This window comes from Bubalus kerabau, chromosome 18 (assembly GCF_029407905.1).
Source record: "Bubalus kerabau isolate K-KA32 ecotype Philippines breed swamp buffalo chromosome 18, PCC_UOA_SB_1v2, whole genome shotgun sequence".
In the NCBI taxonomy this organism is placed as follows: domain Eukaryota; kingdom Metazoa; phylum Chordata; class Mammalia; order Artiodactyla; family Bovidae; genus Bubalus; species Bubalus kerabau.
This window is the reverse complement of record NC_073641.1, coordinates 69,941,706-70,085,884: the sequence shown is the minus strand read 5'-3', so window position 1 is coordinate 70,085,884 and position 144,179 is coordinate 69,941,706. Positions and strand designations below refer to the sequence as shown.

Here is a 144,179-nt window from a genome sequence, read left to right as displayed (position 1 = left end):
AAAGTTTTCATAAACCACCCTGACAGGCAGTGCCTTAAAGCATGCCCGTGTATTATGCCCTGTGTCGGTGGTCAGCTAGATAGTTTTATGGATCCCATCTGGACACCCTGGTTAACTGCAGCTCCTGACAGTGCCTTTGCTGATGGAGTCTGGGCTGCCTTGCTCGTCTGGGGTCAGTTGGCTCTTGTTGGTCTGTGAGGGCTAACATGCCTGGGTTCTCAGCCACGGGTCCCTCATATCCTCCAGCCCAACATGCATGCCATCATGGTAAGTTCAGAGGATTCAGAAGAGAGCAGGAATGATCATGTTGGAGGGCACATGAAAATTCACATGTACGTTGATGTTCTTTGCTGCTGCTGCTAAGCCTCTTCAGTCGTGTCCAACTCTCTAGGACCCCAGAGACGGCAGCCCACCAGGCTCCCCTGTCCCTGGGATTCTGCAGGCAAGAACACTGGAGTGGGTTGCCATTTCCTTCTCCAATGCATGAAAGTGAAGTCGCTCAGTCGTGTCCAACTCTTAGTGACCCCATGGACTGCAGCCCACCAGGCTTCTCCGTCCATGGGATGTCTAATTGGTCAAAGTAAGTCATGGGGCTGAGTTCAAACTGGAAGGAACAGGTGTTCTAGAGCCAATGAGTGGATACAGAGGAGACTTTCACTGGGATCTTAGCATAGGTAATCTACCACTGATATGCAGTGAAGGGGGCACTGAAGCTCAGTGTGAAAAGCGTGATCATTTCCATGGGTAGTATTGGTGAATCCTACATCTATATAGGAAAAAAAAAACATGAATCTTGCCTACTACCTCACACTAGAGACAAAAACCAGCCTAACTGGACAGAATAAAATATGCAAAAGAAAATAATAAAGCTTCTAGGCATGTCTCCTGTGATTGGTTCCCATCCTTATTATTGGAGTTGCCTTTAGAAAACATAGATCAGTTCATACAATTCCCTTCCTTGAAAATATGAAATGTCCCTACTTTCTTCAAAATAAATTTCAATTGATTGCAAATTGAATGCATAACCCTCAAAGTCCTTCAATACCTAACCTCAAGCTATGAGCTGAAAACGAACACCGCCCCAGCCATCTCATGCACAGGTCACACCATAAAGCACATGTCTTTTCAGAGTCTTTCTCTGCATCTCTGACTCATGTTTCCGGCTTTCTCTGCCCTCTCCAACTGGTGAGATATTAATTCTGATAATCAAACAGTATAGACTCTTGGGGCTTCCCTGGTGGCTCAAATGGTAAAGTGTCTGTCTGCAATGCGGGAGACCTGGGTTTGATCCATGGGTTGGGAAGATCCCCTGGAGAAGTAAATGGCAACCTACTCCAGTACTCTTGCCTGGAGAATCCCATGGAAGAAGGAGCCTGGTAGGCTACAGTCCATGGGGTTGCTAAGAATTGGACACGACTGAGCAACTTCACTCTCTCTCTCTGTCTCATAGACTCTTGAAACCTTCCAGGGATTCCCCAAAGCCAAGCAGAAAGAATCTCCTCCCCTCTGTCTGTGCCCCCAGGATCTGACTCAGTCACCCTGTCCCCTCCTGTGCTCTGTGTGGCCACAGTGGGGCTCCTTCAGCTTCCCACGTCCCAGCAGTGTTCCCGCCTCCTACTGGACAGCCAGTTTGTGCAAGGAAGCAATTGATGGAGAAGAGTGAGGGGAAGGGAGGGATAGGAAGGAAAACAAAACTAGGAATTCCACAACAGTTCAGGCGCAAAAATTATACAAATCAATTTTCACTGCAAAATAAAGGAGTTGTTAGAAGGGAGGATTACTGGACTGAATGTCGGTATTATGACACAGTGTGAGTGTGTTTTGTGTCTGACTACTGCAATCACTGCTGCTGTTGGTGTGGTCCTCCTTTTACAAGGCTTGGTGTCAGTTTACCTACCTCTTGTAAACATAAAATCCAGGGTGCAGCCTGTGTGTGAGCTGTGAGCAAATGGAGAATCAAGATGCAGTGTACCTGGATTTGGAAGAAATGGGAGTTCGTTAAAATTCCACATTATAGCGTGAGAGAAATGGGAGTTCATTAAAATTCCACATTATAGCCTGAAATAAATGCTGGCATTTGGTCCACAGTCATGGCCACCGTTGCTCCCTCAGTTGCTCAGTCATGTCCGACTCTTTGCGTCCCCATGGGCTATAGCCCACGGGGCTCCTCTGTTTATGGAATTCTCCAGGCAAGAACACTGGAGTGGGTGGCCATTTCCTCCACCAGGGGATATTCCTGACCTGAGTCTCCTGTGTCCCCTGCATCACAGAAGGAGTCTTTACCCACTGAGCCATTGGGGAAATCCGATGGCCTTAGTATCTCCCACTTATAACTTTGCAGATTTCTAGGGACGGGTTGGGACAAGCACGTTACCTTCTTAATAGACCAAGTCATTTAAGTTCCAATAATCATTTAAAGTAGGTTTCCCATTGAGTCTCTTATTTTCATTCTCACTGAGGGGAAACAGTCTTGTCAAAGTAGTGGAGAGTATCCTTCCAGAGGTCTTTCTAGACATGATGGCTGAGTTTGGCTGGACAGTCCAGAGGGAGTGCTCCAGACCTTCAAACCAAGAGACTTTTGCTTAAGACATGCCCATAGGCGCCTGTTATGATCTCACAACTAGTTATACTTGGCCAATCATAGCGGCTGGGATTAGTAACTCAGGTTATGTCTGCTGCTCAGAATGAGCGGAGATGAATTTCCTGGAATATTATTATTCTTGAAGTCATTTTCCAGGCCCCCCATGACAAAGTTTACTTATTTTTAAAGCAGTCTGTATGATATTAATATTTACCTTAGTAATATTTGAGGACTATTTCAGGCTTTTCCCCTATACATGATTTAAGTGGAGTGAAGTCCCCTGATTGTAGATGCTATGACCATTTGTATCAGGGCTCCCCCGGTAGTTCAGCAGGAAAGAATTTGCCTGCCAATGCAGGAGCAGCAGGAGATGCGGGGTTCAATCCCTGGGTCAGAGGAGAAGGCAATGGCAACCCACTCCAGTATTCTGGCCTGGGAAATCCCATGGACAGAGGAGCCTGGTGGCAGGCTACAATCCATAGGGTCGCAAAGAGTCAGACACAACTGAATCAACTTAGCAAGCACACTCACATAATTTATATAGGACTTAGACTGATCTTGCCAAACTCTTCTGTTATGATTCAAAAACTTACCTTTTTCCTGGACAAAGACTCAGCTTCATTCTCCTTCTGCTGGCTCGTTGTGACTGGTTCACGGCCAGACACGTCCCCCGAGTGAGTGTGGACTCTCCGAGAGGGATCCGCCAGCTTGGCTGTGCTCTTGTGCTGTGCTGACCCCTCCTTTACTCCCAGGAGCAGGTCACATGCAGGAAGCCTCAGGGTTCCGATGAAACAGAGCTCTGCCTACTCCCTCAGTGCGAGAGTCAGTAGCTTGTCCTTCTCAGTGGTGGACCAAGCGCTTGACAATCACAGAGGGTATCTGTTCCTGAAACACAAGTAATTCTGGCCCCACACATGTTGTTGTATTTGGAGGATTTCTCATTCTTCCAAAATGATATGTGGGTTTTTAGGATGGCTCTTTCATTTTTTTTTTAATTGAAGAGCAGTAGTTGATTTACAATGTTGTGTTAGTTTCAGGTGTACAGCAAAGCGATTCAGTTTTATATATATATGCTGCTGCTGCTGCTGCTAAGTCGCTTCAGTCGTGTCCGACTCCATGCGACCCCATAGATGGCAGCCCACCAGGCTCCCCTGTCCCTGGGATTCTCCAGGCAAGAACACTGGAGTGGGTTGCCATTTCCTTCTCCAATGCAGGAGAGTGAAAAGGGAAAGTGAAGTCACTCAGTCATGTCCGACTCTTAGCAACCCCATGGACTGCAGCCTACCAGGCTCCTCCGTCCATGGGATTTTCCAGGCAAGAGTACTGGAGTGGGGTGCCATTGCCTTCTCCGTTATATTTATATATATATATATAATTACAAAATATTGAGTATAATTCCCTGTGCTATACAGTAGATCCTTGTTGCTTATCTATTTTACATATAGTAGTATATATGTTAATCCCGAACTTCTAATTAATCCCTCCCTCTAACCCTTGGGTAACCTTAGAGTCTATTAAATAACCTGTGGGTCTATTTCTGTTTTATGAATAAGTTCATTTGTATCATTTTTTAAGATTCCACATATAAAGTGATAACATATGATATTTGTCTTTCTCTGTCTGACTTCCTTGACTTCTATGATCATCTCTCAGAAGACCAGGTCTCCATTCTTCAGGAATCTGCAATCGACCCTGGCCTTCCACACGGAGTGAAAGACAAAGGGTGAGCGTATGCATGCTTAGTCACCTAGTCATGTCCAACTCTGCAACCCTGTGGACTGTAGCCCACCAGGCTCCTCTGTCCATGGGATTTCCCAGACAAGAATAATGGAGTGGGCTGGCATTTCCTACTCCAGGGGATCTTCCTGCCCCAGGGATTGAACCCGTGTCTCCTGGGTCTCCTGCACTGGCAAGTGGATTCTTTACCACTGTGCTCCCTGGGAGTAGACACTTACTGATGCTGTGGAGACAACATCTGTGTATACACAGCCTGAGAGGCTACGTGTGCACCCAGGCAGGGGAGGCGAGGTGGAAACACTGGGTGAGCAGAGCTGGGTGGACAGAAACTCCACAGGACACTCAGATCCATGAGCACGTGGCCACCACAGAGCAGCCAACACCACTCCAAAGCCAATCCCACATTTTAAGGGAGAATTAAACAATAACTACTCCAAGTTTATTCCTGCTGGCTCAATAAAAAATAATTCCATGAGATACATATCTATTGGGGACTCTTAGATATAAACTAATTATAGATCACTCAGAGCTTTACAAAACCCCAAGCAAATACCAATAGACTGGATATTTCATATTGCTCTGATATGGAATGAGAGAGAAAAGAGCTGAAGAGATGTTTCACTTGACTATATCTAATCATCTAAACATCATTATATAAATGGCAATTCTAAACCACCTACAGTTTTTGAAAAGCTGTGAAAAGTAAGTTTAAAATATTAAGAAGATGTATGGATAAAGAAGATGTGAGAGATGTATGTGTGGGGTGTGTGTGTGTGTGTGTCTGAGTCACCAAGTCATGTCTGACTCTGCAACCCCATGGACTGTAGCCTGCCAGACTCCTCCATCCATGGGATTTCACAGGCAAGAATACTGGAGTGCATTGCCATTTCCTTTTCCAGGGGATCTTCCTGACCCAGAGATCGAGACTTGGCCTCCTGCATTTCAAGCAGACTCTTTACTTTATATACTCTTTATATATATATATATATATATATTAGTATCATACATTATATGTGTGTGTGTGCTGCAAAGCACAGCTCTGAGACTCTACAGGAAGCTGGGGCAGCTGAAGCTCCCTCTGCCCAGGATGTTTCCCAAAAGCCTGGAAAAGAGCAAGGGTCACCCTGAGATGGGGCCAGGGGCAAAGCAGCAAGTAGTTTCCTGGGATGAGGCCAAAAGGACTTAAAATTTAAAAAAAAACACATTGCCAGGCTGTGTCTTAGAAGAGGGGGGAAAACTGAGCTGCAAGCCACAGGCCAGTGGGCTCAGGCTGAGCCCTGAGAACTCCAGAAGCGAGGGGGTGGGGTGGACTTGAGGCTGAGAAAGAGAATGTTCAGTGTGGGGACCATGAGGGGTGGGGCCTTGCTCAGGGACTCAGTCTGTCTCTATAAAGTCTCTACAGGTAATTTCTGGCCAATGTGCCGTAGAGGATATTTTTAATTCTTTTCATGAACCACAGTCAAGATGTGTACCTCAAATTTTAAACCCCGCCTATGAAGGAAAGGGACAAATGAGGACCCCCACTTGGCAAGGCTTCAGAAAACACTCCCTGAAAAACGTCCCATAAAAATGTATGTGTGCTGATGTACGTGTGTGGTTAAACCAGATGAAACCGCCGCTGGACATGGGTGGCTTCTGAGTCCTAGCTACTGTAAAGCTGTCACCCTCCAATTAAAAATAAACTTAAAAAAATAAACATTTGAAACTGTTGAGATTCAGCTTTTTTTTTTACACAATTTCACATGGTTCAGGCTATTCACTGAAGATCTGTGTTGACACAGTAAGGGGCAGGGAATTCTTTTTGGCTCTGATCTGATTAACATGTATTAATCATCATTGCAACTGAAGAAAGGTATACCCCATTTCAGGCACCTAAACCTACAAGGAATCACTTGACTTCTGAAGAATACACTGCAGAGTTTGACAGCTAAAGGCAGAAACTGACAAGATCATTTTGAGAATTTTTTTTTAATATGGTTACTAGTGTACATTTAAAGAGTTAAAAAAAAAAAAACAAAAAACTGTGTATTAGTGTGAACCAATGAATGACCAGAAGTAGAAAAGTTGGGTTTCTTTGGCTATAAAGAATGTCTTCATCTTGGAGAAGCGTTAGTCGCTTAGTCATGACCAACTCTTTGCAATCCCATGGATTGTAGCCCACCAAGCTACTTCTACCCATGGGATTCTCGAATTACTGGAGTGGGTAGCCATTCCCTTATCCAGGGGATCTTGCCCATCCAGGGATCAAACCCAGGTCTCCTACAATGCAGGCAGATTCTTTATCACCTGTGCCACAGGGGAAGCTTGGTTGGGTTTCTTATATACTTCCCTGAACTATTCCTAAACCATTTGTGAAAATCAGCATGGGGATAAACTTGGAAGGCTGATCTAATGATTTAAAGTAAGGTGACATTAATAAATAAACATGGTTGTTAATTATGAGTAAACTGAACATTTTAATTTAAATGCAATTTAATATAGAATTTTGCTTCATTCAACATTAGCAACATTGGGTCATATTTAAAGAAACTGAATTAGAAACATACCAGCAATAAATATTAGTTGACATATTTAAGAAATGTCCTAGGGTTTGACAAAGACCTTAGCTTTAGATCCGTGGCAGCTGGCATTCTGCCCAGATAACTTCTAGAGACAGGCTGAAATTACTGGACATCTGAAGACCCACAAGTGGGGCTTTGGGAAAGAAGATCCTGGTCTTTGGCTCCCTTGGGATCCTCCTCGGCCCTGGAAGTCTGGTCAGGCAGAAAAGGCAGAGACGAGCGTGCTCTGGGATGTTAAATTTAAAATAAATAAACAATAGAAGCTTCAGGGAGCTACAAAGCGGGCAGCAGTGTTTCCTTGATAGCAAATCTTTTGAAAAGCTTGACAGAGGACATAAAACTGCCCCGGGAACAGAACTGGCGGGATCTCCTTTTAATTTTTAAAAATGTTTATTTGATACTGGAGTATAATCAATTTACAGTTTGTGTTAGTGTCAGATGTACAACAAAGTGATTCACCTACACATATACATATGTGCGTGCGTGCTAAGTCGCTCAGTCGTGTCCAACCCTTTGCGACCCCATAGACTGTAGTCTGCCAGGCTCCTCTGTCCATGGGATTCTCCAGGCAAGAATACTGGAGAGGGTTGCCATTTCCTTCTCCAGGGGACTCTTCCCGACCCAGGGATCAAACCCGTGTCTCTTGCGACTCCTGCATTGCCAGGTGGCTCTTTACCACTAGCACCACCTGGGAAGCCCCACATATACATACATCTATTCTTTTTTTAAAATTCTTTTCTCACTTAGGTTATTACATAATGCTGAGCAGAGTTTCCTGTGCTATACAGGAGGCCTTTGCTGAATATCTATTTTATATATAGTTTGTACTTCTTAGTGCCAAACTCCCAATTTATCCCTCCCCCTACCTGTCCCCTTTGGTAACCCTGTTTGCTGTCTATGCCTCTGAGTCTGTTTCTGCTTTGTAAATAAGTTTGTTTTTACCTATTTTTAAAGATTCCGCATGTAAATAGTATCCTATGTTATCTGTATTTCTCTCTGACTTACTTCACTTAGTATCTCTAAGTCAATCTTTATTTTACTATCGATCAAGTGAAAATGCCAGATCTGAAAAAAATGTGCCCAGACCTGTGTGCGCATGCGTGCATGCACACCGCCAGAGGCACACACTGGATCAGCATGTCACACTGCAGACTTGAGTAGAAGAGATTGGAGAGCAGCGGAGGTCACTGGGCGCGGAGGTCACTGGGCACGGAGGTGTGGGAGCAGAGGAGGATGTTTCATGGAGGCCGCATCTGGAAGAGAGATGCTGAACCACGTGTGCAGTGCCCATGGGGACAAACTCAGTGTGGGACCATGAACTCACCCCCTCCAGAGTATATAAGAGGCCATTAACAACTAACGGGAAAAGCAGATGGGCGCTGTATTGAGCTATACTGTTAGAGAGCCGTACATCCATTCCTCCGAGGGTCTTGGAGGAAAATGGTCAGATGGCATACCTTGCCCCTGGAGTGGAGACTCAGATCGGTCCCCCACTCTCCTCTTGCTGGGCTTTTCTCAGCTGCAGGAGCTCCGGCCATGTGCTGTCCTGGGGCCAGAACTCAGCCTGTGTCTCCTGGCACGTGTGGAAGACCAGTCCCTTCCACACCCTCACCTGGGCAGGTGTAAAGATGGAGGCTGCTGGGAGGGGCTTATACCCATGTAAAGGCACATATGTTAATTTGCTCCAGTCCTGTCTGACTCTTTGCAACCCCGTGGACTGTAGCCCGCCAGGCTTCTCTGCCCACGGGATTCTCCAGGCAAGAATACTGGAGGAGGTTGCCATTTCCTTCTCTAGGGGTTCATCCCCACCCAGGGATTAAATCAGCGTCTCTTATGTCTCCTGCCTTGGCAGGCAGCTTCTTTACCACTAGCACCACCTGGGAAGCCCCTACAGAGACATGAGGCTAACCTTTCTTAAAGCCCAAGTAGATGCTTCCAGAAGTAACTAAGTTTGTGTCAAGCTGTCCATAGTAATGACCTTGTCCATGTAGAGCTATGGGTGCTCATCCTGACTGTCTGGGTCTGGAACTCACCTGCTCCTTGTGTTAAGATCCAGCACTCAGAGTTGGGGAGCCCAGGAAAAGGACACCACTCACCTGAGGACTTGTTCCAACCTGTGTTTGCTACACATTTAGCAGGCATGAAATGGTAAGGAAACTCTCTCGTCTGGTGTCAAGAAGACAAGAGAGAAAGTCAAACCATACATCTGAGCAAACAATAAATATGGGAGCTGGTGAGAAGAGTGTCAAATGCATCTTGAAGGATACAGTTAAGATAATCGAGAAGATTAGAGAAATGAGGAGAAACTCCACTTGGAGAGGCCCCAGTAAGGCATTCGACTGACACAGCTGATCCCACGCAGACATGGCAAGCTGGGGATTAAAGAAGGGAGAATCAACCCAAGGACAAAGAGAAAAGGCCCAGTGCTTCATCCATGGAGGAAGCTCTGGTGAAGACAGAGAGGGAGCTTTTTGAGGTTACCTCAATGTCTGTAAAACATGAGACTCTTACTAATATGTCCAGTGTTAACAAAATGTTGCAAGGCAAATGCTAAAAGCATTCAAATGAGATTATTTCCAGGTGGGACATAGTCACAGTTCAGCTGACTCATGAAGGGTGGACAGTAGTGAAATCAGTGTGTCCAGAGGAGTAGACCAGAGACATGGAGGCAGGAAGCCTGGAGGCCATTGACACCCCCAGAAACCCAGGGCCTGTGGCAGGGGCCACAGAGAGGAGTTCAGTGTGGACAAGTGTCAGCAGGCAGATGGGGGAGCAAGGCTTGCATCTTGTACTAATGCTGAGGAACTGATGGGTTTCTTACTTGCGGTATGCGGTGAGGGCAGAGGGGTCGGGTGGAAACTACAAGTTACTCTGGAGGCATAGCATGATGAAGAGAGTGGGCAAGAGGGAAGGAAACAGCCCCTGTGCTCCTCAGGAGGATTTCTGCCGTGTCCATGGAAGAGTGACGAGCAGAGAATGCCGAGCCCGGTGACAGCAGTGGAGGAGAAGCACCGAGACCCAGGGGCACACAGGCTCCCGGGAAGACGAGGGAGGTGGAGCTGAAGGCGACCGTCAGATTGAGCAGGAATGTCCAGAACCCTGGCGAATACATCGAGAGCTAAGTAGACGCGGAGAGCGAGAAGCCTTGGTTTCCTGTTTGACACGGTTGCAGGGACATTCAGATGGATGCCTGAAACCTACCAGGATGAAGCTGAAGATGGGAAGTTTAAGTCGTGCTGGGAGAGGGGAGAGCAGATGCCTCAGACAGGTGGTTCCCAGACCTCAATTCACAGAATCACCCGGAGGACGAGTGGAAACGTCCCTGCTTCAAAGAGGACCTGAGTCAGCAGAGCTGGGATGGGGCCGGGAACGGGCATTGTTGCTGCTCTTCAGAGCACCTTGCTTTGAGAATTGCTGCCTTAGAAAGTCAATTACAGGGACTTGTCCCCGTGGTTCAGTGGCTAAGACTCTGCACTCCCAGTGCAGGGGGCCCAGGTTCAAACTCGGATCAGGGAGCTAGATCCCACAGGCTGCAACGAGGAGTTTGCACACTGCAACAAAGGCAGCCTGAATAAATAAACAAGACAGTAAACTGTGACAGGATGGACAGTGGGAAAATAACCGAAAAGGACCAAGAAGTGGGCATCCTACAGGGAGCTGTTCTCAGGCTGAACTACCCATCAGAACCCCCAGAGGAGCTTACAGATACCAAAACAGACACAGCCCCTGCCCTTCCAAGAGAAAAGAGCTCACACACACACACACTCCCTGCCCTGAGACCCTGGTTGAGTTGGCCTTGTCCCAAATGGAGTCGCTGGAATTTTTTAAATTCTCAGGGTCATTCTAACATCCATCCAGGGTTGAGAATTGCTGATTAAGGAGATGAGAAGAGAGAGAACCATTTATCTATTTTCTAAAGAGGCAGATAAGGACCCCAAGTTTCCTGACAGAACTCTAATTCTCTTTTCTTTTCTCAAGAAAATCCCTTGAAATGCAATTTGTTCACAGGTGCCCCAACTGAAATGTTGGCAACTAAGAGAAGAAATGGTTTGCTCTTGTGACACTTTTAAGATATGAACAGTAGATGAAGCTTCAAGAGCATCAGTGAGCAGGAATCTCCTGGTAGTCCAGTGGCTGGGAGTCCACGCTCCCAGTGCAGAGAACACAGGTTTGATCCTTGGTCTAGGAATTAAGATCCCTCCTAGCATTTTGGCATGGCCAAAATGAACTTATCGACCAAACAGAAATAGAGTCACAGATGTAGAAAACAAATGTATGGTTACCAGGGTGTGAGAGGGTGCAGGGAAAAATTGGGAATTAGAACTGATATATACACACTACTTTGCCAACAAAGGTTCATCTAGTCAAGGCTATGGTTTTTCCAGTGGTCATGTATGGATGTGAGAGTTGGACTGTGAAGAAAGCTGAGCACCGAAGAATTGATGCTTTTGAACTGTGGTGTTGGAGAAGACTCTTGAGAGTCCCTTGGACTGCAAGGAGATCCAACCAGTCCATTCTGAAGGAGATCAGCCCTGGGATTTCTTTGGAAGGAATGATGCTGAAGCTGAAACTCCAGTATTTTGGCCACCTCATGCGAAGAGTTGACTCATTGGAAAAGACTCTGATGCTGGGAGGGATTGGGGGCAGGAGGAGAAGGGGACGACAGAGGATGAGATGGCTGGATGGCATCACTGACTCTATGGACGTGAGTCTGAGTGAACTCCAGGAGTTGGTGATGGACAGGGAGGCCTGGCATGCTGGGATTCATGGGGTTGCAAAGAGTTGGATACGACTGAGTGACTGATCTGATCTGATCTGATATACAAAGTAAATATATCAGAACATCCCGCAGAGCACAGAGGACTGTACTCAATACTCCATAAGGGCCTATATGGGAAAAGAATCTAAACAAAGAATGGATATATGTACATGTATGACAGATTCATTTTGTTGCACAGCAGAAACTAACACCATATAATAAATCAACTCTATGCCAATAAATTTTAAAAAATTAAAAATAAAAGCATCAGTGTCCAGCCCCCCTTAAACCATCCCACCCCAGAAAGAAGCCACAGAAGCACCATGGGAATTGTGCAAGAAGGGTGCCTGTTGTGGTATCCACCATAGAGTAAATACTAAGGGCCATCAGTGACTTTCTGATCAGATGAACAAAGGCTTCCTGGAGCTGAATTAGATTCAGCTGTAAGAAAATGTGTGTTTCCTGCACACTGGGCGCTATTTCACTGTTGCAGATTTGCTGTTTGTGGAGCTGGGAAAGCCCTCACAGGAGACATGGGCTCCAGGCTCAGTCAAGGTCCCCAGCTGAGAAGCAGACCCGGGGCTGGACGGTCTCCCACACACCCCCGGCCCTGCACGTCTCACTCAGCTGATTTCTGACTCTTCTTTTCATCCATCCTCGGAGACAACTGAGGAAATTTTAACTGATAGACATGCTGCTATTGAATCTGAGAAAAGGAAAACCAGTGTATTAGCAAACCTGCCAAGCGTCCCCCATTTTGACATTTTCCCTCCATTCACGTTCATGAGTAAGGGTACTTAAATGAATAAAACTGCATTTTCAGCATTCGGAGCCCATAGACTGTGAGTACCAGGCACACATTTTCAGCAGTCAGCAGTTCTGCTGGGTTGAATTGGCCATGTTTCAAGATACACATTTTTGTTAAAAAAAAAAAAAAAAAGTTCCTGAATATATTCATGAAATGATTTACACTCTTTCCCACTAACTTTTAGCTGCCTCCGCAGTTCCACACAAATGCCCCTTGCTGAGGATGAGAAGTAATAAAAAAGGGAGCCCTCCTGTTCCTCCCCATAGCTCCTGTCCTGGAAGTGGAGCTTGGAACCTTCTGACACAACATAGATTAGAGGGCTATATCTACTGCCCGCAGGCAAGCCCAGTGAGTTTTGACCTGGAATAAGCATTTAATTGAAGGGATGTCCCAGACACAAGGTGGTTGTCATTGTTCAGTCGCTCAGTCGTGTCCACCTATTTGCAACCCCAGGGACTGCAGCAGGCCAGGCTTCCCTGTCTTTCTCCATCTCCAGGAGCTTGCTCAAACTCATGTCCATTGTGTCCATGATGCCATCCAGCCATCTCATCCTCTAGCCTCATTTCCACAGATGCAGAGGAGGCTGGTGGACTCGGCTGTATTTTCTAGGTCAGATTCTCGGCAGTGATCTGGGTGATGAGCATAGGCTAAAGAGTCAGGGGCTGTATTAAAGTTAAATCACCAGTTTTGGTTCATCAGTGGCAAGACATGTACCACACTAGTTCACATTGTTAAGAACGAAAGGGAAAACTGTGAGAGGAAGAGAATACACGGGAAATCCCTGTTCCTCCCGTGTTAAGTGTTCTATAAACCTCAAATGCTCTAAGAATAGACTTTGGATACACTGGGGGAATGAGAGTGTGGGGCAATTGGAAAGTGTAACACTGGAACATACATATCACTATATGTCCATCCTAAAGGAGATCAGTCCTGAGTGTTCATTGGAAGGACTGATGTTGAAGCTGAAACTCCAATACTTGGTCCACCTGACTCATTGAAAAGACCCTGATGCTGGGAAAGACTGAAGGTAGGAGGAGAAGGGGATGACAGAGGATGAGATGGTTGGATGGCATCACCAACTCAATAGACATGAGTTTGAGTAAACTCTGGGAGTTGGTGATGGACAGGGAGGCCTGGCGTGCTGCGGTTCATGGGGTCACAAAGAGACATGACTGAGCGACTGAACTGACTGGCTGATATGTAAAATTAGGTAGCCAGTGGGAGTTTGCTGTACAACACAGGGAGCTCAAATCCAGGGCTCTGTGACAATCTAGGGATGGGGTGGGATGGGGTGGGTATCGGGAGGGAGGGGAATATGTGTTCCTCTGGCTGGTTCATGATGATGTATGGCAGAAACCAACACGAAAATCCCACATTTCACACTTAATTTTGAAGTCTCGGGCTTCCCTGGTGGCTCATCTGGTAAAGATTCTGCCTGCAATGTGGGAGACCTGGGTTCGATCTCTGGGTTGGGAAGATCCCTTGGAGAAAGGAATGGCTACCCATTCCAGTATTCCAGCCTGGAGAATTACATGGACTGTATAGTCCATGGGTCTCAAAGAGTCAGACACCATGGAGCCACTTTGACTTTCATCTCGCTTCTTTTCTTTGGAAGTCTCCGTGGGCCCTGATCATTTGTCCTCAATGGAATTTCTGTTCCGAGCGTCACTGTGTTTGTAGTCAGTGCCCAGGGAAGGTGACATCTCTGCAGTGTCCCTCCCACAGGGGACCCACCCAGACACTCGCCCCTCGAGGAGTCCTGCACCCGCCCGCAGAACCCAGTTCTGGGATTCTGAAATCAAACTGGATAGTTTGCTCCCCAGTAGAGAAGGATGAAGATGAGGTCTGAGAGAGTAAACTCTTTGACTTCACTGTATTATGGGTATAAGACAGAAATATCCATAAAAGTAGCTAGAAAAATCCACAGTAAGGATAAACAATAAAAAATAAAAGTATAAAGAGAAAGTATTGGGGAAAGATGGCAGTTGTGCAAAGTCAGAAAGCCTGGCTGAAATGGACCTGATGGTGGGAAAAAGCCATTCATTCAACTATTTGAGGAGCAGCCCTGAACATTTCTGGAATGCAAGGGGAAGCGTGCAGGAATCTCAGGGCTGGAGGAACAGAGTGTGAAGGCCCTCGGCTTGCTCCACAAACACTCTGAGCATTCCAGCAACGACTCCTTGCTGGTTGTTACGACTTGGTTGATTGGCAGCTGCTTTCGCCACTGTCCCTCATGGCTGAGACCCCTTGCCCACCGGAAGTCTTCCTCACCCCATAAGCCTAGGAGAGACAAAACTGTCCTTGGGAAGAACGGCTCTGCAGAGAGAAAGGATTTCACCAGAGGCCAGGAAACAGCCTTCGTGTGCAGCCCAGGGCTCTGTGGCTCCCGGTCTGTCCCGAGCCCAGCCTGGAAGTCCTTGTCAGGCTGCACAGTGGCTGGTGTTAGAATCCCCTGTTTTCAGACACAATTTCCTGAAAGCGTAAGAAATTTTGAGGACTGGGAATTATATAAACCCATAAGGAATTTTTACTTTTTCTTGGAGGGCATTTATCTCCCAATATCTTGAAACTAAATAGTCTTCTTGTCATTGTGACAGTGTGGCCTTCTAAACCCAGGAGTGTAAGAGTGTGTGTGTGTGTGTGTGTGTGTGTGTGCAGTGCACAATTTCCCCTGGTTTCCTCTGAATTCTGCCCTCTCTCTCCCCTGTTAGGCCACAGGATCTTCTGCTCCAATTCTTCTCTTTCTCTTCTCCAGAGATGCAGCAAGTTAACTTCCAGATTGCCACTTTGCCTGGTGTCCATGTTGACATTTTATTTTTAACATAAAGTATGGATTTTGTGAAGAACTGACTCATTGGAAAAGACCCTGATGCTAGGAAGGATTGAAGACGGGAGGAGAAGGGGACGACAGAGGATGAGATGGTTGGATGGCATCACCGACTCAATGGGCATGAGTTTGAGCAAGCTTCGGGAGTTGGTGATAGGCAGGGAGGCCTGGCATGCTGCAGTCCATGGGGTCACAAAGAGTCAGATATGACTGACTGACCTGAACTGATGGATTTATGAGAAACCTGGAGAAGGTTGAAATGACTGGCTCTTTACCAGCCTGGGATGCCCTCCTCACGCTGGTGTCTTCTGTCTTAGGGACTTGCTGTTGGATAAAACCATGAACCTTTGACCTCAAAGCTGGTGCCCCAGGGAAAGAAGCAGTGGTGCCAGAGAGAAGGAAGAAACGAGGGGGATTATTAGACAACAACAGAAAAAGACGTACTCGCAGGGTGGGCAATCTAAAGGGGAATAGTTAGATAATATTTAGGCATCTAAATGTTATCCATCACTTTCACTCTCATATCCCTTCACGGGCCTTCCCGGCGCAGTCCTGGGAAGGCGTGGCTTTCCGCATCAGAGTTGCCAGCGTCACCTTAAATGATCCTGTTTCCTTATGTATCTTCTTACCTGAATCCTAATCGACCTCAGTCCCTACCCTGATCTCATCACTCTTTCACCGACATGTGGAGATCACATTGTTTTTCCTTTCTGTGCCCCTTAAAAGGAGACTGCATTCTCCAAAGTGCAGCTCATCAAACTTCAAGAATTTTTCATCACTTCATATCTTTTATCCCAAACAACTTGTTACCAAGTCCAGGCTCACCACACAACAGACCAATAAACCAAGTTGTTGGGATAAGAAATAGCGACTTTATTCAGAAAGCCAGCAGACCAAGAAGATGGTGGACTAGCATCCTTAAAGAACCATCCTGCCCACCTCAGAGTTCAGGCTTCTTTTACACTTGTAGAGTGGTTGGTTGTGGAGAACTTCTTGCTGCCTGAATCTTTTGTACTTGTAGCTGCTCAAGTAGGTCTGGTCACAAAGTTCCTGTAAGCCTCCAAGACAACTGTTATTTTCTGTTACGCAACTTTTTAAATTGAAAAGTGTTATGTTTTTAAAGGTCGGAGACTTGAGAATGGGCTGCCCTGTGTCTTTCCAAATACAGAGAACACTCTTACAAAAGGGAGTGTGACTACGCACAGGCAACTGACCGAGAGTTAGAGCTGGAGGAATAGATTCAATAAGGAGTCGGGTTCACTCTTCTCTGCTATAAATTGAGTGATAACATGTGTGTGTACATGAATATTCTGCCCGATTCTGGCCATGTCATACCTGGAGGGCCATTTTCTAAAATGGTCGAGAACAGACGCTACGCTAGAAGGGGCTGCCTGGACCCCAGCCCAGGGTCCCTCCTCAGCTGGGACCTCTCTTTGTGTCTCTTTCCCTGAGCTCCACATGGTCAGCCCTCCCTCCTGACTCATCCCATCTGATCCCCTACCCCCTTAGCAGGTTAGAGGCTCTGGAAGTTCTCTACAGAGGAAAAGTGCAAGCTCAGTTCCACAGCGCTTTTCTGAAATGGACGTGGTCACAGATTCCTTCATCATGCAAGCTCAGTTCTACGGCGCTTTTCTGAGATGGACGTGGTCACAGATTCCTTCATCATGCAAGGTCAGTTCCACGGCACTTTTCTGAGATGGACGTGGTCACAGATTCCTTCATCATGCAAGCTCAGTTCCACGGCGCTCTTCTGAGATGGATGTGGTCACAGATTCCTTCATCATGCAAGCTCAGTTCCACTGCGCTCTTCTGAGATGGACGTAGTCACAGATCCCCTCATCATGCAAGCTCAGTTCCACGGTGCTCTTCTGAGATGGACGTGGTCACAGATCCCTTCATCATGCAAGCTCAGTTCCACAGCGCTCTTCTGAGATGGACGTGGTCACAGATTCCTTCATCATGAAGTATCAGGGAAGGCAAGTTCACTGCATGAGGAACAGTGAGGCCAAACAAACCGAAATGTCAAATTTTGGAGCAGAGAAAGGTTTATTGCAGGGTCAAGGAGAACAGATGCTTTTGCCTCCAAAACCCTGAACTCCCTAAAGGGTTTCAGCAAAGCATTTTTAAAGGTCAGTTGAGGGAGAGATGTGGTTGGTTGTTGCAAACATTTTGGTACTGGAATTCTGTGTTCTTGCAGCTATCCAGGTAGGTCAAGTCATCACCTTCCCATAAACCTCCAACAAGATGAAAGATATTCTCTTTCTGCAGCTTGGTAGCTCTATATGAATAGAAAAGTGTTATACACTTAAAGGTCAAAGCTTTGGGAATGGGAGAATGGGCTATCCTGTATATTTCTGCCTATAGGCAAGATTCTTAACTTGAAGCAAAACCAGTAGAGTGCAAAGATTAAAAGAAGCAGATTGAATATGGAGTCAGAGTCCCACTTCCCTAATATAGTGAAGATGCCCAGGAATAAACACTTGGAGGCTGGGCCCTGGGAGATGTTCTCAGGTAGAGTAAAACTTGACTGCTAGTCACAAAGATTAAATATCCCAATATGCTTTTTTTTTTTTTTAACCTGAGACAATCTCAAAATGGCATGCAAAAGACAATGAAATGAGTGCACATGGCAAAGTTTGATCAAAGGGCTCAAAAATCAAATGCAGGGGGCAGCCCAGCGATAAAATCAGCCATGACATCACCCACAGGGACCAAAGCTAACTCGCAGCTACTCACTCCTCACATTAGCCCCAAACGGGGAGCTTTGACCAGGAATGGCAGAGGGGGGGCATGCTGTCAAAAGAAAACGCACAGAGACCTCCCTGGGGGTCCAGTGTCTAGGACTTCATGCTTCCAGTATAAGGGGCTTGGGTTCAATCCCTGGTCAACGAACGAAGATCCTGCAGGCCCTGCTGGGCAGCCAAAAAAAAAAGAAAAGAAAATGCAAAAACAAGAAACAAGTATGCTGGTGTTTAGATTGGCAGCCTTAGTCTCATTTTTAATGCATGGAAAGGAAATCAGACTGTAAATGTGGTGATTTCCTTGTATTTCCTCATTTCTTGGGCTTCCCTTGTGACTCAGCTGGTAAAGAATTCAGCTGCAATGCCGGAGACTTGAGTTCCATCGTCTGGGGGAAAGACTTCTAAGAGGACTCAGTGGTAAAGAATCTGTCTGCCAATGCAGGAGACCCGGGTTCGACCCCTCAGTGGAGAAGATCCCCTGGAGGAGGAAATGGCAACCACTCCAGTATTCTTGCCTGGAGAATCCCACGGACAGAGGAGCCTGGGGGGCTACAGTGCACGAGGTTGCAAAGAGTCGGACACGACTGCGCAACTGAGCATCAGGCATGCACGTAGTGTGGGGGTGGGGAGCTCAAGTCCTGTGTTTGGCAAAACAATTCATTATTCAGGACCTACTTCATATCAAAAAGGCCACCAGCGCTCACTGGCCTTGGGAGGTCAGGACAAATGTTCTCAGACAGCCAGTTGTGCAGAGAGGTGTGCAGTGAGTGGGAAGTCACTGCTATAAATCCTGATGGAGTCACCCTTGTCAAGATGGTTCTCTCCTGGTGCCCAGCAGCCTGGGGGTCATGCAGGGCCCCACATGAGTCCAGTCGGTCATTCACAGCTTTGCTGCCTGTGGTGGGTGACGAGCCCCTGAGGGAAGGACGGTGCTGGAAGCAGGATGCTGAAGCCAGATAACCGGGTCAAGTCCCCACCTGGGCCATGGTTTTACCTTCACGCTTCTGGGTCCCCGTGTCCTCCTTTGCAAAGTAGAGATTCTCCCCACCTCTGATACCACTGAGAGTGACAGCGACTAAATAGGCTGATCAACAGAGTCTCTGGCACAAAGTTGGTGCCATGGACTGTCAGCAGTCACTGGAAACTTATAATATATGTGGGGGGCGGGGTGCAGCCTTCCTGGTGCTCTCATGAGCCACATGGCCAGCTATGAGGATCTCTGTTTCCCCAGCCTGTTCCTTACCTGTTCCGGGCAACCATACACAGGGGGCAGAGAACCAGGACCACACCCAGGGGTCTTCTAGGACCAAGAGGACTTGACATCCCTGTTTCTGAACCCCAGCCACACTCCTGCTTGCTGCCCACTCCCCCCACAAACAGCCAGCCTTGCTTCACAGCATCACATTCAATGGAAAGTGTTTTCCCCCAATACGGGCAAATGCCTGAAGTCGAATCTGGCACACCTTTAACCAGGAGCCTGGTTGAAAACAAATATGAGACCAGAAAGCCTCCAGTGTCCAAGAGACTGGAGGCGGCTGGCTTTGAGAGTCTGTGGACCAGGCAAACATGCAGGAGTGCCGTCTGGGGCCCTGTGCCCAGCAACAGGCATCTGTGCCCCACGTGATGAGCAGAAAGGCAAGCAGTGCCAGCCAGGGGTGGCCAAGCAGGGTGCTCTTCCATTTGTGTTTCAATAGCTGTTTAAATGTTGACTTGCACAATATGCTTCAGCTCTTCTCCCTTGCAACAGTTCTGTGCTTTGGAAAATGGTGTTCCTGAGAATACAGGGAGTCTGCAGTGACCCCAGCACACATGGGCAGGGTCTCCTCTGCCTCCCCACATGGTATGCGCTCCAGTGTGTCCACGTGGGGAGCCCCCCACCAACTCAGACAGGGGTGTCCTCACCCTCCATTTGGGCTCTTGCCACTCTCAGAACCTGGAGGTGCTACTCTGTACCAGAACCTTAGCCAAACTCCTCAGAGCTTCACTGCCCCTCTTGGGGTTACAGGGTCAGCTCAGATAAACCATTATTCTTTCAGTCAAAGGGAAACTGAATTCCCAACATGATATAAGAAGAATTCTGAGGGGCTACGGCAATGTGGTCTGTGTTAACCCCCAGTTACTGAGTGATGAGGGCGGTCACTGGAATGCTGGGAAATTCCACGGGGGTCAGGAGTAAGTCACGTGAAGGGTGAAGCATTAACCCAGGCACAGAGGCGGGCAGGGGGGTAACACAGGGCTTGGGGGACATGGTGCTCTCCAACCAAAACCAGAAGGAAGAAACTTCACATGATTGAGTTATTCAGTCGCTCAGTTGTGTCCAACTCTTTGTGACCCGTGGACCGCAGCACACCAGGCTTCCCTGTCCTTCACGATATCCCAGAGTTTGCTCAAACTCATGTCCACTGAGCTGATGATGCCATCCAACCATCTCTTCCTCTGTTTACCCTTCTCCTCCTGCCCTCAATCTTTCCCAGCTTCAGTGAGGGTCATCATAGGAAAGGGAGTGGCGAGTAGCTTTGCCTGTATCTGTCTTACGAGGGCCCCTTCCCCATGACCACATGCTGGATGGAGACGTTGTATTCAGTATAACTGTGTCCCCTGGAAGCGGCTGCTTTGATCTGCAGGCCCAGTACCCACACCCCAGTGTTTTGTGCCCTGGAAAAACAACTGTCACATCCTGCCCAGCAAAGGAAGTCATTCAAGCCAGCTCTCTGATTATGGCAACAAACAGCAAAAAAACCTCATCAGTTAATAAAATACCATTTACATACGAATGCTAACAAAATTGAAGAAAAATATATTGCTTTTAATTTAATCATTAGCTCAGGGCTTCCCAGGTGGCGCTAGTGGTAAAGAACCCTCCAGCCAATGCAAGACATGTAAGAGATGTGGGTTCGACCCCTGGGTGGGGAAGATCCCCTGGAGGAGGAAATGGCAACCCACTCCAGTATTCTTGCCTGGAGAATCCCATAAGGTCACAAAGAGTTGGGCATGACTGGAGTGACTTGGCCTAGCCTAGCCTAACCTAGCTCAGGTTCAAAGGCTGAATACTAAGTCCTTCCTATCCCATTTCAGGACGTTACTATTTCCTGAAATGCCTACACTGTCCTCATTCTACTGTCTGTCTGTAGATAACTGGGTGTCACGCTGGACCTGAGTCAGTCTCCTAACCTGGGAGTGACATACAGAACTGTCCCTCATTACCTCCAAGAAGCAGGCCTCCCCGGTCGCTCAGACAGTAAAATGTCTACCTGCAATGCAAGAGACCTGGGTTCGATCCCTGGATCAGGAAGATCTGCTAGAGGAGGGCATGGAAACCCACTCCAGTATTCTTGCCTGAAGAATCCCATGGACAGAGGAGTCTGGCAGGTTACAATCCATGGGTTGCAAAGAGCTGGGCACAACAGAGCGACTAATACTTCCTCCAAGAAGTAGCTTTAGGTGAAACAGAATTAGCACGTGTTTCTCTCGCTTTGAAGAGGAGTCTGGGCAGACACTGGGGAGCTGGGGGCCTGCAGGGGGTTTTGAAAGGCTCCTGCCATCAAACTGCCACCCAACCTTGGATGCAGCATGGCGCTGTCTCAGTGTCCAAGATCATCACCGGAGCTCAAACCACTGCATCCATGTTCCAGCCAGCAGGATGGAGGCAGGGAGGAGCACACACTTCTCTGAGGCCATGCCCTGGAAGGAGAACATGCCAACGGTGCTGACATTCTACCAGCCCGCTCTGCTGACCTCTCCGAGCTTCGCAGGAAACTAGGAAACTAATCTCTGTTCAGGGTGGCCACACGCCCAAAGGAGAATAAAAATCAGGGCACTGTTACTCAGGGAGAAGGGACGACAATTTGCTGGCTCGGCTCTATTCATTCTTCTTATAACAAGAATAGAATACATAAGTCACACAAGGTGACGTTTATCACGCAATTCAAATTCCTTTTACGTTTCTGAGTTACTGGGTTTGTTGCTGTTGTTTAGTTGCTAAGTGATGTCCGACTCTTTTGTGACCCCATGGTTGTAGCCTACCAGGCTCCTCTGTCCATGGGATTCTCCAGGCAAGGATACTGGAGTGGGTTGCCATGCCCTCCTCCAGGGGATCTTCCCGACCCAGAGATCGAACCCCTGTCTCCTGCACTGTAGGCAGATTCTTTACCACTGAGCCATGGGGACTCTCACGTTACTGGGTACTTACTTTCTATGTTTCTGACTCCTGAACCGTCCCCAGTAATGCCATGCCTTAGCATGCACTGAAGTCTCCATTTCCTCACAAGGGCTTCATCCAAGTGCATTCTGAAAATACAGCTGAAACTTCTGTCCACGGAAGCATTGCCATTCTCAACTGGATCTGGACACCCGTTAGGAGTCCTCCTTTGGAAACAGGTTCCCTGACCAGTTCATGAGGAATTCCCGAATGGAAAGCCCACACCCTCACATCCCAGGGCTCCCTCAGCTCTGGAGAAGCCCGGGAGCCGGCGAGCGCTGCACACCACTTGCTGTGCTTCCTGAGAGCGGGACGGCTTGGGGGCAGGGAGGGCCCTCCTGCCAAGGCTGGCACCCACCCGCAGTCCCTGCTGCCGCAGTCCCCACTGCGACGGGCGCCTCCTCAAGGACCGCACAGCTCACGGATTATTTTTATTTCCTCTTATTTAGTTAGCCAGTTATCCTTATTTTTTTAACTTTTTAATTTTTACTGAGGTGTAGTTGATTTACAATGTTGTGTTAGTTTCAGGGGCACAACAAAGTGATGGAGCTTTATATATATACACACACACACATATATAAAGAATTTTATATAAAGAGTATATATTTATATTTTATTTATATATTATATTATTTATATATATTTATATGTATAAATACATTTTATATAAATATATAATTAAATAACATAAACATGAAATAATATATAAATATATTTATATTAAATATAATCTATATAATTAAATATATTAATTATATTTATTTCTATATATTCTATATATTTGTACATTATTTTATATATTTAATAATATATATTTATTTATAAAGATGTATAAACATTACATTTATATATTTATATATTTTATATTATATATTTATATATTTTATATAAAGAATATATTTATATAAATAATCAAATATATAAATTAATATATATAAAGTTTATATAATATATATTTATATATTATGTATTGGAGAAGGCAATGGCACCCCACTCCAGTACTCTTGCCTGGAAAATCCCATGGACGGAGGAGCCTGGTAGGCTGCAGTCCATGGGGTCGCAAAGAGTTGGACACGACTGAGCAACTTCCCTTTCACTTTTCACTTTCATGCATTGGAGAAGGAAATGGCAGCCCACTCCAGTGTTCTTGCCTGGAGAATCCCAGGGACGGGGGAGCCTGGTGGGCTGCCATCTATGGGGTCCCACAGAGGTGGACATGACTGAAGCGACTTAGCAGCAGCGCATATATTATGTATATATTTAATATATATGTTACATAATATATAATATATAAAAATAATTTAAATATAAATAATGTATAACTATATTATATATTAAATATAATATATGATTATATACAATTATATGATTAATATATTTAATATTAATATAATTACATATATTAATTTAATTAATATATAAATATAATACATACATAATTGTGTATATAAATTATATTTATATAGATATCTATTGATATATAAAGATAATATATATTCTTTTTCAAATTCTTTTCCATTTCAGCCTGCTACATAGGTAACATTTTAAACATAGTCCCCAGCTCCCTAACTATCCCTTCCTCGCACCCTTACCCCCCTGGTAAGCATAACAGAAGTCTGTGAGTCCACTTCTGTTGTGTAAATAAGTTCATTTGTATCATTTCTTTTTAGATTCGGCTTATGAGCAGTTTCATACCACATTTCTTCTTACTTCCCTCGGTAGGACAACCTCTAGGTTGCTGTTTCCTGAGACTCTGGAAGTGCAGTTCTTCCCCCAGCCTCGTGTTAAAGGTCAGGAAACTGAGGCTGCGTGACAGTCTCTGGTCCCTCCAGGTTGTGAGCGGGAGAGTTTGGGCACAGTGACCTCCCAGCCATGGTCCCACCCCCGTCCTGGACACATTCCGCTGCAGGGCCCGGTGGGCCTGGAGGGACTCACTCTCTACCTGTGAAATGCAGTTAACGTAAAACGCGCGCTTAGATGAGTGGGCAACAGATGCGGCGGGCTTGGCTGGCGGAAGAGTCCCTGGAGATAGAGTCGAGCCAGGCTATCGTGCCTTCCAACCAAAGTTAGTTGCCACTTTTCATTACTACTGTTTCAAAGCCAATGATGGATCTGCTAATGTGATTTTTATAGGTCTAGCTTCTCATCAGCTGTCTCCCCAGAGAGGGATTTTATGTTGAGAATCTCAGCATAAAATATTTTACTGCTGGTGCCATTAACCGATACCTGCTGATTTCCTGCTTGTGGCCACTGGGACGGGTCTGGGAGCTGCCCCGCAGGACCAGCTTGGCCCTCGGTGCTGTGATTCATCATTTTTGGGTAAAATCTTTCAGAATCCACTTTCTAACAAGAGCCACTGAACTCCAGGCTGAAGCAAGCTGGTGGGTGAGACACCGACCACGTGGCTGAGCCTCTTCTGCCCTCTCCCTTTCCTTCTTCTGCCTGTTTCTTGACCAACTCCCCAGCCACTTTTTTTTATTATTATTTTTTTAATTGGAGGATAATTGCTTTTCCGTGTTATGTTGCTTTCTGCCATACAAAGACATGAATCAGTCGATTCACGTATATATGCTCTATTCTGTTAGTTGCTCAGTCGTGTGTGACCCTTTGGACTGTAGCCCACCAGGATCCTCTGTCTACAGAATCTTCTAGGCAAGAATACTGGAGTGGATTGCCATTTCCCTCACCAGGGGATCTTCCCGACCCAGGAATCGAACCTGGGAATAGGCTTCCCTTATGGCTCAGCTGGTACAAGAATCCACCCACAATGCAGGAGACCTGGGTTCGACCCCTGGGTTGCGAAGATCCCCTGGAGAAGGGAAAGGCAACCCACTCCAGTATTCTGGAGTGGAGAATTCCGTGGACTGTACAGTCCATGGGGTCGCAAAGAGTGGGACACGACTGAGTGACTTTTACTTCTCTTCACTTCTCCTGCACTGCAGGTAGATTCTTTACCATCTGAGCCACCAGGGATATATATACACATATATCCCTTCCCTCTTGAACCTCCCTCCTACTTTCCCCCCATCCCAACCATCTAGGTCATAACAGAGCACCAGGCTGAGCTCCCTGTGCTAAATAGCAGCTTTCCGCTAGCCATCAGTCCTGCGTCTGGTAATGTACATATGTCAGTGTTTCTTTCTCCCTTCATCCCACCCTCGCTCTTTCCTGCATTGGGTCCACATGACCATTCTCTGCATCTGTGTCTCTACTCCTGCCCTGCAAATAGGTTCATCAGTACTGTTTTTCTGGATTTTATATATATGCATTAATATGTGACATTTTCTATCTCTGACTTATTTCACTCTGCATAACAGGCTCTAGGTTCATCCACCTCAGTTCAACTGACTCAAATTCGTTCCTTTTTATCCCTGCCACCTTTTTTTCTGTTACTGACACAGTTGAATCAAGGGAGCCCGTGATATAAAAATCCATAGCAGAACTATAGAACAGCGTGACTATCAGTAGCATCATGTTATAATCACTTAATAGTTTTCAGTGTGGTTCAGTTTGACATATCATTTTGTTATTTTCACATTCAAGTGAGTCAATTTTCACAGTAAAAATGAGCAAAAAAGGGATTGACCTCATGTAGAGATTAGAATATTGGTTCAAAGCAATGTGATTCACCCTAGTTCCTTTAGCAAGCAATTCAGAATTGCAAACTCACACTGAAGTTTTATCTCTCTACCTGTTGCTTTCTCTGTACCTAAGACAGCACTTCAGCTCATGAACTTGACCTTCACTTTACCTTACTGAGGGGGCCTGTTACTCAGTGGGCCCAAGCTTAAAGTGGGAATATTTTTCCAAATGTTACTCATGGTAGGTTTTCTTTTTAAATGAATGAAACTAATAAGTCTTTGAAGCTTTAATGACTGAAGGAGTAGGTTCCAATTAAAGTTATAAACCATCTAAATAGTGAACAGTTCTCTAAAGAAAATCCTCACCAGGGGTTTCTGCCAAACCTGTGTGTAAAATACAAACAAAGCTTGGAGTTGAAATAAAAGAACTATAATCATTAAAACAAAAATTAGCAATAGCTTGGAGGATGAGGTGGTTGGATGGTATCACCGACTCAATGGACCTGAGTTTAAGCAAACTCAGGGAGACAGTGAAGGACAGGGAAGCCTGGTGAGCTGCAGTCCATGGGGTCACACAGAGTCGGACACAACTTAGGAACCAAACAACAGGAGGGACTCTCAACTGCCTACAAACAGAGTTAATATATTGAGTAGCCGGGCTGAAGAACTTTCTTCAGATTAAGCCCAGAGAAACAAACAAACAAAAAATTAAAAACAAAACTGAAAAGCAATAAATGGAAACAGAAGCTAAACAGGGAGTAAAGTGATTTCAAAGTAGAATAGAAAACAGAGTTACATCCAGAAGACAGACAGAGAATGGAACACGTCTATGCAGGACTTCCAGAAGAGGGCAGGATGACCCCCGTTCAGAACCAGGCCCCGTCCACTCCGTTGCTCCCCTGTCACCTGTCCCAGGGGTCCCCAACCCTCCCCTGGCACCCAGCCTCCCCTCCTCCAGCTCCAGGGTGGAGGTAGTGACTGAGCTCCAGGCATATCCCCCTCCATCACTGTCCCACCCATCTAGTCCTCAGCCCAATGCCCACCCCAGCCCCTCCCAGTCCCTCGTGCTCATTGAAGATCCTTTGCCAGTTGGTAGGTTGTCATCTCAAACCTGCCCTGCCTTGACTTCCTTGCAGAAACCCTTCCAAGTTTCTTGTCTGTGAAAATGAAAGTGTTAGCTGCTTAGTCGTGTCTGACTCTTTGCGACCCCATGGACAGTAGCCCACCAGGCTCCTCAGTCCGTGGAATTCTCCAGGCTCCTCAGGATGCCATCTTGGTTTGGTTCCCATTTGTCGGTCACAACGCAGTTTTCTTCCCATTATCCTTATTACATCTGCTGTCTGGTAGAAATTTGTGAGGCAGTGATGGGGCGCTATTTCACATCTTTATAATGAGTCAGAACTGAAGGGGGGAAGATATAACAGACACTCAGTCTTAGAGGCATGAGTGACTGTCTAAAATAATCAAGAGTTCACTTGTGAGAAGGGAGTTGATTGAGGCTGGAAAATGTGGATGTAAGTTAAGTTATACCGGAAGGAACTCAGAATCTGCTTGGAAATCTCGAAGGTGCCGCTGGATGCTATGTCGATTATACTTAATAGACCAAAAACATAAACAAGCAATTTTTGCTTTTCTTGTGTTGTGATAAGGAGCAACCATTCTTTATGTGACCAAGTAGTTGACTCATGAGAAAAAAGAAATGGTCTTGTATAAAGTCGAGTTTTAAACTGATGTCTGCGAATGTTTGTTAAATGCTTTAATACCAAAGACCTTTTATTTTCTGGTTAAGTTTTGTTGCCAGCCTTATAAGTTGGTTATAAAAGTTCTGTCACTTGATAGATTAAAATTCCTACTAAGTATGTCTGCTGTTTACAGTTTCTTTCTCCCCAGTGACCTTGAAGAAAGACAAGGAAGTCAACAAAGGTGATGAGAAGCACATGCTTATTTGTTTTCTCCCTCAAGTGGGAGGGTGTGAGAATATTATGAGTTTTCATCCCAAAGCAGGTGGAGGAAGAGGAGAGAGCCTGAGGTCTTACAGAGTCCACCAAATCTCCTCGTGGACACAGGACAGGCAGCTGAGAACCAGGGTGTGTGCCTTTCTAAGTAGCTTTCTCCCACGGGAGTTTTTCTCTTTATTTTTCATCTCTCCTCTTTAGCATCACTGAGATTCAAACTCTTCCTGAGAGTGAATAATGCTGCTGCTGTTCAGTCCATCAGTCATGTCTGACTCTTTGCAATCCCATGAACTGCAGCACCCCAGGCTCCCGTGTCCTCCACTATCTCCCAGAGTTTGAGAAAATCCATGTCCATTGAGTCAGGGATGCCATCTAACCAACTCACTCTCTGCCACACCCTTCTCCTTTAGCCCTCAATCTTTCCCAGTATCACTTCATGGCAAATAGATGGGGAAACAGTGGAAACAGTGGCAGACTTTATTTTGGGGGGCTCCAAAATCACTGCAGATGGTGACTGCAGCCATGAAATTAAAAGATGCTTGCTTCTTGGAAGAAAAGCTATGACCAACCTAGACAGCATATTAAAAAGCAGAGACATTACTTTGCCAACAAAGGTCCATCTAGTCAAAGCTATGGTTTTTCCAGTAGTCATGTATGGATGTGAGAGTTGGCTATAAAGAAAGCTGAGCACTGAAGAATTGATGCTTTTGAACTGTGGGGTTGGAGAAGACTCTTGAGAGTCCCTTGGACTGCAAGGAGATCCAACCAATCCATTCTAAAGGAGATCAGTCCTGAATATTCATTGGAAGGACTGATGCGGAAGCTGAAGCTCCGATACTTGTGCCACCTGATGCGAAGAACTGACTCCTTTGAAAAGACCCTGATGTTGGGAAAGACTGAAGGCAGGAAGAGAAGGAGACGACAGAGGATTAGATGGTTGGATGGCATCACCAACTCAATGGACATGAGTTTCAGTAAACTCCAGGAGTTGGTGATGGACAGGGAGGCCTGACATGCTGCAGTCCATGGGGTCGCAAAGAGTCAGACATGACTGAGCGACTGAACTGAACTGAACTTTCCCAGCATCAGGGTCTTTTCCAATGAGTTGGCTCTTTGTCATCAGGTGGCCAACGTATTGGAGCTTCAGCTTCAGCATCAGTCCTTTCAATGAATATTCAGGGTTGATTTCCTTTAGGATGGACTGGTTTGAATCATGATAAAACGAAATTAGAAGATCTGAGTTCAAGGGCTACATTTGCTCCCTAAACTAATAGCTTGATGCTCTCTGGTTTTGGGCCTTTAGATTTTCCTCTGTGTGAAACGGGAACTAAGAGTCATTGAACTGAACTGACGTGTCTGTATTGAGGCATTTACACAAAGTTCACTGTGTTCATCAGTAAAGCAAGGGGACCACCCTATAACTGTGCCGCTAATTTGGAAACAAGCCCTTTGGCCTCCTTAGCCCTGTTTCCTGGGCAATTCCCCTCAATGCTGCTGCTGGACTTATTCCTGAAATCCTGTGCTCAGAGAGGAAAGCTGAACGGTATCTCAGGGTTAGGTCAAGTCAGAGCAGAGACAGCCACCTTCCAAAAGCAGCTTGTAGTCAAACCTCAGTGTTCAAATCGCCTGGCTAGGTTTATGCCCCACTTGTAAGTATTAATGAGTGTCTTGTGTTTATTTTGCTTTGAAGCTGTTAAATGGAGATGGATTATTAGATTAACACATACTGGACAAATTGTCCATTATCCCCCCACCGAGGAACAGAGGCATCTGCAAATCTAATCTGAAAGACTGGTTTGCAGCCAAGCTGTGGCCAACTTCCCAGAGGCTTGTGGCTTTCTGGGTCCCTGCCTCTGCATCTGTCTCCTGAAATCATCTCAGGGATGTGAGCCCTGCCATCGAGCTCAGGCCATTTTCCCAACACCCTAAAGGGAGCAAATTTAGTAAGCATGTACGCTCACCAGTTGTGTCTGACTCTTTGTGACCCCATGGACTGTAGCCTGCCAGGCTCGCCTGTCCATGACATTTTCCAGGCAAGAAGACTGGAGTGGGTAGACATTCCCTTCTCTAGGGGATCTTCCCAACCCAAGGATGGAACCCAGATCTCCTGCATTGCCGACATAATCTTTACCATCTGAACCACCAGGGAAGCCCATACTCACTCACACCCACACTTGTAAAATAAACAGGCTGTACATTTCACGTGCAATCTGCTTAATCAGAAAAACTTCAAGCACTCACATTGTAATCTAATTATTATTGGCTTTTTCTAGGTGGTGCTAAAAATAAGGACATGGAAATAAATACCAGGTGAAGAAAGGTGGGCTTCCCAGGAGGTGCTAGTGGTAAAGAACCCACCTGCCAAACAGGAGACACAGGAGACATGGGTTCTATCCCTCAGGAAGATTCCCAGGAGTGGGAAATGGCAACTCACTCCAGTATTCTTGCCTGGAAAATTCCATGGACTGAAAAGCCTGGCGAGCTGCCATCCATGGGTTGGCAAAGAGTCGGACATGACTGAGTACACACGCATGCAGGAAAGGTATAAGTGTTCATCCTTCAGTTCTTACATGATTTACTAATGCTTTTGCATTTTGTGAGGTTTTCTTTAGAGAGTCAACACACTGGATGATTACTAATAAATGATCCATTTACAGGGCAATGGTGAGTCTTGCAGACAAAGTACACATGTTCAGTTTATTTATCGGTGTTCCAGGCCTGAAACACTTTATAACCCCCCAGCTTTTCTCTGCTGCTCTCTCCATCTGCCACACCCCAAGGAAAATGTCTCTTGTGCTGTCTTTTGGTGAACAGACACAACTGAATATTTACAATAATCATTCAACACTAGAGGATGTTGCAAAATATACAAAATTGAACAGAAAGCATCCATTTATTAAGACAGTTAGTAAGTTAGCTAGGTAAGTTAACAACTAATAATCTGTAACTGGTCTCTGAAGCAATAGAAAGAAAAGCAAAATTAAACAAATGGAACCTAGTCAAATTTATAAGCTTTTCACAGCAAAGGAAGCCAGAAACAAAACAAAAAGACACCCTATAGCCTGGGAGAAAATATTTGCAAATGACGCAACTGACAAGGGCTAAATTTCCAAAATATACAAACAGCTCATACAATTCAATAATAATAAACAAACAGCCTATTTAAAAATGGGCAGAAGACCGAAATAGATATTTATCTGAAGATATACAGATGGCCAATTGGCACCTGAAAAGATGCTCTAAATTGCTAATTACTAGAAAAATGCAAATCAAAACTAAAGTGAAGTATCATTTCACACTGATCAGAATGGCCATCATCAAAAAGTCTACAAATAATACATGCGTGCGAGAGGGTGTGGAGGAAAGGAACCATTCTACAATGCTGGTAGGGATGTAAATTGTTGCATCCACTATGGAAAACAGTAAGGAACTTCCTCAAAACAAAAATAGAGCTACCATATGACACAGCAATCCCACTGCTGGTTTATATCTAGAAAACACAAAAGCTCTAATTTGAAAAGATGCATGCCCCCCAGTGTTCATAACAGCACTATTTACAGTAGCCAGGACCTGGAAGCAACCTAAATGTCCATTGGCAAACAATGGATGAAGAAGCAGCAGAACATACATATAATGGAATATTACTCAACCATAAAAAAGAACGAAATAATTCCATTTGCATCAGCATGGACAGACATAGAGATTATCATAGTAAGTGAAGCAACTCAGACAAAGATTGATATCACTTATATGTGGAATTTTTTAAAAATATACAAATGAACTTATTTACAAAACAGAAATAGACTCACAAACTTATGGTTACCGAAGGGGAGGTAAGGGAGGGATAAACTGGGAATATTGGATTAACAGATATACACTCCTATATATAAAATAGATAAAAAAAAAACACACACAAGGTCCTAGTATATAGCACAAGGAACTATACTCAGTGTCTTGCAAGAAATTATAATGGAAAAGAATTTTTTAAAAGAACATAGATCAAACACATGTATAACTGAATTACACTGCTGTCCATCTGAAACTAACACAGCAATGTAAATCAGCCACACTGCCATAAAAAACAATCAATGGCAGAATAAGTGCCAAGAGAAGAGTATCATCGTGCCTTTTCATTTTCTATAAGTTTGGTGCTTTGACATTTAAGCCTTGCTAACCTTAGAGAGATTGCCCCTTACAGGGCCAGCCCCCTCAAGCAGGCCCTTCATATACAAACCCTCCCACCCAGAGCTGGTGCCTCAACCATAACTGTACGGATGAGATGCGAGGCCTGTGGAACAAGCAAGGCACAGTCAACCTCAATGGTACTGCCTCTGCCTGGGAAATGTTCCCCAGGCATGGGGGACTAGCTCGTTCTTGTTTCCGTGCTGGAGGGGGAACATAAGCTCAAACTGGAGGCATTGGGGTGTAACTGCATTTGGCTTCAGTGGAATAAAGGGGTGGCATTTGGTTCCCGAGTCCAAGCTCACTCAGCTCTGCGCACTGCACAACAGAGCGATGAATCTGAGAGAAGAGGCAAGGAAAACGACTTTATTCGTAAAGCAGCTGACTGAGAAGATGGCAGGCTAGTGCCTCAAAATAACCATCTTATGGGGATCTGGATGCCAGGTTCTTTTGTTAGAGATGCGGGAGGTGAGGAAGCAAAGCAAAAAAGTCATTAATCCTGCAAACATCTCTGAGAATGGCAAGCAGGGGATGTGTTAATTTCTCCATGCCTGCCATGCACAGGTGGGCAGGGTTCTGAACAGAGGCAGTTTAGTTTAACAGTCAGGCAGAGGGGCAGGGTCCTCTGAGGCAGGCCATTCTGTATGATTATAATAACAGAAGCCACGAAAAGCAAGTCAAAGAAACAGTTCCTTCAAGGGGTTAGAATTGGCTTCTTCTCTGCAACACATGGACTCTTCCCCTTACGAAGGGCATTGATTGTGCTCAGTCCTTTAAGAGACACTTGGGCTTCCCAGGTGGTGCTAATTATAAAGAAGCCGCCTGCCAATGCAGGGGACAGAGAATACGGGGGAGATGTGAGTTCAATCCCTGGGTCGGGAAGGTCCCCTCGAGGAGGAAATGGCAGCCCACTCCAGTCTTCTTGCTTGGGAAATCCCATGGACAGAGGAGCCTGGGGCCACAGTCCATGGGCTCACAAAGAGTTGGACACAACTGAAGCAACTTAGCTGGTATCCTGTGGCTGTCAGTTCCCCAGGCCCCCTTCATTGAGGCTGTGCTCACTAAGAGCAATTTTTGAAAAATCTTTCTCCAGACCACTATCCTTCTAACACAGAGAAGAGAGCCTAGTCTTTGCAGTCAAAGGTTCATTTGACTTTTGAGACGATACCAAAACAAAGTATGTGCTGACCAGGTGGAACAGCTTCTCATGAAATTCAAAAAGAACTTTTACAAAATCTGCCTTTGGACCATATCCAGCGTTTCACTTTGCAATTACTAGACGGATATCAGTTGTCCCTCTAGCCATCAGGTGGGTAGAACAGAACACAGAGAGAATTTTGTTTTCTGAACTTTTACCCGGGATGCTGTGAATTTCCTGGGGCAGCTCACTCTATTAGGTAAAGCCTCCCTACATCAACAAGCATACACGTGTTGGCTTATGCACTCAACTAACCGATGTTAATGGCACCCCGGGCCTGGGTCTTTGAGCTTGCTTGGGGTCCTTCATGCTGCTTCTTTGCTAATTCATGGTCAAGGTTGGGCTTCCTTTCCAAATGCACCTGGCAGAGCCCTGCAGGGCCCCAGGGCCTTGAATCCAGCGAGGCTTCTCTCCAGGATTAATTTTTCCGCCTCTGATCAAATCTTGCATCTGACCCAATAAAGCCTACAGAGAAACTTCCTCTATCACCCTAGACCCAACACCAGATTCCTGGAAGCCAGTGATTTTCAGCCAGGTTAGCACCCAAGTTCACTTGCCTGGAAGAGGGAATTGGACCCAAAGAACACATGAACACACAGAGGAGACAGACTATAAACAAGAAGAGAGATCTAGACCATTCTCTGTTCTAGAAGTAAAGTCTACCCCGTAAGAAGGAGCAGGGCCCATCTGTCCACAAGCCAAGCTTCGTGACTTACTATATACAATCATGGGCTTCCTTTCATGACTTACTATAAACAATCATGGGTTTCCCATGGCACTAGTGGTAAAAAAAAAAACAAAACAAAAAAACAAACAAACAAAACCCATCCGCCATGCAGGAGACAGAAGAGATGCAGGTTTGATCCCTGGGTCGGGAAGATCCCCTGGAGGAGGGCATGACAACCCACTCCACTACTCTTGCCTGGAGAATCCCATGGACAGAGGTGCCTGGAGGGCTACAGTCCATAGGGTTGCAAAGAGTTGGACATGACGGAGTGACTAACACTTTCACTTTAAGGGCCAACCAGTCAATTCCAGATGATTACTTTGTGGGTTTAACAATCTGGGTTAAAGAAGCTTTTATCATTGCTACCCTCAGATTTCCAGGTTGGCTGGGAAATTGAGTGTCATTCCTTCAAATATGCTGCATTCACAAGCTGACTTTTATGTGTCAGTGCTTCACAATAAAAAAAAAAAGACACCAAATTTACAAAAATTTTATTTAAACTCTTTAAAATGATGTTAAACATTTTTTTAAGTATTTCCAGAAAAATCTAAAGTATATTGACTTATGTGAAATCATTAGATTTTGAAACCTACATTAAGGACTTACCTGGTGTGCCAGTGGTTAAGAATCCACCTTCCAGTGCTGGGGACTCGGGTTTGGTCCCTGGTCGGGGAACTAAGAGTCCACCAGCCATGGGGCAACTAAGCCTCTGCTAGCCACAACTAGAGAAGCCCACACACCACAATGAAGACCCAGTGCAGTCAAAAATAAATTAATTAATTTTAAAATAAATAAAATAAAAACTACATTAGACCTTAAAGGCTACAGCCCAACAATAAGCTAGGGTAAATGTGTGATATTCCAACTTTGGAAACTAGTTAATTACAACTATTCACTGAGTAATGTGAAGTTCCTTTTACTCTAGAAACTAAAGTAAAATTTTAAGATGGCTGATGAACTGGATACCAAAAAAAATAAAAGCAATTCAGGAGGTAGAATTTATACAACAGAGGTTCCCATATGGGACAGTTATGAAACCAGGGAAGACATTCACTCTAAGAGGACCGCATTTGTTGCCAAGAGACAGGGATACCATTACAGAGGACCCAGAGGAGAAAGGGCAGCCCCTCTTTATATCAGGCTGGCCAAAAAGTTCGTTTGGGGTTTTCTGTAAGATGTTACAGAAAACTTGAACTTTTTGGCCAATCTGATATTTAACTCACTTGGCAAGCTGAGCAGATGGCAGCAGAAGCATGTTACAAAATTCAAGAAAAGATCTGTTGAAAGACACCAAGTCCCAGCAAGCATTTCATCCTCACCAGTAAACCATGGCTCAGCCTCTCGGCAGGGCAGAGGGGATTATTTAGTTATATGCCAACTCTGAAAGTTGTTGCAAGTGGAGAGCTCATACCCAAGGACCAGGGTCCCTGAGAAGAAAGGCATTTCCACAGACCACATTTTCACAACCCTTCTTTACTGTACCAAAAAGCATGTAACATCCCTACGGGTGTCCTTGGGAACATTTCTTTTTCAAATCTGTGCTCCGGGAGATCAACAGACACCAGAAACAGGAGCTAAGGAGCTAAGAAAAGGAAAAAATGTTCGTGAGCAGCCAAGTCGCACACCTCCCTACCATGACTTTTAATACTCCATGGATACAAAGAAACATTTCAGAAAGAGAAGTCCAGAGAGGCCACATAGACAACCACAGAGGGCCTGAGCCCCACCAACCATCTCCTGTCCAGGCGCAGGCTGGTACCAGAACAGGACTCTCCCTCTCTGGCCAGCCACATGGTCAGGAGCACCCAGGCTGGATGTCTGAAGGTCCCTGGGGTGGGGGGGTGCCCAAGGGTGTCCAGAGGCTACATCTCCAGCACCCTCTTGTCAGCTGGACTTCAGCATGCCACGTTTAAAATGAGTGGAAATAACCAAAATGCACAGAAGACATGTGCCTTTCTTTTTCCTCTGAACCTGAGTTCACTTTGGGTACAAGCCCTCATTTCGCCTAGCTAATAGCAGGAACAAAAGAAAAATACAAAACCAGGGTGAACTCTCGACCTGCATCATAGGTGTGTTAGGCATGGAAGCTAAAAATAAGGAGCCGGCTCCGCTGGGGTCACTCACCCTCCAGGGGTCCCTGCACCTCCTCCCCAGGGATGTCTGCTCAGGAGCCTTGGAGGCAATTTCTGAGACAGCTCCCTCTCCCCCACCTAGTTCCCAAAGGAGCCAGCAAGCAGTCCCCTCTGCTCTGAAATTCAGAGCTTCTCAGGCACCCCTATTTCTCTGATGACCCACACAGCTTTGACTGCAAGTCGTGGTTTCTTGGGATTTAGTGACAAAGCCATGTGTGACTGGGACCCCGTGGACTGCAGCCCACCGGGCTCCTCTGCCCATGGGATTTCCCAGGCAAGCATATGGGAGTGGGTTGCCATGCCCTCCTCCAGGGGATCTTCCTGACCCAGGGATCAAACCAGGGTCTTCTGCATTGCAGACCTCACAGGCAGATCCTTTATTGACTAAGCCACCGGAGAAGCCCTGGCACCTCATAACATGAGCCACCCCATAAGGACAGACTTCCCCCTGCCCCTCTGGCCACCAGGCCTCCCCTCCAGTTTCCCCACCAACCCCGGGAAAGGCCCTTATCCCCTTCTGGGGTATAGCAACTCTTCTGGTTCAAACCCTGAATCCTTCCTGCTTGCGTCATAGAACCAAATCCACGCCGAGGCCTCTGTGCTCTGCTTCTCGGTGATGAGAGCCTGGCTTTCAGAGTTCCCTCAGGAGAGCCCTTTTCTCCACCAAGAACTCGGTGCTCACCTCTGACCCGGGGCTGCAGTGGCCACTGTCCTCCGGATGCCCTCTCCTTGCTCACTTGGACTGTGAGTCCCCACTCAGCACTCATGTCACCTTTCAGGTCCTTGGCTGCTCAGTGCACTCGGCTGGCACTTTGCAGCCTCAAGCCCTGGATGGTCTCAACAGCTGAACTCAGAATTTCTACGTCTGCTCCCTGGGCCCGGAGGTGAGCGGCAGGGGCTAACCACCAACTTCCCTCCCTGATCAGGGCTCTCCAATTCCTTCAGAGGCCGCCCCAGGCCACTGGCTCGCCGCCAGTGTCACCAAGGGGTCCCTCAGGGGCAGGGGTCCAGACATCGGGGGGTGTGGTCAGCACCTCCCTGCCTGGTCACCTCCTCCAAGACCCCTCACCCTCAGACCCCTCCTCTGGTGCTGGTGCCGCCGGGTTACAGAGAGCATCCTGGGGTTCTCCGGACCCCCTGGGGGTTCCTTTTTCCAGAGTCAGATTTTCCACAGAAGCACATGTACTCTGTTCTTTAGTGGAGGGCACCAGGGGGCTCTGTCCTTGTCTAGGGGGGCGCTGGGGTTTCCCAGAACATCCTCTGAAGATGGGTGTGTATGTGTGTGTGAGAGTGTGTTTATGAGTCAGACTCTGCAGGTAAGGATGAATCAAGCCCCCCCAGTCATACCCACCCAGGCTGAAAAAGAACCTAACTTTGAATCTCCATCGGTCTCCCTCTGAGACCCGAGCCTGGAGCCTAGAAAGAGAAACGATGGCCTGATGGAGGTTCCCCTAAAGCTCCAGGTTCTGAGCGTGGCCTGGCAGCAGGTGACAGGTGATGGAATGAAGCCAGGAGCTGGCGTGGGGGGTCGGTTTGGGGCTCAGGCAGGCTTGTGAGTCGTCCTGGACCTGATGGTCGGGTAGTGACTGCTGGTGGGAGTCAGAGAGGACGTGGACAGGGAGCACAGGGAGGGATGAAGGCGGTCACATGGGGGCTGCTTCCAGGGGGCCCAGCCCGACCAGGGTCAGGAGCCACAGGAACAGGCTGGGAGTTAAGACAGATGACTCAGACTTGAGCCTGGGAGTCACGTGCGGGTCAGAGCCTGGTGTTTTGGATGGTGCCCGTGTGTGCAGGGGCTGGAGGCCAATTAAAGGGTCTGGATGAGACCCGAGATGCCCTTCGCATGTTGTTCCCCTGACTTCTTTCAGCTACCAGCTATGAGCGGCTGTAACTGAGCTCGGTCTGGAAGGTTTCTCCCCAGCAGAGGCAGACTCTCTCTTTTTACTGCCTCCCTCTTAACCCAAAGCTCATCACTGGCATATTTCTTCCACTTGAGAGCAAATGCTAGGATGTAGAGAGGAAACTGCCAGCTGCTGCTTTCCATGGGCTCCTGCTGCTGCTGCCGCTGCTGCTGCTGCTAAGTCGATTCAGTCGTGTCCGACTCTGTGTGACCCCATAGATGGCAGCCCACCAGGCTCCCCCGTCCCTGGGATTCTCCAGGCAAGAACACTGGAGTGGGCAGCCATTTCCTTCTCCAATACAGGAAAGTGAAAAGTGAAAGTGAAGTCGCTCAGTCGTGTCTGACTCTTAGTGACCCCATGGACTGCAGCCTACCAGGCTCCTCCATCCATGGGATTTTCCAGGCAAGAGTACTGGAGTGGGGTGCCATGGGCTCCTAAGGAAAGGCAAACCTGAACTGGCTGGAGAACATGATCAAGTCCACATCTGATCTTTATAAACACAAGGGCAGGGGTTCTTGTGAACTGCACCATGCTCTTGTGTGCTCTGCGACTCGTTTGGGGATGAATCTAGGGATGGGTATTAAAAAGCAGAGACATTACTTTGCCAACAAAGGTCCATCTAGTCAAGGCTATGGTTTTTCCAGTGGCCATGTATGGATGTGAGAGTTGGACTATAAAGAAAGCTGAGCGCAGAAGAATTGATACTTTTGAACTGTGGTGTTGGAGAAGACTCTTGAGAGTTCCTTGGACTGCAAGGAGATCCAACCAGTTCATCCTAAAGGAAATCAACCCTGAATATTCATTGGAAGGACTGATGCTGAAGCTGAAACTCCAATACTTTGGCCACCTGATGCGAAGAACTGACTCATTGAAAAAGACCCTGATGCTGGGAAAGATTGAAGGCGGGAGGAGAAGGGGACGACAGAGGATGAGATGGTTGGATGGTATCACCGACTCAATGGGCATAAGTTTGAGTAAACTCCGGGAGTTGGTGATGGACAGGGAGGCCTGGCATGCTGCAGCCCATGGGGTGGCAAAGAGACATGACTGGGCAAATGAACTGAACTAGGGAGGGAGGTTTCCTTATGGAATTGTGCCAGGAGCCGACATGAGGAGCTCCGCTTGTGGCAAAGGTCATGAGGAAGGAGGCTCGGCATATGCAAAGGCGGGATCGAGCCTCAGGAGTCCCCCTGGAAATTTTCGAGCATCTACCCCCAAAACCAGAGTCTGCCTACTTTCTGCTTTGCGCTCTCACCTACACCTCTGACTTTATGGGGGGCTGTCCCCCACCATCTCTCTCTGAAAAAAGAGTTAACTTACAGCTCCAGTTAATAAAGTTCCTGGGTGTGATAGTGTTTCAACCTACAAACTCCTTTGGAAGTCCTCTAGCCTGCCTGAATAGGTTTTTCTGGCCACATGTGATTGTTCAGAGCCTCCCAACTGTGAGAGGCATGAGATGTTCTAAACTGTCTAAATACAGATTCCTTTGAGCAGTTAAAAGATTGATTAGAAATTGTATTGGTGAAGGGATTTTCACTTGTTGGGCCAATGTTTGCTGCTAAGTTTCCATATCCCTTACCTGCTGTGTCCCTGGCAGTGTATTGATTAATATAATTGGTGTAAGTAGTAGCTTTAATGTTTGTAACCTTGGACCCTTGAGTTAATTCTTTTTCTTGTTGTAGCCCACCACACCTTTGCCCTATAGGAATGCAACTTTATCTAATGCTTTTGGAGGGTGGCGCCTGACTAATCACCTTTAGAGAAAAATAAGTCTTCTGAAGAAAGGGTCTTAAAATGTTAACAGGCCTCCGGGCCAGAAGATGATGCAAATCACCTAAACTTTTGCATATGATAAGTTTGCAGGAAGAAAGCCTGCCTTACTGCATGACTCTACCCCTTCCCCCATTATCCTCTATGCATAATTTAAGGTATAAAAACTACTTTGGAAAATAAAGTGCAGTCCTTGTTCACCGAAACTTGCTCTCCCCATGTCATTCTTTCTCTCACCTTCTGGCTGAATTATTCAGCCTCTTTTCTCCACTGAATTTCCTCACTGAGCTATCCTTATTTAACCACTCTTTATATCCTTAATTAACGTTTAATTAAGCAATTGTTTCCTGATCCTCGCCGATGCCGTCCCCACTTCGAATTCCCTGGATCTAACGGGGCTGGACCCCGGCAGAATTGCAAACCCATCTCACTGAGGAGAATGAGCCCCCAGCTTGTTGGCACTTGTATCAAAAACCACACAACCTGCTCAGAACAGGAAACAGACACCAGGAGGAGGAGGAGCTGCTGCCTGCCACAGCATCTCAAAGGGCAGAAATGCTCACAGCTGTGTCCTCCTGGCCACCTCAACTGTGCTTCGATCTTTCGATGGGCCTTTGCTCTCAGTTTCTGTCTCTGAGTCTCCACTCTGGGCCTGGAGCCACTGCAGTCCCGGCTTTGCCACATTGCTCTGAGTTGATCTGACATCTGTGTGGTCCAGCTCTGAGCACCGGTGTGCCCTTGCCAGGTGACCCCGGGGTCTACCAGCAGCTGAATCTCACTGGTTCAGATCCTTTCCTGGAATCTGATCAACTTTGCCTCCGGCCCCCATCTAGACTTGAAGCATGACAAAGAAGAAGCCCAAATCTTTTAAAATATGAGGGCAGATTTTGAATTGAAAGGCTTGACTCTGGTTTGTGTTCTAAAACACAGATTCAGATTCTCCTCGCTGTGCTCAACTGCAGAGCGTATGGACGAGAGAGAGGACACGGAGATTAAGTGTCCACAGTTAATCAGCATTCCACCTGGGGAGATAACTTCTTCATGCTAGCCACTCCATCTCTGGGCAGAAAAATAATGTCCTTCTTCCAACCATTGGCATGCTGAAATACCCTTGGGGGGCTTGTACTTTCCGCCCATCACTGAAGCAGAGTTTGGAGGTTTGCAGAATGGAGTAGAAGATACCAGCTCTTCTATGACTGTCCAGGAGAGTGAGAATTATGAGTTTTCCTGAGAATTATAAAGGTAAAAGGAAACTCAGAGGTAGATATGTTCCACCATCCAGGTAACTAACAGGTATTGAACCCTACGGCATTCTGGGTGCCTCTGGGTGGGGGAGATGTGGGAGCGAGCAAGGCATTCCAGGGGAAAGGTGATCAATAAACAAGGCCCCCCAGCAAACAGAGAATGTGATACCAGGCAGAGGAAGAGAAAGAAGAAAGCCAGACAAGCAGAGAAAGTGAAAGTGAAAGTCGCTCAGTCATGTCTGATTCTTTGTGAACCCATTCAGTCCACGGAATTCTCCAGGCCCAAATACTGGAGTGGGTAGCCTGTCCCTTCTCCAGGGGATCTTCCCAACCCAGGGATCGAATACAGGTCTCCCGCATTGCAGGCAGATTCTTTACCAGCTGAGCCACCAGGGAAGCCCCAGACAAGAGAAAGGCATTTGTGAGCACACCTTCAGACATGAAAGGACAGGGAAGTATGAGAACAGTGCTTCCCAAGATTGATCGACAGTGCTTTCTTTCTACACACTGACTTTTCAATGTCTAAACCCATGCCTGTCCCTGCTAAGAGGGGCTCCTGAATGTTAAAGGCAGTTTGAAAAAGTATAATCTGCATTTGTATTGATTTAATTAATCATTATTATATATCAAGTTTATTTTTGAATCCCAAATTTTGTTGAAGGATGCTATCAGATTTGTACGCTTATCACACCAGTTGTTGTTGTTTTTGCTGAGTCGCTAAGCTATGTCCGACTCCTTGTGACCCTACAAACTGCACCATGCCAGGCTTCTCTGTCCTTCACTGTCTATTGGGATTTGCTCAAACTCACATCCATTGAGTCAGTGAGGCTATCTAACCACCTCATCCTCTGGCACCCCCTTCTTTTCCTCCCCTCGATCTTTCCTATCACAATGAAAGTGTGACTCAAAGATATTTTAGAGACATTAGCCAAACTCATTGGTTCTTTTGAGGGAATGGGTAAAGAAAGCTAGCAAGTGAGAAGATTTTATTTGCATTATTAAGAAGTAGTCATTGCAAATCCAAATTTCCCCAAACATAGGATTGCTCAGTTATCAGGAACTAATGGAAAGTTTTGTATCTTAGTGACTTTATAGACCCACAGCTGATTTTGTTCATAAAGCAACCTTAATAAGGTACCAATAAATACTCTGATAGAGTATTTATTTACTCTGATACAGATAGAGATCTGTAAAATAGTGTCATGTGGTTACTGATTTGAAATTTTATAGCTTGAGAACTTGTTTTTGTTTTTTTTTCCATCTCATGAAGATAGAATGAGACAGCTGAACTAAAATTGCTCAGTGACAGAGTCATGATGTTAATTAGTTGTCCAAGACATGGTTTCCCATTTGAATCTTACCCAGGGCATTAAGTTAAACACAAACTGTGGTGTTCACAACATTACAGATGGCATTCTTCATCTCTAAGAATTATCCAGACTTTTCCCAGATCCTTTAGCAAAGAGAAAGACTGGGTTCTCTTTCCCCATAGTTTGTGTGAGTCAGATGGGCAGTTTTTTCCAGTTATCCAAGTCTTCACAAATGAGACGTGATATGGGAAAAAGGAATCCAATTTGTCACATCAGATTTGCTGTGCAATTCTCAGTCTTGGGGCTGCAGAAATGCTGAACTCTGTTCAAGAGATGCAATCTTTATTCTGGAAGGATCATTGCAACTATTTCCCGTGTAAATCAACTGGGCTTGGACGCAACGGTTGGAGCAAGGGGAATGTTGATGCTCATGCTGAATTTGTTCTATACTCATCTGATTCTGCCAACTGGTTTTTTTCTCATTTGCTCTATTTTTTAAAATAACATGCATTATTTTTCATTCACATGCACTAAAATGCATTTAAGTTAAAGTGCTATTAAATTCACATATCAGTTTCTACATTCCAGGCGTTGTTCTAAGTTCTCTGTAAATATTCACTTATCTGTCCTCATACTAACCTTTTGGAGTAGTTTCTATTTTTATCATGTCCATTACACAGATGGGAAAATGAAGCCTCCTGTAGGATAGGAAACAGACCTAGCATCTTATCTTGGCATTCTCAATTTTACCTGATAAATAATTTAATATGAAAATAACAATTCATTCAGTCCTTCAGTTTTTCTTTGCTGTACATGGTACATTTATGAGTACATGACTGAGTTTTACTTCCATAAAAAAATCTAAGATCTTGTTTTATAATAAGCAAATTTAATTTATCGTGTGTACTGATTTTTTTTTTTTATATCTTCGGTTGTCACACCTATGCCTGATTTTTATTTTTCTGTTGCTGTTCTCTAAATATTCAAAATCTCTTTACTTTTCTCTTCCCATGTATCTTATTATTTTTATCACCAGTATTTACTTTCACTTTTTCAAAAGGATTTTAGCTTAATTCCCTGATATTCAGTTACAAAGAAAGCAGTGTATGTTAGAGTAAGTCATCTCACCTGTAGAGTAAAATTTTTATCAACCTTACTTAGACATACATACAAATATACCTTCCATTTTTCAGTAACGGTTTTTGTTATTTTGTAACATCAGCAGTTCTCTAAACTCTATATTGACCTGTGACTGCAGCCATGAAATTAAGACGCTTACTTCTTGGAAGGAAAGTTATGACCAACCTAGACAGCATATTAAAAAGCAGAGACATTACTTTGCCAACAAAGGTCCATCTAGTCAAGGCTATGGTTTTTCCAGTGGTCATATATGGATGTGAGAGTTGGACTGTGAAGAAGGCTGAGCACTGAAGAACTGATGCTTTTGAACTGTGGTGTTGGAGAAGACTCTTGAGAGTCCCTTGGACTGCAAGGAGATCCAAGCAGTCCATTCTGAAGGAGATCAGCCCTGGGATTTCTTTGGAAGGAATGCTGCTAAAGCTGAAACTCCAGTACTTTGGCCACCTCATGCGAAGAGTTGACTCATTGGAAAAGACTCTGATGCTGGGAGGGATTGGGGGCAGGAGGAGAAGGGGACGACAGAGGATGAGATGGCTGGATGGCATCGCTGACTGGATGGACGTGAGTCTGAGTGAACTCTGGGAGTTGGTGATGGACAGGAAGGCCTGGTGTGCTGCGATTCATGGGGTCACAAAGAGTCGGACAAGACTGAGCGACTGAACTGAACTGAACTGAATGCTAAACACTGTGCTACGCTTAGTTGCTCAGTCATGTCCGACTCTGTGACCCCATGGACTGTAGCCCACCAGGCTCCTCTGTCCTTGGGATTCTCCAGGCAAGAATACTGGAGAGGGTTGCATGCCCTCCTCCAGGGGATCTTCCCCACCCAGGGATCAAACCTGCATCTCTTATGTCTCTATATTGACAGGGAGGCTCTTTACCACTAGCGCCACCCGGAAAGCCCAAGTAGGGCACATGTCGGGTGAATTCCAGAGGCAGAGATGGAAAAACCGGCAGCAGCAGAACACAGGGGATGAAAACGCTAACGTTCTAGCGTGACTCAGCATCCTGGGGAGGCCCAGACAATGGCCACTTGTTTGAAATGTTCCAGAGCAAAGAAATCACCTGGAAGTCTTTGCAGTTCATTTTACAAAGTGGCCAAAACAAAACCTGAAAAGGAAGTCTGCACACATGTGCTTCCTCACCTCCCCTTCTCTCCGGTCCCGAGGGGTCCCCTTCCTAGGGTTACAGGATGGCCAGACACAGGACACCTGCCTGGACAGGCAAGACGACCAGCGTTTACCAGTCATGATGCCAAGAGGTGTATGGTGGGGTCTGGCTCTTCACTACCCAAAAGCCAATAAACAGGCCAGGTTGGTGGAAAGGAAAGTTTACTTTATTTCTGATGTGGGCAACTGTGGGTGGGGCGGGGTGGACGTCTGTCTGCAGGCTGACTCCCCCCCACCCCTAGCAACCAGTGGGGCAAGAGGTTTTCTGCACAGAATGGGACTCTACGCAGAAACAGCACAGTCAGCTCTGACAGTCATCTTGAAATCGGTCATCAGTGGTCTGATCAGCATCATCTTCGTTGTTTTAGGTACAGTTAATTTTCAGTTCCCGGGTGCATTGGTTCCCATTTCTTTGAGGCCAATTCTTGGAATTATGGCAGCTTCTGGCAGCTGCATCCAAGGTCCAAGGGGTCATAGAGAGTCAGAGGCCACTGAGCAACTGAGCACAGCACAGCCACAGGATTAGGTCCCTGGGCAACTGGTCTCCCCTTGGGTGCAAAGCCACCACATTAACATAACAAAGGCTACCTTTATTTCTCTCAGCACTCAGGAAATTCCAAATTTGGAGCGCTCTGTGCCAGGAATTGGAGGAGACCAAATACACATATCTTATTATAAATCACAAATGGGCTCCACCGTGTTCTATGGCCCTTCTATACCCAGTCCATCCATTTCCTTCATCTCAACCCCCAACCTTGCCCCCAGGCTGCAGTAGACCCTTCATCTATGTCATCTAGGATGAGCCAGATTCAATGAGGGGCTAAAAAACCTGGAAAACCTTCATCATTGTAAAGGATATCGCTTCTTAACGATGGAAAGATTGATTTTGGTTGTATTCCAAAAGGGGAATAAAAGAATTCCAAAAGTGGATCCTTTTTTCTGGCCATTCTTCTTTCATTCCATCCGATGAACTTAAAGAGAGCCATGGGCATGATGGTAGCTAAACTTGGAAAACCTGATGCCCTTGCATGTTACCTTCGACGCAATTAGCGATAATTAGAGATCCCCGGTTTACCAGCATGCAATGCCCAGTCCTCAGGACAAAGGGACTCTCTGCCTCCGGCAGAACCTTTGCTAGCTTCCATTGAGCCCCTGGCAGACTGGCTGTGGGCACACCAAGGCACACACCAGTTAGGAACTTCGTGGAGGAGAGGATGGGGAGGGGCTTAAGCCCACTTCCCAAAGCACGACTTTTTGTAAAATTTCTCCCACTTCCGCAGAGTATTTTCAAATAAATAAATATGAGAAAGAGAGCGAGAGATGGAGACGGCGTCTGCCCTTCACAGCCTGAGGGTGCTCCGTGTCTGCCCAGCAAGCCTGCACCGCCGAGTTGCCAGAAATCAGAGGCACCCACTGGCTCAGGGCGAGCCGGGCGAAGGGGGGTCCAGAGACCACTGCCACCAATTTCCGCTCCAAAATGTGCAAAAACCGGCCAAGACGGGCTTAACTGAATGTGCAGGGGACTGGGACCACGAAGCAGGAGCCCAGATTCCGGAGACCTTCAGGAGGTAAGAGGTCTGGGAGGCCAAGGAGCAGTGAGTGGAACGGAGTGGTCACAGTCAGGACACACGCCGGAGAATCCGGTGCTCTGAGGCTCCAGCGCGCACACAGGCACGGCGGCGGACGCGGGGGGAAGGACACAGAAACCGGTACTAATGCACATTCACGTACACCTAGCGCAGGTACGTGTGCGCTCACGTTCAAACACACACGTGCGTTCACACACAGAGCCATGAACAGGTGTAGATCCCGGGCTGTGCTGGTAGGCGGGCGGGTGGCGGCGCGTCCTCAGCCTCCTAGCGCGACTGACACAGCAGCGCAGGAACTGGCCCCGGCCCGCACCCACCCGCGAAGCCAAAGCCTCCCCTATCGACTGCACGTAGGGCCCCAGCGGCCCCGGGACAGGCGCGCTCAGAGCAAGGCCAGTCCGCGGCGGCCAGGATCCCCGGAGCCCGGACCGCCGACAGGTCCCAGGGCAGACGGGACGGAGGCCTGAGCTTCCCCCACCCGCAGCGCCTGCCGAGTCGGCGGGCGACGCCCGTTCGCGTCCTTTGCTCTCAGACGCGCGCATCGGCCAGAAGGTCTGGGCACTCCTGTTTCACACTCGACCGCCCCCGGGGCAGAAGGGCAGGCCCAGGGGGCGCTGTCCCGCCGCATGCCGGCGGGCGGCAGGTGTCGGCCTCTGGATGCGCAAGCCTGGCTCTCAGGAGTGGGGACCGGGGAGCGCCGGGGCGCAGCGCCGCGAGGTGCGAGCCTTGTTCAGCCGCGGACTGCAGGCCGGAGCGCTCGGGGCGGGCGGCCTCAAGCGGCTCATCGCCCCCGCCCCGGGTCCCCCAGCCCCGGCCACCCGCGAGCCCACGGGACGGCCGGCCAGGCGCGCCGACTGCGAGCCCGGGAGCGCGCGGCTTCTCCCAGGTCCTCCTCTCCTCGCGCCCCACCCCGCCGCCCTCTCTCCAGCCTCTCCCCGTCCCCTCCCCTCGCCTGCCCTCCCCGTCTCTCCCACGGTGCGGGCGGGCGCTCCGCCGCCGCCCCCGCAGCCCCCGCCACCCCCGCGGCCGCCACTCCGCCCCCCGCGCGGCGCGGAGCCGCAGTAATAACCCCGGCGCGGGCGGCGCATCCACCGCGGGACACCGTGCTGCGTGCCGGCCGGGCTGGTCCTCGGTGCCCGCTTCGCAGGGCCGCCGGGCTGGGGAGCCTCCCGCGGCCCGGGCCCCTCCGAGCGCCCCTAGATGGAGCCGTGCGTTCTCACCGCGGCGGCGCAGCGCGGGCGGCGGACGCGGGGCGCGCTGGGCTGCCGGGCCATGCGGGTCCTCGGCCGCGCGGCGCTCTGGGTGCTGCTGCTGGCGCAGGTGGGTGTGCAGGTGGGTCCAGACGGCGCGGGCGGGGTTCCCCGGAGCCCCCCTCGCGCAGCCGGGTCTCACCGAGGTCTCGCCGCTGTTTTCCCGCAGGCACCTGCTTGCGCCGTGGGACCCGCAGCGGCCTCGCCGGGGAGCCCGAGCGTCCGGCGTCCTCCTGGACCCGCGGAGTGGCCGGGCTGGGGGGAAAAGGGCGGTAAGTCCGCGCGGGGCGGGAGGGTAGTTCGAACGTTTTCCCCGGAGCAGCTTGTAAACGCCCGAAGGCTGGTTTACAAAGCGCTGCGAAGGTTCCTAATTCAGGGAATTCCCTGTAAGACGCTGCGGCGCTTCGCCAGCGAGCACCGCTGAGTCAACTTTCAGCAATATTTCTATCATTTCCCAGTAAAACAGATGCGATTTACCAGGGTTATTACCACAAGCATTAGGGAAGAAAGCAAGGGAATGTATTTAGATGAAATAGAAGGGAGAAATAACCTAGAAGTTATATTAATGCAGACACCAAAGCGATTACAAAGCTTACAACGCCTTTCTCCATCCCCTCGTCCCCTCCTTCACCTGTTCCCTTTCTGGCCTTTTACAGCGAACACCCTCCATTGCCAGAAAACTAGAAACTAGAACCATATGACCCAGCAGTCCCTCTGCTGGGCATATACCCTGTCTGCCTGCCTGCTCAGTCGTATCCGACTCTTGGCCCCTGGTGGACTGTAGCCCGCCAGGCTCCTCTGTTCATGGGATTCTCCAGGCAAGAATACTGGAATGGGTTGCCATTGCCTTCTCCAGGGGATCTTCCCGACCCAGGGATGGAACTCAGGTCTCCGGCATGGGCGGGTGGATTCTTTACCACTGAGCCACCTGGGAAGCCAGAGCAGGAGACAAAAAGACAGCTATTCTGCTCCGTAGTTACCACCTTAGCTTCGAAAGGGATGCTCCTGGAGAGCTGGTGGGATGGGTAATCAGCGTCTCGTGACTTCATAAATGAAGTGAAGTGAAGTCGCTCAGTCGTATTCGACTCTTTGCGACCCCATGGACTGTAGCCTACCAGGGTCCTCTGTCCATGGGACTTTAAGAGCAATGTCCAAGTCCAGTGCCTTGTTTTGACATAAAAGCAGGTCAGAACTTGGCACAGTGTGTGGTTGTACTTTCTCTCCTCACAAGCAGCATTTATTATTTCATGTGTCAGGGGGAGAGACCTCCCTGTCCTGACCTGCTTTAGGGTAGATCAGAAAGCAGGTGTTTAATTTCAGTTGCTAGCTGGCTTTTCATCTGAACCCAGTCCATTGGCAGTTGCTAAATACGAATACTTTGCATCGATTCCAAGAAGAAATTGCCATCTCAAATGTTGTTAGTGACTTATAGAGGAAGAATCAGGTTTGATTATCCCATCATATTTTTTTCAGTAAACCTTAAAAAATGAGTTAATAATTCAGAACTCCTGAATGTAGCTTCTTAATAAAACTCCTAAAGACAATCATTGAATTATATGCATTAATTATTGAGATTGCGCCTGTAAGAGCCTGTAAAGTGATAAATGAAATGTGGGAACGTAGGACCTTTTCCGAATCCACCAGAGGGCACCAGAGGTAAATAATAGAAAACGTTTCTGTCCCTGTATTTGCCAGTTATTTCAAGCTCACCTGTTTGGGCTTGCCCTTGTCCTCAGCGTTTCTCTTACGTTTCATTCTAGTATGTAATGACTTACACTGTAGTTATTTGTCTTTCCTCACTTAAAAAGTAAGATTTTTTGAAAATTCTAGCTTTCTAGAATCATGAGAACTCCTGAAGGTCTCAGAAGAATTTTCAAAGTGTTTCTTAACATTTACGGGGTTTTCTGGGAGGTAAAAGCTTTGGAGATACAGAATCACCTCCAGGAGGAGAACCCAAGACATCCTGCCCAAGTGTGCCTTTCTCCCTGGAGGAGCGTCCTGTGAACTGGACTCCAGCCTGGCGGGCACGTGGCTCTGATCGCCTAACTCCTCAGCTGGGGGTCACAAAACCAGAGTTCCCAAAAGAACAAGTTAGCTGGCTTGGGCAGAACCTCACAGGGAAGGTGGGCGCCATCGTCAGGGAGGTTCTAGCCCAGGGGACACGCCACCCCCTCATCTCCCACTGTGTGGGTGTTTTGGGTCCAGTTATAGATGGCTAACTTGAGAGAGTGAGTTTCAGTGGAAAGCTCCCACAGGATCAGGGAAAGACTCCTTGTGCTCAGCAGTGACCTCTTTCGACCTAGGATGGCAGACATGGGATAGACTGTGTGATGCTGGGGTTAGCTGACTGCTAGATGTCTGGGGACGCCTTCAAAACCTGGAGGCTCAGATGATAAAAAATCCGCCTGCAATGCAGGAGACCCGAGTTTGATCTCTGGGTCAGGAAGATGCCCTGGAGAACAGAATGGCAACCCACTCTAGTATCTTGCCTGGAGAATCCCATGGATGGAGGAGCCTGACAGGCTACAGTCCGTGACTTCACAAAGAGTCCGACATGACTGAGTGACTAACACTTTCTTTTCTTTCAAAACCTACATCTGGCTTTGAAATAACTCTTTTGGCCAAAAGGTTTGTTTAACACATATTTTAACCTCTATAGTCAATGTTCCTGGGTGTCTGGAGTAATTATGCAGTTAGAAATAGAACTCCATATATTCTGTGAGCAACAGTAGATACGTTCATTGAGATCAATTCTATTTTCAGACATTCGGTGCACCCCTTTCATTTTGGCTGATTCAGCATTGCTTTTCCTTAAGAGAAGACTTGAATGCTTTTTCTACAAATTAACCTTTGTCATAATAATAGCAGGTCTTTTTCAGAGCAAAGACAACAGCCATTCCTTTCTTCATGGGATCTTCCTGGCCGATGGGGTTGAACCCAGGTCTCCTGCACTGCCGCAGATTCTTTACCATCTGAGCCACCAGGGAATCCCCAAAGATATAGCATGAGCTTGTTATTAATAACTTTTCAAAATCTAGGGTAAGCTAAGCTTCCAGGTCAAGGGTGGCAAGTTTTTAGAATTTTGTTTTGTTGAACAAGAGAGATCTGTGTCTGTGTGTGTGCATTCATAGTTTATATTGATTCATACTCACACATTCACATACCCTGAGACAGGGCAGGCTGGCCCAGTGCTTTGCTGGTAACCGTTTAACAACAGATTCTTGGAGGCTCTGATTTGTCACGTGTTCTGGTTCCCACGGGCTAAATGCTCCCGCCGTGGCTGATGACAAGCTATGCGTGTGAGGCCCTGAATATGCAGTTAGGACTCAACGGGAAAAATCCGTCCTCCAAAGCTGGCACCAGGCAGACCGTGTACACTCACAGGTGGGCCACGCATCATGCACTCAGTCTGAGACTGGACTCTCCCTAGACTTGGTGCTTAGTCAAAAACAGCTCTTGAAATCAAGTTGATCCGGGTGCTGACTGCAGCAGCCATGTGTGTGTTTCTTCTCCTTAAAAACGCCTCTGTAGGGCTGAGGTCTTATTTCAGGGTTTCTAAAGGATCAGGAATCTCACTAATTTTTTTTTCTTGATTTCACAAGCCAATAGTTTGGGGGATTATCATTTTAAACCTTAAGCTTGATAGTTAGTTGGAAACTGTCATTTTACACCAATGATATATCACCTTCTCTCGGAGCAGTAGTAAGTGGACGGGGGAGAAGCTCTGCTTACTTTGTTCATTCATAGAATTCTGTGGCTACGAGCCTCTTCACGGCCATCTACACGGAACTGACTGTGCGTATTTGATGCGGAGGACTGCTGCCTGATAGAAGAGCCAGGGTTTCCCCACCTTGGAGATGCTCTAGATCTCTTGTTGTGGCAGCCTGTCTTGTGCCTGGAAGAATATGTACCAACCTTGCTGGACTCACCCACTATATCCCCACAATACTGCCCTCTCCTTCTGCTTTCTGAAAACCAAAGTGTCCCCCAATGTCCCCCGCATCTCCTGGGGGTGGGGGAGGGGTAGCACCCCGGCTGAGAGCCACTGGGCTCAGTTTTCACTCCTGTTCCCCTTCATCCTGGGAAGGGACTGTGATTGGTGACAGTGAGTGGCTTTGCAGTTGTTGGAGCCAGTGTGCTGTGCGAGCACACGCCAGGTCTCCAGAGCTGACCCTTAACCTCATCAGGAAATTTGTGAGCTGGTTTGTTGAAAATCAAAAGAAACTTGCAGGGAAACCATCATGTTCTAAAGAAGATTAGGACTTCTCTGGGGCACCAGTGGTTAGCTTCCACTACAGGGGCTTGGGTTCAATCCCTGGTCTGGGTACCAAGGTCCAGAAAATAGATAAACAAATAAAGTAACATAAAATAAAAAAAGACCAAAACTAAAACACTGAAAACTCATCACTTCCCAGTTATTTAAAAGTTTTGCTGTTGTTTATCCTCTTGACAATATTTGCCTGTGTCACCTCTGAGCAGTGCCTTACCATCCCACCTTCTCTGGATGGCATCACTGACTCAGTGAACTTGGGTGAACTCTGGGAGATGGTGAGAGACTGGGAGGCCAGGTGTGCTGCAGTCCATAGGATCGCAAAAAGTCAGATATGATTTAGCGGCTGAACGACAGCAACATCTCCTCTGTATGGTAGAGATGCTTTGTAACAATGGGCTACCATGCAAACCTCTAAACTCCACGTTCAGTGATGTCACCTGGGTAATTGACATCAGCCTCGGTGGGAGTATTTATACCACGGAAATTGGCAAATGCTTTCCACCAGGCCGTCCCCCCACCCCACCCTCACCATAGCTGATTGTGAAAGAAGTATCAGCAGAATGCTGTGTGTGTTTCTGTAAAAGAGGCTTAAAAGTTACTTTGAAAAAGAGTTGTGGTAGGTCCACCTTCCCCATAAAGGATAAAGATTGTATGTCCTCCAAAGTAAAGGCCAGAAGAATATGACTTTATGTCATCTGGGAACAATCTGATTTTTTGAATGGTAATCATCTTTTTATGTGCAATAAATCTGCTCGTTACCAGGGTTTGGAACAGTCCCCAGGCTTTGTCCTCATTCCAGAGCCTCTGTCGGGATGGAAACAGGCAGGTGTGAGGTGGAGACTCCCCGAGGGCTCACAGGGCAGGAAGAAAGGTGTTAACACAGCCACATCACACTAGCTTTTCCCCTGAGTTCAGAAAGCGGGATGAGGAAGGCGGTTGGGGAAACACAACTACACGAGCAAGAGCTTTTCCCTGTTTTTAGGAGTGCCCGGGGACAGACTTCTTTTTATACAGTTCATGGGGTTCTCATGGAAATTTTACTGAATTGGTTTGCCATTCCTTCCCCCAGTGGACAGTGTATTAAAAAGCAAAGCCATCACTTTGCCAACAAAGGTCCATATAGTCAAGGCTATGGTCTTTCCAGTAGGCATGTACAGAGGTGAAAGTTGAACCGTAAAGAAGGCTGAGTGTTGAAAAATTGATGCCTTTCAACTGTAGTGTTGAAGAAGACTCTTGAGAGTCCCTTGGACTGCAAGGAGATCAAACCAGTCCATCCTAAATGAAATCAACCCTGAATAGTCATGGAAGGACTGATGCTGAAGATGAAATTCCAATACTTTGGCCACCTGATACAAAGAGCCAACTCACTGGAAAAGACCCTGATTCTGGGAAAGATTGAAGGCAGAAGGACAAGGGGGGTAACAGGATGAGATGGTTGGAAGGCATCATGCTTCAGTGGACATGAGCTTTGGCAAACTCGGGAGATGGAGAGGGACAGAGAGGTGTGGTGTGCTGCAGTCCATGGGGTCGCAGTCGGACACGACTGAGTGACTGACCAACTACAAGCAGTGGCTGTGGTCTCACACTTACACCAGCATATTAATACCTAATTTGTTTCCTCCCCTTTTAAAATTATTGCATAGAATTCAAGCAGGTTTGTTTTACTTTCTTGTTTTCCTAACTAAAATATGAAATAATCACAGTGTATTCTCCCATATCAGACACCAGGGCCCTGCTTTGATAGATATTGCAAAGTTTGGTTGTCCAGTGGCCAGCCAGCACCTGCTGACTGTCTAATCTGTATGGGCCCCAGATCACCAGTTGCCTGGATGATGGGCCAGTTCTGTGAGCCCAGGAATAGCCCTCCAGGAGTTGATGTCAAAGCCCTTGACCTGAGGAAGCAGGAAGCCTGGGCTCAAACAGGCCATGGCCAAACCTTTGGTTATGGGCTGGGTGCCAGGCCCCTGACTCTCACCTTGCTGAGGAACTCATCACCAGGGGCTCTGGGCAGTGCCTTACCATCCCCACCTTCTCTGCCTAGCCCAAACCAGACACTTGCTTTTATGACCATCCACTGGCTGCCACCCACTCTCTCTGGCCCAGTGTAACCCTTCAGATACCTGCCAGGATGGCCCAGGGACTTGTGGGCAAGTACCTATACCAAGAGAGCTTTGGTTGTAAAGGAAAATTTATTTTTTCAGAAAAAGAGTTACTCAAGTACTGTTCCCATGTGTGTGAGGGATACTCATCACGTCTGACTTTTTTATAACCCCAGGGACTGTAGCCCTCCAGGCTCCTCTGTCCATGGGATTTTCCAGGCAAGGATACTGGAGTGGGTTGCCATTTCCACCTCCAGGAGACCTTCTTGATTCAGGGATTGAACTTGTGTCTCTTGCATTGCAGGCCAATTCTTTACCACTACTGCCACCTAGCTAGTGGTTGTTCAGTCTCTCAGTTGTGTCTGACTCTTTGGGATGCCCCTGGACTGCAGCACGCCAGGATTCCCTGTCCTTCACCATCTCCCAGAGCTTGCTCAAACTCATGTCCATTGAGTCAGTGATGCCATCTCACCCTCTGTTGTCCCCTTCTCCTCTTGCCTTCAATCTTTCCCAACATCAGGGTCTTTTGTAATGAGTCAGCTCTTCGCCTCAGGTGGCCAAAGGATTGGAGTTTCAGCTTCAGTCCTTCCAGTGAATATTCAGGGTTGATTTCCTTTAGGACTGACTGATTTGATCTCCTTGCAGTCCAGGGGACTCTCAAGGGTATTTTCCAACACCACAGTTCAAAAGCATCAGTTCTTCAGCACTCAGCTTTCCTTATGGTCCAACTTTCACATCCATATATGACTACTGGAAAAACCATAGCTTTGACTAGACAGACCTTTGTTGGCAAAGTAATGTCTCTGCTTTTTAATATGCTGTATAGGTTTGCCATAACTTTTCTTCCAAAGAGCAAGCAGCTTTTAATTTCATGGCTGCAGTCACCATCTTCAGTGATTTTGGAATCCAAGAAAGCAAAGTCTGTCACTGTTTCCATTGTTTCCCCATCTTTTTGCCACAAAGTGATTGGACCAGATGCTATGATCTTAGTTTTTTGAGTGTTGAGTTTTAAGCCAGCTTTTTCAATCTCCTATTTCACCTTTATCATGAGGCTCTTAGTTCCTCTTCTCTTTCTGCCATAAGGATAATGTCATCTGCATATATGAGGTTATTGATAATTTATCCCGACAATCTTGATTCCAGCTTGTGCTTCATCCAGCCCAGTATTTCACATGATATACTTTGCATAGAAGTCAAATAAGTAGGATGACAATATACAGCTTTGACATACTCCTTTCCCAGTTTGGAAGCAGTCTGTTGTTCCATCTGGCTCTAACTGTTGCTTCTTGACCTGCATACAGATTTCTCAGGAAGTAGGTAAGATGGTCTGGTATTCGCATCTCTTTCAGAATTTGCTGTAGTTTATTGTGATCCACACAGTCAAAGACTTAAGTGTAGTCAATGAAACAGAAGTAGATGTTTTTCTGGAACTCTCTTGCTTTTTCTATGTTCCAACAGGTGCTGGCAATTTGATCTCTAGTTCCTCTACCTTTTCTAAATCCAGCTTGAACATCTGGAAGTTCTCTGTTCACATACTGTTGAAGCCTGGCTTGGAGAATTTTGAGCATTACTTTACTAACATGTGAAATGAGGGCAATTGTGCAGTAGTTTGAGCATTCTTTGGCATTGCCTTTCTTTGGGATTGGAATGAAAACTGGCCTTTTCCAGTCCTGTGATCACTGCTGTGTTTTCCAAATTTGCTGGCACATTGAGTGCAGCAGTTTCACAGCAACATCTTTTAGGATTTGAAATAGCTCAGCTGGAATTCCATCACCTCCACTAGCTTAGTTAGTAGTGATGCTTCCTGAAGCCCACTTAATTTTGTACTCCAGGATGTCTGGCTCTAGGTGAGTGATCAACCATCGTGGTTATCTGGGACATTAATATCTTTTTTGTATAGTTCTTCTTTACAAAAGGCATTGATCACTGCCTTCCTAAGTGATCAATGCAAAGAAATAAGGGAAAACAATAGAATGGAAAAGACTAGAGAGCTCTTCAAGAAAATTAGAGATACAAAAGGGACATTTCATACAATGATGGGTACAATGAAGGACAGAAATGGCTAACAGAAACAGAGATATCAAGAAGAGGTGGCAAGAATAAACATAAAACCTAGCTAGTATTGTTCGCCAAATGACCAAATGCCACTTCTGTAGGACAATGTTTTATTTTACATTATGACTCCAGGAAACATGTCCAACTCATGCAAAAGGACCAGTTATTAAGCATCAAACTGTCCCCTGAGAACATTTATTGGTGGAGGATCCAGATGAGAATATTAGGATCAAGTCTTGTCCTACATGTAAGAGGAGGTTGCATCCTGAGTCTTTCGGGTCTGAGCACCATGGTGTAGGTCTAGTCCTCTGGTGCTGGGGTCTGACACCCCTTTCAAAGGCATCTGAGAGGGAATTTGGAGAAGGCGCATGTCTTTCTTGTCTGCTATTTCCTGGTGTTTAGACAAAATTCAGGCTAGATAGCAAGTCTTCTCCAAAGCTGTGCAGGCCCATTGCTAGTACACAGATAGAGAGACACGCAAGATATGTTTAAATGTTTGAAAGATGTAAATCAAACCAATACATTGGCTAAAATATTTCATAACCTCAGCTTTGATAAATCTACCTTCAGATCTTCCTGGGTGGTGCTGGTGATAAGGAATCCACCTGCCAATGCAGGAGACACAAGAGATATGGGCCCAGTCCCTGGGTTGGGAAGATCCCTTGCAGAAGGGAATATCTACCCTCTCCAGTATTCTTGCCTGGAGAATCCCATGGACAGAGGAGCCCGGTGAACTATAGTCCAGGAGGTCACCAAGAGTTGGACAGGACTGAGCCATGTCCGACTTTGGCAAACTGACCTTCACATGGTCTAAAAGCCCAGGTTCAAGCTTAGAGCATGGCAATTCAGGAAGATACGATCCCTGGTGTGAAGCCCATCCCATGTCTGTGGTCCACATTCTGTCCCTCTGCCCAGAAACAACTGCTCCCTGACCTCTCGATGGCAGAGATGATGTGTTAATGGTGGGGATGAAAGAGAGAATTCTGATCCAAGCAATGAAAAATAAGCGATGCTTGTTTTTATCTTTCTGACTTACTTCATTCTGTATAACAGGCTTTACGTTCATCCACCTCATGAGAACTGACTCAAATACCTTCCTTTTTATAGCTGAGCAATATTCCATTTTATGTATATACCATATCTTCTTTATCCATTCATCTGCTGATGGACATCTAGGTTGCTTCCCTATCCTGGCTATTGTAAATAGTGCTGCAGTGAACACCAGGATAGAAGACCCCCCAGAGAAAGGGATGGCTACTCACTCCAGTATTCTTGCCTGGAGAATAACACGGAAAGAGGAGCCTGGTGGGCTACAGTCCATGGGGTTGCAAAGAGTTGGACATGAGTCTTGTTAACTGGTCTCGGAAAAATTATCAGTATTTTTAACCTAAAATTTCTTATCAGTGGAATGAAGATGTTGATAAAAGACAATATGACTAAAAGAATGTTTAAGGATATAAAAATGATTACTTATTATAATTATTCTAGTGATCCAAAAAGCCCAGTCTTAGCTTCATTGGGTCTGGAATCTCTTTCTCCTTAGAACTGTCATAGCAATTGCTGGATTGGTAATGTCACATTACAGGGACAACAGTGACTTCCCCAAAGGCCCTTTTAAGATTTCCCCTTTAAACTCTGATTTTATGCATTCAGTTTGGATTTGAACGGGTGGAGGTTGACATTTCCACCATCTTTCTTGCTGGGTGAAAATATCATCTAGTGTAAATTATATATAAAGACTTCTCGATCCTTTTCAGAACTCTGAAATTACTCAGCCACACATCCTCTCTTGATTTCAGACTATGAGCTGGTGTCTCCCTACGAGGTTGACCACAAGGGCAACTACGTGTCCCATGAAATCACCCACCCCCAGAGGAGGAAAAGGGCTCTGGCCCAGCTCGGAGTTGACTCTCTGCACCTTCGGCTGAAAGGCTTCAGGCATGACTTCCACCTGGATCTAAAAGCCTCCAGCAAGCTGGTGGCACCTGGATTTCTCATCCAGACTTTGGGAAAGCAGGGCACGAAGTCGGTGCAGGCTTTCCCACCCGAGGATTTCTGTTTTTATCAAGGCTCCTTGCGATCCCACAAAAATTCCTCAGTGGCTCTTTCGACCTGCAAAGGATTGGTGAGTACAGTTCATGCCACTGGTCATGAAGTGATGGAGACATGGAAAAGGGGACAAGTGACAATATTTCCCTTGTACTTTGGGTTGTTCTTCCACCATTGCAGTACAGACTTCTTTGATTTGTCAAAGCAGGAGGAAAAACTGCCAAGAGGTACTTTCTAAAATATGTTGGGTTGCTTCCTTTCCCTGCTTGAAAGCAGCGTGAAGGTCCTGACTTCTGTTGTTTTTATTCTACAGTGAGTGAGACAGAGTATTGCAGCTTGAAAACTGTACATAAGAATTTATGGCCAAGTCTGAAGGCTGTGACTTCTTCGGGGTTATTGGTTCTGACTTACTGGTTCCTTAAACATGTTTCTCACTTACTAGCACTGGAGGATTGTCTTAATTTTGAATAGAACAATGGTATTCAACTGATTGGCCATGTGGGCTATTTGATCTAGTGCTTGAAAATGCCTTATTTCTGTCATTCTGATGTTGGTACATATTTACAGATTTGAGCATTCATTTCAAACATAGTAATGAGTCCATGGCAGGGCAGAGCTGGTCTTACTGGGCTAGTGAAGCTATTGGTGTTTTCTTCTTGTCCTTAGTATCTGAACTGAAATGAAACATTCACTCAGTCATGTCTGACTCTGCGACCCCATGGACTGTCTGCCAAGCTCCTCTGTCCATGGAATTCTCCAGGCAAGAATACTGGAGTGGATAGCCATTCCCTTCTCCAGGAGTTCTTTCCGACCCAGGAGTTGAACATGGGTGTCCTGCTTTGCTGGCAGATTCTTTACCATCTGAGCCACCAGAGAAGCCTACTATCTAAATTAGCCATTAAACATCTTCAGTACTGCAGGTGGTCCTCTTTGCTCCAAACCCAGAGTTTGAAGCATCAGGTCAACTTGAAAAGGTACCTGAATCCCTCAGGCTGACCTAAGCTGAAGTCTTAATGGCTTGTCTTTTACTTTTCTTAAAATATTTCCATTTTAGAAGACAAAAGCTTAGAAGATGCTTAAATTCTTGGACACAAGCTAATTAGTCAGACACATATGGGGGAAGCATGACATAAGTAGCAAGCTGAAAACAATGTGTGGTCAAAGCAATAAGATCTTGATCATGTTTGGCAACCAGATTTTTGTACATTTGTTACATCTCCAGAAAATCATCTAAGTCTGTCTTATTCCTTTCCCTGTTTGGAAAGAGAATTCAGACTCTACATCTTGTAAGGATTTTGTGTGCATGTACATGAATACTAGATGCTGAAGGGGCATTCAAAATAATTCCTTGAAATACTAAATATGTGAAAATGCTGTGTCCTGTGAATTAAAAAATATATATATTAGCATTCTGCTTTTTAGGGAGAATTTGGTATGGTCTGGGCTCATGTCTACTATCTTTGGAAAGGCTTTTGATTTGAGAACGGATACAGTGGAGAATTGTCAAGGGTAGGATGGTGGTGACTTGGCACACTTGTTAAGCATGAAGATGGTGTGGTCAGGTTCTTCCATTGTTTTCTTGAGAAGCATAGATCTTCCTTAATGAAAGAGCTAAAACTCTTCCTATAAGGCTCCAAAGGAAGATTCCTTGGCTTTCTTCAACAAAGTCTCAGACCAGGCATGAGAGCCATCTTTGTGGTAGGGAGGTGTGCCATGCCCTTCACAGCACCCTTGAATTTGTTTGTGGAGGCTGAGTAAGGCACTGGCTCCCTACTAACCCAGCAGGGGTGCAGGCTCATGGATGCCTTGGGTCTCGTGAGCCAAGGCTTTTCCATGATGCCTGAGCTATGCCCTGGAGTCTGTCCCATGAATAGAGTTGGTTGGCAGCAGCTTGAGATTTCTGGCTCTCTTTGAACTCAATGGGAGTTAACACCAAAAGCTGTAAATGACAACTACATAAAAGATAGTGAAAGGAACAGAAAAAGACTCCTCTGCATAATAAACGTTGGAATTTAATACTTTGGTGACTGGAATAGAAAGCTGTGTGCTTTCACTATTAATCTTCCAAATACCTTAATTCCAACTAAAGTGATATTTTGTCCATAGAGGGCCACTGCATACATGACCTCAATTAGACTTATGAGTGTGCATTTCAGGGTCATTTACCATATGATAGGACAAATCAAAGGCATTATAAGGAAGAAAAAAGGAGGGTTAAGAAGTCCTCTATCTTTAGCCAGATAATAAAATTATTGAATGGAGATGCCCCATGAATTGCTGCCAAGTCTGTGATTTCCTTCCTTGATTGATGGTTACCCCATCCCTCCTCTTCCAAACCTGTTAACACATGAAGAAAAATAGCATACCTTTTATATTACATGATGCTGCCTTTTTTTGTTATTGTTATTCTTGGTTCTTTTAGGTTCTAATTAAAGGTCCAGGTGAATATCAGTTAAGCCCTTTTTTACTGGGTTTCTAGATAACGCAGTGATCTGATGGGAGTCAGGAGTGTGGTTCTGATTTATAGTAAGTACATATTCTTAAAGAAGAAAGACAAAACCAAAATGAACATTTTGTTTTTAATTGTCTGTGAATAGTGAATGTGCTTCAGAAGTGTGCCTCGCCAGAGCCTATCACAGTTGGGTCCAAGGAGTGCATTGTCTGATGAGAGAAGCCGGAGGTAGTTAATTTGCTGTAGAGTGATAAAATAAAGACAGATATGGGTGTTAGGAGAACTGAAATGGAGACTCCTCGCTCTAAGCGTGAGGGGCAGCAGTGCCAGAGTAGACTTCTGGAGGAAACATTGTGAAGCCGAATCCTTATTGTAGAATTGGCATGTGATGCTCGTGAGTGGAGGAGTCACAAGCAGTCTCAGGGAAGATCGTGAACATCAGTCAAGCTCATGGGTCCTTGGTAACACCATCCATGAGTATTTGGAGTTAATATTTGTATATGAAGCCCAAGTATAGTAAACTGAATAAGATCTGGAGGCCCTAAAATGACTTCTAGAGTCATTCTGGTGTTGCCAAGAGTATATCGACTCATTTTGCTAAATAAGGTTAATAAAAAAATAGTATCTGCTGTACTTACATCTCTACCAAAATGACATCAGAAAGCTGTTCTGATTACTAATCACAAGCACATAAATGTGTGCCACACAGTAGGTGCTCTTCAATATTTGTTAAATAATGGATGGAATTATGGGGCTAATTACACCATAAGAAACAATGATGACCATAACACTAACAGAAGGAATAACAGTAACTTACTGAATGTTATTTCCCAAAGACTTGCCTAATAGCTTCCCATTTATTATCTCACTTCCGTTCAGTTCAGTCTCTCAATCATGTCCGACTCTTTGTGACCCTGTGAATCACAGCACGCCAGGCCTCCCTGTCCATCATCAACTCCCGGAGTTCACTCAAACTCACATCCATCGAGTCAGTGATGCCATCAAGCCATCTCATCCTCTGCCGTCCCCTTCTCCTCCTGCCCCCAATCCCTCCCAGCATCAGAGTCTTTTCCAATGAGTCAACTCTTCGCATGAGGTGGCCAAAGTACTAGAGTTTCAGCTTTAGCATCATTCCTTCCAAAGAACACCCAGGGCTCATCTCCTTTAGAATGGACTGGCTGGATCTCCTTGCAGTCCAAGGGACTCTCAAGAGTCTTCTCCAACACCCCAGTTCAAAAGCATCAATTCTTCGGTGCTCAGCTTTCTTCACAGTCCAACTCTCACATCCATACATGACCACTGGAAAAACCATAGCCTTGACTAGACGGACCTTTGTTGGCAAAGTAATGTCTCTGCTTTTCAATATGCTATCTAGGTTGGTCACAGCTTTCCTTCCAAGGAGTAAGTGTCTTTTAATTTCATGGCTCCAGTCATCATCTGGAGTGATTTTGGAGCCCCCAAAAAATAAAGTCCACGGTTTCCCCATCTATTTCCCATGAAGTGGTGGAACCAGATGCCATGATCTTACTTTTCTGAATGTTGAGCTTTAAGCCAACTTTTTCACTCTCCTCTTACACTTTCATCAAGAGGCTCTTTAGTTCTTCTTCACTTTCTGCCAAAGGGTGGTGTCATCTGCATATCTGAGGCTATTGATATTTCTCCTGGCAATCTTGATTCCAGCTTGTGCTTCTTCCAGCCCAGCGTTTCTCATGATGTACTCTGCATAGAAGTTAAATAAGTAGGGTGACAATATACAACCTTGACATACTCCTTTTCCTGTCAGGAGCCAGTCTGTTTTTCCATGTCCAGTTCTAACTGTTGCTTCCTGACCTGCATATAGGTTTCTCAAGAGGTAGGTCAGGTGCTCTGGCATTCCCATCTCTTCCAGAATTTTCCACAGTTTATTGTGATCCACACAGTCAAAGGCTTTGGCATAGTCAATAAAGCAGAAATAGATGTTTTTCTGGAACTCTCTTGCTTTTTCCATGATCCAGTGGATGTTGGCAATTTGACCTCTGGTTCCTCTGCCTTTTCTAAAACCAGATTGGACATCTGGAAGTTCACAGTTCACGTATTGCTGAAGCCTGTCTTTGAGAATTTTGAGCATTACTTTACTAGTGTGTGAGATGAGTGCAATTGTGCAGTAGTCTGAACATTCTTTGGCATTGCCTTTTTTGGGGATTGGAATGAAAACTGACCTTTTCCAGTCCTGTGGCCACTGCTGAGTTTTCCAAATTTGCTGGCATATTGAGTGCAGCACTTTCACAGCATCATCTTTCAGGATTTGAAAGAGCTCAACTGGAATTCCATCACCTCCACTAGCTGTGTTCATAGTGATGCTCTCTAAGGCCCACTTGACTTCACATTCCAGGATGTCTGGCTCTAGGTGAGTGATCATACCATCGTAATTATCTTGGTCATGAAGATCTTTTTTGTACAGTTCTTCTGTGTATTCTTGCCACCTCTACTTAATGTCTTCTGCTTCTGTTAGGTCCATACCATTTCTGTCCTTTATCGAGCCCATCTTTGCATGAAATGTTCCCTTGGTATCTCTAATTTTCTTGAAGAGATCTCTAGTCTTCCCCATTCTGTTGTTTTCCTTTATTTCTTTGCATTGATCACTGAGGAAGGCTTTCTTATCTCTTCTTGCTATTCTTTGGAACTCTGCATTCAGATGTTTATATCTTTCCTTTTCTCCTTTGCTTTTTGCTTCTCTTCTTTTCACAGCTATTTGTAAGGCCTCCCCAGACAGCCATCTTGCTTTTTTGCATTTTTTTTCATGGGGATGTTCTTGATCCCTGTCTCCTGTACAATGTCACGAACTTCAGTCCATAGTTCATCAGGCACTCTATCTATCAGATCTAGTCCCTTAAATCTATTTCTCACTTCCACTGTATAATCATAAGGGATTTGATTTAGGTCATACATGAATGGTCCAGTGGTTTTCCCTACTTTCTTCAATTTAAGTCTGAATTTGGCAATAAGGAACTCATGATCTGAGCCACAGTCAGCTCCCAGTCTTGTTTTTGCTAACTGTATAGAGCTTCTCCATCTTTGGCTGCAAAGAATATAATCAATCTGATTTTGGTGTTGACCATCTGGTGATGTCCATGTGTAGAGTCTTCTCTGGTGTTGTTGGAAGAGAGTGTTTGCTATGACCTGTGCATTCTCTTGGCAAAACTCTATTAGCCTTTGCCCTGCTTCATTCCATATTCCAAGGCCAAATTTGCCTATTACTCCATGTGTTTCCTGACTTCCTACTTTTGCATTCCAGTCCCCTATAATGAAAAGGATATCTTTTGGGGGGTGTTAGTTCTAAAAGGTCTTGTAGGTCTTCATAGAACCATTCAACTTCAGCTTCTTCAGCGTTACTGGTTGTGGCATAAACTTGGATTACTGTGATATTGAATGGTTTGCCTTGGAAATGAACAGAGATCATTCTGTTGTTTTTGAGATTGCATCCAAGTACTGCATTTTGGACTCTTTTGTTGACCATGATGGCTACTCCATTTCTTCTAAGGGATTCCTGCCCACAGTAGTAGATATAATGGTCATCTGAGTTAAATTCACTCATTCCAGTCCATTTTAGTTCGCTGATTCCTAGAATGTCAAATGCACTCTTGCCATCTCCTGTTTGACCTCTTCCAATTGCCTTGATTCATGGAGTTAACATTCCAGGTTCCTATGCAATATTGCTCTTAAAGCATCGGACCTTGCTTCTATCACCAGTCACATCACATTATCTCACTTAGCCTAATGATATCTCTAAGAGATAGGTACTATTTTTAAGAGCTTTATTAATATATAATTTATATGTCAACAGAGTTTCACCCCTTGAAAATGTATAATTTGATGGGTTTTTTTTTTTTAGTATATTCCCTGACTTGTGCAAACATCACCACAACCTGAGACATTTACATCATCTCAAAAAGAAACTTTTGTATAGTCCAGTCCCTCTCATTTCTCTGAAACCTTCATCAGTCAGTCGTAGACACCAATTAGTGTAACATTCTCTGTTTATAGATTGCCCTACTCTGGACATTTCTGATAAACGGAGGCATAAGATATGTGGTCTTTTGTGACTAGCTTCTTTTATTTAGTATACAGAATACAAGATTCATCCATGTTGTAACATGTTTAAAGGCTTCATTATTTTTATTGGTAAATAATCCTTTGTATACATACACCACTTTTTATTTTGATGTCTATCAGTTGATAGGTATTGTTTGTATTTTCTTTGGTTATGTGAATGGTGTTGCTATAAACATTTGTGTACAAGCTTTTGTGTAGACGTAAGTTTTCATTTCTCTTGAGTATATACCTGGAAGTGCAATTGCTAGATCAAGTGGGAATTCTGTGCTTAATATTTATCAGATTTTGAACCATTTTTTCACAGTAGCTGCACCATTTTGCATCTGTCCAGCAATGTATAAGTGTTCCTGTTTCTCCACATTCTTGAAAACGTTTGTTCTTGTCCATCTCTTCTTCTTAGAGACATCCAAGTGGATATGAAGCGTTATCTTGCTGTGGATTTGCTTTGCTAGGTGGAGATGATCGGTTGACAGTTTCTTTCGGTTTTCATTGTTTGCTGCGTGCTTTTCCATCGGCATTTGCATATTCCATCCTGCCACCACCTGGCATTGTTCCTGTTAAGAAGTCTTCTGTTTATCTCACTGTAGTTTTGTTATTCATAAAGCATTGGGGGTTTTTGCTCTTGTTGCTGCTCTCAATGGGTCTTTGTCTTTCAACATTATTATATGCTGTGTATAGATGTGCATATGGTTGAGTTTATCCTTCTTAGAATTATATGAGCTCCCTGAATATTCATATTAATATTTTCCCTCAATTTGAAAAGTATTTGACCACTGTTTCCTCAACTATGTTTTCCTTCTCCTTTCTTTCCTCTCCTTTGGTACTCTTGCTCTTCATATATTGGTGTGTTTAATAATGTAGCACTTTTCTCTGAGGTTCCACTCATTTTTCTTCATTCATTTTCCTCTGTGCTCCTCAGATGTATAATCTCAATTGATTGATCACCAAGCTTACTGATTCTCTGCTAGCAGTTCAAATCTATTATTAAGCTTCAGTAGTAAATTTTTTTATTTGGAGAGTGTACTTTTCAACTTCAATTTGGTTCTTTTTATAATTTCTCTTATTCTGTACTTTATGAGATGTTGCTATTAGGCCTTGCTTTAATGCTTTGGACATGGTTTCCTTTGGTTCTTTAAACATATTTGTAACAGTGGCTTTGGAGTGTTTGTCTGCTAAGTTAAACACCTAGATCCCCTTAGAAGCAGTTCCCATTTCTTCTTTCTTTTCCTGTGTATGGGTCACACTTTTCTGTTTGTGTGTGTGTGTCTCATAATTCCTTTGCTGAATACTGAGCATTACAGATAATATATCTTAGCAACTCTCGATGCTGAGACTGACCATATGCCACCGCTCAAGTGACTGCTGCTGTTTCTTACTTTCTTGCTTGTTTAGTGACTAGATCAGTGAAGTCTGTTTTCCTTGCAACATACAGCCTGCAGTGTGGCCTCTCAGAGAGTGCAGAGTTAGGGCATGTGCACAATCTTTCTGAAAGCCTGTGCTAATCTGCCTCTATTGGTATAACACCCAGCGCTTAGCCTACATTAACTGCTAGGTGGTCTCTTTTCATTCTTTTTAATAGCACGCTTGGTCTTGAATTGCTCCACAGTCTAATTCGATTACAGAAGAGCTTTGCAGGACTAGGATGCGGCCAGTTACTGAGGTTACTCCAACAGCAGGAAGAATCCTCTTGTCGTTTTCCCTAAATCTGTCTGCTAAACTTCCAGTTGGGGTACTGTTTCATTTATTGGTATGTGTATCATGGAGCAATCAGCTTTCTCTTAATTGCATGCCTAAAGAATACCCATTATTTTTTATAATGCTATTAGGCATAACTTTCACAGTCCGTTCCAAATAGAATCATTCCTTTAAAGTGAGCTTCTTGTTCATAGAACTTGTTTTTCCTCCTGGGAAAAATCTGTGTGCCTGTAAAGGAGCTGGAACTGATATATACTTTTCCTTCCAAAGTGACACCCCTATCTCTGAGTGGAGCTCTGGATGCTAATAGTGGCTCCTGGCTGTCTCTACTTTGGTTCTGAACATGAAACCCTTACTATATAAAGGTTCTAGGTTGGAGGTGTTCCAGGATCTGTTATTTTCAGCCTGCTAAGCCTGACATAGAGCTTCCATCCTGTGATCAGGGGTTTCTTCAGTTCAGTTGCTAAGCCATATCCAAGTTTTTGTGACCCCATGGAGTGCAGCACACCAGGCTTCCCTGTCTATCACCAAATCTCGAGGAGTGGTGGGGGTGGCTTAGCAGAAGGCAAATCAGCTTACATACCCATGCCTGTCCTTAATAGAGTTTCTGCAATATAGAACTGTGGTGGGGATGGGGGTCTTCCTAGCATTCCAGAGGTTAAGATTTCCCACTTATAATACAAAGGATAGAGATTTGATCCCTGGTTGAGAAATTAAGATGACACATGTTATGTGGTATGGCCAAAAATATATTTATACATGTAAATACACACACACACACACTCACGTCGTTGTTGCTGTTCAGCCGCTCAGTTGTGTCCAACTCCTTGCTCCCATGGACTGCAGCATGCCAGGACTCCCTGTCCCTCACCATCTCCCAGGGCTTGCTCAAACTCATGTCCATTGAGTCAGTGAGATCATCCAACCATCTCTCCTCTCTTGTACCCTTCTCCTGTCTTCAATCTTTCCCAGCATCAGGGTCTTTTCAAATCAGTTAGGTCTTCGCATCAGGTGGCCAAAGGATTGGAGATTCAGCTTCAGCATCAGGCCATCCAGTGAGTATTTCCTTTGAAATTGGCTGGTTTGATCTTGCTGTCTAAGGGACTCACAAGAGTCTTCTCAAACACCACAGTTTGAAAGCATCAATTCTTTGGTGTTCAGCTTTCTTTATGGTCAAACTCTCACATCCATAGATGACTACTGGAAAACCATAGCTTTGACTATACAGAACTTTGTTGGCAAAGTAATGTCTCTGCTTTTTAATATGCTGTCTAGGTATGGCACAGCTTTTCTTCCAAGGAGCAAGGTTTTGTTTGGGCCCACCAAGTCCCTGATGCTGGGAAAGATTGAAGGTGGGAGGAGAAGGGGACGACAGAGGATGAGATGGTTGGATGGCATCACCAGCTCAATGGACATGAGTTTGGGTAAAATCCAGGAGTTGGTGATGGACAGGGAGGCCTGGCGTGCTGGAGTCCATGGGGTCACAAAGAGTCAGACACGACTGAGCGACTGAACTGAACTGAACTGAACCAAGAGTCTGTTTTCCCAGTCCTGTTGAAGCTCTGAAATTAAATCCCACTAGCCTTCAAAGTCACATTCCCTAGGGGTTTTCACTCCCTTTGGTGTATCCTCAGGTTGGGAAATGTGTTGTGGGCCCTTGAACTTTTGCAACATTGCAAGAACTTCTTTGGTATAATTTTCTCCAGTTTTTGGGTTGTCTGCCTGGTGGCTATAGTGGGGCTCACATGCTGTGCCTCCAAGGTCTGATGCAGCCAGAGCCTCTGTGCCGGGGGCAGGCCACTGCTGACACGTGCCTCTGATGGAGACACTCAAACATTCCTCAAAGGCAGGTCTGGCTCAGTCTCTGTGGGGTCCCTGGGTCCTGGTGGGCACAAGGTTTTGTTTGAGCCTTCTGAGCATCTCTAGTGGGTATGCGGTTTGATTCTATGCAACTTCACTGCTCCTACTGCCTTTTTGGGGCTTCTCCTTGCCCTTGAACATGGGATTTTATATATATATATATATATATATATATATATATAACCAAGGGGATAAGAAGTGTTGGTGCCTTGTGTCTCCTGACTTTAAAATATAGCCCTAGATTGGGTGTTAAGGCCGTAGGGAGTGTGGTCATATTGAGCAGGGGAAAAGGTAATATGTGACTAGACTATGGGCTCAAATACAACCAAATTTTATCATTCTTTTACAGATTTACTAAATTTAATTCAGTAGATGATTTCCCACTCTTTATAAAAATATATTTACTTATTTTACTTATTTGGCTGTACTGGGTCTTAGTTGTGGCACTTGGGATCTTTGATCTTTGTTGTGGCATTCAGACTCTTAGCTGTGGCATGTGGGACCTAGTTCCCTGAACAGTGATTGAACCCAGGCCTCTTGCATTGGGAGCATGGAGTCTTAGCCATTAGAGCATCAGGGAAGTCCTCCATTTTTTTTTTTTTTTATTAGAGTATGAGAGAGGTGAATCATAAGCTTTGGATGAACACACACACACTACTATACACATATAAGATAGGTAATCAACAAGGACCTACTGCACAGTACAGGGAATTCTACTCTGTAGTCTGTGATAATCTATATGAGAAAAGATTTTCCACTTTTTATGCCCTTAGGACAATTTCTAGAGACTTTCAATGATGTGTGTGTGTGTGTGATTTTCACCAGGCAAATGGTTGTCTCACTTGAGAGAGAATCTTCTGCATTCCTTACACAGCCATTCTGGAAGTCAGTCTCTGTTGGATGCTATTATGAACATATTTTGCAAAGCACTGCCCAAAGCTATTTTGTTATCGCCATTCTACAGATGATTCCCAAGGTAATTCTTGAAAGAGTGGGATTTTGACCTAAGCTGAGTGACTTCAGAAACAGCACTTGAACTTACAGGACTGTCTTGCTTCCCGTGATCATGAGGTCATTGTTGCACCACAGGGACCTACAAGGCTGTTTATGTGGATTCCATTGCATCATCCTTGAATATGCTGACGTGTAAGCATGCTCTCCTTTGGTTTCCACCTCATGGCCACCTTCCTCGGTATCAAGCCCTCTTTGAATTTAGTGGGTGATGTGTAATGTATTAGGCCCTTATATTGAAAAACATGGATTCATTCCACAATTATTTTTTTTAATTTTATTTTATTTTTAAACTTTACAATATTGTATTAGTTTTGCCAAATATCGAAATGAATCTGCCACAGGTATACATGTGTTCCCCATCCTGAACCCTCCTCCCTCCTCCCTCCCCATGCCATCCCTCTGGGTCGTCCCAGTGTACCAGCCCCCAGCATCCAGTATCGTGCATTGAACCTGGACTGGCGACTTGTTTCATACATGATATTATATGTTTCAATGCCACAATTATTTATTTATAGGTTTTTTTTTATACCAGACTGTGAATCCTTGAAGAGATATTGTTTTATTCATCTTTGTTTTTCCAAAGTTCCTGTTAACACTGAGTTCCTTTTTTTTTTTTTCCTCACAATGAATGATTGTATTTCACATTCACAAACAAAAATATTTTGTCTTCTCAATCTCTATTTTGAGATATGAATAAATATAAAATTCATGTTATAATACATTTTGTATGATTTCCTTTAGTGACTAATGTCAAGTAATCTAAATTTTCTTTTTCTTTTGAAGTACATTTTTTTTTCAGAAATGGTCTAATCAATAAGATTTCTGACAGGCTATTTTTAGAAACTTCCATTGTCAATACTTTAAATGAGCTTTCTTTGGAACTATCTTCTGTTGCATATAACAGAATTAGATTTTCTCAAAGGGTCTTATGCCAGTTCTATGCTTGGATTGTGCTCAGTCACCAAGTCATGTCTGACTCTTTGTGACCCCATGGACCATCGCCTGCCAGGCTCCTCTGTCCATGGGATTCTCTAGGAGTGGACTGCCATGCCCTCCTCCAGGGGATCTTCCCGACCCAGGGATTGAACCTGCGTCTCATGCACTGCAGGTGGATTCTTTACTGCTGAGCTACCAGGGAAACATATACTTGGATTAGTACTTTAAAAAAAAAAGATATTAAATCTATCATTTGTCCTTGGCACAAAATCTGGCAGAATTTTAGCTCCTCTTGTGTAGTTTGTTAAGGTGTTAATGCATAGGATACATACCACTTCTCCTAAAATTAATTACTTTCTTGTTTTCAGTAGTATTGCAAACCTTGTAAATGCCACAGTTCTTAGTTCAGTTTTCAAATTCCCTCACTTGGTTGGAGACTTACTTGGGGCCCTTGTTTGAACTGTATGACGTTTCATTTCCAGACACAAACTCCAGGGATTCTCTGGAAAACCTAGTCATTGAGGGTTTTCCTAATGCACCCAATAAATCCTAGGAACTGTCTGAAATGTTGCCAAATTTGTAACTGACTTTGAAAAATGTTCTTGAGCCAGGAAACTAAAACAGGAGCAGAAAGGGAGGACCAACACAAGAGTTGGTTAGCAAAGCTAATATGAGTTTTAAAAGAAAAATGTCACTATCTGAGAAGACCAGTGATGGCATACCAGTTGAAAATAGGTCAGCCTTAGGAGGCATGTAAGAAAATTGTACAAAAAATAAAGTTTTTGGGTGAAGTATGGCCTGAGTATTGATTATTAGGAGATTTTAAAAGTGGGTATGGGGAACTTAATGTACTGAATCACTACATAAATTTCTGCTAACTACTTAAGATTAAATATAATGCAAATCTTTAAATTGACAGAATGGAATGTATGTTATTATTAGAACAAGGTCAAAGTAATTTTGGGGCTTCCCTTGTGGCTCATAAGGTAAAGAATCTGCTTGCAAAGCGGGAGACCCAGGTTTGAACCCTGGATCTGGAAGATCCCCTGGAGAAGGAAATGGCAACTCACTCCAGTATTCTTGCCTGGAGAATCCCATGGACAGAGGAGCCTGGTGGGCTACATTCCACGGGGTGACAAAGAGTCAGACATGACTGAGTGAGTAACAATAAAGTAACATTTATAATATACTTGGTGTGGGGCTTCCCAGGTGGTGCTCAGTTCAGTTCAGTTCAGTTCAGTTGCTCAGTCGTGTCCGACTCTTTGCGACCCCATAAATCACAGCACACCAGGCCTTCCTGTCCATTATCAACTCCCGGAGTTCACTCAAACTCACGTCCATTGAGTCGGTGATGCCATCCAGCCATCTCATCCTCTGCCGTCCCCTTCTCCTCCTGCCCCCAATCCCTCCCAGCATCAGAGTCTTTTCCAATGAGTCAACTCTTCGCATGAGGTGGCCAAAGTACTGGAGTTTCAGCTTTAGCATCATTCCTTCCAAAGAACACCCAGGGCTCATCTCCTTTAGAATGGACTGGTTGGATCTCCTTGCAGTCCAAGGGACTCTCAAGAGTCTTCTCCAACACCCCAGTTCAAAAGCATCAATTCTTCGGTGCTCAGCTTTCTTCACAGTCCAACTCTCACATCCATACATGACCACTGGAAAAACCAGAGCCTTGACTAGATGGACCTTTGTTGGCAAAGTAATGTCTCTGCTTTTCAATATGCTATCTAGGTTGGTCATAACTTTCCTTCCAAGGAGTAAGCGTCTTTTAATTTCATGGCTGCAGTCACCATCTGCAGTGATTTTGCAGCCCAAAAAAATAAAGTCTGACACTGTTTCCCCATCTATTTTCCATGAAGTGATGGGACCAAATGCCATGATCTTTGTTTTCTGAATGTTGAGCTTTAAGCCAACTTTTTCACTCTCCACTTTCACTTTCATCAAGAAGCTTTTTAGTTCCTCTTCACTTTCTGCCATAAGGGTGGTGTCATCTGCATATCTGAGGTTATTGATATTTCTCCTGGCAATCTTGATTCCAGATTGTGCTTCTTCCAGCCCAGCGTTTCTCATGATGTACTCTGCATAGAAGTTAAATAAGTAGGGTGACAATATACAACCTTGACATACTCCTTTTCCTATTTGGAGCCAGTCTGTTTTTCCATGTCCAGTTCTAACTGTTGCTTCCTGACCTGCATATAGGTTTCTCAAGAGGCAGGTCATGTGGTCTGGTATTCCCATCTCTTTCAGAATTTTCCACAGTTTATTGTGATCCACACAGTCAAAGGCAGTGGTAAAGAATTCACCTGCCAATTCAGGAGACACAAGAAATATGGGTTCGATCCCTGGGTCAGGAATATCCCCTGGAGTAGGAAATGGCAACCCACTCCAGTATTCTTGCCTGGAAAATTCCATGGACAGAGGAGCCTGGCAGGCTACAATCCACGGGATCACAAAATAGTTGGGCATGGCTGAGCAACTGAACACGCATATACTTGATATGACCAGATTTTTCTATTAGGTTACCATTCATTGTAAACAAACCAAGAAAATGAGATGATTAGAGAAATTTAAGTATAAAACCTTGATTTTATTCCATTTACCTTACTTTTCAAGTGATGAACCTGAAATTCAAAGAGATGAAATGACTTGGTCAATATTGTGAAGGCAGGTAAGGTTTAGGAAGGTCTAGGATGTTTGTCTTCAGATTCTCCAACCAGGGATGTTTTCACTGTAACAGAATTGGATACTATTAGGAGAAGGAAATGGCAGTCCACTCCAGTGTTCTTGCCTGGAGAATCCCAGGGATGGGGGAGCCTGGTGGGCTGTTGTCTCTGGGGTCGCACAGAGTCGGACATGACTGAAGCAACTTAGCAGCAGCAGTAGCAGCAGCTTTCATTACAAGGAAGAGTCAATTGAAGACTTTCTATGTTCGAATATATGCCAGAGTTGTTAACAATAAAGCAAGTGATCCTTGTTCTGGAGATCTGGGGCAGGTAGCATAGGGAGAAGACAGAGTGGGATGCTCAGTTATGGTTAATGTTTGGTACTCCTGATATCTTTTTGTTGGAAGTAAGTGCCTCCCCCGTATGGCAGCCCCCATATAAGCACTCTCTGTGGCCAGTACAACATTTACTGTGAGGATCACTGGATTGGTGCTCATCTCCACAACCAGTATGACCAGGATTTTCTACGAGGCAAAGTTCAACCTGAGAACAGCCTTATGATCCCTTGGAGGAGCCAAGATGTGATCCCTCTAAGGGATGATTCATGTCTGGAATTTTTCAAAGGACTTGAAACCTACTTTTTAGAGAGTGACTATTTCAGAGAAAGTCCAGGCCAGAGAGAATATAAAAAGGAGGTCAGATGAAGAAGGCAAGGTCCTTAAAGTGTGATCCTGTCTTGCCTGAGGTTTGACCAGAGCAGTCTGATTGTACCTGCATAACTCACATGTAACATTTTTCTTCTTAAATATCTCTTTCAACAAGAGGACCTCCCTGATCCCCCCCCCCCCCACCATCTAAAATTGCCTATTCTTCTCCTTTCACATGTATTTCCTATCCCCTTCCCAGATTTATTTTTCTACTCAGATTTATCATTATCAATATTAATTATAGCCTGGTTAGGGACACAAACCACATAAACTAATTGAAAAGAGAGAATTAATACAGTGCATTAATCGAATATTAAAAAACTGAAAACAGAAAAGGAAAATACCCAGACATCACAGCATAGAAAGTGCAGGAAGTAGCCACTGGACCTAAAGTTGAGGGACTGAGGAAGAAATCAGGATCATTAAAATTTAGATGCTTGGAGCTGGGCTCAAACCCCTGAGTAGGAGAACTTGGCCCACTGGTGCCAGGACTGGGAGGGGGGCACCTTGCAGCTGGGTTTTTAAGTCACCTGTATACTGCTGTAAGCTGCTATCACTGCCAATTACTAGAATCAACTGCCACTGCCAGGATGAAGCCAAGCTGACAGGAACAGGAAGCAGACAGGAAGTCCATGTTGGGCAGATAGAATTCTACAGGGGCTGGACAGGAAGTCCACATGGAACAGATAGGAAGTCTACTGGGTAGACAGGAAGTCCACAGAAACCAGGCAGGAAGTCAATAAGTGGTAGACAGGAAGTTCATGAGGAGCAGATAGAGTGTCCACAAATACACAGGCAGCAGGCAGGAAGTCAATTAGGAGTAGACCGGAAGTTCATAGGGGGCAGACAGGAAGTAGATGGGAAGAAAGGAACACATTCTTCCACCTTCCTAGTTCTATCCAATCCCCCATTGTGTTGGCTGTTATTAAAGGTGAGTAGAGAACAGGGGGATCACTGAGTCTTCTCCAACACCACAGTTCAAAAGCATCAATTCTTCATTGCTCAGCTTTCTTCACAGTCCAACTCTCACATCCATACATGACCACTCGAAAAACCATAGTCTTGACTAGACAGACCTTTCAAATCCTCAATAAAAAGATATTCTATGAACAAATTATTTTTTAATGGAGAAATGGAAATTCTGGTGCTTTGCAAAAATCATTTGCACAGGCACTGGTCGGAAGCGGTGTGGGGGAGGAAAAACAAAGCATAGTAGGAACATCACAGCCCTATTTAGGGAAAGGGCTGGACCTCAAGAAATAGATCTCCCGAGGCCTGGTAGCAGGCATATTACTGTGAGAGGGTGGAGCTGTGAGACCCCTGCATGCAGACATTCCTCCCCTGAGATGGGCTGTTCTTGCCCTTCTTCCTGACTTGATTAAAATAAAGTCCCATGTGTTGCTTGCCTGGAGAGAGAAGCATCACACTGTGAGTTTCCTCAGTAGGCTGGAAGTGGTATTTCATTGTTTACTACACAGGAATAAGCTGGCACTCAGGGCTCCTCTGTGTGTGTGTGTGTGTGTGTGTGTGTGTGTGTGTGTGTGTGGTGTCTGTGAGTCTGGTTACTCTAAACCACTTCCGAAGGAGATATTGGAGTATCATCATCTACAGGCCTGAGGCCAGGCTCGGTATCAACGTGAATTTACACACTTAGTGGATCTCGTCTTTGCTCATTCTGGACAACAGCCATTCTCAGTAATCCCACCCCAACTCTCAGGTTCCCTGAGCCTCAGAGCTCAACTATATTAGTATTTGCTTTTCTACTTCTACTCCAGTTCCCAGTTATTCCAAGTACATGTCATTTTTGCTGATTTTATTCCTTTGTTTAATAACAGTATTCATTCTTTGTCCTTTATTGCACATACTTTTCACTACTCAAGGGCTTGTTTTTAATATTCTAAGAATAACATGTATTTTAAAGACATTAAGTAACTCCATGTTTTAAATGAGTAGCAAAATCAGTGCTAATTTCATTTTCTCTATTTCTGTGAAATTATAGGAAAACTAACTATAATATCTCATTTTAAAAATGACAATCTAAAGAAATGTAGGCAGGATGTTTTTTTGTATAGTTAATTGACAGTGAAGGAGCATGTCCAGTGAGGTATGAACTGTCAATATAGTAAAAGTTACCAGTTTTGAAACAAAAATTACTGAAACAAAAACTAAAAGAAAAATACAAGCTGTTACCAGATTTGCAGTCATGTTAAAATGACTGGCTGCCTTTAGTTTTAAAAACAGTACTGAAATAATATGGAGTAGGAAATGACAACCCACTCCAGTAATCTTGCCTTGAAAATTCCATGGACAGAGGAGCCTGGTGGGCTACAGTCCATGGGGTCGCAAAGAGTCAGATATGACTGAGGGAGTGCGTGCACACACGCACACACACACGTACACACACTAAAATAATAGAAAGCTTCAGAAATGACAGATATTATCCAATTTTCGGTCACTGAATAGTTACAGCTCCATCCCTTAAGACATTAGAAATTTGGAGTAAGACATTAGAAATTTTGAGTAAGACATGTAAAGTCACATGTAGTTTAAGTAACTGGTGATTTCTTTCAGTATGTAAAGTCTGAAAAAAATATTTGCCTTGATGACCTTAGGGTTATTTCATTTCATTACCGTTTAAATTTTCATGTGAATGCGTTGTATCTTCTTCTTTTAGGTGAAAAAGCAGGGCTGTCCCGTAGGTAAGCTTAAATATAGGTAAGCCTACATTTAAGTTTACACAATAGAGCATTTTGAAAGAATATTCTTAGATTTGATTGGGCTTCAGAAGTATTCAGGGCCTCCATGCAAAGTAGTTCAAATTGGGCTCTGGGAACCATGAACAGACATGGAGAAGGAGGGGTCAAAGATGGTTCTGTGAAAGTTGAGGCCAACTACTTGCAACCCTACCATTTTCCTACTTTTAGCAGCCTAAGTGGAGGTTGAAAAGCACAGTTCCAATCTTTTCACTCCTTTACATAGTATATTCCCATAGCACTCTGGGGAAACCTACTTCCTCAATATGACTGAAGATGCCCTTGGAGTCTGCCCTTGCCTACAATTTTAGCCTCATAGGGGAAACTCTCCAGGCTCGAGTGACATCAGCTTCTTTCTTTCATCATAAGGCTGAGCTTCTCTTCTGTTCAGGGTCTTTGCAAATGCTGTTCCTTCTGCCTGGAACACAATTCCCATCCTTCTTCCTCCAGTTAAGTGTTCTTTATTCTTTAGGCATCAGTTGGAAAGACACTTGCAGAAGTCCTATTTCTTTGACGCTCCAGACCAGGGTAAGTTCCCTTGTAATACCTTTATGACTCACTTAAAGAATGATATCAATTTAATTCTTATTTTGGTCACCAGTTTAGTATTTACCCACCTCTCTCAGTAGATAGTCAGCATCCTAATGGTAGCACTAACTGTCAGTATACCTCAAGGATCAGAGCACCCAGCAGTGTTCCTGGACCTTGAAAGGAGCTGGTAGATGAGAGGTGGGCTGAGTAGATGGGTGGATGGATGGATGGGTGGATGGAGGATCCTCATTTCAGATACTAGTTCCAGCTATACTGGAGAAAGTTCCTGTTTCCAGAGAGAATGTGTGGTGACTGTGAAAAGCTCTGTCTAGAAACAGCTTTAGGTTAAATTTGGATGGCGTGCGTTTCTCAGGCACCACTCAGATTGAAGCCTGTCTGTTGAGGCCTGGGAGTGTGTCTCCACAGCAGAAAAGAGCAGAACAAGCGCTGTTCACATTCACGTAGTTTCAGAAAACACAATCTGCAAGTGAGCACTTTACAGGCCTAACCATATTAATAATTTTTCTAATGACAGAGTATCTCTAAGCAAATCCTAAATAAGAGGCATTGCAATATACTTAGACAAGAAGATATAATATGATTTATGTAAAAAATGGTTTAAGAAACTCAGTGGCACATGTCCACCTCTTAGCCTTTTATACCTTCCTACGTGAGCATGGAGATACTGTGATTTTTACAGTGTGATTTGGGTGTCTCAGTCTTTTGGATGGCTGTCTTCCTTGATTATCAAGCTTATGACCAAGGAGAATTGCCTACTGCACATGAAAATGTCTGAGAAATTACATTCTTCTCATCATGAATCCTTCACAAAATGTGATGCAGCAAATTTATTCTATACTAACTTTCAGGGATGAGAAGCTGACACTTCTCATAAAATAAGAAATTTTCCATATTTACTTCATTTATTTAAGATAAGTATTAAGCAGCTATTTTATTTAGAACCAAGCTAGTCAACAAGCATTTTGGAGAAGCTGCAATTTTAGGGCCGTGGTAGTTTTTCAGAGCTGCAAGTGGAGGGAAAATCATGAACTCTTCACACATGAAGGACGATATTTACTTAGACAGACATTCAAATAAGAAGCAGAGTAAAATGACTTCTTAAGGTAAGCAAAAGGGAAATCTAATGAAAAACACAACCTTTGAAATCACATAAGGTCTTGTTCAAATCTAACTTCCCTTACTACTGGCCAAATGGTTCACCACTTTCCTTCAGTTTCTTTAATTTATAGATAACTCTGACCTCATAGGGTCACATGAGAATTAATGAGGCAACATATATAGAAAAGGCCTTATCAGAGGACTCCCAGTAGGATCTGAGCAAGTATCTGTTCTTCTCAGTAACCCCCATTACTAAACTATGAATGCAAATAAAAACATAATTAAATCTGCATCTCTATTCTTGCCCTACAAATAGGTTCATCTACACCATTTTTCTAGATTACACATATGTGTGTTAACATACAATATTTATTTTTTCTTTCTAACTTAACTTCATCTGTATAACAGACTCTAGGTCCATCCAGTTCAACTGTCACCAAGTCATGTCTGACTCTTTGCAACCCAATGGACCACAGCAAGTCAGGCCTTTCTGTCCATTGCCAACTCCCAGAGTTTACCCAAACTCATGTCCATTGAGTCGGTGATGCCATCCAACCATCTCATCCTCTGTTGCCCCCTTCTCCTCCTGCCTTCAATCTTTCCCAGCATCAGGGTCTTTTCAAATGAGTCAGCTCTTCGCATCAGGTGCCAAAGTATTGGAGTTTCAGCTTCAACGTCAGTCCTTTCAATGAACGCTCAGGACTGATCTCCTTTAGGATGGATTAGTTGGATCTCCTTGCAGTCCAAGGGACTCTCAAGAGTCTTCTCCAACACCACAGTTCAAAAGCATCAATTCTTCATCTCTCAGCTTTTTTTACAGTCCAACTCTCACATCCATACATGACTAGTGGAAAAACCATAGCCTTGACTAGATGGACCTTTGTCGGCAAAGTAATGTCTCTGCTTTTTAATATGCTGTCTAGGTTGGTCATAACTTTCCTTCCAAGGACTAAGTGTCTTTTAATTTCATGGCTGTAGTCACCATCTGCAGTGATTTTCATGTTAGGACATAAATATCTACCTGATTTTGTAAATTAGGGTATATAGCTGCTTTACAATGGTGTGTTAGTTTCTGCCCTACAACAAAGTGAATCATCACTATGAATACATATGTCCCCTCCCTCTTGAACTTCCCCTGCCATCCCAGCCTTCTAGGTCACTGTAGAGCACTGAGCTGAGCTCTCTGCCTTTTGGGTTCCGACTGGCTGCCCTGTTTTACACAGGGCAATACACATGTGTTAATCCCAATCTTCCAATTCATCCCCCTCCCCCAAGTCCACTCATCTGTTTTCTATGTCTTTGTCTCTATTCCTTCTCCCCAATATATAAAATTGAATAATACTCAGCCAGAAAAAGTAGTGAAAGTGGGTTATCTGTAGAGACACGGATGGACCTATGTTCCATTGTAGAGACATGGATGGACCTATGAACACCTACGTGTTCATTGGAAGGACTGACGTTGAAGCTGAAACTCCAGTACTTTGGCCACCTGATGCAAAGAGCTGACTCATTTGAAAAGACCCTGATGCTGGGAAAGATTGAGGGCAGGAGGAGAAGGGGACAACAGAGGCTGAGATAGTTGAATGGCATCACCAGCTCAATGGAGATGAGTTTGGGTAAACCCTGAGAGTTGGTGATGGATGGGGAGGCCTGGTGTGCTGCAGTCTATGGAGTCAGAAAGAGTCAGACATGACTGAGCTTCTTAACTGAACATGAAAAATCTCCAAAATAGTTTGTTTAAGTATAAGAACAAGATTCAAAAATATCTTATTAGAATATGACTGAATACACTGTCAGGTAAGCAAACTCAAGTGGTATTAAAGAACATAGAGTGAAGCTCCACTGACCTTCAGAGAAGGCCTACAGATGACACGGGAATAGGGTTAGGACTGGATTAGAATACACTCAAACTTCTTAGGTGATTTATTGAAAGCACTTAGGATGATTAAAAGACATCATTTAAACAAGCAATTTAAAATCCAAGGGAGCTGTTTATGCACTTTTTAGAAGCATTGCTTATTTCCACACATTTGAAAGAAAGCAGTCCTCTCCTAACACCTGAGAGATTCCTTTGTGCTTACAAGGTATCATAAATGAGAAAAGTGCCCAGAATAGCGGACATCTTGGCTTTGTATCCTCCTGAAGCAGCCAAAGGAGCTATAAACCTTGTTTTATATGCAGAGATTATCTCTAACTGAAGCTGGGGGAGTTTTGACTATTCCCTTTGCAGGTCATCATTAGGTAATAAAATAAAAAGTGTTGGGTTGCATAATACTAAGCCAAAAGAGAAGCTAGGACATTTTATAGCACCCATCTATGTGCAGCTGAAATGTACAAGTATGCATGGAAGACTTTGGAGAATGAAGGGTAAATGTTTAAATGTATAATAAGTACTGTACAGTGTAAGCATGGCATATATGGAAACAGAAGTCATTATATGTTCTAAAGAAGGTCAATAATGTAAGCTGGCCTTTTCTTAACCACTTGGTAGCATATACTGAATTTTTAACGTTGATACATACCATAGTTATATATTTCCTTATTAAAAACTTTTCTGAAATTAATATCAATTATAATTTCCTACCTCTAGCTCCCAAAATCCAATATGTTGTCCAATGGGGAGTAGCTTATGTGCTGTATATGCTAATAAAATTGAGCTTATTAATCCCCAGCACTTTCAAGTTTGCTGTAATTAACCCAGTGGCTCAGCAGTAAAGAATCTGCCTATATTGCAGAACATGCGGCAGGAGCTGCAGGTTCAACCCCTGGGTTGGGAAGATTCCCTGGGGAAGGAAATGGCAGTCCACGCCGGTATTCTTTCCTGGAGAATTCCAGGGACAGAGGAGCCTGGGGGCTACAGTCCATGGGGTCGCAAAGAGTCAGACATGACTGAGCAACTAAGCGTACATGCACACACACATGCATGCATACACAACCTTCTGTGAAGATTTAGTAATACATGCATCACAGCGTCCTCTATTGGAGGAAGAACTGGAGGCACTTTGTGTATGAAAACCATAGAGGAACAGCATATGCCCATAGATTTGAAAGCGACCTACATCTAAAGGCTCAAAATGACTACAGCCCTCAAGCTGTGATTGGTGCAGGGGCTTTATGGGGATAGAAAGTTTTGTTTCAAAGTAATGAAAATACTCTTCACATTGATTTAAAACTTTAAAAACTGAACAAAGCCAAACCCCAACTTCACCCCAGGCCTGTATCACAGGAGTGCATTGGTACTGGGGGGATGGGCAAACCCAGCTTCAGCCTCATCAGAAAGGCCAGGTGCCCCAGAACCCCTGTGCCTGTATACATATGAAGGAACATACATGTTCAAAATGGTTTGGCCACTTCTGTCTTACAATGTGAATATATCAGTAAGAATAGTTTGACAGTTTCATAGATTGCAATTCAACCACAAAAATCTCTTAAAAGCCCATCACTTAAATTCATTCTGTTCAGTTCAGTTCCGTCACTCAGCCGTGTCTGACTCTTTGTGACCCCATGAATTGCAGCACGCCAGGCCTCCCTGTCCATCACCAACTCCCGGAGTTCACCCAAACTCATGTACATCAAGTCGGTGATGCCATCCAGCCATCTCATCCTCTATCATCCCCTTCTCCTCCTGCCATCAATCTTTGCCAATCAGAGTCTTTTCCAGTGAGTCAACTCTTCGCATGAGGTGGCCAAAGTATTGGAGTTTCAGCTTTAGCATCAGTCCTTCCAAAGAACACCCAGAACTGGTCTCCTTTAGGATGGACTGGTTGGATCTCCTTGCAGTCTAAGGGACTCTTAAGAGTCTTCTCCAGCACCACAGTTCAAAAGCATAAATTCTTCAGCTCTCAGCTTTCTTCATAATTCAACTCTCACACCCATACATGACCACTGGAAAAACCATAGCCTTGACTAGACAGACCTTTGTTGGCAAAGTAATGTCTCTGCTTTTGAATATGCTATCTAGGTTGGTCATAACTTTCCTTCCAAGGAGTAAACATCTTTTAATTTCATGGCTGTGATCACCAATTCATTACCATATGTAAAATAGATAGCCAATGGGAATTTGCTGTATGGCTCAGGAAACTCAAACAGGGTCTCTGTATCAACCTAGAGGGGCGGGATGGGAAGGGAGATGGGAGGGAGATTCAAAAGGAAGGGGGTATATGTATACCTATGGCTGATTCATGTTGAGGTTTGACAAAAAACAACAGAATTCTGTAAAGCAATTATCCTTCAATTAAAAAAATAAATTAAAAAAAAAAATCAGTTGTTGAGTGGCATTCTTCAGTCACATAGATCCAAGTGTGTTACTTATATTATTGTTTATGTATATACTATATCAGCTCAGTCCAGTTCAGTCACTCAGTCATATCCGACTCTTTGCAACCCCATGGACTGCAGCATGCCAGGCCTCCCTGTCCATCACCAACTCATGGAGTTTACCCAAACTCATGTCCATTGAGTCGATGATACCTTCCAACCATCTCATACTATATACTGTATACTAAAATAAAATCAGGGGTTAACATCCATTCTATCCAACATTGACTTCCAATGATGAAGGTCAAGAATATTAATTACACTGTGACCTTGTATCATGTTCCACTGCGTAGTTTGCAGATTAACCCTCTCATTTGGCAATTATTCATGGTTCAGATTTCTCCTTTATCTCATGCACTCTTTGTTTGATCTTGGTTTCAAAGTCCACCCCAACCAACTTCTCCTTTCTCTGGTTTCAAGCCCTTTCATCTCTGCTTTGTCAAAGATGTGGCCGGTTCCAGCTCTACAGGGCATGGAGGGGCCATGACACATCATAGATATGCACATGTGGATAAGGTTGTGGGATCCATAAACACAGTAGATAATTTGCTCTTGTATATGTCAGGTGTAGAGACAGATGTATCATAAGATTCTGGTCACTGTTGCCATCATGTTTAGTTGGATAGTGGTTAGAGAATTCCCGTTATGTTGAGCTAACTTTTCAAATTCCTGTGGTGTTTTAATAATCTTTCATTCACAAGTTCTTTCCATTGCTTTTTTTTTAATATTAATAATCTCACATCCTACATTTCCAGCTCTTGCTCAGATGGGTAGGCTCTGGTAATACTGTATCTATCATAGGAAAGCAGACACATTCTTAAGCTTTGACCTATTTCAGTTTTGTGGTTCTTGGGAAATGGTGGTTCCACTGTTCCTTGTCAACAGACAAACAGGGGAAGTGTGATGATTTCATGGGAAAGCTGTTTAACTTACTTTCTTCCTCTTTCAGTCTTGTTACTCAGTTGCTAAGTCCTGTACGACTCTTTGTGACACTGAATAGCAGCATGCCAGGCTTCCCTGTCCTTCACTCAGTTCAGTTCAATCACTCAGTCATGTCTGACTCTTTGTGACCCCATGGACTGCAGCATGCCAGGCCTCCCTGTCCATCACCAACTCCTGGAGTTTACCCAAATTCATGTTCATTGAGTCAGTGATACCATCCAACCATTTCATCCTCTGTTGTCCCCTTCTCCTGCCTTCAATCTTTCCCAGCACTAGGGTCTTTTCAAATGAGTCAGCTCTTCATATCAGGTGGCCAAAGTATTGGAGTTTCAGCTTCAACATCAGTCCTTCCAATGAACATTCAGGACTGATTTCCTTTAGGATGGACTGGTTGGATCTACTTGCAGTCCAAGGGACTATCAAGAGTCTTCTCCAACACCACAGTTCAAAAGCATCAATTCTTTGGTGCTGAGCTTTCTTCATGGTCCAACTTTCATATCCATACATGACCAGTGGAAAAACCATAGTCTTGACTAGATGGACTTTGTTGGAAAAGTAATGTCTCTGTTTTTTAATATGCTGTCTAGGTTGGTCATAGTTTTCCTTCACTATCTCTTGGAATTTGCTCCAACTCATGCCCATTGAGTCAGTGATGCTAACTAACCATCTTTTAATCTACCAACTGCTCTCCTCCAACTTCTGAACCACAGTTTTTGGGGAAAATCTGAACATAAAATTCTTCTAATGCTCAATGTACCTGGGTACCAATGAGCCATCATTTTGAAAAGTCCTGCTTTTAATCTGTGCTCCATTTTTGGTGTTTATGGAGCAAACATGTGGTGTGTGTGTGCTTAGTTGCTCAGTCGTGTCCGACTCTTTGTGACCCCATGAACTGCAGCCCACCAGGCTCCTCTGTCCATGGGGATTCTCCAGGCAAGAATACTGGAGTGGGTTGCCATGCCCTTCTCCAGGGGATCTTGCCAACCAAGGAATTGAGCCCAGGTCTCTTGCATTGCAGGCAGATTTCCATTGCAGAGAGGTCCAGGTGTGTTCAACGTTTTCACCATAGGAGCATGTGTGTTATATATAGTATGTGTCAATGAGGCATTTTGAATAGTTTCAAATAACATGAAAATGCACTAATATAAGGAGGGATATTGATATTAAAGTGAGCGCTTGCTTTAATTCCAGGCCAGGTATTTCTGCAATCAGATTCATTGCATTACTCTTGCATAGTATATTAGCAATACAAGAAGGATCTCTGTCCCCATTGTGAATAAGAGGAATCAAGGATCAGACAGAGTTTTCAGCCTGCCCAAAGCTGCCATCCTATAAGGGACAGAGTCTGGATCCCAGCCGTGTTCGTCGGACCTGAGAACAAACGGTGAACTGCCCCACCCCCACACTCTTGTCTCCTCGAAGGACGTCCCTCCTCTTTCTCCTTGGAGTCAGCTGACTGGTTGGGCACCACAAGAAGAACTTAGATGTACAAAACCCATGCCTTTAATCACTTTGATGCTTGCATGGAGGACAGCCATGCAATTCTGCACAACCTTTCTCAGATGGCATGATTCTTATGGAGAACTTAGGGGGCTTCTGTGTCCTTCAGCATTCTAGTGGTTACAACTCACACATTTATATTATTTAGTGATGAAAGACCATAAAGACAGATGACAGAGAACATAGTTTAAAGCTTTTATAATCCAAAACTAATCAAGGAAGGCTACAGAGATCTCTCGTCATAAATAGTGACTGGTCCCTGTGTTTCAGCCTAACTCACTGTCCGTTTCTTATGGACATGAAAGCAGTGTGTAATAGCATTATTTCCTTTCCAGATGATTGAGCTGAAAATGCATGTAGAGAACTAGCAAAAAGGCAGCCTAAGGGAGCACAGTGAATGTAGCTATAACAGGCTGACTGAGAGAAATGAGTGTCTCAACTGCAGATAACTGAGAACTGGTCCCAGGCATTCTCTTTTTTAATTTCTTGTGTGAATAAAATAAATAAACTATCTCATCAGGAATCATCTTTGTCCATTAAATACACACATACATACTCATATATACTAATTTATACTAATTTCCCTGGTGGGCTTCCCTGGTGGCTCAGCTGGTAAAGAATCCACCTGCAATGTGGAAGACTTGGGTTCGATTCCTGGGTCGGGAAGATCCCCTGGAGAAGGGACAGGCTACCCACTCCAGTATTCTGGCCTGGAGAATTCCATGGACTGTATAGTCTTTGGGGTTGCAAAGAGTTGGACACAACAGAGTAACTTTCACTTTTCAGTTTTCTTTCATACTAATTTCAAAAAAATGTCCTTCCAGAAACTTTTTAACTTTCTGGGTTATACTTTTAGATGGGATGGGAGGTAACCTGAGTGTGAATAACTTCACTGGTCCAAGAGTTGCCCTATTAATACCAAGTCTATGATCTGATCAGAGACACGGAGTTCTTATGTACTCATCATCTTCTATATTTCTAGCTCTTATCTATATGTTAATCATAATATGTAATCCTAGTATGTGAGCAATATCTTACCCTTCTGCAGAGCTTAACCCATGGATTTTGAGTGTTCCCATGGGGACCACCCCCAAGGGTTTCAAAGTGCTGACCTGTAGAAGAACCAGTCACTTGGACCTGGGTCTCAGTCTCTAACAGTCATTGCTTTATGTGCATGATTTATGTGAAAATGCCGGAGGTCAGGGAGTCGAGGCACCACAGAGTTACTGGTTAATGCACCGTTCAAGGCAGCTGGATGATCCCCATCCACCGTCACCTATTTGACAAGTTCTCTAGATATGCTTGTTCTAAAATATATACAAAATACTCCCAAGAATGTGAAGGACCAGCTGAGCCATGATACCCGCTTCTGGGTTCCCAGAGAAGCGGTTGACGACAGAAGGATTTGAATCGTGATTAACATACAGCATTGGAAAAGACTCTGATGCTGGGAGGGATTGGGGGCAGGAGGAGAAGGGGACGACAGAGGATGAGATGGCTGGATGGCATCACTGACTCGATGGACGTGAGTCTCAGTGAACTCTCGGAGTTGGTGATGGACAGGGAGGCCTGGCGTGCTGCGATTCATGGGGTCTCAAAGAGTCGGACATGACTGAGTGACTGATCTGACCTGATTGAGCACAAATGGTTATGGGAGAAATAATGTAGGTGACGTTCATCCATTTGGGGGGCTCTTTGGTGGTTGACAGAATTGAATGTGAGTTGTGGAGGAGGCTAAATCAGCAGTAAACCCAGTTAAGGCAGAACAGTATATCTGCATGGTCTGGAATAGCTGTTTGCCACCCCTAGGACGACAGGCTCAGTCTGCGTAGCTGGGCTGTTCTCGTGGCTGTAGGAAAGGAGGACAGAGCCGATCCCAGGTTAATCTGGAGGTTTTTCTCTGAGCCATCGTGGGGACTGAATCCTTTCCTCACTGGTTGGCAAAGGCAATCTGCCATGAGGGGAGCGAGCTGTGAATCCAGGAAGGAACCAGCCTTGACCTGGTTTCTTTTTCCTTATTTGTTGCTGTTTGTCTTCTTTCTTTGTTGTTGTTGTTGCTTTTCCTCTCTGGAAGTGCTGGATCTGTCCACGTTTTCTGCAGTGAGCATTCTCCTTGAGAAGGTGCTGTGTAGAATGCCCCTAGATTCGTATGCACTGATTTTGCCTTAGTGTGTTCAATGCTTTTGTTGTGAGTTGTGAAAGTTGCTCCAACTCTTTGCGACCCCATGGAGTATACAGAACCATGTATTCTCCAGGCTAGAACACTGGAGTGGGCAGCCTTTCACTTCTCCAGGGGATCTTCACAGCCTAGGGATCTAACTCAGGTCTCCTACACTGCAGGCAGATTCTTAAGCTGAGCCACAAGGGAGGCCCAAGAATACTGGAGTGGGTAGCCTATCCCTTCTCCAGTGTATCTTCCTGACCCAGGAATCAGACCAGGGTCTCCTGCATTGCAGCTGAATTCTTTACCAACTGAGCTATTAGGGAATTTCTACCAAAAGAAAAAAGAGGTGGTATTTGCCTAATAGGTTCTTGATACCAGCTTATTAAGAAGGCATTCTATTTTGTTTTTACCCATCATGGTGCTATTATTGTTTATTTCCAATCAATCATTTAATGTAGGAATATGTAGCACATGTTGCTGCTGCTGCTGCTAAGTCACTTCAGTCGTGTCCAGCTAAATTTGAATATTTAAAATTAAAATGCATTCCTGTTTGTAATTGTTAGCTGTTTTAAAACTAAAGAAAGAATCGGGAAACATGTTTTAAAAAGAAGTCATTCTAAAATAGACCGTTTCGAATATGCTTTGCCACATTATAATGATCATGCAATTTGAGTTAACATTCTGGAAACAGGATGGGTCTAACTTTTATAACCCCCTGGGGATTCTGACATGTGTGTGAGAGTATGTGCAGTCGTATATATGACTGAGGCTGGAATTTGTGAACGGTCAGATTTGGTATCCATAGTGACGGATGTTTAAAGAAACTGCCTGGAAGGTTACATGTGTCACAGAAGTCGTGTCAAACACACAGTGTTGGTACAGATGACCATCCCAGGCCCTACATTACAAAAGCCAGTACGGGGCCATATTGATTCTGACAGCAAGCAAGTCTGATGTCAACTTGCTTGCAAACAAGGAAGCTTAGTTATAGCAAGCTTCTCGTGAAGTTGAATTGTGTCCTGGCAAGTTGTTCAGTAAGCAGTAGACATCTGACAAAACTGTTTGACCCCACAGGGGTCTCACCGGTCCTGTTCCCCGAACGCAGGGCTGGAAAGTGAAAGGTGCCAGGTGAGTGTGGGGTGTACCCGCCCTGGCCTTGGCGACACAGAGACTGGGTGTGTCTCAGTGTCACGTCAATGTGTTTCATTAAACATGCAGGTTGTCACAACCCCCACCCAGATCTGCTGATTCAGAACATTGGGCAGGGAAGGGGAGCATGGGTTTCCATGGGCTTCTCAGAGGATTCTCATGGACAGGTTTGGAGTCCCCACTGGATACACAGTCTGCATAAGTGATACCCTCCCCCCACCAGTGCCTCCTCGGGGGATGCACATGAAGTTCCTATGGTGTGTCTGCAGCAGGGACCCCTCAGATGAAAAGTTCATGCCCCTGCCTTGTGCTCTGCCCAGTCCAGGGGCAGCAGGGAGGAGCCAGGTCAGGAAGAACTGATCTCCAGTGTTCATCTTCTTTAGTGACAGAGTTCGTGGAAATGTTGAAGTGAAGTGGACAGAGTCTTCGCATTTAGCCTTGCGAGGATGCCCCAGGTGGATCACGGGGAAGACAGCTCCCGCCCGGGCCAGGCTTCTGGTCCCTGGGCTTTCTGAATCTCTCGGCTTCATCGGCTGCCTCTGTGATCGCTTGTGAGGAATCTGACCCCTTGGAGGGCTGTGAAGTCTGTGTTGTGCTGGTTATCAGGCAGGTTGTTGGTGAGGGCACGTCTCTGAATGACTCCGGTGTGCACCCAGGAAGCCCCAGGTGTGCAAGGAAAGGCCGGTGGAGCCCAGCCGTCCTGGCTGCTGCCCTCATTCAGCCCGCACTCCTGGGGCCCCAGGTTTGTTTTATTTTCTAAATGCTTTGTTGTTTTTTAGTTGCTAAGTTGTCCAACTTCTTTTGCGACCCCATGGGCCGTAGCCCACCAGGCTTCTCTGTCCATGTCATCTCCCAGGCAAGAATACTGGAGTGGGTTGCCAGTTTTTCCTCCAGGGGATCTTCCCTACCCAGGGCTCAAACTCGTGTCTCCTGCACTGGCAGGCAGGTTCTTTACCACTGAACCCCCAGGAAAGCCCCTCTGAGTGCTTTACCAAGATATAATTCACTTAAGAAAACCTCACTGCTTCAAGTGCACAGCTCAGTGGTCTTTCAGTAAACAGGCAGGGTTGTGCAACCATCATGGTGATTCAGTTTTAAACCATTCACTTCACCCAGGAGAGAACCCTTGTGCCAGCAGTAACTCCCTGCTCCCATCCAGCCCGGCAACCACAGCCCTGCTTCCTGCTTCCATGGTTTAGCCTCATCTGGGCATCTCAGAGAGATGGAATCACACAACACGGTATGGCTTCCTTCACTCCGCACAGTTGGATTCATGCGTGTTTATTCATACTGCATCCCTTCTCATTGCCAGCGGTGTTCCATTGTAAGGACATCTTGTTTACCCATTCACTGGTTGACGGATATTTGGGTTCTGAGCATCCCTGTTTCTTTGTCTGCAGAAATGTAGCTGCCAATCCCTCCCTTGCAATTCTGTTCTGAGGATTACTGATAAGAAGATGGTATCCCAGTCCCTGGGACTGAGGAGTGGCGTGATAGGCAGAATGGCATCAATATTAAGATGATTAAGTTTTTGCAGGGGGCACTAGGGGTAAAGAACCCACCTGCCAATGTACAAGACATAAGAGACGCAGGTTCCATCCCTGGGTTGAGAAGATCCCCTGGAGGAGGGCATGGCAACTCACTCTAGCATTCTTGCCTGGAGAATCCCGTGGACAGAGGAGCCTGGTGGGCTACAGTCCATGGGGTTGCAAAGAGTACTGAAGGGACTCAACATGCTCAGAGAAACATGATGTCACAGTCCTGGAACCTGGAGCTTAAAGGGCACTGTTGTCAGAGACTAGATATCAACACCAAGACCAGCGGGGAAGGGAAATACCCCAGCTGCCAATTAAATAGAAAAACCAGCTGATTCATGAGCTAAGTGTCAGCTTGATGAGCTCATAACAGAAGCCTCCCAGAGCTAGCAGTCTGCCGCTGTTGGCGTTGGTTGTGGGGGGGAGGGGGGGGCGGGGCGGTGCCCAGATCATCCACTGGGATGGATTGAGTGTGTGCGGAAAAACCGGGGTGATTTCAGCAATGGCTCGGGGATCCAGGTGACAACACCCCGGGGCCCCCGGGGCCTCTGATGAGAAACATGTGTGCCTGCCCCACCTCGTAACTCTGGCAACTTCTCTGCCCTGACTGCGGCCATGGCTGACCTGCTCTGCTGGGACCCTCCAGAGCTGCCCTTGGCCTGTTGGTCTTTCTTTGCCAACCTGCCCAGCCCTGCACACTCTCTGCCTCCTCTCTCTGCAGCTTTCCAAGTGAGATGCTGCCCTCATTCTTCCACGGTATCTGCTGGGATCTTGATGGATGTCATTAAAGTACTGTTTTTTGACAACCTTTGAAGTGAAGTGAAGTGAAGTGAAAGTCACTCAGTCATGTCCAGCTCTTTGTGACTCCATGGACTAAACAGCCCACGGAATTCTCCAGGCCAGAATACTGGAGTGGGTAGCCTTTTCCTTCTCCAGGGGATCTTCCCAACCCAGGAATCAAACCCAGATCCCCCCCCTTGCAGCTGGATTCTCTACCAGCTGAGCAAGAAGGGAAGCCTGGCCACCTCTGAAGTGTATATATTTAATCTGCACAGTCAGCTTGGGAAATAGCTGTAGATATTGTCCTGTATTTGCAAAGATAGGAACTAGGTCTCAGGAGGCTCAGCTGGTAAAGAATCCACCTGCCAATGCAGGAAGCCTCAGTTCGATTCCTGGGTTGGGAAGATCCCTTAAGAGAGGGGAATGGCTACCCACTCCAGTATTCTTGCCTGGAGAATTCCATGGACTGAGGAGCCTGCTGTACTACAGCTCATGGGGTTGCAAAGAGTCAAACATGATTGAGCAGCTCACACTAGAACACTCAGGACACACACAAGTAAATACACGCACATACACAGGCTTGCCCTGGGAAGAGAGGTGGAGTCAGGACTTGAACCTGAGCTTGGACCTCAGTGGTGACCGCTGGCCATTGCATCAGTGCAGCACGTATCACGAGGCTGGGTTTAACATCTGCTCTGCCCTTAAGAGCGACACCAGGGCAAGCAAGGCCCCACACCTCCCCTTGTCACTCCAGACTGAGAGGGGAGGAAGAGCCAGGATGGTGGAGGTCTGTGCAGGTGTACATAGTAAGCAGGACAAGTGGGAGCCCAGACTCTTAGGCTGGAAGGTGCCCAGGTGCTGCTGAGACTGCAGGACGGCAGGGGCAGCAGAGGGTCCTGAGCCCAGGGCAGGCGGTAGGAGCATGACCTGGAAGGAAATCGACACAGGCTGGAGCGGGGGAGGCTCCAGGACTGTGCTCTCAAATCAGAAGATGCGACTGCAAGGTTGTATGTAGTCAGTGATCTGGTTGATGCTGCTTCTTTCCTCCAAACAAGCAGAGGAAACCTTAGAAGGAGGGCAAGAGTGGAAGTGGCAGACGGTAAGCATAGCCCTCTACGGGAGAAGGCGGAGGTGGAAAAGCCAGGAGGATCTTTATGTGTCCCCCCTTTTGATGGGCTGCAAGAGCCCTCCTCAAAAGTCTATGCAATCTAAGCAAGGCCCTGCTGAATGATTGTTAACATTGTTCGTTGGTGAGTCTATCACGTGTAGACGTTTTGCAACAAACAGCATCGGCTGATGCCGCGTTGGGCCACAGGCCCGCTGGAGTGGCTGTCTCCCTTGCCTGGCCTGCAGCCTTCCCCCTGGAACCCTTACAGCCGACTCCTCACCCATCAGGGCTTGGCTGAAATGCACCTTCTCAATGAGGCCTTCCTGGCTACCCTGTCTAAGACTGAAACCCCTCTCCTACGCTCCTGATGTTCTTCTTCCTTCTGAGTTATGTTTTAATAGTGTTTATTTTCAGAGCAATTTTAGCAGGACACAGCAAAATGGAGTCCACAGAATTCCCATACACACCCTGCCCCTCCACACACACCACCCACCCACATCGTCAACATCCCTCACCAGGTGGTACATTTGTCAGAACTGATGAACCTCTGTTGACATCTTATAATCGCCAAAGTGCATGGTTTATGTTACAGTTCACTCTTGGTGATATATGTTCTCTGGATTTGGATAAATGTATAAAGACACGTATGGGCTTCCCAGGTGGATCACTGGTAAAGAATCCACCTGCCAATGCAGGAGATGCAGGTTTGATCCCTGGGTCAGGAAGATCCCCTGGAAAAGGAAATGGCAACCCACTCCAGTATTCTTGCCTGGAGAATTCTGTGGACAGAGAAGACTGGCAGGCTACAGGCCATAGGATCACACAAAGTCAGACACTGAGTATGCACACACCCATACACAGATAGGTGTAAGGATGTGTATTCATCGTCATTGCTGTTCAGTTGCTCAGTTGTGCCAGACTGTCTGCGACTCCATGAACTGCTGCACACCAAGCTTCCCTGTCCTTCACTATCTCCCAGAGTTTGCTCAAATTCATGTCCGTTGATTCAGTGATGCCATCCAACCATTCCATCCTCTGTCATCCCCCTCTCCTCCCACCCTCAGTCTTTCCCAGCATCAGAGTTTTTTCCAGTGAGTAGGCTTTTCACATCAGGTGGCCAAAGGATTGGAGCTTCAGTCCTTTCAATGAATAGTCAAGACTGATTTCCTTTAGGATTGGCTGGTTTGATCTCCTTGCAGTCCAAGGGACTTTCAAGAGTCTTCTTCAGTGTCATATAAAATAGTTTCACTGCCTGAAAAGTCCTCTGTGCTCTGCTCCACTAACCCTTGGTTACTGCTGTTTTTTTCTTAATGTCTCCATTGTTTTGTCTTTTCCCAAGTGTCATATCGTTGGCATTGTACAGTGGGTAGCCTTTTCAGACTGACATCTTTCACTTAGTAATATGTATTTAAGCTTCCTCCCTGCCTTTTCATGGTTTGATAGCTCATTTTTTAGTGCACTGAGTTATATTTCATTGTCCAGATGCATTAGAGTTTATTTATCCATTAACCTACTGAAGGACAGGTATGTCTTTTGCACATTTTTCCCTCAGTTGTGGCTTTTCTTCTCATTCTTTTGACAGTATCTTTCCTAGGGCAGAGAATTTAAATGCTAGTGAAGTCCAGCTTATCAATTACTTCTTTTATGGATCTTTTTGCATTGGGTCTAAAAAGTCATTGCCAGACCAGGTCATCTAGTTTCTCCTATGTCATCTTCTATAAGCTTATAGTTTTACATGTATTTTTGTTATCCATTTTGTTTATTATATGTCCCCAAGCCCCACCCCAAGATGGAATTTAAACTTCACAAGGGAAGCTGTATTTGTCTATTTTGTTCATTGTTGTATCTGGATTGACAAGAGAGCTGTTGTTATTCAGTCACTCAGTCATGTCCAACTCTTTGCGACCCCATGGACTGCAACATGCCAGGCTTCCCTGTCCTTCACCATCTCCCAAAGCTTGCTCAAACTCATGTCCATTGGGTCGGTGATGCCATCCAACCTCTCATCCTCTGCCATCCCCTTCTTCTCCCGCCTTCAATCTTTCCCAGCATCAGGGTCTTTTCTAATGAGTCAGTTCTTTGCATCAGGTGGCCAAAGTATTGGAGCTTCAACTTCAGCATCAGTCCTTCCAATGAACATTCAGGACTGATTTCCTTTAAGATGGACTGGTTGGATCTCCTTGCAGTCCAAGGGACTCTCAGGAGTCTTCTCCAACACCATAGTTCAAAGGCATCAGTTCTTTGGTGCTCAGCCTTCTTTATGGTCCAACTCTCACACCCATACATGACTACTGGAAAAACCATAGCTTTGACTAGATGGACCTTTGTAGGCAAAGTAATGTCTCTACTTTTTAATATGCTGTCTAGGTTTGTCATAACTTTTCTCTCAAGGAGCAAGCATCTTTTGATTTCATGGCTGCAGTCACCATCTCCAGTGATTTTGGAGCCCCCAGAAATAAAATCTGTCACTGTTTCTGCTGTTTCCCCATCTATTTGCCATGAAGTGATAAGACCAGATGCCATGATCTTCATTTTTTGAATGTTGAGTTTTAAGCCAGCTTTTTTCTTTTCGCTCTCCTCTTTCAGTTTCATCAAGAGGCTCTTTAGTTCCTCTTTGCTTTCTGCTGTAAGGGTTGTGTCATCTGCATATCTGATGTTATTGATATTTCTCCCTGCAATCTTGATTCAAGTTTGTGCTTCATCCTGCCCAGCATGTCACGAGATGTACTCTGCATATAAGTTAAATAAGCAGAGTGACAATATACAGCCTTGACATACTCCTTTCCCAATTTGGAACCACTCTGTTGTTCCATGTCTGGTTCTAACTGTTGCTTCTTGACCTGCATATAGGTTTGTCAGGAGGCAGGTAAGGTAGTCTGGTATTCCCATCCCTTTAAGACAAGAGAGAGCCCAGCTCATAATATGCAATTAATTGAATGAATTAATTAAATGAATGCATTAAATGAATGAATGAATGAATATAAAATATTGCACATTTCTTGGATGAGAGGATTTGTGAATTTCCTCTACTACAGGATCAAATTCATGTCTCAATGTTGCATAACTCTGTAAATGAATCTGTTGGAGCGTTTAATCCATGGCATTTTTATTACATTAGGTAGCAGCAATGTATCCATTGCCTTGACTAAATGACTATTTGCATAGACATTTCTTTTTGTGTCTTGGGAATGTACAGAGAAACACAGGATCTGAGAGTTTGAGCTGTTTTTAGTTCAGATACTTTCATGTCAACCAAAGGCAGTCTTACTAAGCATCAGTCTAGGACATGTTCTGATTTGTAGCTGGCAAACTTTTATAAAGATGCTGCTTCTGCTGCTGCTGCTAAGTCGCTTCAGTTGTGTCCAACTCTGTGCGACCCCATAGACAGCAGCCCACCAGGCTCCCCCATCACTGGGATTCTCCAGGCAAGAACACTGGAGTGAGTTGCCATTTCCTTCTCCAATGCACGAAAATGAAAAGTGAAAAGTGAAGTCGCTCAGTCGTGCCTGACTCTTAGCAACCCCATGGACTGCATCCCAGCAGGCTCCTCTGTCCATGGGATTTTCCAGGCAAGAGTACTGGAGTGGGGTGCCATTGCCTTCTCCATAAAGATGCTAGTGGATGTGATTTATAAGAGTGTTCCTAATTATGTGATATGTACTACTTGTTACAGACGAGCACTGTAGCCAACTATCATGAATTAGGAGACCAGTCTTAAGAAGTAAGCCCCCAAAGATTTGTTAATTACCAGTTGTTCTGGAACTGTTCTTCCATAAAATTTTGTGCCATAATATTATTATCTGTGATGTCCAGTATGGGAGCAGCTAGTCACATGTGGCTATTGAGGAATGGCAAGACTACCTTTTCAACTTGAATTGATATTAATTTGTTTCAACTTGACTGTTGAGCAGCTGGAGAAGTGAATTTTTAATTTTCTTCAATGTTAATTAAAATTAGTGGCTACCATTTGGAAGAGCACATATCTAGAAATTTTCCTCTAGCAGAGATTAAAATCCTTATAATAGACTGACCTGAAAGAGGTCATAAAATTGAAAGCTGAACCCCAGAATTTGCTAATGAAAAATAAGACTACACACGGCCATAACATTTAAGCTCCAAGAGGGATATGATCCGCCCTTATAAATAACTGCCATGGCCTATTAGGTTTATCTATGTTCTTAACAGTTTTCACATTCATTGTTTTTCATGAGGTATACCCGTTTTGATCTTGACTTTATTAGGCTTTTTCAATTTAATAACGACATTCTTTTAGTAGTTACTGATTCATTTATTCTGAATTTATTTTTAATAAGTTTTTTTCTGGTTTCTAGGTAGCCATTCATTGCAATTTTAAAAACCCTTTGACTTTATACTTGGTTGGTTTATTTTCCTTATTTTTTAAAAAGGAAAGCATTTAGAACTTCAAATTTCTCTAAGTGCAGCATGAGAACATCTTGCAATTTTAAAGAATCTGCTTGTGGTTTCTTTGATCCACCTCTATTGATTTCCTGTTTTCTATTTTATTGATTTATGCTCTAATTCTTATTATTTCTTTTCTTCTTCTTACATTGCATTTATTTATTTATTTATTTGTGTGTGTGTGTGTAATAAAGTTTTATTAAAGTATAAAGGAGATAGAGAAAGCTTCTGACATAGGCATCAGAAGAGGGTAGAAAGAGTACCCGCTTGCTAGTGTTAACAACGAAGTTATATAATCCATACAATGTCCAGAGGTTGTAAAGACCTCATTAGACCTACTCCCATAATTTACATTTTAAGATAACACTGTCCTCAGGTTCACTGTTCTTTTTCTAGTTTCCTGTGCCAGAAACCTAAATTATTGATTTTAGAATTTCCTTCTTTTCTAATGTCTGCATTCAGTATCATAAATTACCCATTTAGCATTTCATTGCAACCCACAAATTTTGATAAATTGGGTTTTCATTTCAATTTAGTCCAAAATATTTCAAAATTTCTCTTGAATTTCTTTGTGATCCATGTGTTATTCAGAAGTGTGTAGTCTAATTTCTACTTATTTAGGAATTTTCCAGTTACTTTTTTGTATTGATTTCTAGTGTAATTCTCTTGTGGTTTGAGAGCAGATATTGTATAGTTCCCATTCTTTTAAATATGTTGCAGTGTGTTTTAAGGCCCAAAATGCAGTTTATGTGGATGAATGTCTTAAATGAGCTTGAGAAATAAGTGTGTTCTGATGTTGTCGGATGAAATCATATATGTTGTTGTTTAGTTGGTAAGTTGCATCTGACTCTTTGCAACCCCATGGACTGTAGTCCCCCAGGCTCCTCCGTCCATGGGATTTCTCAGGTAAGAATACTGGGGTGGGTTGCCCTTTCCTTCCCCAGGGGATCTTCCTGACGCAGGATCGATTAAACCCGCACCTCTTGTGTTGCAGGCAGGTTCCTTGTCACTGTGCCACCAGGGAAGCCAGACAGCTTCCTATCTACAGATGCGTTTATATCCCGTCGACGGACAGCATTGTTGAGTTCATCTATGTCCTTAATGATTTTCCGCCTGCTGAATCTGTCCATTTCTGAAAGAGGAGCAATAAAGTCTCCAACTACCATAGTGCATTCATCTATTTCTCCTTTCAGTTCTGCCAGACTTGGCTTCATGTAGTTAAGTTGTTAAGTACATATGTATTAAGAATCGCTGCATCTTCTTAGAGTTCTGACTCCCTTATCATTATTTAATTTCCCTCTTAGTTTCTAATAACTTTTCTTACTTTGAAGTCTGCTCTTTCTGAAATTAATATAGTTCTCTTGCCTTTTTTTGATTAGTGTTATCAAGGTATATTTTTGCATCCATTTACTGTTAATTTATAAGTGTCTTTATATTTTAAATGCGTTTCTTGTAGACAGCATATAGTTGGATCATGTTTTCTGCCCTATGACAATCTCTGTATTTTAACTGGTACATTGAACAATTGACAGTCAAAGTGGATGTAACTGAATTAATATCTATTGTATATGTTACAGTTTTCTACTATTGCCTTTGTTCATTATTCATATTTTGCCTTCAACTGTTTTTCTGCTATTTGTGAGTTTAATTTAGCATTTTTATAATCATACTTTATGTCCTTCTTTAGCATATCAGTTATACTTTAAAAAAAATTTTTTTTTAGCTCTAGTGTTTGCAATATACATTTACAACTAAGTCGAGTTCACTCTCAGTGACCACAACCATGGCTCCATGCTACATGGTGGTAGAGAAGTGACATGGTATGCTGACAGCAGCGTGTAAATCTGAGTTACTCAGACTCAGTTTCCCTCTTAGCTACCCCACTTCCTAGCTTTTCCGTCTTGGGCAAATGTCTGCATTTAGTGTCCCATTCCTTTAAATGGGAATTGTGATTCTCACTTCGTATGTTTGTTGTTGCTGCTGCTGCTGAGTCGCTTCAGTCACGTCCGACTCTGTGCAACCCCAGAGACGGCAGCCCACCAGGCTCCCCCGTCCCTGGGATTCTCCAGGCTAGAACACGGGAGTGGGTTGCTATTTCCTTCTCCAACGCATGAAAGTGAAAAGTGAAAGTGAAGTCGCTCAGTTGTGTCTGACCTTCAGCGACCCCATGGACTGCAGCCTACCAGGCTTCTCCATCCCTGGATTCTCCAGGCAAGAGTACTTAGGAGAAGATAATAAATAAAGCAAAACACCTAGGGCGGTAACAGCCACATAGACGGTGCCCGAGACAAAGTAAGTGTGAAAGATCTATAAACGCTGCATTTGTCTTGTGCTTTAGAAACGTCACTAAGAAGACTAGAATGAGTAGAATAGTCCCCAGACAAACCACATTTTGGAAGAAATGACAAAGAAGTTGAGTAAAAAGTGAAATGAATTGGAACTGAAATGTGTATTTCTTCTAATGAGCTAGATCACGTTTTCCCTGTGTTGACTGATAGCTAGCTCTCGAGCAAAGGGCGCGTGGTGCCACCGAGACAAGCTTGGCCCCAGCTCAGTGGGAATTCCCTTACACGACCACACCATGTCAACGCCCCACCAGGCTCATCACTTCCTAATTTACACTTTATTTTTTGACTCACACAACTTTTACAGACAACTTTTCTAAATAGGTATACATTAATAAAAGTCTGTGTATGTGTGTGTGTGTGTTAGTCACTCAATGTCTGTGTCTCTGCGACCCATGGACTGTAGCCCACCAGGCTTCTTTGTCCATGGAATTCTCCAGGCAGGAATACTGGAGTGGGTTGCCATTCCCTCCTCCAGGGGATCTTCCCAACCCAGGGATCGAACTTAGGTCTCTGCATTGCAGGTGTATTCTTTACCATTTGAGCTACCTGGGAAGCATGCTTAAATAAAGGTCTATCAACCTTTAAGGGCGAATAGCAACAAATATAACACAGTAAACATCCTACTTTCAAGCTTCAATATTTTTTTCTTTACTCACATTGCTCAGAAGCAGCTTTTTTCTTTTTTTTAAATGTTCTTTTTATTGAAATATAGTTGCTGTGCAATATAAGTGTTCAGTATAGTGATTCACAATTTGTAAGGTTATACTCCATTTATAGTTGTTATAGATTATTGGATGTATTCCCCATGTTGTACAATATATCCTCGTAGCTTAGCTCATAATAGTTGTGCCTCTTAATCCTCTGCCCTTATATCACCCCTCCCAGTCACTCGTTGTCTACTTTGTTGTAGACAAACCACAACTTTGTTGTTTGTGTCTGTGAGTCTGAGGAGCTGCCCATTCTCGTCACTGACAAGGCACTTACTCTTCCTCTTCTTATAAATGCAATGCTAGTGTTGAGTTCCCCGGTGTCAAATGATTTACAGAGCTGGCAATGAGAGATGCAGGCATCTGGAGAGCTCCCCTGTGATGTCTGGGGGATGCTGGCCTTTTCTGAAGCCCGGTTAATAATCCACCCAGCTGACCTCCCAGTGGTGACTGGGCAGGTGTGAGCCTCCAAGTAAATATTCTTGATTCAGTAAAGAAAAGCTTTGATAAGAAGAAAACATTAATCTTCCACAATTTACATAATCATTTAAATAAGCTTGCAAACTAATAATGCAGCAAGACAGTGGGGTCACTTTCCTCTTGTATTTTTCGTTGTGTATTGATTATCAAGGAATATCAAAATATCAGTGTTATCAGTTATTTTATTCTATGTATTTAATGAACATGGGGATTATTTAAACACAGAATACTGTACCTCAGACTGAATTATAAATGAAAGAAGCATAAACACTTGACTGCTTGGATAGTGAACATTCAGAAGTCCTTTGGGTGGGGGGGTGGAGGTCACCCTTGCCTGACAGTCTGGTCCTCTGGGCCACCCAGAGTGAACCCAACAGAAAAAGGAGATGGGTTTGAATCTGGAACAGTGATCACAGAACCCAAGTGTTTTTAGGGGAGTAAGCCAGAAAGGCCAGTGCAGCAAGCGAGGAGCCAAGGTGTGTTTGGGGTGATTATGATGTTGTTGGGGCACCCCCACACTCAGGCTTCAGAGGGATCTTGTACTGTAGAGTGAACCATCTGACAAAAACTGCCTGCATTATCCAAAGGGAATCATAGATCTTCAGGCTGAAGCATGGTATCTGCGGTCTTTGTTTCATTTATGCAGCAAATCTTTTTTTTTTTTTTTTTTTTTTTTTTTTTGCTTATTTACTGGAGGTCATGTATTTTAAATGGGTTTCCCTGTGGCACAGCTGGTAAAGAATCCACCTGCAATGCAGGAGACCAGGGTTCGATCCTTGAGTTGGGAAGATCCCCTGGAGAAGGGAAAGGCTACCCACTCCAGTATTCTGGTCTGGAGAATTCCATGTACTGTATAGTCCATGGGGTCACAAAGAGTTGGACATGACTGAGTGTTCATTTATGTATTTAGGTATATATTAGTGTTAAGTCTTACAAACTCATGGCAAGTGGCTGTCTTTGTATCCACTCCCTAGAGGACAAAACAGCACAGAGGGAAGGAGTAACTCGTCCAAAGGCACAAAGATTGTAAGGTTAGAATCGAATAATGGGTATCAGACTCTGTTCTCTGTAAGTCCATCTGGGCTCCAGTCAGAGATGCTGGACATCATTGACTCTAGAGAACCCACAGGAGTTGTTCGTATTTTCCAGGTGATTTGAAGAGTAAGACATTATTTGCATATCAGAAAAGGGTTTTTTAAGGAAAAAAAATTACTGTTTTTAAAAGGAGTACGTCAAGGCTGTATATTGTCACCCTGCTTATTTAACTTATGTGCAGAGTACATCATGAGAAATGCTGGGCTGGAAGAAGCACAAGCTGGAGTCAAGATTGCCGGGAGAAAATATCAATAACCTCAGATGTGCAGATGACACCACCCTTATGGCAGAAAGTGAAGAGGAACTAAAAAGCATCTTGATTAAAGTGAAAGAGGAGAGTGAAAAAGTTGGCTTAAAGCTCAACATTCAGAAAATGAAGATCATGGCATCTGGTCCCATCAATTCATGGGAAATAGATGGGGAAACAGTGGAAACAGTGTCAGACTTTATTTTTTGGGGCTCCAAAATCACTGCAGATGGTGACTACAGCCATGAAATTAAAAAATGCTTACTCCTTGGAAGGAAAATTATGACCAACCTAGATAGCATATTCAAAAGTAGAGATATTACTTTGCCAACAAAGGTCCGTCTAGTCAAGGCTCTGGTTTTTCCAGTGGTCATGTATGGATGTGAGAGTTGGACTGTGAAGAAAGCTGAGTGCCAAAGAATTGATGCTTTTAAACTGTGGTGTTGGAGAAGGTTCTTGAGAGTCCCTTGGACTGCAAGGAGATCCCACCAGTCCATTCTAAAGGAGATCAGCCCTGGGTGTTCTTTGGAAGGAATAATGCTAAAGCTGAAACTCCAGTACTTTGGCCAACTCATGCAAAGTGTTGAGTCACTGGAAAAGACTGATGCTGGGAGGGATTGGGGGCAGGAGTAGAAGGGGATGACAGAGGATGAGATGGCTGGATGGCATCACTGACTCAATGGACATGAGTTTGAATGAACTCCGGGGTTGGTGATGGACAGGGAGGCCTGGCGTGCTGTGATTCATGAGCAGAATTCAGCAGAATTCATGGTCTCCAAGTGTCAGACAGGACTGAGCGACTGAACTGAACTGAACTGAATATAACACTTCAACTAGTTGCAAGTGTGGAAACCCCTGGGTATGTTATCACACAAGGCTGAACACACCCATGACTGCTCCTGCTACTCCTGAGTTAGTTGAACTGCCAACAGGATGAAACCCACCTGGCTCCAGCTTTTATTTAATCCCACACTTGACTTTTCCTTGATAGCACTGCAGATGTTAAAGTACTGTCTGTTCTAGTTTAGTTGGTAGAGTACTTAGCCAAAAAGGCTTCCCGGGCATCCATGGAGAGCACCAGTGGCAGCCTCCCCAGCCCTCCTCCTCCTCCTCCACCTGGATCTGCAGCATACACTCCAAGGATTTCACCTTTCCTTGCAGGGTGGCATTTCTGCCCTGGGAGGTCTACCCCCCAAGGTGCTGATGGCTTCACTGATTGTTTACTGCTGTTAACCGTCTCCTCCCCTGAGGAGGAAATGGCAGCCCACTCCAGTAATCTTGCCTGGAGAATTCCATGAACAGAGGAGCCTGGCAGGCTACAGTCCATGGGGTCACAAAGTCAGACATGACTGAGTGACTAAGCACGCATGCACGATCTGATCTCCCCCTTCCCCACCTGCAGGAACACTGTGGCCAGGGCTTTACCTCTGAATGCACGATAAGCCTGGTCTCCCCTCTCATTTGTGTCCACCCCACCCTCCTGTCCCTGAGAGCTGCATTTGACACTTTCCCGCGATCTGAGAAGGGCTTCTCCGTGTCTATCATCCCACCCTGTGCAAACACTCAGATCCGTGCAGGACAGCTCAGCACCCACAGAACTGAGTTTGGTGGGTGGTGATGGGCACTGGGCCCCTCCAGATGAGGGTCAGCCTCAGGTCCTAAATCAGAGGTTCACTGAGAACAAGCACCCGAGCACCAGTGTCTCTGAGTACCTAGAAAGTGCTAATCATGTGCTGAATTAAGAAAATGATTAGGAAAATATCAGCACTCTTATAATACTATATTGGAGAATGCTAAGCGATACCTTAATAGTTCTGTAGGAATAGTTAACTGTATTCTAAAATTATAAAGCTATTTTAAAACACTTATAAGGATTTTAAAAGCTCATCTGTCATCCCACGATCCAGCAATGCCATTGATATTTTTAAGGTAAGTATGTACACAGATTTTACAAACTTGAGTAATGCCTAAAGATGTAAAAATGGATGTGGAATTCTCTTCTTACATCCCTCCTCCTTGATTTCCCCTTCCTGAACATAACCAGCTTCGGCAATTTTTCATTAGCCCTTCTAGGAAAATACTTTAAGTGGAGAGGCACACTTAAAAAAATGAACACATTTGGAATCACACTATATACTTTATTATACATTTTAAAGGAGAAGGTGATGGCAACCCACTCCAGTACTCTTGCTTGGAGCATCCCATGGACAAAGGAGCCTGGTGGGCTACAGTCCATGAGGTCGCAGAGAGTCGGACACGACTGGGCTACTTCACTTTCACTTTTCACTTTCATGCACCAGAGAAGGAAATGGCAACCCACTCCAGTATTCTTGCCTGGAGAATCCCAGGGACGGGGGAGACTGGTGGGCTGCCGCAGAGAGTCGGACATGGCTGATTCGACTTAGCAGCAGCAGCAGTAGCAGCATACACTTTAAAAAAAATTTAACAACTTCTGGGAACCCTACATTATAAGCCTAAACCTTACAGGTTTTGAACTTACTCTGATTTTGTTCAAATTCTTATACTTTCCCAGGTAACCTTGAATATGTTATTTAATCAGCCAGACTCTGTATTTCCTTGTCCATAGAAGGAAGAGCAGAGTGATACCAACCTTCCAGGATGTCTGTGATAAATAAGGTGTAATATAGGAAATGTTGGCCATAATCTTAGGAGCTCACACAGAAGTGTTTACTTAAGATTATCATCAGGACATGGCCTTTTAAAATGGTTATATACTCTCCAAATACAAAAAAAAAAAAATGTACTTTAAAAATCACTCTGAACTAATTGATAAACATTATTTATTTTTGTTATTAATTTGTTTTGTCTGTACTTTTAAATGATTATAAACAGTGACTAAATTATACATTCGCAAATATGTATCAATACTGGAGGAGTGCCTGCTAGCAGCACTTGGCAATATAGGCTAGCTGTTTTTCTCTTTCTGACTTATTTCACTCTGTATAATAGCCTCTAGGGAAGAATAGAGAGAATAGCATTGAAACATATACAATACCATATATAAAATAGATAGCTGGTGGGAATTTGCTGTATCACACAAGCTCAAACCCCATACTCTGCGATAACCTAAGAGGGTGGGCCGGAGTGGGAGGTGGGAGGGAGGTTCTCGAGGGAGGGGCCATATGTATGCCTGTGGCTGATTCATGTTGATGTATGGCAGAAACTACTGCAATATTGTAAACAATTATCCTTCAATTAAAAATAAATTAAGCAAGAATTCCAGAGGGTTAAAATCCTGGAATCAAATGATATATTTTCAGTGTTGATAGATGAGCCGGGAGGGGCCCCAGTTCACCCTTTCTCGGGGTCACACTGCCAGTCTGTTCCCAACAGTTATCAACTCTGAAAGTCCTTGTCACTCTAAACGTAAAAGGTGGTCTCCATTTTCTCTCACTTAAGCTATTTTTGCCATTGTGCTTCATTGTCTGTTATACTGTACTTTTTTTTTTAATTTTATAATCAATTCTTTTCTATTTCTCAAATACCTTGTTTAGAAAGATCTCCCCAATTCCCTAAACTATTCCTTTTTGCTTCCTACTGGATTGATTTCATTGTTACGCTTTTATAGAAAGTGTCACATCATATTCAGGTTTGAATAGAGTTTTGCTATTGACTATATCTGTTCGTTCCTTCAGTTGCCCAGTTACATCTGACTCTTTGCAACCCCATGGACTGACTGCAGCACACCAGGCCTCCCTGTCCCTCACCATCTCCCAGAGTTTGTCCAGGTTCATGTCCATTGCATTAGTGATGCCATCCAGCCATCTCATCCTCTGTTGTCCTCTTCTCCTTCTGCCCTCAATCTTTCCCAGCATCAGGAACTTTGCTAGTGAGTCGCCTGTTCTTATCAAATGACCAAAATACAGGAGCTTCAGCTTCAGCATCAGTCCTTCCAATGAATATTCAGGACTTATTTCCTTTAGGATTGACGGGTTTGATCTCCTTGCTGTCCAAGGGACTCTTAGGAGTCTACTCCAGCACCACAGTTCAAAGGCATCAATTCTTTGGCACTCTTCCTTCTTTGCGGTCCAGCTCTCACAACCATACATGACCATTGGGCAGACCACAGCCTTGACTATATGGACCTTTGTCTGCAGAGTAATGTCTCTGCTTTGCAACACACTGTCTAGGTTTGTCATCGCTTTCCTGCCAAGAAACAGTTGTCCTCTGATTTCATGGCTCCAGTCACCATCCACAGTGATTTTGGAGCCCAAAAGAGGAAATCTGTCACTACTTCCACATTTTCCCCTTCTATGTGCCATCCAATAATAGGGCCGGGTGGCATGATCTTAGTTTTTTAATATTTAGTTTTAAGCTGACTCGCTCCTCTCTCATATAGAGGTTCTTTAGTTCCTCTTCACTTTCTGCCTTTAGAGTGGTCTCATCTGTGTATCTGAGGTTGTTGATGTTTCTCCCACCTATCTTGATTCCAGCTTGTAACTCATCCAGCCCAGCATTTCTCATTATGTGCTCAGCATATAGGTTAAACAAACAGGGTGACAGCAGACAGCCCTGTCATACTACTTTCTTAATCCTGAATCAATCAGTTGTTCCATGCATGGTTCTAACTGTTGCTTCTTGACCCGCATACAGGTTTCTTAGGAGACAGGTAAGATGGTCTGGTATTCCCATCTCTTTAAGAGCTTTCCAGTTTGTTATGATCCATACAGTTAAAGGCTTTAGTGTAGTCAATGAAACAGAGATTGATATTTTTATAGAATTCCCTTGCTTTGTTTATGATTCAGTGAATATTGGCAATTTGATCTCTGGTTCCTCTGCCTTTTCTAAACCCAGCTTGGACATCTGGAAATTCTTGGTTTGCATAATGCTGAAGCCTAGCATGAAAGATTTTAAGCACGCTCTTACTAGCAAGGGAGATGGGTGCAATCGTCCAATGGTTAGAATACTCTTTAGTACTACCCTTCCTAGGGAATGTGATGAGGATTGACCTTTTCCAGTCCTGTGGCCACTGTGGGGCTTTCCAGATTTGCTGACATATTGAATGCAACACCTTGATGGCATCATCCTTTAGGGTTTTGAACAGTTCTACTGGAATTCCATCACATCCACTAGCTTTATTAGCAGCAGTTTTTCCCAAGGTCCACTTGGCTTCACACTCCAGAATGTCTGGCTCTGGGTGACTGACCACACCATCATCATAATCTGGTTCATTGAGATCTTTTTTGTACAGCTCTTCTGTGTGTTCTTTCCACCTTTTCCTGATCTCTTCAGCATCTACTAGGTCTCTGTTGTTTCTCTCCTTTATTGTGACCATCTTTGGGTGAAATGGTCCCTTGATATTTCCAGTTTTCCTGAAGAGATCTCTGGTCTTTCCTCTTCTGTTGTTTTCTTCTAGAGAAGAGATGCAAAAAGCAAGGGAGAAAGGGAAAGTTTCATTCAACCAAATGAAGAGTTCCAAAGAATAGCAAGGAGAAACAAGAAGGCCTTCTTCAATGAACAGTGCATAAAACTAGAAGAAAACAGCTGACTATATTGGGTTTATAAATTTATGTCTTTATTTGAGAGCTCCCCCACCCACCCTGACCCGTATTACTATCTAGGGCTGTGTGTGTGTTTTCTCCTCCATTTTTTCCAGTAAAGGACCTGACCTTGGTATGCTGTGAGATCTCTCTCTGCTCCAAGAGTCAAATCCTTTGACCTCCACACCACTGTTTCTGAAAAGATGGGGTGGACCCCTCATCCCCTAATTCTCAGCCCTCTATATGACCCTTTTCCACATGGGTTCTCCCTGGAGGGAACCCTGTGTGTGTGTGTGTGTGTGTGTGTGTGTGTATGCTTCTCTGCTCTTTGTGACCCCATGAACTGTAGCCCTCCAGGCTCCTCTGTCCATGGAATTCTTTAATCAAGAATACTGGAGTGGGTTGTCATTTCCCATTCCAGGTTTCTCCCTGGAGGGAACAGCATGTTTGTGAGCAGATGATAAAGCAGCGATGCACCTTTCTTTCTCCCTCTCTCTTCTGCAGTCAGGCATGATAAGAACCCAGGAAGCGGACTACTTCCTGAAGCCCCTCCCTTCACACCTGGCAGGGAGCCCCAGTGACTCCACAGGGGGCAGGCCTCCCTCCCACATCCTGTACAAGAGATCCACCGAGCCACCACCGGCCGTGGGGCCCCACCGGGTCGCGATGATGGAGAAAAAGTGGGGGCTGGAAAACCACCATCTCTTCCACCACGAAGATCAATCCCCACGAGGCTTCAGCTTCAGGCACCCACAGAAGCAGCATTTCTGCGGAAGGCGCAAGAAATGTATGTAAGGACGATTGTCTTTGTAATTTAACGATTAGGATGTTAAGTAAGACACGAGTATTTTTAATTTTCTTCAAAGTAGTCTGCGCTCGAGGTGAAATTTATTGACCACCTTTGCTAATCCTAAGTGATGATTCCAAAGAGAGCTCATCGTCTGGATGTTCAGGATAAAATATCTTTCCATGGCATATGGATAAAGGTAGTTTTTTTTTTGTTTGTTTGTTTAATTTTAAGAGCTGTTCCCTGGGCAGACTAAATGACATGATTCACAGAAATGTGGACTCCTCTACCAGACATCTTCAAAAGAATCCTGGTATCTCTACCCAGTAACTTTATTTTTGAGGTCTAGATTTGTTAATCGGAGAAGGCAATGGCACCCCACTCCAGTACTTTTGCCTGGAAAATCCCATGGACGGAGGAGCCTGGTGGGCTGCAGTCCATGGGGTCGCTAGAGTCAGACACGACTGAGTGACTTCCCTTTCATGCATTGGAGAAGGAAATGGCAACCCACTCCAGTGTTCTTGCCTGGAGAATCCCAGGGATGGGGGAGCCTAGTGGGCTGCCGTCTATGGGGTTGCACAGAGTCGGACACGACTGAAGCGACTTAGCAGCAGATTTGTTAAAGCTGACATGCTTTTCCCACTGAGGTGATTTATCCCTAGGCAGGTTTATATACTTCACTCATCACGTCAGAAGACACAGGATGCACGGTGTAATTTACCTACAATTTTTCACCAAGGCTTTATCGAAGTCCTCTTTGTTTGTGTCATGAACATTTAGGAAGAGAAATGATACTTACATTTTATGTAGGAACCTCTCACAGACTCAGGAATAGAAGTTCAGTGTTTTCTGAACTTGTCCTCGTTTGCTTCAGCTTTCCCCTCAAGCTTGGCTTTATTTGTTAATAGCAAACCTTCCCCAAGGCACTTCTGGAAGCCCACCTTTCTCTGCTGCTTAGCTTCATTGGCCGCTGGGCCAGCAGCCTCACTTAAGTGTGGGCACATGCAGGGGCTCCATAACACACTGCGGAGAAGAGAGAATGACCCAGAATCACTTGGCACCTACGACAGAAGAACAAGCACGGCTGATCTGTTTGCACCCATGTGTCATCTGAACGCATGTCCTGTAAATCAGTCTCAGAATACATTCAGACGGTCTCAAAAATCTCATCCCAAACTGACCAAGAGTGGGCTGGGTCTTAGGGGAGGCAGCAGGAAGAACAGTGTTGAGCACAAGGAGAGCGAACAGGAGGGTGAGAAGGTCAGGGAAGTCCAGCTGAGTGAGCATCAGAACAGGGCACACTGACCAGCAGCGGCTTCCTGAGTCTGTGCAGACGGAGAGGAGGCGGGGGGAGGGGGCGTGGCCGGACAGACCAATGGCGGGGCCAGGCAGGTCAGGGGCGGGGCCAAACAGGTCGAGACCAACTGGAACAGACAGAGAGGCGGGACTCAGGCACAGACAAGGTCAGAGCCAGGAAGATGCTGGCAGGGCTCCCGGTGAGGGTGTAGTCAGAGTAGGACAGACTCCATGCGTCAGAGACAGATGACCAAGCACCTGGATCCAGGCAGGAAAGATGGGCAGGGCTGTCCACGCGTCTTTGACAGGCCGCTCCAGGGCCCAACGCAGATGTTTCAGTGTTTCTGAGCAATCCAGCAGTGCTGACCCTTCTGGAATGAATGTGACCCTTTCATTCTTATCTGGAGGTGACGGGAGTCATTCAGACCCGTAGCTCACAGGCAGCGCACCTGGGCATGCAGGGCAGTACGGTTGTTCTGTTTGGTGTGGCTGTCTGTGCTGTCGATGCATTTGCCTCCAGAGGCATTTCAGAATCTCAGTAGTGGAGTCTGGTTGTTGAGAGGGAGATATCTGAATAAGACACTAAATTATACAATAACACTTGCAGCTGGAAAATGGAAAAATGTAGCCATTTTTTTCTCTTTTTTAATCTTAATTTTTTTAATTACAGAAGTATGATAACTCATTTACAGGAGTCTCAGAATATACAGAACAAGGTTACATATAGTTCCACTATATATTACAGTTTTTTTTAAGTAGATGAAGATTTTTAGTTGGAGTTTCAATATCAAACTCTCAAAAATTAATAGAACGAATACACAGAGAAGTAGAAGGCTATAGTAGACCTGAAAAGCACTATGTTTTCATAATAAAACTAGAAAAAAGGTGGCAGAAAATGTGGGTGGCGTCAGTGGCTGATCTGGTGCTGTTGACTTGCCATCTCTGCCCGCTTCTGCAGGGCACATGGCAGTTCTTTGCCCTGGGCCCCCCGAGCAGCTGGGGCCATGCCTAGCAGAATTAGCACAATCCCTCCGGGCTGAGCACTTAATCCTCAGGGCTCACTTATCTGACAGCGTGGGACACGATATTCCCACACTATCCATGAGGCTTTGGGCTTCCCTGGAGGTACCTCCATCTTCTGTCTCAGGGGGGTTTACACCTACAAAGATTCTGTCCTGGAGTCTCTGCTCAGGAGATGAGGGATTTTCCTGTGTGTTTAGGCTTCCCTAGTGGGCTGCTGTCTATGGGGTCGCACAGAGCCAGACACGACTGAAGTGACTCAGCAGCAGCAGCAGCTGTGGCTCAGACAGTAAAGGATCTGCCTACCATGCAGGAGACCCAGGTTCGATCCCCAGGTGGAGAAGATCCCTGGAGAAGAAAATGGCAACCCACTCCAGGATTCTTGCCTAGAGAATTCCATGGGCAGACCACGGGGTCACAAAGAGTCGGACACGACTGAGCAGCTAACCCTTTCACTTTGTGGGTTTAGGGTTTAGGCATCTCTCTCTGTTGAAAAGGGCGGAGAAAAGCAGGCTGATTTGCTTAAAATCAATTGTGACTCTGAACCTCAGGCTCAAATAGTAGCTTGCTGCTTCTAGCTGAGGCATCATGGGTGGGTTTTGAGCTGGGACTCACGTGTGGCAGGAGATGCTGTGAGGCCATATTGAGCGGATGACTTGTTTTGAGGGGCTTTTCAGACCCCAGGCCAGTGAGACCTCCACCTCTGTGCTCCTGCCTCTTTCCAGTACTGAGGGCCTGGGGAACTGCTATGTTCCCATCTCCGCTTGTACCCTGTATTTATGGAAATTAAGACTAACAGCCCTGGGACCACACTGCCAGATCTGAAATCCATTCCTAATGCCTTCTAGGAAGGGATTTTGAGAAAGTGATGTTCATCTCCCGTGTCTCGGTGGCCTCACTCCTACCCATGGCTAGCATAGAGAGTGAATGGGTTATACATAGACATCTCTTATGGGGGAGACCACATCAGTGTAAACCGCGTCAATGCAAATGGCACGTGATGGGTGCTTATTAAACTGTAGCCGGTGTAGCTGTTATCCTCCCAAGAGTTCTTTTAAGTTTGCAAGTATTTTAGCAAAGAGAGTAAAATGCAGTGGATGTGAGTATCAGTCAATCAGAACAGTGTCTTCTAGCTGAGTATTCCATGAGCAGAGCTGGCATAGATTTTGAATTAGTGCCACCTTCATTTTGGGGGGGCTCCAAAATCACTGCAGATGGTGACTGCAGCCATGAAATTAAAAGACACTTACTCCTTGGAGGGAAAGTTATGACCAACCTAGATAGCATATTAAAAAGCAGAAATATTACTTTGCCAACAAAGGTCCGTCTAGTCAAGGCTATAGTTTTTCCAGTGGTCATGTATGGATGTGAGAGTTGGACTGTGAAGAAGGCTGAGTGCCGAAGAATTGATGCTTTTGAACTGTGGTGCTGGAGAAGACTCTTGCAAGTCCCTTGGACTGCAAGGAGATCGAACCAGTCCATCCTAAAGGACATCAGTCCTAGATGTTCATTGGAAGGACTGATGATGAGGTTGAAACTCCAGTACTTTGGCCACTCATGAGAAGAGTTGACTCATTGGAAAAGACTCTGATGCTGGGAGGGATTGGGGGCAGGATGAGAAGGGGACAACAGAGGGTGAGATGGCTGGATGGCATCACTGAGTCGATGCACATGAGTTTGGGTGAACTCTGGGAGTTGGTGATGGACAGGGAGGCCTGGCATGCTGCGATTCATGGGGTCGCAAAGAATCAGACACGACTGAGCAACTGAACTGAACTGACTGACTGAATTCGGTAATTCACCTAATTCAGTAAAGTACTGCCACCTAATATGTGGATACTTTCACACGGAGCAATTCTAACCATGTTTTCTGAGGCATCCACCAAACTTGACCATTTTTAGCATAGCGTCAACTTCCCGATTATCAAAGCCAAAACTATTTTTAAACAGCTTGCTCTAAGAGGACCAAGTCTATTTTGTCTTCCAGTTAAATTAGGTAAATATTTATAATACTTTTGAGGAAATTCAGCTCTACAGTGGATCTGTCTGGAGCATTTATAACCCACTGGAAATACTACAGACAATCTGGCTGTGTGTTTATAACCCACTGGAAATACTACAGACTATCCAGCTGTGTGTCCAGACCTGGGAATCAACTTTAAAACCTCTTAGATCATTAAAAGTCTTCAAATGAGAACACCGTGTAACAGCACTTCTTTTTGTAATTATTAGTTTTATTGCTCTGTCAGTGACTCCATTTCAGAGCCCCTGTTGCACATACCCTCATGTTCACAATCTTGGAACATCTTGCTTTTAGACACCAGCACTTCAGAGCCAAAGTGATCTTTTTGTTTTTGTTGTTGAGTTGCTCAGTCGTGTACTCCTCTTTGCAACCCCGCAGACTGCAGCACGCCAGGCTTCCCTGTCCATCACCAACTCCCAGAGTGTGGTCAGAATCATGTCAGTTGAATTGGGGATGCCATCCAACCATCTCGTCTTCTGTCATTCCCTTCTCCTCCTGCTGCCAGTCTTTCCCAGCATCAGGTTTTTTTCCAGTGAATCAGCTCTTCACACCAGATGGCCAAAGGATTAGAGCTTCAGCTTCAGGATCAGTCCTTCCAATGAATATTCAGGGTTGATTTCCTTTAGGATGGATTGGTTGGATCTTCTTGCAGTCCAAGGGACTCTCAAGAGTCTTCTCCAGCACCACAGTTTGAAAGCATCAATTCTTCAGTGCTTAGCCTTCTTTATGGTCCAACTCTAACATCCGTACATGACTACTGGAAAAAGCACAGCTTTGACTATACAGACCAATTTGTTTTAAATCAGGAGAAATGCATACAAAAGTCCATATAGTGATGAATTCTATGACATCTAGGCTATGCAAACTTTATGTAAATGTAGTGTCCCACCTTAACACAAGTTTCACATCGTAGTTTTAAGGGTCTTATGGTTCATTTCATGAACATTCATTTTTTTAATCCATTTTCTTTAGCACGAGCTCTGCCACTGGTTTGTGTGATGACTTTGCTTTTACTTCCTCTCCAAACGCCCCCCTGTAGACATGCCCAAGCCTCCCAAAGAAGACCTTTTCATCTTGCCGGATGAGTATAAATCATGTGTAAGGCAAAAGCGGTCCCTTCTGAAGTCCCATAGGAATGAAGAGCTGAATGTGGAGACGCTGGTTGTGGTTGACAAAAAGATGATGCAAAACCATGGCCATGAAAACATCACCACCTACGTGCTGACAATTCTCAACATGGTAGGCACATCCTTCTCTTTGAGTTGCGTGTGTAATTCTGCCTCATGGTGTGTGTTAGTGTGTGTGTTTGCCTCCTTCTTTTACTTGTGGATTTATGTTTCATACTCAAGAAATATTTTATCCATGATAGCTCCTTCAGTTTTACTATGCTCCAATCATAAGAGCCATTTTCAGGCCTTCAGAGAATAAAATTTGGAGGATGAACAATTTGGCATGAAAAAAATATGAACAATATTTCAAGTTTACAATGTATCCATTTATCAGAAATCACCAAGAGGATGCTGAGACATTTGAGTGCAGTAAGTCTGCCCATCAGCATTATATATGTATGATTTTAGGTGGCCCTATAGAAATGCCCATCTCCCCTGGTGGTTCAGATGGTAAAGAATCCACCTCCAATGAGGGAGACCTGGCTTTGATCCCTGAGTTGGGAAGATCCCTTGGAGAAGGGAATGGCAACCCATTCCAGTATTCTTGCCTGGAGAATTCTATGGAGAGAGGAGCCCAGTGGGCTACAGTCCATGGGGTCACAAAGGGTTGGACATGACTGAAGTGACTTAAAACACAGCACATAGAAAATGCTCATCTTTTTAGGAATGTGAATATAAAAGATGCATTATTTTATCTTCAAGAACAAGAAGCAGTACACCGTTTAGAATGTCACTGCAGTGGTGACCTAAATGGAAATGCAATCCAAAATCAAGGGGATGTGTGTACACATGGGGCTTCCCTGGTGGCTCAGCGGTAAAGAACCCACCTACTGGTGCAGGAAATACGGGTTCACTCTCTGGGTCGGGAAGATCCCTTGGAGAAGGAAATCGAAATCCACTCCAGTGTTCTTGCCTGGGAAATCCCACAGACAGAGGAGCCTGGCATGCTGCAGTCCATGGGATGACAGAGTCGGACATGACTTTGTGACTAAACAACAAGAGCAAATAATGTAGAGATATAATACATATGACTGGCTCCCTCCGCTGTACAGCAGAAACTAACGCACCACTGTAAAGCAACTACACTCCAATAATTTTTTTTTTAATGTCACTGTAGATAGAAATGTGTCTGGCTTCGTGTCTGCTTGGCAGCTCTAGTCTTTACTAAAGTGTGGCGAGAGGTGTCTGAGCCCCATTCCACCTAAGTGGAATCTGCATAACAGAAGACAAAATTTGGGGCCATCAAAGTGCATTTTTAAAATAGTTGTATTTGAAACATACATTTCACATCCCGATAAACAGAGTACCCCTAAATATGATTCAGTCTGCTGTGATTCGGCATGGCTGCTCTCACTGTCCTCGTTTTTGGTGGCCAGACCCTCGTGGTTTCCAGTCTCCCAGGGGACTGAGGGAGGTGGTCACCCAGAGGCACCCGCCACTGCAGGTCTCTGCCATTTGCAAACATTGCCTGTGTTCTGTTGAGCTTTTCCCACATTTCCATATCTTGGTGCCAAATCAGTTCCCTGGAGCTTCCCGTGACCATTGACTCATCCTCACTCATCACCCTAACCCTAACCTCAAATGCCTGAGGTGACGCCTGATCAAATGCCTGATCACTCTGATCACTCATTTCTACCCCTGTGACCTTCACCTCTAATGTCTGCATCTCCCCTTGATCACCGTCTTTCTGCATTGATTTCCTTATCTTTCTTGTATCCTCTTGGTCTTTTCCCAAGAAGTTCTCTTATGCTTCTGGAATCTTTCGCTTGGACAGCTTGGGGAGTGCTTACCTGTGGATCATCACTGTCAGTTAAAAAAGAAACTTCCTTGTAGTCTAATGAGGACACTTACCAACTAAGGGGACTTGTGAGCCCTTCACTGGTGTTTGATAACATGTGGGACCTGCCTCCCCAGACTTCATTGTTTTACTTCCAAGCACCAACTATAAGGACCCAACAGTTGGTGTGATTAGATGTTCCCATACCTGTGTGTCTTGGGCTTTCCTGATGACTCAGATGATAAAGAATCTGCCTGCCTTGCAGGAGACCTGGGTTCCATCCCTGGGTTGGGAAGATCCCCTGGAGAAGGGAAAGGCTACCCACTCCAGTATTCTTGCCTGGAGAATCCCATGGACAGAGGAGCCTGGCAGGCTACAGTCCATGGGGTCTCAAAGAGTCAGACACGACTGAGCGACTAACACTTTCACTTTCACACTTCACTTCACATCCCTGTGTGTCTAGCAGTGTAAGAAACTAAACATTGCTCTGTCAGTGGAGAACATGGGATTGGCCTTCAGCTGTGAACTCCAGGATAAGGGCTGGGGGAAAGGGTGTCATGTACAGGGACTGACATGAATTACCTGTCTTTCCCAGGTGTCTGCTCTATTCAAAGACGGGACAATAGGAGGGAATATCAACATTGCCATTGTCGCCCTTATTCTTCTGGAAGAGGAACAGGTATCCTATCTTTGATACAAGCAGCTTCCCCGCCTCAGAAAAATAAGTGCAAAATATTCATTTTCCTAAATGTAATTTTTCTATGGATTCTTCCCTTCTCTTTCCCTTGAGGACAGAAACATTCTGATATTGTGTGTCTAATACAGTCAGTTTCTTGTCAGTTCCCATAATGCTTATGTGACTTTTGTTTGTGATTTTTGTGCAGAGAAGTAAAGCATACTCATTTGCTTGGCTAATAAGAAAATGGAAAGGAAAAGTAACGTTAAAATATATTTATTTATTTGGCCGCACTGGTCTTAGTTGAGATGCTCAGGATCTCCGATCTTCATTGCAGCGTGCAGGGTTCTTTAGTTGTGGCCTGTGGGATTTAGATCCCTGAACAGAGATTGAACCTAGGTCCCTTGCATTGAGAGCGTGAAGTTTTAGCCACTGGACCACTGTGGAAGTCCCAAAAAGAACTACTGTAAATACCTGGGTGGGAAATACACCCACAATACGAAGCGTGTTCCACTGTGAGCCCTGAGGATGGAGGTGGCGTCTTTTGTTAGAAGGCGTTTAATAGCGCCCTGTAGCCCAGAGGCGGCACCACTCTGCAGCCTGCGTGCTTGCGCTCTGTTACCTCCCAAGCACTGACACTCACCTTTACCACCTTCAGTCTCAGCATTTTATTCTTAGAGTCTAGAATGTCAGTCACATTTCTCTCATTGCATGCAAACCTCCAAATTATGCTGGATCTTGGGAGCAGTGGGGAAACGATTCTCTGATGCCTTCATTTCAGAACCCCTATGTGGACACACAGAGGTGCACCTCCATTCACAATGCACCTCGGGTGGGCATCTTGTGGCAGAAGTAAGGGGGAGTTTCTTAGCCATAAAGGGCTCTCAGCTCTATTTTGCCCTGAGCTGGTCAGGGAGTGAACCCCGGGTCCTAGTCAGGCACCCAGCCTCCAGTTCCACCCTTGCTGGTGTTTCAGCAGAGTCTCCTGTTAGCCATGGTTGTCTTGTTTATGAAACAAATACTTTTTAGATGAACTCTGAGATCCTTGATAAGATCTCAGATGCCTTCAGATTTGCAGGTTCTGGGCTGTGGCCCTCTTTCCATGCAGGCGGGGTGTGCAGGGGCAGGTGTGTTTCTGGACTGAATAGTCAGCGAAGTACAACTCCATTGCCTCTCGTGTGTGTCTGCAGAGGGGGCTGCTGACTGAGCAGGGATTCCCAGGTGACAGGTTAATTATTCTCTGCATTAAAACGTTTCACCTTGGAATTCATCCAAGCGGCAAAGAATAAGCAAGGTTATCGTTTGATCATACACCTGTGTTAACTTTAATTAATGCAGTTTTCCTGGAAATCACCAGCTGAAGAATGTAAGGCATGTCCCAGGGTTGATGCCCAGCATTAGCTTGGGTGCGTTTGGCTCTCTGGAAAGACACAGTGAGCACTGAAGGAGAAAATGTGTTAGTGACTGAGAGACACGGTTCCAGCCCAACACTCTGGTCAGAAAAGCTTTAAAGTTGTTGTCCTGAAATGGAGATGTTTAAGCTGGTTTTCTGTGACCATCCATAGGAAAATATATTGAACCTATAGATAAGGTTTAAATAACTCATCTGCCAGCTTTGAGAGCTATTCTTACCAGCCCCCCCAATTCTTCGTTTACCAAGAGTTCAGGTCACCTTCATTCTGATCTCTCATTGCTGATCTATTAGAACTTAGTGTATATACCATGGTGGTTCAGTGGTAAAGAATCTGCCTGTCAATGCAGGAGATGCGGGTTTGATGCCTGGGTTGGGAAGATACCCTGGAAGAGGAAATGGCAACCCACTCCAGTATTCTTGCCTGGGAATTCCCATGGACAGAGGAGCCTGGCGGGATATAGTCCTTGAGGTCACAAAAAAGTCAAACATGACTTAGCTACAGAACAACAACAGCAATACATGGAGGAGGCTGAACGTCACCTGGAACTATCCTTCTAGTTCCAGCCTGTTTTCTAGAAATAAAGAAATTTCTTTCTAGACATAAAGAAATAAAGCTTTGTCAGTTGAGCAGCCCCTTCTTACAACATGGTGTCTCTGTGGAAAACTGACCTAATTTAACGCTGTAATAATAACTCTTAGAAGAGTTACAGACACAGAAGTAATGTTTCTTGGGTCATCGAAGTGTGATCAGTGATCGAATGCATCCTCACTGTTTTTGTACAGAACTAGAGAAAGGGACATGAGCGTCTGCACTGAATCTACAAGTTTTAAATACAATGCCCTCCTTTGGATTTTAATACATGAGATGGATAGATTAGTTCGTCTGCCATTCAGATTCAGCCACATCATTGGAATCCAAATCAGTGGTAGTGTGTGGGGATGGCAGTGCCAGGGCCGCTGCTGACATGCTTTCTTCCTGTTTTCTCGGGCGCCCTCCCACGCAGCCAGGCTTGGTGATAAGCCACCACGCGGACCACAGCCTGAGCAGCTTCTGCCAGTGGCAGTCTGGACTGACGGGGAAAGATGGGGCTCGCCACGACCACGCCATCTTACTCACCGGCCTGGACATATGCTCCTGGAAGAACGAGCCCTGTGACACCCTGGGTAAGCGCCTCCGCCAGGGCTTCGCCAGATCCGTGGGCGCCGTGCGCCGTCAGCAGCCCGGGACACGGAGGGGTCTCACCTCCCTCCCGGCCCGTAAGTGGCAGCTGCTGCTGAGTGCCTTTGTGAGAAACAGACGCCGTCCCTGCGTAAACGTCGGCCAGACATAAGAGTGCGCTTGTCCTCACCAAAATCACTTCTTTCCCGTGGAAAGGTCTCACCGATTCAAGAACTCCTGTCTCTTCTAATTTAAGAAATAATTTCTTCCATTTCTTCCTCTAATTGTGAGAGTGGAATCAAGAGGTCCAAGTGGGTCTCTCATAATAGGAAAGACATATGTTTGTGAATATTTATAGAGCTACCGCAATAATATTGTGTTCCTCATCTTTCTGTTTCTCTATAAATATCTCAATCTTAGCCACTTTTAGCATGTTTAAAGGGTTGACTGAATGTTAGTGGTACTTTATGATGCAAATTTTTTTTATACTTTTCCAAACAGTGTAAACAGTGAAATGTGAAACAGGAAACCCTCGGACAATCACACAAAGGGCCCTGAATAAGGTGGGAGAAGGGCGTTTGTTCTCCCTGTGTGGAACGACAGTCCACAGTTCTGTGTAATGTTCAAGTTACAGGTTACAATGGGAGCAACATCCATGATGTGGTTTTTTTGCAAATGGTGTAAAATAGTGTAAACAGTGAGCTACTGACAGAGGCACTCCTGGACTTTTTTTTTTTTTTTCTGTTTCTCCATTTCTTTCCAAGGTCTTGGGGAAGAAGTCTCTTTGTTACAAAAACATTCAGACAAGGCTGGGTTTGATAGAGGTCAGTCCTGACTCCTTGTTCCCCGAAAGGCCTGCATACAAAGTGGGTCCTGGGCCGCCTGCGTGGCTGTGGGATCCAGCAGGGCTCCCAGCCGCCAGCTGTGAGCCTGACCCACCGGGCCTACACCGTGCACGCCGTGAGGCTGACCCAGAATGCCTGCTTTCCTTCTGGGGCCTGGAACCGGGGCCCACACCAGGCCGAGGTGCCCTGTGGCCAGCCCCCAGCCAACGCCTGGACCTGAGTCTCTGCTGAGCAACCTGGTCGGCGTTATTCCTCCTGTGGGGGATTAAGTCCTTTTGTGCAAGGCCACCTCGGAGAAGGCCCCGGATCCTCGCGCCTGGTTTCCCCCGGGCCTTTCCCCAGGTGCTCGCTCCCTCTGCTGATTCTACACTTTATCATTTTATCCACATTAAATTATACCCATGAGCAGGACAGATGCTGAGTCCTGTGAACAGCTCCCTGCCGGCAGGTCGTCCACCCTGGCGTGGCCTTGAGGGCCACTGACACCCACTCTCCACAGCACTTTGTGTCGGGCCTCTGAGGACACAGACATTTGTAGGAAAAAAGCTGAAATTCTCCTCCCTCAGCATGGAACCCCCCTTGTAACCTGTAACTGGAACATGACATAGAACTGTGGAGAACAAACGCCATGAAGAGAGAACAAACGCCCCTCTCCCACGTTATTCGGGGCCCTTAACAGGGGTTTCCTGTTTCACATTTCACCTGACAAAGACGAGAACCAGGCGTCTCGGAAGGACAGAGGTGAACACACGCATGTGCTGTGCCCCCGTCTCTATTTTCCTATGGTGCTGGGCCTGTACATTCTTTCCATCCATTTGTCTCGTAGGATTCGCACCCATCAGTGGCATGTGCAGTAAATACCGCAGCTGTACGATTAATGAGGACACGGGTCTTGGACTGGCCTTCACCATTGCCCACGAGTCTGGACACAAGTGAGTGCATCTCCCTGGGAGGGCGGAGCCTGGCGTCCCCTCTGGGCTGGATGTTTGTCTTGAAATGGTGATGGGTAGGTCACATCTGTAAGGGGACATTCCAGCAGGAATGCCATGGACCATAGGAGATGATCTCGTAGGTGCATCTATTCCGTTTGAATGCCTCGCTGTGCTCGATCTCAAGCAGTGGTGATCCACGCATTTGCTCTTTGCTCCCTCTCTTCACCCATTCCTGCTCACACATGTGCAAACAACCACACACTGCAGTCTCATCTGTCTGTCCCTGCTCCTCTGTCCTGTGTCTTGAGCTTGTCCTGTGGGCTGACTGCATTCCCTGGTTAGCTCCTGCAGAAGGACCCCACGTAACTGAGGATGGTAAACGTTGGTAACTTACTGTTTGAAAGTTTGCATTCTGATGTCACTCTGATCATTTGTAGAGATGGGTTGTGGTTGGTGTGCAGGGTTTGGGGAACGCAGACAGGACAAGAGATGCAGTCTGGTAGGAGCTGGTTGGCTTCCACATCCCCACGTGCCCACCGTTGTCAGTTGTGAATTGAAGCAGCAACAGGGTGAGTGGGGAGCCTGGGGCCTTGGCGGACGGATGGACCAGTGCAGGACCAAGCAATTCTCAGTGATGGGTGGCTTGTCATTAGCAATATCTTTTAAAGTGAGAAGCTTACCTTTATTCCTGTAAAAATGAAACACTTCTGTCAATTATTTCTAGCAGCTGTTATTCTTAAACAAGCTTTCTTATGCTAATAATCTATAGGTCGCCTCACTTTGAGGCACCATCTACTTAAATTTTTTTTTTTTCTCAATGGGGCTCACTTGCTGACTTTCTGCAATTGCTTTGTTTATATGAGCATCAGCAATAATAACACAAATATTTTTCTTCTGGATTGAAATTGTACTTGAAGCTTCTAGAAAGCCCACAACCAGGAGTTACATTTTTTTTCTAATTTTACTTCCATCCTCATTGATCTTGCTAATCACAAAATTTGCAAAAGGCATTGATTGTCATTTGGTTTTTGCAAAGCTGACTTCTCCATCTGGTTAGAAATTAGACTGAGGCCACTTGTATCATCCTGACCTGTTCAAAGCATGTGTGTGTGTGTGTGTGTGTGAGCGTGTGTGTGTGGACACATGTGTGCCTGCCTTTAATAGGATCTCACAGAGGCCACGCAGATTTAGGCTCTGTGTGAACTGATGACCTGAAAGTGAAGCTTTATATCTTATTACTGATCCCTTCATCATTACAGGTAATGATTGACTTTTTCAGTGCCTAGAAAATTTCACCTACACTTTACAAAGCTTTCAATTAAATCATAATTGCAAATGGGCTGCTGGAGTTAAAACTTCAAAAACTCTCATTATTTTTATGACATGGGGCTCTTGCTGTCCTCTGAACCATACCTAAATTTAATTAAACAATCAAGGTAAGAAATATTTAAGTCATCAAGGGCTGAACAAACCAGCATTAGATAAGCAGTTGTGATCTGGGCCCTGGCAGTCCTGGCAGCCATAGCTGGTGAATTTAACTAAATTCAACTCTGTGCATCCAAGTCAAGACTCCCCATCTTCCATGTCAACAAGCATCAGCGTTTGCTTTTATCTTTTTCCTAGAGTGGGTGCATCTGTGCTAAGTTGCTTCAGTCGTGTTCAACTCTCTGTGACCCCATGAGCTGTAACCCACCAGGCTCCTCTGTCCATGGGATTCTCCAGGCAAGAATACTGGAGTGGGTTGCCATTTCCCTCTCCAGGGGATCTTTCTGACCCAGGGATCAAACCCAGATCTCCTGCATTGGTAGGCGGGTTCTTTACCACTAATGCCACCTGGGAAGCCCCTTTTTCTTAGAAGCCAGCTATTATTCCTTTTGTCACTAGGGCTCAGTGTAGGTAGAAAAAGAATTTCTTCCAAACAAGAGAAAAGTGTTTTTGTTTGCAAGTCGGGATATAGATGAGAGGAAGGAAAGGGACTCTAGAGGTGTGGGTGCAGAGAAGTCCTACTCCTAATAGAACTGACCCCAGGAAATGAGCACCTTCTGCTTGAGACCTCCTTCTCCAGCACCTGCTGCTTGAGACCACTGTGCAAGAGTCAGAGAGTCTGGGAGCCCTGAGTGTTTCATGTCACCAGTGAAATAGCTTCTGATCATATTAAGGAAATAGGAAGTACAGTGGGAGGTGTGCATAGAAAAGGCATGTGCCAGCTGCCATAGCAAACAGCCTGGAATGGTAGCCCTGTCTGTTAGGGTCATACATGTAATGAATGGAAATTTGCATCTGTGTCAGCGACCTGATGGCTCAAATGGTAAAGAATCTACCTGCAATGAAGGAGACCTGGGTTTAATCTCTGGGTTGGGATGATCCTCTGGAATAGGAAATGGCAACCCACTCCAGGATTCTTGCCTGGAGAATCCCATGGACAGAGGAGCCTGATGGGCTACAGTCCATGGGGTCACAAAGATTCAGACACAACTTAGAAACTGAACAACAACAATGATCAATAGTGTATGTGTGTCAATCCCAATTCCCCAGTTCATCTCGCCTCTCTTTCCCTCTCACTGTCCGTACGTAAGGGGGCGTATTACTAACACATCATTCACTGTGGCACCTGCATCCGATGAGGGGGCCATGGCAGGGAGGCTCAGAAATGCGGCTCCGTGCCTTTCAGGTGAATCGAAAACAAACCCAGTGATTCAGTTTATTCACTTAATAACTATTACTACTCGGAGAAGTAGTCATAGGTTTAGTGCAGGGATCCAGCAACATGCCTTCACCTTATCCTTAGCAGGGAGCTCTAAGCAAAAGCAGTTTCTGAGTTCTATACTGTAAGAATTAAGAAGTAATTTTACATTTATACAGTAATTACATTTCAGTTCAGTTCAGTCACTCAGTCGTGTCCAACTCTTTGAGACCTTATGGACCGCAGCATGCCAGGCCTCCCTGTCCATCACCAACTCCTGGAGTTTACCCAAACTCATGTCCATTGAGTCAGTTATGCCAAACTTCACCTGAGAAACAGAATGTTTTATAACTTAATAAATGTAATTACTTCTCCACTGACCTCCAGTAGCATATTGGGCGCCACTGGAGATCAGTGGAGAAGTGATTACATTTATTGAGTTATAAAGCATCCTGTTTCACAGGTCACGTTTGGTTTATGTTCAGAGGACCTGATCATTCAGGTTTATCATTACAGTGGATAATGTAATTGTAATGCATTTATATTATGCACAGCAATATATATGTAAGGCTCAGAGCCTTTCAGCCATAGATTCTTAACCTTCAGCTCAAAAAGATTCAGTTCATGTCCAGCCTGTTTCTTCTGCCAGGTTCGGTTCTTTTTTAATCTCAAGGCATCTTGTGGTTTCCACTGGGGAATCTGACCTAGAAACGGGAATTGCCAAGAACCGGCTTGGATCTGTGTTGGGAAGGGGAGGAGAGAGACTGGAGCTGGAAACGAGCACGTGTCTGCTCCTTTCGAGTGTGCGGTTGAGCCAGGTCTGGTGCAGGGTGGGCTTCCTGGTTGTACTGAGTCACTTGTCACACACAGCGTGTGCAGTTTGCTCGATGGAGGTGTTGAAGAATTGGCGCAGAGGCACAAGGGCTCAACTATACATTTTGGAGAATGTGTCATCTGGGCATGAATCCATTTGAAAAATTCTCATTTGCCAAAGGAAGTCATGCCATTCGATGGGCAGGGCCCTGGAACTCAGATCCCAGATACCCTGTGGTTCTCTGGCAGCCTGACCATGACCGTGGTGCATAGCCTGGTCTCCTCTTCTGTAGGTTTCTGCGTATAAAACCCGTAGAGTCTGTGAGACCTCAGCAGGTGCAATTTGAGTTGTGTTACTTGAGCTGAGCATTGCTTGTATATGAAGTTGGCTTAAATACATAATTTTCATGGTCATCACAGACCATCAAAATGATATTAAACATCCTGCGCTCAAGAGTATGCATGAGCCATCATCCTGCCCCCCTCTTTTTCCACTATTTACCGATCCATTTGGGGGCTTCCTAGTTGGTAAAGAACTCACCTGCCAACACAGGAAATGTAGGTTCGATTCTTGGTTGGGAAGATCCCTGGGAGAAGGGCATGGCAACCCACTCCAGTATTCTTGCCTGGAGAATCCCATGGACAGAGGAGCCTGGTGGGTTACAGTCCATGGGGCCACAGAGAGTCAGACATGACTGCACACACACATGCATGCTCTGATCCATTCACCAGGCGCAATTTGCCTTCTGCCAGCAGACCATTGTGTAGGATTCTACAAACTGACTAGTGATCCATGCCCTCCAAAAGCCTAAAGCCAGGTAAGATAGACATGACATGTGAGAGGCCAAGCAGTGAGGGCTGCAGCATGGCAAGATGTGCAAGGAAGATCAGGGAAGTCTTTCGGAAAGAAACAGAATTGGTGTGCGGATACCATTCTGCTTAGCCATCCTTGCTGCTGCTGCTGCTGTTGCTAAGTCGCTTCAGTCGTGTCCGACTCTGTGCGACCCCATAGACGGCAGCCCACTAGGCTCCTCTGTCCCTGGAATTCTCCAGGCAAGAATACTGGAATAGGTTGCCATTTCCTTCTCCAATGCATGAAAGTGAAAAGTGAAAGTAAAGTCACTCAGTTGTGCCCGACTCTTAGAGACCCCATGGACTGGAGCCCACCAGGCTCCTCTGTACATGGGATTTTCCAGGCAAGAGTACTGGAGTGGGGTCCATTGCCATCCTTAGCTGTTGATATTAGATGCCCTTCCAAGCAGTGGCTGGTGACGTGTGCACCTCACTGATCTGTGGCTGTTCTCTGCCATCAGCCTGAGCCCCTAGCTGGATCCGGTAGGCACTGGGTGATTTTAAAGGTTTAAAGAATATCAAAGCAATAGTTGCTTAAAGATCATCTGATGTGGTGATTGTCAGACTGTCCCCCAGGACTCCCAGCAGGTTGGAACATCATTTCTTACCAATTTTATTTATTGTCATTCCTCTCAAGATTTTTGTTTCTGTGACCAAAAGTATTCGAAACCCACTGACCTTTGGCTGAACTGCCTCTTCATTACCGCCCTTACACACACACACACACACACACACACACACACACCAAAGTTATGTATGCAAGTGATAGCTGGCATCTAGGTGTCTTAAGATTTGATCAAGACCACATGTGAATCAGGGAAAGAGATATTTTGAATTTTCCTTTTTTTACATTCATGATGCCAGATATGCTGAACAGTTTAAGAGGCAAGTTTTATTATCCCATTTTATAGGTGAGAAAACTGAGACTCAGGAACTTGAAAAATTTGCTCCATATCAAACCACTTGTGAATGACAGGTTTAAGACCCTGACTGGAGGTTCCCCCACCGCCGCAACTCATGTTCTCCCAGGTTATCTGACCTGCCCTGACTTCAAGAGTCCCACCTGACTGCTGTCCGCATGTCGGCTTCCTGTCTGTCAGGGAGGATGGGTTTGCTTCTTGAAAAGCCTGCATCTGAGTCTGGACAAGTCCTACCTGTGGCACCATCATCACAGCCAGTGTGTGGTTTACCTTCCAGATGACTCTGACCTATCGTTACTTCTGAAGGGTCTTCCCTTTGTCTTAACCACTGCTGTCTGATCAGCCTGAAATATTGATGCAACCTCTAAAAATGCTTGGCTGTTCATCCTGGGTATATCATTGCGTGCATGCATGCCAAAGTCACTTCAGTCATGTCCAACTCTTTGCAACCCAACGGACCATAGCACACCAGGCTTCGGTCCATGGGATTCTCCCGGCAAGAATACTGGAGTGAGTTGCCACACCCTCCTCCAGAGGATCTTCCTGACCCAGGAATCAAACCTGGGTGTCTTAAGTCTGCATTGGCAGGTTCTTTACCACTAGCGCCACCTGAGAAGCCTGGGTGTATCCCTAGTAACAAGGACATACTGGCTGATGTCGTTGAATAACTCAAGAAAATTCTGTAAAAGACATTAAAAGCATGTGACACTGAATATAATTCTCAAGTCCAGTTTGATGTGAAATGATGTTTACATTTGGGTATTTGAGTTGCTGTTAAAGCTGGAAGGTTGTTTCTTATTCATTCAACAAACATCATTGGAGCTCCTGTTACAAGCTAAAAAGTCCACTAGTGCTGGGTCTGTGAGCACAGTTAAGAAGACCTTCTGTTCTCTAGAAACTTAAAAGCTAGTACACAAGAAAGAGGGAATATGTATTGTTTTAAAATATAGAATAGTAACCACTTGGAATAAAGTACTGTGAGTCATGGAAGCTAAAAAAAAAAAAAAAATGTCTGGCATGTACAACTTGAATAGTAATTTCATTTCTTAGCTGCCAAATACCAATCTTATCTTCAAAATGTGCCCTAATCATTCTTCCATGACTTTATTAATGTTAATATCAACTGTGATTATTGTGTGCCACTTTCACGCCACTAGGCTGATCCCCTACACTCCTTCAGTGCAGTTTAGGGTTTGTATTGCTTCCAAGAACAACTTGAAACATAGTAGTGCTGAAGTTTGGTTGGGTATCAGAATCATTTTGTTAGGATTCACCCAAACACCAGAACCTAACCCCCAACTTGGGCTTTCCTGATGGCTCAAATGGTAAAGAATAAACCTATGACAAACCTAGACAGCATATTAAAAAAAGCAGAGACATCACTTTGCTGACAAAGGTCCATATAGTCAAAGCTATGGTTTTTCCAGTAGTTATGGATGGATGTGAGAGTTGGACCATAAAGAAGGCTGAGCGCTGAAGAATTGATGCTTTCAAATTGTTGTGCTGGAAAAGACTCTTGAGAGTCCCTTAGACTGCAAAGAGATCAAACCAGTCAATCCTCAAGGAAGTCAGCCCTGAATATTCATTGGAAGGACTGATGCTGAAGCTGAAGTTCTAATACTTTGGCCACCTGATGCAAAGAGGCAACTCACTGGAAAAGACCCTGATGCTGAGAAAGATTGAGGGCAACAGAGGATGAGATGGCTGGATGGCATTATCGACTCAATGCACAAGAGTTTGAGCAAACTTCAGGAGATGGTGATGGACAGGGAAGCCAGGCTAACTGCAGTCCATGAGGTCACAGAGAGTCAGAATTACTGAGCGACTCTACAACAACCCCCAACATTACTAAATCAAAACTCTAGCAGGTGGGCTTTGGGGAGCCAGTGTGTGGTACATTTCTCAGATATTCTGATGCTCAGGCAAGTCTGAGAATCATTGAAAATGCCTTTGATGAAGATGTTTAATCCCCAGATGTGGGATACTGTGGTTTTGAATTCCTTAGAAATGAAGGCAGAATTGGTAGCAGATTCATCTAGGGCGCTTTCTGGACCCTAAAGTGTTTTCTTCATATTCGAGTCAAGGGCCATCCAGGGAAAGGTACTTTGCTATTTCATCTTCATCACTTTCTCCCCGAGGCAGCCTCCACATGGATGATGCCTGAATCCTCCATTTCTGGGGCACATCCCCTCTGCCGTACGGTTACCCTCGCCTTGACTGAGTGCTTTTAATGGAATTTCAGGTGGAGGCCGGAATGACTGCATCTGCATCCCCTTGGTACTGAGCGGGAATTGTGCAGAAGTTGGACAGTGTTTGTGCAGCAGGTTTCCTTGGACCCACCCTTCAACCACGCTCAGATTACACTATTGCACGGGTCCTGCCCGAGCTCTGACGTCAAGAGTATTGGGTTCAAGTCCCAGCTCTGAGACCCTGGACTAGGCTGTCTCCGGCCTCCCATCTTGCTATCATTACAAATATGATGTCTGCCTTGTAGACCTGTAGTGAGAAAATTATACTTAATGTGCTTAATGTCCATGGGATTTTCCAGGCAAGAGTACTGGAGTGGGTTGCCATTGCCTTCTCCATACCTGAAAAATAGTGCTTACAAACGGGAGTTGTTCTTCTTCCTGATATTATTAAACAGCTCTAAGGAAAACAGTTGAGTCTTCAGCCTCTGCCACAAGTGCAGATTCCCCAGCCCCCTGGGAGCTACCTCCCATGTGTCGCTGACTCCCAGCCCTGTGCCCCTCCCTCCATTCATCATGGGGTTCTCGGCAGAGGAAAGCCCACATGGATGCAGGAACCATCCACCCCTCTTTGCTTCCTCCTTCTCTTCCCTTGCCCTTCCTTCTGTATCCCGCTCATTCCGCTTTCTGGGACTCCGTACAGTGACTGGGTGGGCTCTGTGCTAAGTCGCTCAGTTACGTCCAACTCTTTGAGATCCTATGGACTGTAGCCCGCCACACTCCTCTGTCCATGGGGATTCTCCAGGCAATAGTACTGGACTGGGTTGCTATGCCCTCCTCCAGGGCATCTTCCCAACCCAGGAATCGAACTGGGGTCTCCTGTACTGCAGGCAGATTCCTTACCAGCTGAGCTGCCAGGGAAGCCTGAGCAGGTGGGTACCAGGCACTAAAGGCCAAAAATGGCTTGACTCTCCAAGAATGTGTCCGCCCCAATGGGAAGTCTTCCAGGTCATGGAGCTCCCAAGTCCCCCAGGCTTCCTTCCCAGTGCAGCAAGTTGTGCGCTTCTGAGGTGGGTGAAGATGGCAACCTGAGGCAATCCTACAGGACTAGCTTTAGGAAGCTAAGCAGCAGCTGATTTAATGGGCATGGGTAGCAGCTGTCAGTGGGATTCTTATAAGCTCGAGGCTGCAGTTTTCTCAAGGGACAGTAAGGATGCACTGTTGGCATTTTGGGTTTTGACCATCTGCAAAACACCTACCGGCAATGCAGGGGGCCTGGGTTCAATCCCTGGGTTGGAAAGATCCCCCAGAGAAGGGGATGGCAACCCACTCCAGTACTCTTGCCCAGGAAATCCCATGGACAGAGGAACCTGGCAGATTACTGTCCATGGAGTCTGAAAGAGTCGGACATGACTGAGTGACCGAGCACACACGCACACACCCCCCGCACTGGAAACGCTTTTTTATAATTGAAATGTCTGCCCTTCACAGATACCTGGCCGTGGGCTCTGTTTTGATGGTGGGCACTTTCAATAGCTGCACAAATGGTAGTTTCTCCTGGAAGGGTCCATGACCACGTGGATATTTTCCCCAGTTTGCTTTCCCCTTGCCGGCCTGCCTAGCACACAGGAGGAGCGGTCTTCACAGGGCTGACCTGTGTTGGTTTGAGCAAGTGCGATCGCTGACCCTGTTCTTTGCTCTGACAGACCCGTTTCTCTCCTACAGCTTCGGCATGGTCCACGACGGAGAGGGGAACGTGTGCAAGAAGTCGGAAGGCAACATAATGTCCCCCACGTTGGCAGGACGCAACGGGGTCTTCTCCTGGTCCCCCTGCAGCCGCCAGTACCTGCACAGGTTTTTAAGGTACGAGCCCCGCAGCTGGCTGTGTGGCTCTCGCTGCCTTTGATGTTCACGGCTGGGTCTGCAGAGTCCCGTCGGAGCGGTCCCCAGACTCATGTGTACCAGCTGCTCCCCTCCTGCTGTGCAGCCAGGTTCCTAAGGGGCCTCTGAACACAAGCAATCTGTGGCCCAGGGTTTGGGGACCCCTGTTGTAAAGGAGATGCAAAGAGCATGCTTCCTTATTTTCAAAATACTCGCATGCTGGCAGGAAACAGGAGGGAAGTGGCTACTTAGTTCTCTTTAAGCACATTCACATGTCTGAGCGTCATCAAGGAGAGTGTGAGCGTTACCACTCGTACTTCAATTATATGTTCTTGGGGAAAAAACTTAACACATGAAACCACCTTACCTTAAGAGTTTGTAGCAGATTATCACAAGAAAAAATTAGGGAGTGGGATTCAGGATGGGGAACACATGTGCACCCGTGGCGGACTCATGTCAATGTATGACAAAACGAAACCAATACAATATTGTAAAGTAATTAGCCTCCAAAAATAAATCAAAAAGAAAAAAGTAAAAAAAAAAAAAAATTAGTAGACTTGAAAGTCAGAGAGAGAAAACAAATGAAAGAAGACCAGGGGGCAACATACAAATAGATAGATCCTAGGACTTCCCAGGTGGCACTAGGGGTGAAGAACCTGCCTGCCGGTGGAGGAGACATAAGAGATGCAGGCTCCATCCCTGGGTGGGGAAGACCCCCTGGAGGAGGACATGGACGCCCACTCCAGTACTCTTGCCTGGAGAATCCCATGGACAGAGGAGTCTGGTGGGCTTCAGTCCATGGGGTTCTAAAAGAGTTGTACAAGACTAAGTGACTAGACAACAACAATAACAAATCTGTATCCTGTAATATAAACCTGTACTCTAGGGATATACGCTTGATCGCTTCTTAAAACTTCTGTTACCAAAAGGGCAGCACTCACACTCTTCTTCAACTGACAGGATACAATGGGTCCTGTCAACATTTGCTTTTCTCTGCACAGTGTTCTCTTGGGGTCAGGTTGGGGATTGTTAGCATTGTTTTTAGCTGCTTCATGCAGCTGCTCAAATTTTTAGGTGTGTGTGTATGTGTGTGTGTGTGTGAAGGATTCTGCTTTCTCTAACAAAGAAGTGTATTGACAAGGAAAATTTTAAATGTTTTTATATCTCAAATCCTTTGTATAAATTTTATATTCTTAAAAATTTACTTCTTTTTCATCTTACTGGTCTTGATGAAGACATATAAACATCATAAATTTTTTGAAATGTGCTCTGAAAACCTGAAAAGTGCAAGCATCAGGGATACAAAGTGTGGGCTTGCAGTGAGTATCAGCTTCATGAAAGAGTTTGGGTTTTAAACTGCCAAGAAATATAGAACTCATGGAAAGAGAGCAGTCCTAGTCTGAAAGAATAATTTTCTCCATGACATTAATCAGGGCTGTAATCGTCAAATCAAAATGTAGCCCTGGGAATGATTGATAAGAGTCTGGAGCCCAAGGCCATTTTGTTCAGTGACACTGGAAGGTTAAATGCATGCTGAAGTATGCTTATTGATTTTTGTGCCGATTATTAAAACTCTTCTCTAGCCATGCAGTAATAAACAGTTGTTTTCAGGGAGTTTACTAATTTCTTTGGACCACATAATAATAAAAATGCAAGATTTTCTTCATGCTCAGAAATGTGTTTTCTTGAAAGATCAAGTTTTCCAAGAAAGCCTCTCATTGTCCAATTCACTCTTCAGATTCTTAGCACTTAAGATGCCTGGCTGTGAACTGAATGTGCCCAGTGTTTCAACCCTGATTTTTCGTTGGTTTAATGATCCTGAATCCATCTTCTTTTACATGTTTTCTGACTCCGTAACTTTTAAGTAATCAAAACACTATTATATTCTCCACCAGTTAGTCAGCAATTTGGATGTGATCCCAACAATGAGTAAGGATAAGTGACCAAGTTTTCAAAGATGAATCTGCTTTCCTTTATTAGCAGTTTAGCATTGGGTATACAGAAAAATTATATATAATAAGGAAACTCAATTGGCCTGAAGTTGTCAGCATGACTTTTCTCTATACTTAGTAGAAAAGTGTTTACAGTAAATTCCTCAGACTCATCAGTAAAGACGTATGTCACTTCCTGCAGACAGACAGACCTCATCACATTTACTCATGTCTGTATCTGGGAGGCCTAGGACTTAGGGAAATTTTAGCTCATTATTTTAAACTTAATGGCAACATGGGCTCATCTTCAATTTGCTGCTTAAAAGTTTGAATCATGAACTGCTGATCAGAAAACATCACCTCCCCTCTCATCACAGAACTGAACTGAACTGAAACATTTGTTCAGATGTATCCAACTCTTTGTGACCCCAAGGACTGTAGCTTTCCAGGCTCCTCTGTCCATGGGATTCTCCAGGCAAGAATACTGGAGTGGGGTGCCATTCCCTTCTCCAGGGGACCTTCCCAACCCAGAGATCAAACCCAGGTCTCCCACATTGCAGGCAGATTCTTTACTGTCTGAGCCATGAGGGAAGCCCTCTCATCACATAATCCACATCAATACATGAGAAAGGTCATTGCAGGAAAGCAGGAGTTTAAAGGGGCACGGATGCCCTGGCGTGCCCCAGACCACCCTGTGGATGAGAAAATTTGATTTGGCCTGAAAGAATCTGTTTGGGGGCATAAGAGAAATAAGACATTTCAGTTTACATCTTGCCCTGCTGTTTAATATTGATCTTAAGAAAAACAAGCCCTCGAGTCATGGCTAAGTGTAGTTTTTGTGAGACGGAAGGACGAGCAGTTTCCTGTAGATCAGCCAGGGAATCAGCTCATGTGCCAACTTGGACTTCCCCACGTAAGCCTGGGAGGCCTTGACCGTGGCAAGTAGGTAGCCTTTTCTGAGGGCCCATGTCCTCTCTTGGAGGAAGAGGTGGTAAAGTTAAAAAAAAAAAAAAATCTCTGGAGGTCTTTAACCTGTTATGGTTCATGAGTCATGGCGGGGAAAAGGACTTTGAAATTTTCTTATAGAACCTCTGGCTTGGCCTAATATTCTTCATTAATGTTATTTTTTGCTGTGCTTGACCACATATATAATATATATGTACCAAATTATAAGCTCAATAACATTTTAAAGCCTGGGGGCAACAGTCCATAGGGTCACAGAGTTGGACGTGACTGACGTGACTGAAGCGACTTAGCACACATGCACACACACTTCGGTGTAACTTCTACCGAGGTCATGACCTGGAGCACATCACAATGGCCAAGTCTTGGAAACAGCCTGAGTGTCCTTCAGTGGATGAAAGAGTAAAGAGGACTTGATACATATGATGTATGTGTGATGTTTACATGTGTATATGCACTGAGTGTCCTTCAGTGGATGGAAGAGTAAAGAGGACTTGATACATATGATGTATGTGTGATGTTTACATGTGTATATGCACTGAGTGTCCTTCAGTGGGTGAAAGAGTAAAGAGGATTTGATGCATATGATGTATATGTGATGTTTACATGTGTATATGCACTGGTATGTGTGTGTGTGTGTTTAGTCTCTAAGTGACTTTGCGACCTCATGGACTTTAGCCTGCCAGGCTCCTCTGTCCATGGGATTCTCCAGGCAAAAGTACTGGGCTGGGTCATCATTTCCTTCTCCAGGGGATCTTCCCAACCCAGGGATCGAACACAAGTCTCCTGTGTCTCCAGCACTGGCAGGTGGATTCTTTACCAGTGGCGCCATCTGGGAAGCTCATATGTGCACTGTGTCTATATCCACACATGCACACTGTGTAATATCATTCAGCCATGAGAAGGAAGGAAGTTCAATCACGTGTGACAATGTAGATGAATTTTGAGGGCATTATGAAATGAGTGAAATGAGTCAGAGAAAGACAGACATTGTATGATTTCATGAACGTGTGGGATGTTGAAAAGAAAAACAGAAACAGAGAACAGATTGTTACTTTGGGGTGAGTAGGGTGAGGTAAAGATTCCCCTCAAGGTGAACAACCCCACAAAGAAAAGTTGGGAGATGCCTAAGGTGACCTACTGCTGTGGAATTTGTTGTGATTACAGAAGTGTTTTATTTGTTTGTTTGCTGTTCACTTTTGCTTATGGAAATTTATAAGCAGAATTTAGTTGCTATTTGCAAACACTTGTTTCTCCTCCTTCTTCCCAATGCAAAATTATCCCGAAGCATGTCTCTGTAGGGAAGAGAATGCCCTGTTTGTGGAGGAAGAAATCACCAATTGGTAGTTAACCATCTGCTAGTGAACTGAAGGAGAGAATGAACTTCTTCTAGGCCTGGGAATCTAGTCAGAAATCAGCCTTCGTATAGAGCATTTCTGATGGAAATCACTGCACATGTTCCATGTGGAAGCTGGAAGCTATTGTGCAGGAAAGGAAGAAAAAAAATCACAGCCTTTGAAACAGGTTGATCATGTTTATGCTATTAACAATGCTCATTTCATCTTTTTATTGTTCCTGGAAAGGAGTGTACTTTAGACAGTGTCTGTTATAGGAGCTTCTTGCATCGAACATCTGGTTGTACCATTTCTTCCCACTTTCCCCATGCTAAGTGAGAGATCCCAGGAAGAGCAAATGGCCTCCCCAGAAAAGGTGATATAGATTCTGAACAATTTTAGAAACTGTGGCCCCTATATTGAAATACAATTAAGATAAATGTTTTATTTTGACCTCAGGAAAAAAAAAAGTCTCCTCTTCTTTGCACAAGACATGTTGTAGATTTTCATGCTGCTAGGTCGCTTCAGTCGTGTCCGACTCTGTGCGACCCCATAGACTGGTTGCCATCTCTTTCTCCAACGCATGAAAGTAAAAAGTGAAAGTAAAGTCGCTCAGTCGTGTCCGACTCTTAGCGACCCCATAGACTGCAGCCTACCAGGCTCCCCTGTCCATGGATTTTCCAGGCAAGAGTACTGGAGTGGGGTGCCATTGATGAGGGGAAACAAAAGGCCTGATTGCGTGTATACCTTTGGGAACTCCTGGCCTCACCAGCAGCTCTTCTGTGTTCTAGCACCGCCCAGGCTACCTGCCTTGCCAACCGGCCAAAGCCCGTGAAGGAGTACAAATATCCGGAGAAGCTGCCCGGAGAGTTATACGACGCGAACACACAGTGCAAGTGGCAATTTGGAGAGAAAGCCAAGCTCTGCATGCTGGATTTCAAAAAGGCAAGCGATTGTTGGCAAGTGTTCAATGCGAAATGCTTCATAAAACCGTTTTATTCGGTGAAGCTGACGTTGATGTATGCTGCGTTTATTGGGTACCTACCAAATGTCAAATCCTGTGTGTTAGGGCTGGCCCTGTATAACAGGAAACACATGTTTTACTGGCAAAGAAGATGGCCATGGATGCTGCGGTAGGTATCAGCTTTCTCTCGAGTACTGACTTGGCCTCTTGGGTCAGCTCCTTCTGATTTATCATGTGGGAGTTCAGTGAGAACTCTTGGTTGGTGGAAGGTGGCAAATTAATACACTGCATTCTTTTCAAATGGTGTTTAAGGAACAGTGTGCACTGCCCCTGCTCCCCTACCTTCCTTGGACAGAGACAGAATTTACCATAAGGCAGTAGCCTGTCTGGGACTTCTGATTATTAAATTCCTCAAATGAAGTATTTCTAGAGAAGCCTTTCATAGTAGTCTACTGACCCCAGGGACACCAGCAGAGTTGTTTTCTCACATAGATTCCCCATGTAACACAGAGACACGTGGTCTTGCTAGACAAGGGAACATGAAGATTTCATAACTCGCTCTACTAAACTGCTATCAAAGCCACCCATAAATGGAATGAAAGTAGTTATTTTGGGGGCTTCCCTGGTGGCTCAGTCCATAAAGAATCCACCTGCCAATGCAGGAGACCTGGGGTCAATCCCTGGGTCAGGAAGATCCCCTGGAGAAGGAAATAGCAACCCACTCCATTATTTTTGCCTGGGAAATCCCACGGACAGAGGAGCTTGACAGGCTACAGTCCATGGGGTCACACGAGTTTTCTTTTATCCTAGTTTATAATAAAATCAAAAGGAAAGTGGACAAAAATATATAGTCCTCCAGAAATCTCCAACATTTCAGAACACGTTGGGAATATGCCCAATTTAAATCCAACATGATCATCTTCTTTCTTCTAAACTCAAGTAGGTCTCCCCGTAGAGTCAGTTACAGCTGTCTGCCAGAACTGGATGTTTATCTCCTCAGCTGGGTAATCTCAGCTTGGAACCAGAATAGTAAATCAGCTAGCATCAATACAGTATTCCCAGTGTTGCTTTTTCCGTTGGAGGAATATGTAAGATCCCTGAGAATTTTTTGTGTTACTCTTCTATTTGCTAAGGAAAAGGAGCCCACATCTAACATTTTCTTTCAAAGGTGGAGTGTTCTACAGCATACTCCTGGTTTCCACACTGTTTTGCTGAGACTGTAGGCTATCATCCGTGGTAAACTAATAGTGTTTGGGAAATACAGGGAGTAAGTTAAATGCAGCATGTCTTTCTATTGTCGTTACTGTTTAGTCACTAAGTCATGTCCAACCCTTTCATGACACCATGGACTGTAGCCCGCCAGGCTCCTCTGTCCATGGGATTCTCCAGGCAAGAATACTGGAGTGGGTTGCCATTTCCTTTTCCAGACATCTTTCTATTACTGAGGAAATATTTACACTCAGGGAAATGCATTTGTTTTAGGTTTAGAATTAAATTTTTACTTGGTAACCTTTTATCAAACTGAGGTCCCCTCTTGGTCCTTGCTTGGTAAGAGATTCTGTTAGTTTGTTTACCAATATTATTTACAGCTTCTGTAGCCGCTACAATATTTGTTACTTGTTATGTAATGATTTCAAAGATGAGTGTTAAAATCTTTAACAAAGGTTATATATTTTTCTGTTTTTCCCATTGGTTCTTTTAGTTTTTGCTTTGTGTATTTTGAAGCTAGGTTTTTAGGTGTATACAAGTTTTGGATTTATGTCTTCCTGATCCTTTCATTAATATACAATAACTTAATTTTACTTTTGATGATGTCACTTTTCTTGAATTCTACTTTATCTTATGCTAATACAGCCACATCAGCTTATTTAAGAATACTCTTTGCATATTTTCCCCATTCTTTAACTGCCTGTTTCTTTGTGTTTTTATGTAACAGGTGTCTGTTGTAGCATCCTTTAGTTTGATATTGCTTTTGTATCCAGTTGAACAGTTTCTAGCCTTTCACTGGAATGTTTAATCCATTATGTTTAATGTAATTATTGACATGGGACTTCCCTGGTGGCTGAGATGGTAAAGAATCCACCTGCAATGCAGGAGACCCTGAGTCTGATCTCTGGGTTGGGAAGATCCCCTGGAAGAGTGCATGGCAACCCACTCCAGTATTCTTGTCTGAAAAGTTCCCATGGACAGAGGAGTCTGGCACGTTATAATCCACGGGGTCACAATGAGTCGAACACGACTGAGGGACTAAGCACAACAATTATTCACACAGCAGATTTAAATCTCCCATTTTGCTATTTGTTTCCTGTTCTCATTCCTTTTTTGTTTCTGTTTTATTTTGGGGTCACAAAGAGTCAGACATGACTGAGGGTCGTGGGGTCACAAAGAGCCAGACACGACTGATCGACTAAGCACAGCAGTTACTGACATAGTGGATTTAAATCTCCCATTTTGCTATTTGTTTCCTGTTCTCATTCCTTTTTTGTTTCTGTTTTCTTTTGGATTAAATGTCTTTTCAAAAATTCTAGTTTTTGAACCAATTTGCTTTTTAGCTATCTTTTTCTTGTACTTTTAGTGGTTGCTCTAGAGCTGCATCTTTAACTTGCAACCTATGTAGAATTAGCATCATGTCACTTTATGCAAAATGCAGGATCCTTACAACAAATGGGTCCATGTAGCCTTCTCTCACACTTTGTGCTATTGTCATGATGCACTTTATTTCTTTTGCAAGTTATGAGCCACATGGCACACTGTTACAATTTTTGTTTTAAAATAATGGGTTATTTTTAAATAAAATAGGGTCGTCTTCTATGTTAACCCACACGTTTGCCATTTATTATTCATCAGTTTCAAACTGCGTCATTTCCTTACGGCCTGAAGAACTTCCGTAGCATTTCTGTAGCACAAATCTGTGGCCCTAAAGTATCTCGGGTTTTCTTTATCTGAAAAATGTCATTAATTTACCCTCAGTTTTGAAGAACATTTTTTTTCTGAATATAAAATTCTAAACAGTCCATTCTTTGTTCCTTTTTTTCCCTTTAGACCCTTTAAAGACATAGTTCCATTTTCATCTGACTCAGCTGTTTCTGATAAAAGTTTGTCATCATTTGTCTCTTTCTTCTAACATTCCTAGTCATTTATTTAGACAATTCATCAAACTATGCATTTGGTTTATTTTAAGTTTCATACTAGAATCACCATTTGGTTTTTTTTATAGTCTATTTCTCTAGAGAATATCCTATTTGTTCACCTATGCACATTTTTTGAATATATTATATCACTTGTGTTACAATTATATATCATGATATATTGTTATTTTATGTTATGTATATTAATATTACGTTGTTATAGTAGGTGAATTATTTTGATCCCCTGAGCCTTTGTTTTATTATTCCTTTTTTTTTTTAGTCCCTCAGTCATACCTGACTCTTTGTGACCCCATAGACTGTAGCCCTCCAGGCTCCTCTGTCCATGGGATTCTCCAGGAAAGAATACTGGAATAGGTAGCAATTTCCTTCTCCAGGGGATCTTCCAGACCCAGGAATTGAACCTGAGTCTCCCATATTGCAGGCAGATCCTTTACCTTCTGAGCCTCCATTATTCTTCCTTCAGTTCAGTTCAGTTCAGTCCTTCAGTCATGTCCGACTCTTTACGACCCCATGAATCGCAGCACACCAGGCCTCCCTGTCCATCACCAACTCCAAGAGTTCACTCAGACTCACATCCATCGAGTCAGTGATGCCATCCAGCCATCTCATCCTCTGGCATCCCCTTCTCCTCCTGCCCCCAATCCCTCCCAGCATCAGAGTCTTTTCCAATGAGTCAACTCTTCGCATGAGGTGGCCAAAGTACTAGAGTTTCAGCTTTAGCATCATTCCTTCCAAAGAAATCCCAGGGCTGATCTCCTTCAGAATGGACTGGTTGGATCTCCTTGCAGTCCAAGGGACTCTCAAGAGTCTTCTCCAACACCACAGTTCAAAAGCATCAATTCTTCGGCGCTCAGCCTTCTTCACAGTCCAACTCTCACATCCATAGGTGACCACAGGAAAAACCATAGCCTTGACTAGACGGACCTTTGTTGGCAAAGTAATGTCTCTGCTTTTGAATATGCTATCTAGGTTGGTCATAACTTTCCTTCCAAGGAGTAAGCGTCTTTTAATTTCATGGCTGCAGTCACCATCTGCAGTGATTTTGGAGCCCCAAAAAATAAAGTCTGACATTGTTTCCACTGTTTCCCCATCTATTTCCCATGAAGTGATGGGACCGGATGCCATGATCTTTGTTTTCTGAATGTTGAGCTTTAAGCCAACTTTTCATGCTCCACTTTCACTTTCATCAAGAGGCTTTTTAGTTCCTCTTAACTTTCTGCCATAAGGTTTTCCTTAGCTCTAAGGCACAGCCTATACTCTACCTATTAGACAGCTTGTGGTTCTTACTCATGAGACGTGGACTTTGGGCTTTCCACTGGATGCCCAGATGCTCACTTTGTGTGGGCCAGAACACTGCTTTTTCCCAGCATTGTGTATGCACAGTCTTCCGACCCTTATCAGCTATCAGCTCAAAGATGCTGTGCTCTGCCAGACCACTTGGAGTCTCATCCTGTGTATCAGCCATTCACCCCTTAGATAAGGACCTGAAGGGAATCTTCAGGGCTCCCTATTCAATTTAGCTTTTTCCTTTATGGTCGTCGTCTCACAAATTCTGGCTACTTCTGCAGCCCCAACTTGGATCTCTGCACTCTCAGTTTGGCGAGACCGCTGTTGTCTGCATAGGATCCACATTTCTGTACCACGGTCAGCAAAATGTACCCAGGGAGGGAGCTGGGCAGAGGTGGCACTCACCTGATGAATTTCTCTTCTCTTGAGAACTATGTACTGTGTTGCTTGTTGCAAGAGTCTGAAACAATTAGCCAGTTCTATAATTTTTAAATGTAGAAAAGTAAGCCTAGTACCAGTTACTTCACCATAAACAATAGAGAAGATACCTTTTGAAAAAAAATCCATCAAAGTCAGTACTGTAACATAATTCCCCATGATGTGAAATTGTTTTTTAATACAAATAAAATTGACATAGTTTTCTTTTTAGAAGTTAAAATCTACTCATGTGGCCAAACCTTCTAATATAAAGAATCTCAACTTTAGATGTAGAGTGACAATTAGATTCTATATATTCCATATGAATTGAAGCATCTCAGGAAATTCTCAATTATAAAATTTAATTTTTCAAATGACCTCCTGCTGAAATCTTATAAGAATGAGTCTATTTGATTAAGTTGAAATGTAAAGATCTTGAACTTTTCTGATGGGAGAATATAAAATAATAAATAACAGAAAAACTACCCAGTGCCTAAACCAACCCTTGGCACTTAAGACCCACTCAGTACAAATTTGCTGGGAAGGGTTACAGATGGATGGATGATATTTTAGACAGGGTTAAATAGGGCTTCAGAGGATGAGACGGCTGGATGGCATCACTGATGCCATGAACTTGGGCAAACTTCGGGAGATGTTGAGGGACAGAGAGGCCTGGCATGCTACAGTCCATGGGGTCACAAAGAGTCAGACATGACTGGGCAACTGAACAACAACAATAGTTGCTTCACAGTGTTGTGTGCTTTTGTGAACAGCAAAGTGAATCAGCTATATGTTTACATGTATCCTCTTTTTTTAATTTCCCTCCCATTTAAGCCAACACAGAGCATTGAGTAGAGTTCTCTGTGCTATACAGTAGGTTCTCATTAGTTACCTATTTTATGAAAGTGAAAGTATACTCACTCAGTATCAGTAATGTATATGTGTCAATCCCAATCTCCCAGTTCATCCAGCTCCCCTTCCTCCTTCGGTGCCCATTCGTTTGTTCTTTCTATCTCTGCTTTACCAATAGGATCATCTATACCATTTTTAGTTATTTTGAACACTTTGTCTTTGTTAAGTTCCTATTCTGCTTCATCAACATCGCTTCGTGTCCTGAACTGACAATCTGAGGTGCAGCATGTGAGAATTGGAAATTTTATCACCTTAGTGTCCTGGGTACTGTTGGTAAATTGGGAAGCCCCCCGCCCTGTGCCCGCCCCACTCCATCCAGCATTTATTGCATTCCACATTCCTATCCCTGGAACCATTATTTAATAGTATCTTTGTTCCAAGAGGACCCTTAAATTTTATTAAGAATGTAATGATCATAATGTGAGTTTAATACCACCCTTGTACTTAATCCAGAAGTTAGCAGTAAAGTCAAAATATGATAAAACCAAGAAGGAATAATTGGATTTGAGTTGTTTAGATAACAAAATAAACATCATTTGAGATACTAGGGTTTCTATTTGTAGGATAGAATGTCACATTGTTATTAAGTGGCCAGCATTTACATAAAGACACCAAAGCCTTGAATACTTTCTGACATGTTAGAACACAATAGCATGAATTATATATTTCAAGGCTCTTGTAACTCTTGATTTATTTCTACCTGGGGGCCTAGAATTGGGGACTGAGCAGTTTGAAGGATGGGGCTGAAATACACAGATGGCATAAACTGGGCACAGGCTGAAGAAGAGACACATCATATGATTTAGTGGTGCGCTGACGGCCACCAGCCTCCTCTACATGGGAGCTTCTTACTTAAAAAACTTAAAAACCGTTACTTTCATTAGTATCTTCCATCTATATGTCTATATTCTGCAGAATGTTACCCAAAACTATCATGTAAGAAGACTATGAAAATTCTTTTAGCAGTAGTCTCGGTGTAGCATTTTCATATCATAAGGTTACCCTCCTAAATCATCTTAGATGTTTTCATGATCACAATCCACTGATCACTATTATGATCATTTTACACTGAAGAAGTTTCTGCTCACTCTGTCCAACGTTTCCACAGAAACAAACTAACAGATGTTTGACTCACTCAGAAAGCATTTATTGAAAGCCAGCCAGGTGCTAAGCACTGTTCCAGGTATTGATGACAAAAACATAAAAATAATTTAACATTTTAAAGCCCCATTTATTTTGCCTTCTTCCATCGTCTCCGAAACCGCCCCGGGAGTTAGCAGCGTTGGCTCCCTCCAGCCACAGCCAGGAGCCGGGCTGGGAACTGGAAGTGAGCTCACATCTCCTCAGGGTCGGAATTGAGAAAGGACACTGGCATGAATTTGGTGCCTGTAGGGTGCCAAGCCCTAAAGCGGGCACAGGACCTCCGACATTTCATGTGGCCCCCGGGACAAGTTGATGGGCAGCTACATACAAGGAGGATACCCGGGTTCTGCCTGCCCTATCTGTCCTGCCCAATTCACACCAGATATCTTCTCAGAAGCCCAAACCCTCCCCTGGGCCTCTATGTCCGTCTCCTGCTAACCCAGCCATAGGAGCTAACCATTCCCTTATCATGCACTTATCCATCTGTGTGTCCTTCCCTTTGCTTGTGCTTGCCCAGCTGCCCGAATCACTAGGTTACGTCAGGGCAGGTACCCCTCCCCTGCACCACTGTCTGAAATCTGTGTGTCATCCGTGCAAACAGAGCTTCCTAGTTGTCCCTTTGGAGACTTACAGACACCCAGCCCCCTGATGTTATGGATGCCTTTAGGTCTTCTTATGGCTCTGATCTCTAAACACGATTCCGGCCAAGAACAGAGACCCCTGGTACAGCATGCTAATTAATGTCATGAGAGCCAGGCGCAACACTGACCACCAGGCACCAGGCATGACATGTTTGCCCCAGTAGCACTTCCTGATTCTGTCAGGCTCCAGAGAAAATACAATTTAACAGTACCATGATTGTAACCATAGGAGATGACTATGAACACCTCAAAATAAAAGCAATGAATTGATATCCAAATTAAAACATCAAAAGCTTCTTAAAATTCCACGTTCTGAAAATCTGTTTTTTCAGTGAGAGAGATACAAGCGGGGTGGGAGGGTGGGGGGTCTTTAACAGCTACTTTAATTGTTAAATATATAATGAATAAATTTATGGAGATTTCAGAATTATGTTTTGTGAAGGTAAAATGCATATGGATTGCTAAAAGGAAAATCTTTCAGTCACTCATACAATGCAGAAAGCCTCGTGTGAGCTCATCTCTAGCATTGTTGAAACAGGAAGTAGAAGCACAGATGCCGTGAAGCGCCGTCTGAAACAGGAAGTAGAGGCACAGACGCCCTGAGACGCCACCTGAAACAGGAAGTAGAGGCACAGACGCCATGAAACGCCACCTTAAACAGGAAGTAGAGGCATTGAAGCACCATCTGAAACAGGAAGAAGAGGCACAGACGCCCTGAAGCCCATCTGAAGCAGGAAGTAGAGGCACAGACGCCCTGAAACGCCACCTGAAACAGGAAGTAGAGGCACAGACGCCATGAAACGCCACCTTAAACAGGAAGTAGAGGCACAGACGCCCTGAGACGCCACCTGAAACAGGAAGTAGAGGCACAGACGCCATGAAACGCCACCTGAAACAGGAAGTAGAGGCATTGAAGCACCATCTGAAACAGGAAGAAGAGGCACAGACGCCCTGAAGCCCCATCTGAAGCAGGAAGTAGAGGCACAGACACCCTGAAACGCCACCTGAAACAGGAAGTAGAGGCACAGACGCCATGAAACGCCACCTTAAACAGGAAGTAGAGGCACAGACGCCATGAAACGCCACCTTAAACAGGAAGTAGAGGCACAGACGCCATGAAACGCCACTTTAAACAGGAAGTAGAGGCATTGAAGCACCATCTGAAACAGGAAGAAGAGGCACCGATGCCCTGAAGTGCCACCTGAAACAGGAAATAGAGGCACAGACGCCCTGAAGCACCATCTGAAACAGGAAGTAGAGGCACAGGCGCAGTGAAAGTCCACCTGAAACAGGAAGTAGAGGCACAGACGCCCTGAATCACCACCTGAAACAGGAAGAAGAGGCACAGACGCCCTGAGGTGCCATCTGAAACAGGAATAGAGGCACAGTCGCTCTGAAGCGCCACCTGAAACTGGAAGTAGAGGCACAGACTCCGTGAAATGCCATTTTTCAGACAGAACCATGTGGAAGTTTTGCTGTGTTGCATTTTCTTTATAACAGGAAGCACCCTGTAGATGCAGATATTAAATGTCTTGGGAAATAGTGCAGCACTGGTTCAAGTATTCAGAACAGTTGTACAGGTCATTTAAGAAATGTTTTCGTCATGTGCTCTGCAGCCCCCACCAGCTTTCCTGAAGGTCCCATCATTTCATGAGCCCCACGGTCTACCCTTCACTAAGATGTTTCTTGGGATCTAAAAGCATAAATAATTTCTTACAGTTGGAGAGGCTTTTTATTGTGGTTAAACCTCAGATCTTGTTTTATTTTGCTCACGAATCAGCCATGTGGAGCTTCCTTCCTCTGCACATGCCATTGTTCTTTCTCATCTTTCTTTGCATGAACCCTTCATCCCTTCTCTTCGGAAAGAGCCAGACTTGATCTGAAGAGTTGGCTCATCTGTCCATCTTCTCCCACTCCTTTCCTGGGTCCTTCAGGCAAAGCTCTTTTCTAATGGCAAGCCCACCCTGCACCATGTTCTTTCCCTTGTAGCAGGGGAACCTCTTCCCATGTTCACCAATGGTGATTCACACCGATCCACTCCCTCTAAGACCATTCTTGAGAGAGTAGTCTGGTCATATTGCTTATGAAACCCCATGCCTAGCTAGATACCTGGCACATTCTAGACCTTCATCAAAGATTTGGGGTTGGTGGATGGGTGGGTAAATGAATGAATGGATGACTGGCTAGAGAAATGGACACGTCAGCAAGTTTCATAGTCATCTTTAACATGGAAATGAGGATTCAGAGTTGCAGAGGTTAGTGAAAGGTAGGAGCAAGAGTGAATTATAAAATGTTATGTGTTATTGTTTTTTAATTTCTTAATTTTTAATTATTTGTACTTTTCTTCAATGTCTGGATTAAGCATATTTTATTTTTAATTTAGGAAGTATAATTTTGTTAAATGTATGATGAATAAATAGAAATAAATAGAGCTTCGGGGATAGAATGAAGTTGGACCATGTCTAGAACATGAGACTTCTGGGTCATTAGTCTACCATGAGTACCTACTCCTGAGTAGACATTAGCTTTTAATTTATATCAGTTGTTTTTCCCTTAAACTTTTCAGTAATACTGGGCTTTCCAGGTATCTCAGTGGTAAAGAACCCACTTGCCAAAGCAAGAGATGCATATTTGATCCGTGGGTTAGGAAGATCCCCTGAAGGAGGAAATGGCAACTCACTCTAGTGTTCTTGCCTGGAAGATTCCATGGGCTCAGGAGCCTGGCAGGCTACAGTCCATAGGGTGGCAAAAGAGTCACACACGACTTAACAACTAAACAACAACAACATTTTATCACAGCTGTGTGGACCATTTGTAATACTAATGACCTTCTTTCCATTTTAGGATATCTGTAAAGCCCTGTGGTGCCACCGGATAGGAAGGAAATGTGAGACTAAATTCATGCCAGCTGCAGAAGGCACTACTTGTGGGCATGACATGGTAAGAAGCTCACCTTAGGTACAGACATCATATTCAGAAGTCAGCCTTTCAGCCATGCATCCTTCCTCCTTTTGTCTTTGTATTTCTGAGCCTGTCTTCCTGATCTTTATGTTCC

General features: G+C 44.8%; 2 protein-coding genes across 2 annotated transcripts; both read left to right on the top strand.

Annotated features, from left to right (window-relative positions):
- The first annotated feature begins 45,841 nt into the window (after nucleotides 1-45,841).
- Nucleotides 45,842-47,175, top strand: LOC129633052 (basic proline-rich protein-like). The gene is made up of 3 exons (XM_055554832.1): nucleotides 45,842-46,089; nucleotides 46,182-46,263; nucleotides 46,465-47,175. Exons 1-3 carry the CDS (start codon nucleotides 45,842-45,844, stop codon nucleotides 47,173-47,175), a joined length of 1,041 nt encoding a protein of 346 aa, XP_055410807.1.
- Nucleotides 47,176-47,219: 44 nt separating this feature from the next.
- LOC129633051 (A disintegrin and metalloproteinase with thrombospondin motifs 16-like) lies at nucleotides 47,220-133,748 on the top strand. Its single transcript, XM_055554831.1, has 10 exons — nucleotides 47,220-47,430; nucleotides 47,530-47,632; nucleotides 57,587-57,912; nucleotides 106,455-106,737; nucleotides 112,116-112,315; nucleotides 114,618-114,701; nucleotides 117,117-117,276; nucleotides 118,943-119,048; nucleotides 128,228-128,365; nucleotides 133,403-133,748. The coding sequence occupies exons 1-10, from the start codon at nucleotides 47,311-47,313 to the stop codon at nucleotides 133,746-133,748; spliced, it is 1,866 nt and encodes a 621-aa protein (XP_055410806.1). The 5' UTR covers nucleotides 47,220-47,310.
- The last annotated feature ends 10,431 nt before the right edge of the window (nucleotides 133,749-144,179 follow it).

Coding starts and splice junctions, on each gene's coding strand:
- LOC129633051 (XM_055554831.1), top strand. CDS start 47,311: ATGGAGCCGTGCGTTCTCACCGCGGCGGCGCAGCGCGGGCGGCGGACG. Junction 117,277..118,942: donor CGAGCCCTGTGACACCCTGG/GTAAGCGCCTCC, acceptor TTTGTCTCGTAG/GATTCGCACCCATCAGTGGC. Junction 128,366..133,402: donor TACCTGCACAGGTTTTTAAG/GTACGAGCCCCG, acceptor TCTGTGTTCTAG/CACCGCCCAGGCTACCTGCC.
- LOC129633052 (XM_055554832.1), top strand. CDS start 45,842: ATGGAGACGGCGTCTGCCCTTCACAGCCTGAGGGTGCTCCGTGTCTGC. Junction 46,090..46,181: donor ATTCCGGAGACCTTCAGGAG/GTAAGAGGTCTG, acceptor CTGAGGCTCCAG/CGCGCACACAGGCACGGCGG. Junction 46,264..46,464: donor TTCACGTACACCTAGCGCAG/GTACGTGTGCGC, acceptor GACTGCACGTAG/GGCCCCAGCGGCCCCGGGAC.